General features: G+C 37.4%; 2 protein-coding genes and 1 pseudogene across 2 annotated transcripts; all 3 read left to right on the top strand.

Moving 5' to 3' along the window:
• The first annotated feature begins 64,367 nt into the window (after positions 1–64,367).
• On the top strand, positions 64,368–64,841 carry LOC114209077 (thioredoxin-like protein 4A pseudogene; annotated as a pseudogene).
• Positions 64,842–68,423: 3,582 nt separating this feature from the next.
• Positions 68,424–101,286, top strand: CPB1 (carboxypeptidase B1). The gene is made up of 11 exons (XM_028103117.2): positions 68,424–68,494; positions 68,604–68,679; positions 75,731–75,855; positions 83,829–83,928; positions 84,016–84,117; positions 84,961–85,062; positions 86,961–87,071; positions 87,161–87,251; positions 87,918–88,120; positions 99,208–99,292; positions 101,099–101,286. Exons 1-11 carry the CDS (start codon positions 68,424–68,426, stop codon positions 101,284–101,286), a joined length of 1,254 nt encoding a protein of 417 aa, XP_027958918.1.
• A 5,676-nt stretch (positions 101,287–106,962) lies between these two features.
• Positions 106,963–135,573, top strand: CPA3 (carboxypeptidase A3). The gene is made up of 11 exons (XM_028103017.2): positions 106,963–107,093; positions 107,192–107,267; positions 109,634–109,758; positions 118,334–118,436; positions 118,544–118,645; positions 119,697–119,798; positions 121,145–121,255; positions 122,167–122,257; positions 123,259–123,461; positions 125,287–125,371; positions 135,006–135,573. The coding sequence occupies exons 1-11, from the start codon at positions 107,026–107,028 to the stop codon at positions 135,191–135,193; spliced, it is 1,254 nt and encodes a 417-aa protein (XP_027958818.1). The 5' UTR covers positions 106,963–107,025; the 3' UTR covers positions 135,194–135,573.
• Positions 135,574–144,179: the final 8,606 nt, after the last annotated feature.

Below are 144,179 nucleotides of genomic sequence, written 5' to 3'. Positions count from 1 at the left end.
GTATTAAAGAGGGCACATTCTGCATGGAGCACTGGGTGTTGTGCACAAACAATGAATCATGGAATACTACATCAAAAACTAATGATGTAATGTATGGTGATTAACATAACAATAAAAAATTATTAAAAAAAAAACAATTGGCCCTTTCCCAATGCTGGAAGTTGTGAAATGTAAACTTGGAATCTATTAGCAGCCATGTCCCCAGTGAGAGTGAAGCTAACAGAAAAGGCAAAAAGCCCTGAGATGCTTGAGTCCTTGATTCTACTTGTGCGATATATAGCTTGATAGCTACATGTGCTCCTTCCCACTTGACCAATAAGAATTTCCTCTCTGATGGCCAATAGACACATGAAAACATACTCAACATCAGTAATCATTAGGGAAATGCAAATCAAAACCACAATGACATATCACCTTATGCCATCAGAATGGCTAGAATCAAAGACAAGAATTAACAAGTGTTAACAAGGATGTGGAAAAGAAGGAATCCTCATGCACTATTGGCGGGCATGTAAATTGGTGCAGCCACCGATAAAAACAGTAGGAAGATTCCTCAAAAAATTAAAAATAGAAATATCATATGATCCAGTAATTCAACTACTGGACATTTATCCAAAGAAAACAAAAACACTAATTCAAAAAGATATATGCACCCCTATGTTTATTGCAGCATTATTTACAATAGCCAAGATATGGCAGCAACTCAAGTGTTTATTGATAAGTGAATGGATAAATAAGATGTGATATATATATATATGTATACACATACACACACACACATATATATACATGTACATACATAATGGAATATTACTCAGCTGTAAAAAAAAAAAAGAATGAATGTTGCCATTTGCAACAACATGGGTGAACCTAGAGGGTATTATGTTATGGGAAATAAGTCAAACAGAGAAAGACAAATACTATATAATTTCACTTATATGTGGAATCTAAAAAACAGTAGATAAACAAAAGGAAATAAACAAATAAACAAAAGGAAACAAATAAGCAAAAAGGAAAAACAGACCTATAAATACAGAGAAAAAACTATGGTTGCCAGAGGGGAAGTAGGTGAGGGGCTGGGCAAAATGGGTGAAGGGGAGCGGGAGATACAGGTTTCCAGCTATGGAATGAATGAGTCATGGTAATAAAAGGTACAGCATAGGGAATATAGTCAATAGTATTGTAATAGTGATGTAATGGGACAGATGGTAGCTTCACTTGTGGTGAGGCATAGCATAACATATAGACTTGTTGAGTCACTATGTTGTACACTTGAAACTAATGCCACATTGTGTGTCAAGTATACTTCAGTTAATAAATAAATAAAATTAATTTTTTTTAATTTTTTTAAAAAAAGATTTTCCTTTTAATAGTGGCCAGCACATCACTCACTGGCCATCTAGCAGGAATGATATGAGTCTAGGTCCCAAAATGTCTTGGTCCCTAACTTAATAAAGGGTTCTACGGACTGTCCCTCTCTCATATGTCTCCTTGTGAGAGGGTGAGGACAAGGACATCCAGTGTAGTATGTGCCGTAGAGGGGACGAGGTGTGGCTGTATGGAAGGATTTATAGTTGGATGGGACTAAGGCAACTTACTGACAGTACCTACTGTTATAAATTATTGTAAATGGAGCTCTCCCCCTGAGGTAGCACATTTATAAAACACTGTGTTGCCCACAAAATTATGATAAATATGATCTAAACCATGAAATGGTGAGTATAGAGAGGAAATGAGCACTCTGCAACACCTGAGAGTTCCAATACATGGCCCACATGCTGTCTGAATTCCCTTCTCTCTCTGTGACCTGGATATTCTCTTAAATCTCTTCAACCCTGTGAATACCACATCCTACCCTGCCCAAATCCAATGGACAAGACCTTCGTTCAACAAGTTGACCTACCTTACTTGAGAAATGAGGTAAATAAGGTCCAAAAACATAAATTTTCACAGTCAGAAAGAACAAGAATTAGATTACGGTCTTTTTTTCAAAAGACAGTAAGTTAAGATGAAAGAATTTAGCTTTAATAGTATTTAATTCTAAATCCACTAATACACAAATAAGCTTTGTATAGTAACCCTCTAAGAGTTTACATACCTGAGATTTACCCTTCAAGCAGTATGATAGCAGAATAGTTATATATGTGCACAAGAGATATAAATTTGATGATTAAATGTTAATTTTGAAACTATTTTTTTAATATTTATTTATTTATTTTAGAGAGAGAGAGAGCACGTGTGGGAGGGAGGGGCAGAGGGAGAAAGAGAGAGAAAGAATCTCAAGCAGACTCCCAGCTGAGCCCAGAGCCCGATGCAGGGCTCTATCTCACCACCCTGAGATCATGACCTGAGCCGAAATCAAGAGTCTGACGCTTAACTGACTGTGCCACCCAGGCACCCTTAATTCTGAAACTATTAAAAGCCAGTTTGCTGGAAGACTACATCAAAAAACTAATGATGTACTGTATGGTGACTAACATAACATAATAAAAAAAAAAAGCCAGTTTGCTATTATAATTACTTTGCTTCAAATCTCAAAATGGTAATGAGCCACATATGCCCCTGAGTCCATTTCTTCATTCTTCCCAGCTCTTAATGAGATTCCTTTAAAAAAACTGAACAAGATGAAAAATAGTACTCCTGGCTGACCCTCCCAGTGAGTTGGGATATATTTCGTGGAACCTCTTTCCAAGCCTGTTGAAGTTCTGCTATGCCATATCAGAACACAACAGTTGCTAAATGAGAATTCTCACAAACTAAGCTTCAATTCTGCTAAATAGCAGATAGAACACAGGCTGGGGTTAGCCAACAGAATGAAGCCCTCATGGAGTTCACCACAGAGAGGAGAACATCATATAGGCAGACCTCTGAAGAGAGGTGCTATGAATCAGCCAGTGCTGTGATGGAAAAGCCCCCAGATCTGGATTTGCTTTGATCTGGCATTCTCCTGGCGGCTATTGTTATAGCCAAGTTTCTGAGTAATACTGAATGGACACAAAGCAAAGTATATTAGCCAGAGAATATAAAGCTGTACATCAGTTTCAATCATGGGAGATATGCACCAACAACAAAAAAGAGAGAGAAGAGAGTCCCCAAACATATAATCTGATGCCTTTACAAATAAGTAAATGTGATTTTCATTCATTCACATAACAAGTGGATAGTAGGAAAGAAAGAAAAAGAAAGAAAGAAAGAAAGAAAGAAAGAAAGAAAGAAAGAAAGAGAAAGAAAGAAAGAAAGAAGAAAGAAAGAAAGAAAGAAAGAAAGAAAGAAAGAAAGAAAGAAAGAAAGAAAGAAAGAAAGAAAGAAAGAAAGAAAGAAAGAAAGAAAGAAAGGAGGGAGGGAGGGAGGGAGGGAGGGAGGGAGGGAGGGAGGAAGGAAGGAAGGAAGGAAGGAAGGAAGGAAGGAAGGAAGGAAGGAAGGAAACTTTTTCACTGATGATATCACCTTTATGGCTGCTCCTTGAGTCCCCCTATCTGTTCCACCTTCTTCCAGAAACAGCCACCTATTTCCATTCGGTGCCCACCACTTCTCACATTTCGTCCAGAGTCTGGTAGAGCTCTACTCCCATTGCAAACACATCCAATGCGAATGTGAGAAGATCTAACCAAATCTGCCCATCATATTCCCCTCACTGCAATGGGATGGGCACATAAACTAAATGGAACCAATCAAGGTGAATCTCCCGATTTTGAAAGGGGCTCTCAGACAAAATGCTTTTTCTTTTTTATATAGACCATAAGTGGATGTGAGGAGTGGTTGCAACAATTTGGTCAATCCAAAGGGAGAGGCAAGAATTTCCTGAAGTTTTCACAGGAAGCCTAAGAGTAAAGCCAATGTATGAAGCCAACATATGAAAGGCTAGACTAAGAAATGGGGAGAAACCAAGTCCTTATGACATCGTTTTAAAATTGACTTTCTGTGCCAGGAGCTAGCATTACCCTCCAGACTTCTCTTTCCTCTTAAGCCAGTTAAGAATGGGTTTCCTGTCAATAATTATCCACCAAAATCCAATCTTCAGCAAAATCTAAATTATAGCTGCCATTTATCAAATTCTTTCATTGGACAGTCACAGAGTTCTCTGCTTATATGCATTATATTACTTAATCCTCACAACAACCAGTCTTATCAGTTCTATTATTATCCAATGAGACAAAAAGAGGCTTAGAGATTTTGTACAATCATTGCAAGATAATATGACTGGCAACTGCTAGAGCTGAAATTTGAACCTAAGCATTTTGACTTCAAAATCTGTGCTCTTATTTACTAACTTATGTTGCCTCCCTCCAAAAGAAGGAGGGAGGAGGCATCACAAAATATGAATCACATAGGTACCTTCCAAAATATTGCCCACATCTGCTTATTCAAAATCAGTGTAAGTAATATTTTACTTTGTCTTAAACTCATACTTTCTGGGTTTCAAGCTAGAACTTCAATAGTCTTCAGCCTTGAAAGTTGGGCTCATTAATGGAAAGTACTAATTGACCTTATACGACATAACACTGGATTTTACATTTATTGTAATTTGATTTTGGATGAGCTTATACTGGGTCTAGCAAATAAACAGGCTATGACTGCTAACCATCACAGTAATTAGTTCAGTGCTCTCTGGTCCTTTCTGTATCCAAGATTTTAGATAGCATTTCCTAAATAGAAGGGGGAAGGAAATTCCTAAAATAATTTTCATGTCAAATTTTACCTTCTTAAAACCTAATGGGATGATGTTCTTTTGAAAAAACATTGTGGAGCACCTGAAATTACTGTAACATTGTGTGTCAACTATACTTCAATATAATAAACACAAAAATAACCAAAAATAAATAAATAAATAAATAAATAAATAAATAAATAAAAGCAATGTAGAAAAAGAAAAAAAAAACATTGTGGAGAAACTATAGTACATTCTGAGATAGATTTCCTTTTAAGGTATACAGTTCAGATTTGGCAATAAATTTAGATGAAGAATATACCTGGAATAACGAAAACCAAAGTGTGATTTATTTCAACTGTGCCCAGAAAATGGGAGGATAAAGATGAAAGATCACAGCCGTGAGTCCTGCAGACAGTTCTGGGAGCATCATAGAAAATCAGCTCAAAATGGATGGTAGTCAAAACAGTGAGAAATAAGAAGAGAGTTGCAACTGATCAGGGAAAGCATGCTCACCACCTCACCTTTTGCTTCTAGCTGCAGGGCAGATAGAAAGCGGTGGTTACATATGAAATATTAAAAAACAAGGCAATTCAGCCACAAGCTGAGAGAATGACCATGACATGATGAAAGTTCCAGCAGCCAAGATGAATCAGAAAGTGATGAAATCTATCATGATAGGAAAGTGGGCATAGAGGTAGATCAGTGATTCTCAAATGGGGATGAGTTTGTGCTCTGGGGCATATTTGGCAATGTGTGGAAACATTTTTGGTTATCACAACTTGAGTGAGGAAAATGCTACTGGCTGGCACCCAGTGGGTAGAGGACAGGGATGCTGCTAATTGTCCTATAATGCACAGGACAGTCCCACAAACAAAGAATTATCTAGTCCAAAATGTCATTAGAGTCAAAGTTGAGAACCCTTGGGATCAAGAAGGAAGGGGAGAGCACCATTCAGGCAGCATGTATTAGCAGCCATGCATGGTGGTAAATGACAAAGTATTTGGTCTCCAATTTTTATGACATGGCCCTCCCCACTCTTCCCCCTCTCTCTTTTATGTGCTTCCACTCACCTTCTCAAATAGCACTGCATGTGAACTTCATCCAAATAACCTATTTCATGGAAAAACTAATAAAAAGTGCCATGTCAGGGTGCCTTGGTGGCTCAGCCAGGTGAGCGTCTGACTCTTGGTTTCGGCTTAGGTCATGATCTCAAGGTCATAGGATTGAGCCCCGAGTCAGGCTCCCCACTCAGTGAGGCGTCTGCTTGAGATTCTCTCTCTCCCTCTGCACCCCTTACTCACTCTCTCTCTAAAATAAATAAATAAGTATTTTTTAAAAATGCAGTGTCATTTCTGGGGCTAAGTAGGCAAATCTATTAGGCTTGTGCAAACCTTATATTTTAAATTCACTCATGAATGTTGGGAACAAAAGCAGCTGTTAACATGTCATAAAGCCAGTGGTTACACCTCCACTTCCATGGGAGACAAAATGAAGGTGTGGGCCCCACTGAGCAGCTAATCCTCAGAGAAGACACTACGTGGGCATGATGGTGCAGCCAGCAGCTCTACCAGGACACTCTATAGTATTTCTAGCATTTGATGTGATTCTAATGAGAATTTTTATTGAACAAAATCAGAGGTATATTTTATTTTTACTCTAAATATTTCCACAGAGGATTTTAGCAGCTTCCAATAAAGAGCATATTAAAACAGGGTAATATTATAGAAATCAGAAATAAGAACCACAGAAAGGAAAAAGCAAAGTGACTGATGATGCAAGCTAACAGAGTAGCTGTGACTGAAAAAGAAATGCTGGGTTCTGAACTTCTTGCGGGTCAGATGAAAAGAGAACATTACAACACCTTCAGCTTTTTTTTATCAAAGCAACAGCAGACCAGGTTCCCAAAGAGCAGTCTTCTTTACACTGGATTCTGTGATGAAATTTCTCATATAGGATTGTAGATGGAGATAGTCATATGATGGATCATTTTTCACTTAGGCCTGATTTTCATATGGTTATTTTTTATGTTTTTATAAAGACCAAGAGCATGACACCACCAATCCAATGAAGGTGGTGATGTGAGGGTACCCCGTACTGTAGTATGAGAGCCATCCAATGTGCTTGACAGGAGTAGTGATGGATTTGTGATGTCAGTGGAGACCTCTGGGTCCACTGAAATCTTAGGTAAGATTGACTCAGACTCCCTGAGAAAGCCCAAGATCTCCAAAATTTTCTACAGAAGTCTGAGAAGTTTACATTTCCATGGTCTCATTTGAGCCATCTTCTTCCCCAGGTTCAGTTTAGAGGTCATTTCACTATTCCATACAGGCTATGGGATGCCCCCATTCCATGGGATACAGATGTGAAACAGCTCCAATAACATACACACACACATGCACATGCATGCACACACATACATACACACATGCATACACACACACACACACACACACATTCACAGGCATTAAAGGATACCTTTGATGCAAAATGTCCTCCATCCTTCTGGACATTTCTCCCTAGACCCCATGCAATCCCCACCTTCACCCCATCTCACACATCATCCCTTTCTTTTCTGCACTTTCCTCTAATATTAGCACCTCCCTTAAGAAAGCAAACCCAGATTAGGCGGAGCAAGATGGCAGAGGAGTAGGAGACCTGGATTTCGTGTGGTCTCAGGAATTCAGCTGAATAGGGATCAAATCATTCTGAACACCTATGAACTCAACAGGAGATCGAAGAAAAGAATAGCAACAACTCTCTGAACAGAAAAACGACCACTTTCTGGAAGCAGGGACCCAACAAGCGGCAGAGCCAGGGAGACTCCCCTTCCTCCCCCGGGAAGAGCGGCGTGGGAGCGCACCGAAGGGATCTGCTGGATTTGGAGACTCCACACCGAGTCGGGTGCCAGAGAGAGAAACGCTCGGTCACAGGCCAGGTGAGCACGGAGTGCAGCCAGAGAACGGGGACACGGGAGTGACTGACTGCTTTTCTCTGGGAGTGCACTGAGGAGTGGGGCCCCAAGTTCTCGGCTCCTCCAGGGTGGAGATTGGAAGGCCGCCATTTTCACTCTCGTCCTCCAAAGCTGTACGGAAAGGTTGCAGGGAACAAAAGCTCCTGAGAGCAAACCCAAGCAGATTGCTTAGCCCGGACCGGCAAGGGTGGGGCAATTCCGCCTCCGGCAAAGACATCTGGGAACCACGGCAACAGGCCCCTCCACCAGAAGACCAGCAAGAACAGCCACCCAAGACCAAGTTTACCGATCAATGAGAACAGCAGAACTCCAGCGCTAGGGGAATATTGCACATAGAATTCATGGTTTTTTTACCATGATTCATTAGTCTTTCAAAGTTAATTTTTTTAACTTGTTTTTTTTTGAATATTTCTTTCTCCCTTTTTCAACCAACATCTTATCAATCCCTTTTTTAAAAAAAAATTTTTTTATTTTTCATTTTTAGAGTCATATTCTATCCCTTCATAGTAGTTACCCTTATTTTTGGCATATATATATAAGTTCTTCTCTCTTTAAAATTTTGAGATACAGTTTCTTCTAACATATCAAAATATACCCTAAATCTCTAGTGTATGGCTTTGTTCTACTCTCCTGCCTGATCACATTCTCTCCCCTTTTTTTTTCTTTTTTTTAATCCTCTTCTTTCTTTTTTCAAGCACCTTATCAATTCCTCTTTTAAAATTTTTATACTTTTCATCTTTATAGCCATATTCCATCTCTTCATTGTATCAACCCTTATTTTGTACTTATATAAGTCTTTTTTTTCTTTAAAATTCATATATAAGTCACTTTCTTCTAAAAGACCAAAATACACCCAAAAACTAGTGTGTGACACTGATCTATGCACTAGCCTGATCATATTTGATCATATTCTGTTTTTTTTGTTTTGTTCTGTTTTTGTTTGTTTTTATCTTTTTCTTTTTCTTTTTTTTTTCCTCTTTCTTTTTTCTTTCTTTCCCTTTCTTTTCCCCTAGTTTCAGATCTTTTCTGATTTGTTTAGAGTATATTTGCTGGGGACGTTCTTAACCTGTTAGCATTTTGTTCTCTCATTCAACTATTCTCCTCTGGACAAAATGACAAGTCGAAAAAAATCACCTCAACATAAAGAACAAGAGGTAGTACCATCTGCCAGGGACCTACTCAATATGGACAGTAGTGCGATGTTGGACCTAGAGTACAGAATCATGATTTTAAAGATACTAGCGGGGCTTGAAAAAAGCATGGAAGTTATTAGAGAAACCCTTCCTGGGGAAATAAAAGAACTAAAATCTAACCAAGTCAAAATCAAAAAGGCTATTAATGAGATGCAATCAAAAATGGGGGCACTAACTGCTAGGATAAATGAGGCAGAAGAGAGAATTAGCAATGTAGAAGACCAAATGATGGAAAATAAAGAAGCTGAGAAAAAGAGAGATAAACAACTACTGGATCACGAGGGCAGAATTTGAGAGATAAGCGATATGATAAGATGAAACAACATTAGAATAATTGGAATCCCAGAAGAAGAAGAGAAGGGCAGCAGTTATATTGGAGCAAATTATAGCAGAGAACTTCCCTAATGTGGGGAAGGAAACAGGCATCAAAATCCAGGAGGCACAGAGAACCCCTCTCAAATCAATAAAAATAGGTCAACAATCCGGCATCTAATAGTAAAACTTACCAGTCTCAGAGACAAAGAAAAAATCTTGAAAGCAGCTCGGGAGAAGAGATATGTAACCTATAATGGTAGAAACATTAGATTGGCAACAGACCTACCCACAGAGACCTGGCAGGCCAGAAAGGATGATATCTTCAGAGCACTAAATGAGAAAAATATGCAGCCAAGAATACTATATCCATCTAGGCTATCACCGAAAACAGAAGGAGAGATAAAAAAAACTTCCAGGACAAACAAAAACTAAAGGAATTTGCAAACACGAAACCAGCCCTACAAAAAATATGGAAAGGGGTCCTCTAAACAAAGAGAGAGCCTAAAAGCAGCATAGACCAGAAAGGAACACAGACAATATACAGTAACAGTCACCTTACAGGCAATACAATGGCACTAAATTCATATCTTTGAATAGTTAGCCTGAATGTAAATGGGCTAAATGCCCCAATCAAAAGAGACAGGCTATCAGATTGGATTAAAAAACAAGACCAATCGATATGCTGTCTGCAAGAGACTCATTTTAGACCCAAAGACACCCCCACACTGAAAGTGAGGGGGTGGAAAACCATTTACCATGCTAATGGACACCAAAAGAAAGCTGGGGTGGCAATCCTTATATCAGACAAACTAGATTTTAAAACAAAGACTGTAACAAGAGATGAGGAAGGACACTATATCCTACTTAAAGGGTCTATCCAACAAGAAGATCTAACAATTGTAAATATCTATGCCCCTAACATGGGAGCAGCCAATTATACAAGGCAATTAATAACAAAAGCAAAGAAACACATTGACAACAATACAATAATAGTGGGGGACTTTAACACCCCCCTTCCTGAAATGGACAGATCATCTAAGCAAAAGATCAACAAGGAAATAAAGACTTTAAATGACACACTGGACCAAATGGACTTCACAGACATATTCAGAACATTCCATCCCAAAGCAACGGAATACACATTCTTCTCTAGTGCCCATGGAACATTCTCCAGAATAGATCACATCCTAGGTCACAAATCAGGTCTCAACTGGTACCAAGAGACTGGGATTATTCCCTGCATATTTTCAGACCACAATGCTTTGAAACTAGAGCTCAATCACAAGAGGAAAGTCAGAAAGAACTCAAATACATGGAGGCTAAAGAGCATCCTACTAAAGAATGAATGGGTCAACCAGGAAATTAAAGAAGAATTAAAAAAATTCATGGAAACCAATGAAAATGAAAACACACTGTTCAAAATCTTTGGGATGCAGCAAAGGCAGTCCTAAGAGGAAAGTATATAGCAATACAAGTCTTTCTCAAGAAACAAGAAATGTCTCAAATACACAACCTAACCCTACGCCTAAAGGAGCTAGAGAAAAAACAGCAAATAAAGCCTAAACCCAGCAGGAGAAGAGAAATAATAAAGATCAGAGCAGAAATCAAATAGGAACCAAAAGAACAGGAGAACAGATCAACGAAACTAGGAGCTTGTTCTTTGAAAGAATTAACAAGATTGATAAACCCCTGGCCAGACTTAAAAAGAAAAGAGAAATGACCCAAATCAACAAAATCATGAATGAAAGAGGAGAGATCACAACCAACGCCAAAGAAATACAAACAATTCTAAGAACATATTATGAGCAACTCTATGCCAGCAAATTAGATAACCTGGAAGAAATGGATGCATTCCTAGAGATGTATCAACTACCAAATTGAACCAGGAAGAAATAGAAAACCTGAACAGACCTGTAACCACTAAGGAAATTGAAGCAGTCATCAAAAATCTCCCAAGAAACAAAAGCCCAGGGCCAGATGGCTTCCCGGGGGGATTCTACCAAACATTTCAAGAATTAATACCTATTCTCCTGAAACTCTTCCAAAAAATAGAAATGGAAGGAAAACTTCAAACTCATTTTATGAGGCCACCATTACCTTGATCCCCAAACCAGACAAAGACTCCATCAAAAAGGAGAATTATAGACCCATATCCTTGATGAATATGGATGCAAAAATTCTCACCAAAATACTAGCCAATAGGATCCAACAGTACATTAAAAGGATTATTCACCATGACCAAGTGGGACTTATCCCTGGGCTGCAAGGTTGGTTCAACATCTGCAAGTCAATCAACATGATACAATATATTAACAAAAGAAAGAACAAGAATCATATGATCCTCTCAATAGATGCAGAGAAAGCATTTGACAAAGTACAGCATCCTTTCTTGATCAAAACTCTTCAGAGTATAGGGATAGAGGGTACATACCTCAATATCATAAAAGCCATCTATGAAAAACCTACAGCGAATATCATTCTCAATGGGGAAAAGCTGAGAACTTTCCCCCTAAGGTCAGGAACGCGGCAGGGATGTCCACTATCAGCACTGCTATTCAACATAGTATTAGAAGCCCTAGCCACAGCAATCAGACAACAAAAAGAAATCAAAGGCATCCAAATCGGCAAAGAGGAAGTCAAACTCTCACTCTTTGCAGATATGATACTTTATGTGGAAAACCCAAAAGACTCCACCCCAAAACTGCTAGAACTCATACAGGAATTCAGTAAAGTGGCAGGATATAAAATCAATGTGCAGAAATCAGTGGCATTCCTATACACCAACAACAAGACAGAAGAGAAAGAAATTAAGGAGTCGATCCCATTTACAACTGCACCGAAAACCATGAAATACTTAGGAATAAATCTAACCAAAGAGGCAAAGGATCTGTACTCAGAAAACTATAAAATACTCATGGAAGAAATTGAGGAAGACACAAAGAAATGGATAAACGTTCCATGCTCATGGATTGGAAGAACAAACATTGTGAAGACATCAATGCTACCTAGAGCAATCCTCAAATTCAAAGCAATCCCTATCAAAATACCATCCACTTTTTTCAAAGAAATGGAACAAATAATTCTAAAATTTGTATGGAAAAAGAAGAGACCCCGAATAGCCAGAGGGATGTTGAAAAAGAAAAGCAAAGCTGGCGGCATCACAATTCCAGACTTCCAACACTATTACAAAGCTGTCATCATCACAAGACAGTAAGGTACTGCCACAAAAACAGACACATCGATCAATGGAACAGAATAGAGAGCCCAGAAATGGACCCTCAACTCTATGGTCAACTAATCTTTGACAAAGCAGGAAAGAATGTCCATTGGAAAAAAGACAGTCTCTTCCACAAATGGTGTTGGGAAAATTGGACAGCCACATGCAGAAGAATGAAACTGGACCATTTCCTTACACCACACACAAAAATAGACTCCAAATGGTTGAAAGACCTAGATGTGAGACAGGAGTCCAACAAAATCCTAAAGGAGAACACAGGCAGCAACCTCTTTGACCTCAGCCGCAGCAACTTCTTCCTAGAAACATCGCCAAAGGCAAGGGAAGCAAAATGAACTATTGGGATTTCATCAAGATAAAAAGCTTTCGCACAGCAAAGGAATCCGTCAACAAAACCAAAAGACAACCGACAGAATGGGAGAAGATATTTGCAAATGACATATCAGATAAAGGGCTAGTATCCAAAACCTATAAAGAACTTATCAAACTCAACACCCAAAGAACAAATAATCCAATCAAGAAATGGGCAGAAGACATGAACAGACATTTTTTCAAAGAAGACTTCCAAATGGCCAACAGACACATGAAAAAGTGCACAACATCGCTCGGCATCAGGGAAATCCAAATCAAAACCTCAATGAGATACCACCTCACACCAGTCAGAATGGCTAAAATTAACAAGTCAGGAAATGACAGATGTTGGCGGGGATGCGGAGAAAGGGGAACCCTTCTACACTGTTGGTGGGAATGCAAGCTGGTGCAACCACTCTGGAAAACAGTAAGGATGTTCCTCAAAAAGTTGAAAATAGAGCTACCATACGATCCAGCAATTGCACTACTGGGTATTTACCACAAAGATACAAATGTAGGAATCCGAAGTGGTACGTGCACCGCAATGTTTATAGCAGCAATGTCCACAATAGCCAAACTTTGGAAAGAGCCAAGATGTCCATCGACAGATGAATGGATAAAGAAGAAGTGGTATATATACACAATGGAATATTATGCAGCCATCAAAAGGAATGAGATCTTGCCATTTGCAACGACGTGGTTGGAACTGGATGGTGTTATGCTGAGTGAAATAAGTCAATCAGAGAATGACATGTATCATATGACCTCACTGATAGGAGGAATTCTTAATCTCAGGAAACAAAATGAGGGTTGCTGGAGTGGTGGGGGGGTGGGAGGGATGGGGTGGCTGGGTGATAGACATTGGGGAGGGTATGTGCTATGGTGAGTGCTATGAATTGTGCAGGACTGTTAAATCACAGACCTGTACCTCTGAAACAAATAATGCAATATATGTTAAGAAAAAAAAAGAAGAAGAAGATAGCAGGAAGGGAAGAATGGAGGGGAGTACATCGGAGGGGGAGACGAACCATGAGAGACGATGGACTCTGAAAAACAAACTGAGGGTTCTAGAGGGGAGGGGGTGGGGGGATGGGTTAGCCTCGTGATGGGTACTAAATAGGACACGTTCTGTGTGGAGCACTGGGTGTTATGCACAAACAATGAATCATGGAACACTACATCAAGAACTAATGATGTAATGTATGGTGATTAACATAACAATAAAAAAATTTAAAGAAGAAAAAAAAGAAAGCAAACCCAGTTTCTCTTATTTTCTCATATAAAGCAGCCTAGCCATTTCATCTCACTAGCTCTCCACTGCTGAATATCAACCATACCTGAAGCAGAGACTCAGTTTCCTCCCCAAGCAGACTGTCAGAATATTTCCTTAGAGAAATTCTAGCACACATAATTAAGACAGAGATTTGTTCAACCCTGTCTACCTACCCTTAGAGGAGTCTAATGGTGCTCAATGTTAGTACTAGTCCTATACAGTGGAAAGCAGAAAAACTCCTCATCGAATAGAGGGGTCTCATAATTGTATTTATTCAGGATTCATGCTTCATCAATCTTCGTATTTTTCTGCCAATCTGATATGTCACTTCCTGCTATTCCTACTTGCCAGGCCCTATCTACTGCTTTGTGTATGGAAGTGCCCTCATGATCTGTGTGGACATCTACTCATGAAGGCACACTCATGGGGTTCATCCAATGGATGTTTAGATGGAACCAGCTTCTCAACATTTTTCCCCTTATAGCCATTTAACATATCACTGGGCTCAGTTTCTTAGAAGTTCTCATATTCTACAGTTATGTGAAACATTTTAGCAACATCATCTTTATTTTAAAATATAAATCATTGTGTAGCTAATGCCTAAATGTACACATTCTAAGTAATCATATTCGCCATTCACCATATGTGGGCATAAAAATTATCAATGTTAAGACAACCTCACATTTTAAAAAATACTAGTGGCAGGCGATTAATTTTATTGAAGTTAAAGATTAATTTTCATTCCCTTGAACTCTATGTTCTTTTCATAACCTTCAGGGCTAATCTCTTACTTACCAAATACCTTACACTTTTATAAATTTTTCTTCCCCTGTCCCTTCTCAAGGAAGTTTCAGTTCCATCAAAAAGGCTCTAATAAAGTTTCACATTTTATCAACTTTAGGTAAGGATTATATTGTTGGATATGATCTTCTGCAACCCCCTCATTTCAAGGGCAATGACACTGCAGCCCTAAAAGGTGAACCTAGCCCTCTTGGAGGCTTTCTGCTTTAACAGAGGACAATGCCTTACGAAAAAATGGGATTTTTGAAAATGGGATTCCAACTCTTAAATATCAGAGGGGAGAGAACTTTGGAGCACATATTTCTAGGACTCCTAAAATCACATCATAGGTCAACCCTGATAATAGGAAAAGGCAATTAGAGGAAGTGACAAGTCACCCCCCCCCCCAAAGGGGATCTGGGGAAGGGGAAAAAGGGAAGTTAGGTTTGCAGGTAATTAGGAAGGAGAAGCCTAGTTTCATGAGGAAGCTGCTCATATAAGCCAAACCCAGCTTAGTAGCAGCTCGTCGTTATTTCTTCATCATCACAACTTCCACATGTCCCAGGGGTCAGAATTCCCAGTTCCTGAGACAGTGAACCTGCAAAGCAAAGGACCTGTGGCAGGGAGAAATCCAACCCTGGTTTATAAGTGTTATCTTCTCGAACTGGAAGGTGAGGATCCAGTTACTACAAGAGGTTAGAGTTCAGCCAGAGTTTGAGCTCAAATCTCCTATTTCCTAGGTATGTAAGCCACTTGCTCTCACCTAGGAAGAATTTCCTATATGAGAGAGTTGTACCAAAATGAATCTTGGGGAACTTCTGCTCAAAACTTGACTTTTGTTACTTTCGACATAGTAACTATCTATGAAGTATCATTTAGGCTGCTTGAGAATTATGATAGCAGCAACTCAAAACACTAAACCCATTCAAACCAGAAAACACTTCAAACCACAAACCAAGGTTACTACAGCTGCTCCCACACTGATCTAGGGTTTCTCTAATCTCATTCCTCGTCACTAAACATCTCTGAAGTATCTACGACTCTGTCCTTGTCATGTAATGTGGTATTGCTTTAAGGAACAAGTTGAAATTTCTTGCCTGTTACAATGACAATGCTTAGACTTCATGTAAATTCTAAGACTCAGTCTGCAGCAATATCTCAGGCAGACTGTCTATTTAAAGATGGAGAGAAAGAGCCATTATACCTTTTTCAGGGTTTTATCTTCTCTCAAATGCATATGGATGCACAGCCAGCAAGCAGAAATACCATACTTCCCTGGTCATTGAATATCCTGTAGTGTACTTCTTAATTAAAACCAGCATCACAAATATGATTGCTTAAGTGCCAAAAACCTGGCCAGTTTAATGGCCAATCAGAGAACTACATAATCATTGAATCCATTTGAACTACTATTTTTTTTTCCCGAGGTGAATACGGTTAAGTTCTAAATATTCTTATTGTTTTCCTTCCAGTGTATTTTTTAAAAATGCTGCTTCTTTTTCAGCATCATAACTTCCATTTCAATTCTGTCATCAGATTTAACCCTATTGTATACTTTATTATGGTTTTTGTTTTTTCAGCTGGAGTTTGTAGCAATGCCAGGGATTAAGGAATAATTTGAGTGAACGACACATACAGTGTTGCCTAGTAACACAGGCTGATCTGTACAAAGCCATAAATTGCAAAATTTCATAGCAGCATAAAAACTTTTACTGGCACTTAAGCATATTTTTCCCTGATTGAAGGAGAATTCATGCAACAATTACAACCACATGACAAAAGCTGGTAATGATTAGCCTTCAAGAGCTGCTGTTATTTCCTGACAGCTCCAAAGCTATTTTTGTTTGTTTCAGGAAAGAAAGCATCAAATTCTTTATGGACTAGCCTCACTGACAAGGCAGAATCCAGCCTGTTAATTAGTCAGTGCCAGTATTTTAACTACAGCTCCCAATGAAGAATGGAAGAGTTATGTAATAATTTACAATTCTAATTAATTTGTGTCAACCAAAATCAGCTCTAAATATACCAATACACACTTTAGAGGACAGCCCTTCTCACAATGATGCCAACATGACTGAGACTAGCATTGAGAAAAGAATTTCATGAAGATGAAAGCTTTCTGGAAGCCAGGAAGGTTATTTTCAATTATCGTAACTAGTATCTTCACGGGCTATCTTAAGGTATCCTCAACATTTATAGTTAGTGAAGTAAAAATGACAAAACAAAGTTGTTAGAGAGTTCAGGGAAAATTATTATTTTCACAGTGAATTCACAAGGCAGCCTGCTGAGTAAGAGCCCCTCGCCAGCCCAAAGAAAATATGGGTTTTTTGGAAATAATAATTTATCATACCCTGATACACACTCACATACACATATGCACATACACAATGAATGAGTATTTCACTGACTAGATACTGAGTAACTCCTTTTTCTCTGACAAACACATGTTTCTATGAATAGATTCATCAATGTCAAGGGATTCATACTATAGCTCAAGGAAATTGAGGAATAAATGCTTGATCCTTTCACAAACTTTTCATTCTTCTAACACTGGCTTGAACAACAACAACAACAAAATCACTTATAGAGACGCCTGGGTGGCTCAGGTGGTTAAGCATCAGCCTTTGGCTCATGTCATGATCCCAGGGTCCTGGGATGGAGTCCTGCCTCGGGCTCCTTGCTCAGTGGGGAGTCTGCTTCTCCCTCTGCCTGCTACTTCTCCTGCTTGTGCTCTTTCTCTCTCTTTCTCTCTGACAAATAAATAAAATCTTTAAAAAAAAATACACTTATAAAACTTCAACAGGTAATGCAGTCACCAAAGAATGTATCATGTAACACATGGGAAGAGTTGTATGTTCAGGCTTAGTCTTTTCATCAACTTTGTGACAGAGCTTCACTTTCACTCAAGCCTCATAATGTCAAACTTCTGGTTTGATTTCTCTGAGTCCCCAAGCCCAACACAGCAACAGTGAGATACTTGCAAAGATCCAGATGCCACCAAAAGAGATGGAACAAGATGTCACTGAAAGCAAAGGTAGACAATGAAATAAAAAATATATATACAATAAAATAAACAATAAAATAAAACCAGATAAGGGAATCCATCTAATCCAAAAATTTCAGTCCTAAGAAAGCCCATTCACACACCACAGATTTGAAATACATGGAAATGGTCCCGAGGTACAATAAGCCCACAATTTAGTGACTGTGGGACCTTGAGAAAGTTGTTTAACCTCCCCAAATTCCAGTTTCCTCCTCCATAAAATTAGGGGATCAGATTAGATGAGCTCTAAAGTTTCTAACAGCTCTAAGATCCCATAAGTAAATCCTTCCACTGATCTAAGAAAGTCCCTAAGGCTTCTGAGTCTCTGATTTTACTATAAGCAACAACAAAGAAACCAGCAGGCAGAGCTGAGAAACTAAAATTATACATAAGCCACAACAGTCAAGGTGTGATTCGCTTTCCAAACATACAACTGCACATTACAAAAATGAGACCTGTGTAATTACCCAGTGTGCTCAGTGCAGAGTGGACACTTAGCAAAAATCACCTCCCACCGTTGCCCCTCTTATATACACACAAACCTCCAAACAAATTTTGCTGTTTGCCCTCCTTTATGAAATGAGCGCCTGTGATTATCAATGTGAATTAGAAAGACTGAAAATAACAAATCTGAAAAACTTACTTAGCAAGTGGCAGTACATTGTCTGGATTATGTATAGACTGAGTGACAATTTAGTCACTAATTTCTGATTAAATTTTAATGCCGATTCACTTATTTTGAAAAATAAGTTGACATTCATCAACTATATCCTAACGATAAGTGAAACATGTTTTCTACATTGTGTTATAAAGCAAAAGAAACACCAAATTCTTGAATTATCAGTGAATCAATTAGATGGATTATGAATATGTTATGTTTCATTGAAACTAGTGATTCATTCTGAAAGGAGGCTATAGAACATGGATTCAATACACTACTGAAGCTAAGAGAAGCGTAATTAGAATAACAGAACCTGGGGCACCTGGATGGCTCAGTCATTAAGCCCCTGCCTTCAGCTCAGGTCATGATCCCAGGATGCTGGGATCGAGCCCGGCATCGGGCTCCTTGCTCAGAGGGAAGCCTGCTTCTCCCTCTCCCCCTGCTTGTGTTCCCTCTCTCACTGTCTCTCTCTGTCAAATAAAATCGTTAAAAAAAAAATGAAGAAGAAGAAGAATAGAACCTCGGAGCATCTTTCTACAATTAGCCCAAGAGAAAACAAATAGATTTATCAAATTGCTACACACTTATTGCTGGTCAGAATAAAATAAAGCAAACAGATTCCCTGAAATATACTCTCTAAAATATATTACTTGAAATTTCCAAAGACTGCTTAAAGATAAATATTGTATAATTTTCAATAACTAAGGTAAAATTCTAATCTACATGGGTTGTCAGAGCCATGCATAATTTTGTAGTTTACTAAATTAACCAGCATGACTGAAGTACCATAGACACTGCATTACACAAATGAGATGTACTTTTTTTCAAAGTCTCTGGCCCAAATTGACAGGTGGAAAATTTGTGAATCTACCAAAAGGACCTACTCTATTCCTTAACCTCATAACTTAGAGGAGTAAAGTCTATGTAACCAAAATTGGGGGAGTTTAGGTTCTCTTAACCAACTAAAGGGAAAATTCCAAATTAATTTTTTGTCTTATCTGCAACGTTATTTCATTTCCCAAGGAATGCAGTAGTGATACTTTTCATAATGTTTGAAACAGTTTTGTTTTAACTATCCTTAGTGTTCTTTTGGGGTTCTTCCCATTTATATGAATGATGCTGGACACAAAAATTGCCTGGTAAAAGATCTGAAGCTTTTGGGATGCCTGGGTGGCTCCGTCAGTTAAGTGTCTGCCTTTGGCTCAGGTCATGATCCCAGAGTCCTGGGATCAAGTCCTGTATCCAGCTCCTTGCTCAGCAGGGAGCCTGCTTCTCCCCCTCCCTCTGCCTCTCCCCCTGCTTGTGCTCTCTCTCTGACAAATAAATAAATAAAATCTTCTAAAAAAGAGAGAGAGAGATCTGAAAATTTGAAGAAGGCCAGGTTTCTTAAATGTATATATACTTTAATCAGAAAAGCATTCAAATAATGTACTTCTCTCCGAGGAGCACATTAAAAGTGCTCTACCTTTTAAATAAGGTGCGACAGAGAGTATCATTATCACCCTTTATTTTAGAATTTGTAATGGGAGTACCATTAAAAGGTAACATAATGAAGGGGAGAGGATAAAGTATGAGTTTTGTTTTGTTTTGTTCTTTCCTTTTACTTAAAATAGTGGCTTCCTAAAATCTCATGGAAGACTGAAAAGTAGTTTTCAACTCGAGACACAGAAAGTAAAATAGGTCAAAGTCCACTGCATCTATTTTCAATTATTGAGACATACAGTCCTCAAGCAGCTAGAGTCAGCCAGAATTGTCTGAGACCTAGGGATCAAGATGAAAATATCTTATAGTAAAATGTATTCCCCATAGGTTTAAATGCAAAATGAGAACCCAACTTTTTATTACTCGTTAAATGAAATGTGCAGTCTTTTTCCCCTTTTAAGGTCAAGTATGCAGTATTTTGGAAAACAAACCATAAAAACATGATTAGAGAGAACAGAGGAAGTCATTATTTTCTCTAGTCATAAAGAATGCAGCATCATTCTATCAATCTAATGTATCTTTGTAACGGCGGTGGCAGCATGTGGCAGTGCTTAAATTGCAAATACAGTATTTAAGAAAAAGCTTGAATTAAAAGAGCACCAAGATGAGCTGGAAAATATCCACATGGATTAGATGATTTTTATAAATTCCATCTTCTTCCCAAAGATCCACTTAACATTGTATATTGCCATATTCTCTACCTACACGGAAATAATGCATTCATCATGGCCCAAATTATAAAGTAAATCCAAATGTACATAGTGAATGGCTAATGGGGAGAGAGTCCAAGTTGTGATATATGGTACAGGAAACCAAAATACCTGTGAAATCCGTGTAGAAAATGTTGAATCTGAATTGATAAATGTACATAACATCTCTTGGTTTAGTTTGGTCTCTAGGAATGATTTATAACAAAATCCGAAGATAGCAGGATGCACCTACTCGTGTCACCATCAGGACAGACTCTATGCAAAAACTTATCACAAAGACAAATATTTCAGAGTGTGTGGTTGCTGCAAAGCACAGCTTCACTGTTGAGGCAGTTCCAATGCAGCCTCAGTTTTGCAACAACAGCGGCTAGCTATCTGTCATATTTAGGGCAGTTCTGCTTTTGAGATACTCTGCTAGAGGCAGCTGGATCAACGTGAAACCAATTTGAAAAACATGTTTAGGAAAGTAAAGGAAATGACGTGTAACTTTATAAACACACCACATCGTACATGAGATTCTCACCAATCTAGCTCTATCAAGTCAGGTTATCTAGGAGGGAATGAATTTTTAAGCCACCATTCAGGCTCAGGATTTCATGTTTCAGGACTTAGTGATGGCTTCCATTTCCAATCTATCTTCTTTCAAATGATGTATGGCATTTGGGGCAGGCCCTGGTTCTCAATAAAAGAACAAGAAGGTAAATCCTACCAACAGCTTCACCCCCTACAATGCATAACAAGCAACATCATTCTGACTGAGGAAGAGCATAGAACAACTACGAGATTTTGCAAAATCCATAGGAGAGGACTTTTTGTTTTCTTGGTTGGTTGGTTGGTTGGGGCTTTTTTGTTTTGGTTTTTGGTTTTTTGCATACCAAGTGGCGATGTTGCAACCTTGTCTCATATACTAACATAAATTAACAAAGTTGCTTCAAGCCCTGACCAGTTTGTTTCTCACCCCAGTGGTTAACGTAATGAACAAGATAAATAGTCTGCCTAAGAAATAAAACTGACCTCATGGATAAGCTAAGGAAATGCCAGGCCCCACTTGTTACTGAAAACTCAGCAGAAACCTACACAGACCCAGAATAATTGGAAGAAGGCCAAAGGTGCAGGCGCCAAACAAACCGAAAATTCTCCTTCAGGCTTCAGTTTATTTTTTCTACACATTTCTACAAATCTCCATAGTAAGACCCAGGATTTGGCTAGTCACTGCTAAGTAAGAATGTTGATCCCATTAAAAAAAAATATATTGGCATAAAAACATCAAGTCTTTTTATTTCTAAAGCAGTTTTTTCCTTACACTCTTAAACTAGATGTTCACCAGACTCAAAGTTGGTGGCCAGACTGAAAACTCGAACATTTATGTCTTCACTTTTTTTTAAATAAAATTTCTATTTGGCATTTTAGAATTAGTAACAGTAAGATTAATCTCACCTCCAAGCAAATTAAGAAGAAAATAGTCCCAGCTTTTCCTTTGAGCCATTCTTGGTTCACAGATCAGAAATCCATTTCTAAGGTGAGATGCAAAAGGGCAGATAGGACAACACCTAAGGTGTCCAGGTCCACAAAAATGCAGGTGTGCCCATGAGGAGAAAGAGTCTACAAGCTCACCCTACAACCTGAGCCATAGCTCAGAATCTGCGTTTAGCAAAGTAATCAAGAGCTGAAATAGTCACATAGACAAGTCAGTCTTAGTAACAATACTATGCACTGTATCAATCAGTGCTTTTATTTGTGTGAGATCATACTCCAACATACAAAATCTTAGTAGGTTCAGTAGACAATACTAGTATGTTGTACATTTTATTGGCCTAAATATTGTTGGCCTAAACATTGTTCTCACATGTTCCAAATGCTGCTGGAATCTGATTCCTTGTGATAATTTGATAATGTACCTTCAGGAGCCTGGTTCGATGTGCTGGACAACTGATAAATGCAAGCAAAGCTGAAGGCTCATGAAAAGACGGATCCGAGAGTGTCAACTCTTTGTCTCTCTTTGTCATTCTTAATGATAAAGTAAAGTTAAACTATACAACCAGATATGAATTTAACATTCATTCAACAAATATTTTTGCGTACCCAGCATTCCTAAATTGTTGGATATAAAGCACTTAAACATTAAAAAAAAAATACAAGAAACAACCTCTGCTATCACAGAAATTGCATTCTAGAAGAAGTAAGAAGATAATGAATGGGATCAACAAGTAAAATAAGTAGAATATAAGTAAATAAAATATATAGAACATATGAGCGGTAAGTACTATGGAAAAAAATAAAGTGGGCAAAAAGATAGTGATTGCCAGGGTTAGGGGTGGGGCAGGATTCTGTTGCAAATAGGGTAGTATCAGGGAAGACCTCATTGTGTGACCTTGAACAAAGGTAATGAGAAGTCAGCCAGGGTAATATCCAGGAGAAGAGCATTCCAGGCAGAAAGAATGGCAAATGCATGTGCAAATTTTGCAGTAATTATGTGGGTTATTACAAGGGTTTTTATTCTAAGTAACATTACAGTAGAATTTTTCTGGATTCCTTCTGAACAAGGAGAGATATACTTCTACACAAATATGAAAAGCCCCATATACATAAGTACATAAGTATACTTGTCTGTTATCCTCATAGAATATTAAAGGATAGTGGCAAGTTTGGGATGGGTCACCAAACTACCTGGTTTGTAAGTCAGAGAAAGAGAGGCCCAGAGGGATCAAATGGTTTCTCAAGATCACACCCTTATCTGGGTGGCAGAGCCAAATCAGAACTCCAGTGTTCCCCACTCTGGAATTTTTTCTTACTTGAATTAATCATAGTAAAGCTCTGGATTCATTCAGAATTATGGTGGGAAATCATTGGAGCATTTTAGGGAGAAGAGGTCATTATTGGCTTTACTTTTGTAAAGGCTCACTCTGGCAACTCTGTGGAGAATAAACATTCTACATACATTTAGGGCCACATTTAGGGCAAAGGTGCACACAGAGAGGCCAGTTAGGAAGCTGCTGGGGTGTCCTCTACACCTAGAAAAATATTTGTCAAATCAATGAATGAACATAGATAAGTGCTTCACAAGAGATCAAATATTATTTCTTAAAAATTGTTTTTAAGAAACACTTTGCATATGCATTTGAAAGAGTTGGAAGTACCAAAGGAATAATAAAAATATAGCTCCTGGGGATCTGCACTTCTGGGAAGACGGAGTAGAGGTGCTTTTCCCTATTCCTCCCCACTAAGTACAACTAAAACCGTGGACATTATATATAAGATAAAACCAAGAAGACTCTGAAAGATGGAGAGAAGCCAGCAGACTGGATAGGGACTTCAGGACCATAGGAAAAACATGATACTGAATTCCTGGGGTTTCTTTCTGAAGTTGAATAATATGACAACACAGAAACATCAATGGGCACAAACAAAAAATTAGCGCCAACAAAAACTTGCTCTCTCTAACCAGAGGACTAGGAAAAGGGCAGCTAGAAAAACAGGACACTTTTAGATAATAACTGCTATACTCCCGATAAATCCCACAGAAAAAAACTGTGGCCTCACTCCCACCCACACCAGGCAAAGGCCAAACACAGAGCCTAGACTTCCACCTGCATGAGGCTGTAATGAGGTGCCTCAAAAGCGCTGCCAGGGTGCACTCAGTCAAGTAGTGAGCTGGGACTTTCATCTCCTCTGGCCAGAAAGAAGGTCCTCCCATAATGTCAGTAAAGACCACTGGGAAGCTTGGAATTCTACCCTCTCCTCTCAGTAGACACCACATGGTAAGCCCCCACCCCTCACTGCCGTAAGGTTAGAGCCCCCACCTCAGGTGTCAGAAGAGGCTAAGTGGGAAACCTGAACTTGTAACTCCCTCTGGCAGCAATGAGGTAGCACCGTGCCTTCCCCTGACATAGTAGCATCGGAGAGAGCCAGATGAATCAGAAGGCTTAAATAAGATCTGCAGTCTCACAATATCATGTCCAGGCTCCAACAAAAAATCACTCATCACACCAAGAACCAGGAAATTTGAAACTGAATGAAAAAGAAAATCAGTAGTTGCCAATACCGAGATGACAAAGATGTTAGAATTATCTGACAATGATTTTAAAGCAGCCTGTGTAGAAATGTTTCAATGAGCAATTATGAACACCCTTAAAACAAATTTTTAAAAAATTAAAAACTTCAACAAAGGAAGAAAGACTCAGCAAATGAACAGAAGATATAAAGAAGAACCAAAAGGAAATTTTAGAAGTAGCAAATAACCAAAATAAAAATCTCAATGGATAATCTCAACAGCAAAATGGAGGGGACATAGAAAAGAATCATAGAAATGAAAGAACAATAGAACTCACCCAAGATGAAAAAGTGAGAAAACAGATGGTAAAAAATAAATAAATAAACAGAGCCTCAGGGGCCTGGAAGACTATTACAAAAAATTTCACATTCATGTCACGAGAGCCCCACAAAGAGAGGAGAAAGAGGGGTCAGGGCTGGAAAAAAAGTAGTCAAAGAAAAGATGGCTTAACACTTTCTGTATTTTGGCAAAAGTGATAAACTTACAGACACCAGCAAAACTATCCTAAAAGAATGGCTACAGGATGTTCTCTAAATAGAAAGCAAATGATGAAAGGAACAAACCTGGAACCTCATGAAAGAAGAAAAAACACAGTAAGAAAAAATATGGTAAATACAATAATTTCTCCTTCTCTTAAGTTTTCTAAATTATGTTTGACTGTTAAGGAAAAAGTATAACAGTATCTGATGTGGCCCTAAATGTATGTAGAGAAAATATTAAGACAACTATAAATGGAGGAGGGTAAAGTGACAATAGCAGTAGACTGTGAGCAGTTAGGTACACATAATACCTAGAGCAAATACTAAAAAAAAAGCTAAACAATATGATACACTCAAAAACACTATACATAAATAAAATACAACTCTTAAAAACTGTTCAAATGACCCACAGAAGTCAGGAAAAACAGAAAAATGAAAAACAGAGAGAACAAACAGAAGACAAAAAAATAAATAAAACAAGCCCTAACCTAACAATAATGACCTTAAAATCTATATTGGTTTTCTGCTGCTGCTGTAACAAATTACCACAAACTTGGTGGCTCTAACAACAAAAGTTTATTATGCTATGGCTCTGTAGGTCAGAAGTCTGACACAGGCCTCCCTGCACTAAAATTAAAAGCTAGAAGTCAGCAAGTCTGCCTTCTTCTATGAAGGCTGTATAGGATCTGTTTCCTTGCCTTTTTTCAGCTTCTAGACGGTGTCTGCATTCCCTGGTTTGTAGCTCCCTCCTCCATCTTCAAGGCCAGCAAAGACAGGTATCTTTCTCACACTGCATCACTCTGCCCTCCTCTTCTGCCTTCCTCTCCCACTTGTAAGAACCTATATGTTTACATTGTGCCTACCCTGATAATCCAGGTATCTCCATGTCAATGGCAGCTTATTAACAACCTTAATTCTATTTGATACATTAATTCCCCTTCGCTATGTAAGGTAATATATTTGTCATGTAAGGTAATAGGTTCCGGAAACATTTTCTGCCTAATACAAATATAAATGATCTAAATATATCAATTAACAGACAGTAGCCAAGTGGTTTTTCAAAATATGACCTAACTATATGCTGTCTACAAGAAACTTACTTCAAATATAATGATATAGGCAAGTTGAAAATAAAAGGATAGAAAAGATATATCATCCGAACATTAAATCAAAAGAAAGCAAGGGTGGCTATGTTAATATCAAATAAAGTAGACTTCAGAGCATAGAAAATTACCAGAGACAGGGGCACCTGGGTGGCTCAGTCAGTTAAGCAACCAACTCTTGATTCCAGCTCAGGTCATGATCTCAGGGCTGTGAGATCCAGCCCCTCATTGGGCTCCATGCACTGAGCATGGAGCCTACTTAAGATCTCCCTCTCCCTCTCCTCTGCCCCTCTTCTCCCTCAAAAAAAGAAAGGAAGGAAGAAAGGAAGGAAGGAAGGAAGGAAGGAAGGAAGAAAGGAAGGAAGGAAGGAAGGAAGGAAGGAAGGAAGGAAGGAAGGAAGGAAGGAAGGAAGGAAGGAAGGAAGGAAGGAAGAAAAAGAAAATTACCAGAGACAGAGAAGGACATTATATACTAAGAAAAGGATCAATCTACCTAGAAGACATAACAATCCTAAACGTGTATACACCAAACAACAAAGCTGCAAAATATGCAAAGCAAAAACTGATAGAGCTGAAAAGAGGAATAGACAAGTTCATAATTATAATTGGAGACTCCATCACCTCTTTCTCAACCACTGATAGAAAAGAATAGGCAGAAAATCAGTAAGGATATAGAACTCAACACCAGTAAGGAAAGAATCTGATATTTATAAAATACCCCATCCAATAATAGCAGAAAGCCCACATTATTTTCAAGTACCCATGGAACATATATCAAAATAGACCATATCCTAGGCCAGAAAATAAACCTTAACAAATTTAAAAGAATTGAAATCATACATAGTATGTGTTATGAACTGAATTATGTCTCCCTAACCCCCAATGTGACGTTATCTGGAGACAGGGCCTTTAAAGATGTAATTAGGGGCACCTGGGTGGCTCAGTCCATTAAGCATCTGCCTTTAGCTAGGGTCATGATCCCGGAGTCCGGGGATTGAGACCCTCATTGGGCTCCCTGCTCAGCGGGGAGCCTGCTTCTCCCTCTGCCTCTCCCCCTGTTGTGCTCTCTTGCTCGCTCCCTCTCAAATAAATAAATAAAAATCTTTTAAAAAGAATAAAGAGGTAATTAAAGTTAAATGAGGTCATAAGAGTGGGACCCTAATCCAATATGATTGGTGCCCTTATAAGAAGAAGAAGAGATGCCAGGGATGTGGTACACAGAAGAAAGGCCATGTGAGGACACAGTGAGAAGGTGACCATCTGCAAGCCAAGGACAAATGGCTCTAAACCTACCAATACCTTGATGTTGCACCTGCAGACTTCAGAATATATTTCTGTTGTTTAAGCCACCCAGCCTGTGGTATTTTCTTATGGCACTGTCAGCAAACTAATCTGGTGTGTTCTCTGACCACAGTGGAATCATACTAGAAATCAGTAACAGAAAGATAACAAGCAAATAAATCTCCAAAAAACTTGAAAAATAAACAAGATACTTCTAAATAAACCATGGGTCAAAGAGGAAGTCTCAAAGGAAGGCAAAAATTTCACTGAACTGACTAACAGTGCAAATATATCAACATCTGCAAGATACAGGCAGTGTCAAGATGTAAATTTATAGTACTAAATGCATATATTAGTAAAAAGGAAAACTATCAAATCAATAATCTAAGCTCCCACTTCAAAAACATAGAAAAAGAAGAGTAAATAAACCCAAAGGAAATACAAGGCAGGAAGTAGTAAAGAGCAAAAATAAGTAAAAATATAGCTCCAGCTTTCTAGGAACATATAGCTTATTTTTAGGGAGATGGTATTTATAAGCAGCACAAAACAATGGAGAGCCAAAGTTTATAAAGGCCAAGAGGGCTCCAGAACACTTCTGTTTTTGAAGCTCCAGTATATTAAGAAATAAAAAATGCCAAAACAGAAGTTTTGGGGTTGTGGTATATTTTAAAGCTTTAAATTTTGTAAATAAATCTTTAAAAAAACAAGGAAATGCAGTAATTGCACTTCTCACAAAATAATGACATAAACTATGAACACACGAATTTAGAGTATACTTCAAGGAATCCAGTAATGGGAAACACGTTAACCGTATCCTAAATGTGTTCTTCATTAAGCCTGTCTTAGTACATGTGACTGTACCTTATAGTCTTATTAAGAAATAATATCACAAATCTGCATTCAAGAACCTACAGATCATAAAACATAAGATAAACCTCCAATTATTCTATTCTAATATTTCTGTGGAAGATGTCTCAACCAATAATAAGCCATTGAAAGTCACACTTTTTCCTTTGCCACTATTTGCAAAACCTGCACACAGCCAAAGGGTCTACCATTTGTGTTATTATCATAAATCTATATTCTAAAATTGCATCAGTCTTCTTGAGAATGACAGTCATGTCTATTACACATAAAAATGTCAGTATGCAAATTGAGCAGCTAAAACACCCAATTACCCAATACACATGCACAAAATGCAAGTTTTGCATGTGAAAACAGTATCAAAAATATTCTGTGGTTGAGCTTAACAGAATTGTCCTTGAGGGAAACCCTAGGCATCTGACCATATGAACCAGGAACTTATTACCTCTACTTCCACTATCTCATCAGCCATTGGTTACCATGGAGGCATGTAGCCCCCATGGAGATCAATTTTGCCATTGGTTCTGTCTATTCCAGAACCACAAGGGAACAAATTTCAGTAAGTCAAGGTAAAAAATGTTATCAGATCAAGGGTCTGCCTCTGCGAAGCTGCAGTCTTGATTCCAAGCTTAAAGGGCATATTTGTCTACTTCAAGCTAGAGTAGATTGCAAGAGTTCCATTCTTCTATGCTGGCAGACTCAACTGATGGACGTAGTCTTCCTGTAGATACAGTGGGAGGTTCATGTTTGGTTCACCAGGAGGACTCTGGGTGCAGTGGAATGGGCCATTTAAGTCTTTGTTCAATCGCGCATGAGTCATGTCCTCTTAAAACAAGTCACTTCATCTCTCTGAGCTTCAATTTAATCATCTGTCAAATAGAAATACTGGCTCAACCTCAGAGTTATTGGAAAGGTAGAGCAAATTAATGTGTGGTAAAGAACTTGGTAGGTATCAGGCCCTCAGTAAATGTTAGTAATATCAATGATAGCTGTCTGTTTCAAGCAAGAATGCCAGAGGGGAGATATGAAAGAGAGCATCTTCCTGTTTCCTCAACTTGAGAAAATGGAAAAATAAAATGTCCACCCCTAGGTGGTCTTAAGGAGCTTAAAGATGAATCCTGGGTTACAAACAGCCTCTGTCACTATGAGTTCCTAGTTGATTTACTATCCCTGTTGCACTTTTCCAGTACCAGGAAAATGGAATTACCCCCTACTAAGTTTCTCACCACTGTGATAAGAAATCAAGAGGTTACTTAACCTTCACAACTGCCATAAGAGGTGAATAATAGTATTTCCATTTAAAAGACTGAAACTCTGAAAGGCTGGGAAACAGTAAAAATTTGACCTTTACTCAGTCTCACGCCAAAGCTCACGCCCTCTCCTCTATACCACACTGTTTTGTGATGCATTTCAATACCAGCATTAATATTCTTCTGAAAGTGACCCAAGTATCACTGACACCTAATATTTACTAAGTATTATGTGCCAACTACTTTCATACATCATACATTAACTTATATAATTCCCACAACAATCTTATGGGATAGATGAAGTTATTGTTATCCTCATAATACAAATGTGAAAATTGAGACCCAAGAAGTAAACCAGCAATATGCCCAAGGTCAAATGACTGGTGAGCATTGAGGCTCAGATTCAAATCCAGACAGACAAGCTTCATCCATGGTGTTCTTTTTTTTTTTTAAGATTTTATTTAGTTACTTGAGAGAGAGCGCATGCACAAGCCGAGGGAGAGGGAGAAGCAGACTCTCCACTGAGCAGGGAGCCCGATGCGGGGCTCTATCCCAGGACCCTGGGATTATGATCTGAGACAAAGGCAGATGTTTAACTGACTGAATCACCCAGGCGCCCCCATCGGAGGTGTTCTTAACCAGTACTCAAGATGGATGTACCAGATAGAACCATGATTCTCAGCATTTATCATATAACATTTTCCCCAGGGAGATATGGCCAAGAATTATGAACTTCATTAGAGAAACAAAATGATTTGCCCGAGATCATAGAGTACCAAGACCAGAATTTAAACCAGGGCTTTGTTGATATTAATAATAACTACTATTTATGGGGAGCCTACCAGATGCCAGGCATGGAACTAGGTGCTTGATGTCTCAGAATGACCCAATCTAGTTAGTATTATTTTCTTCTTTTCATAGAGAAGAAAAATGGAGTCAATAGTTATGGAAATTACATGAATCCAAGTAGCCAGTAAACTGGGAATTTGGGATTTGAACCCATCTCTTTTTATCTCCAAATCTATGCCCTTTCCAAAGATCTCAGATTATTCCCTTGAGCCTCACTCAGTCTACTGTTCTCTCCACTATTTATAATTTATTGCTTTTACCCAAAAAGAAAGACTTTGTTCCCCAAGATCTTATTTCACAGAGTTTGCCCAGGTGTTTTTAAGATGAAATATTCCAAGGAACAAAGATCTTTTTTTCTTTATCAAATTGTATCTAGTATTATTTCTTATAAATTACTATATTTTTCCCTCAGAGGAAAATGTCCCCACAGATCTTGCAATTTGTGAAATACTCATGAAGTGCTGAAACCTTAAATTAGATGCTCTATAAGTGAAGTAAAATCACCTCACAGGAGTGGAAATTCGGTAGGTATTGTGATTAAGATATAAGGAACTGGAGAAATCACCCTCAGTTTGAAAGATGAAAGAGAAAATTTTGAATATCTGGTAGTTCTCACTAAAAAAGTAATATTCCTGGTCCAAAGATACCTTCACAATCATCTATTCCAGTACTCATTTTATTTGTCCATGCTTGTTTATTCAGAAAAAAAGATCTGATTGGAACATATAAAAAAGATAAGTGAACTAGAGCATTTAAAGATAAAAGATAAATAAGAACCATATAGAGGAAGGGAAGAGATCATTCCATCAGGAAACTAAAGAAAGATCATAATTGTACTTGGATATCAATTCCATTTTGGCAGCAAAGACAAAAACAGAAAGTGTTACTTCCATATGACAATTTATATTATGTAATAATGTGAACAGCTTATATATGTAAGAAAGGCTAAGGTAGTGCCTAGCATAAAGTGGGTTGCTCAGTAAATGTTTACTTCTTCCTGCTTCCCCCTTAAAAGAGCCTTTTTTCTTTATTTCACAGAAATTGGAGATTAGAAAGTAGCATCCCTTTCTCAAATAATATGGTTTTGAGACTATTTTCTCCAGGGAATTGTTCCTGGACACAGTTCTTTCCTTAAAATAAATAAATTAACTCCTTATGCTGTAAGATAAAATTCAAAATATGAGAGAGAAATTCTTCACAGCCTTAAACTGCTCAAAAGACTAGATTTAAGAAGAGAAAGAGGAAAGGAAGGGAAGAGGAGGGAGGGAAGGAGAGGAAAAGAGAGGAAGGTAGGATGTAACCATATAAAACTAGCATCTAATATGTGTGCATGTTTATAAAAGTGTAAGTAAATTTCCTCAAGATCTCAAGATGCAGTTGACAATATATTTCCCCGAAACACTCGAGATAACTCACCCACAAGCACCCAGCGACTCCAAGAAAGCCACACCCATTCACCTATAAATGTTGATGAGGACTAGTGACATAAGGTGGTGACCATTCTTAAGAGCTATATGCATTTGAGGATTTCAGTATTTATTCAAATAACTTTATACATTTTAAGTGTTGGTTCAATCACTCAAAAGTTTTAAAGTTTTAATAAGTACAAAAATGGCTGAAGCATATGAGAGTTTCAGACCCCATAGGTGAAATCCTAGTGAAACAGACACAAGATGGAATCATGCAAGGCTTCCCGACTGGCATGCCACTTCCAAGGGCACAGGTGTGCCAGTGGGGGACAGGTGATCTGAGAAAGTGGCCCCTCAGCCTCAAGGCTACTGGATCAAGCGGCCTTGCTCCTTTACCCCAGTGTGTAAAAATACTATCATTTTCCATGTATGAAAAAGGATGGGAAAGTACCAAAAGAGACTATGAAACAGCAACAGTGAAGATGGAAGAACTGTTGTTGAGAAGAATTATTTGAAACAGAAGAAAAAAAAATCATTGGAAAAACTAGTTTCAAATGATTATGGAGATGCAGTCAATTCAAAAGAATACAACAATTAGAAATATGACTTACAGTTGAGAGCATTTCTAGGCAAAATAATAGGGTAAAAATTCAACAAGCAAATAAATACATTAAACACTCTAATGATGGTAAAGTCTGAAACAATGACTTTATTATAAAGTCTGTATCTGGGATACATGCAGAAGCATATTTTGGTTTTGTTCAGTTTGGTTATTTTTCTTAAAGCTGTACAACTCAAAACTGCATTTACTTCAGTGTACTCTAAGATGAAATCACCAAATGGACACAGTTACTCAACTTTTAATTATAGGTACAGCCAGATTTTAAAATGCATTATTTTTATTAGTAACTATAAAAATCTATTTGAATACAAATAAATATATATGTTATTCCATGAACTGATAAATAGTAGCATTTCTTATTTTAGTCAGTGTAAAATTAAAATTTTAGTCCTTGGGGCACTAAGGAAAACAAAAGACTGGCTAAGTTACAGAATTTTACTTAAACTTAATTTAGTTAATCATATGAAGGTTATTTCTTCTGGTAAAATACCTTTGAGAATGTTTACAATGGTTTGAAACCAAAGTACTTTCCTCATTTTCACCAAAACTCTTTATTCAATCCCAGATGTAGGGAAAACCATACAATTAAACCTCCTAAAAACTATTTTTATTTTTAAGGTATAGTGAGTCAAGACATAAAGTCTTCACAGCCCTTGCATACTTTTTGCATTTCTTTCATTATTTATTTTTAAAGTAATATCAAAACGGAAAGAATAAGATCAGTTAGTTCTCAAATCACAATTTTAATTGCTTAGTTCTCCCTAGTCCTCAACATCAAAGTATTTTATTTCAACCAATATCCAGATAATTACCTAATATTGGAGTTATAAAGTACCACTGGTATTGTTATTATTAATAGTTGAGGAATTCTATGGAATTTTTAGGAATATTTGTCAGTTACTTCTCTGTTACTTCTACAGAAAATAAAATTAATTCAATAATAATCCTACAAACCAGAGCTTTACTCTTAACATTCTAGTATGTTCTTATAGATATTTTTCTTACATGTCATTTCTATTGTTTTATATAATTAACATCCTATAATTTCATATCATGTTTCCTAACCTAACATTATAAGCATTTCCTATCTACTTAATTATATTTCAACTACATTATTTGTAATAGTTACATCTTATTCCATCTTACACTATAATTTATTTCAGCATTCCACTACTGTTAAACACTTTAGCCATTTATAATTTTTCATTACTAGAAACAATACAGACTTCCCTGGTCAAAATATTAAAATGTGCACTAATATGTAACAAAAAAATCAAAATGAAAAACTAGTTTAATATATAACCAGTTGTATAAGATAGGGAAATTCCTAGGTGCCAGAATCAAAGGGAAAACTAAAAGTCATAAGGACAAAGAGGAGACGAAACCACTCACCAGGGGTATGAGAATCAGATACAGGCCACAGGGGCCAGAGGCTGGAATTTTAACATGTCAGGAGATAGGAAAATAGAAGTCATACCCACAAGAGTCAGAACTAAACTTTGCATAAAACCAGGAGCCCTAAAATGCTGTACTTTCTATTCTACAAGTTCTGCTTGCCAGCCTCAGAAAGCTACAAGGAAGCCGGCCGTGCATGTAGATTAAAGTTGAAAAAGAATCACGTTCAGGAAAGCAGAACACCAAAGATATGCCACTCAAGGGGACGAGGGTCATAGTCTCTGGGTATGGAAATCTCAACGTGAGAAATAATTAGAATAGTTTGTCCAAACCTGTAAAACTCATAAATTCTTAGAAGAGACAAATAGAAAATCATTCCAGAGGAATGACTCTACAGGAACAATTCCACAACCCAGGACACTGGGACTTTTGTGTAAACAACCCCTACTGAAGAACCACTGACAGTAAAAATTATAAGCCCTACACAGAAATGAGCTACACTGAAGCAGAGTGGGTAGATGCACCTAACAGGATCATTTGAACCCTAAGAATGGAAGATAATAGAGCAGTCCAAAAGAAACTTACAAATAAATACAAAAGCAAGTTTCAGATGATCAAAGAAACAGAGAAAATAATAGAAACTCTGTCAAGAACAGAAGATCATGCATTCTGATTGGCCTGCCTGCCTTGCCTATTGGTCTCCCAGTGGCCCCACACCCTTTCCTAAGAATCACTTCTTCAAAATAAACTATCTGCACACACATGCACATGGGTATGCGTGTGCACACACACACACACAATTTTTTAAGAGATTTAAAAAAGAGATTCTAGGAATAAAAATATATTATCAATGTAATTTAAAAAAAAACTTTAATGTTTCAGTTCAAAAGTCATTAAGTGCTGCTGAGTAAGATGGGTGTCTGTGTAAGGTCACTGAGTGGGGGGTACAGCAGCAATGAGAAAAAAATAAAATGTATTGGAAATGAAGGTACCAGTGAAACTCATAATGTCAATAGAGACAGTTTGGGAAGTAAATATAGAAGTATGTATTTATATTTATGTATATGGAGACAGAGAGAGGGACAGAGGGAGAGAGAATGTGAGAGAACTTGGGAATAATGGCAATGATTGCACTTAACACTCAGATCTTAGTTTCTACATAACCATTCTCCACTGAAAGGAACCAGGGTTCCTTAGAAAAACGGTTGCTTCCAGAGCGGGGCAAAGAAAGTATAAGGTGAGCCTAGAACATCTCTAGGACAGAAAGTAAGAAAATGCTCAAAGAATCATGGAGAAATATCGAAGACACAAACACAAGTGTAAAGAAACTCCTAGCCAAATTTTGTACAATTTGAGCATCAAAATAAGTAATTATTGCAGGGGATTATAGTCCATTGCATAAAAGAAGAATTCATGAGTCCATGCTGATATAAATAAGAGAATATCTAAATGTGAAAAAAAAAGAAAACTTTTCCCTACAGACTTCCAATTAATAAATGGAGATAAAATAAACAAATCAGCAAATCATAGTTTCACAACCATCAGAGTAATAATTAATTCGGCTAAGAGGGTGCCTAGGTGGCTCAGTCGGTTAAGCGCCTGCCTTCGGCTCAGGTCAGGATCCCAGGGTCCTGGGATTGAGTCCTGCATTGGGCTCCCTGCTCAGCAGGGGGCCTGCTTCTCCCTCTCCCTCTGCCTGCTGCTCTGCCTACTTGTGCTCTCTCTCTATCTCTCTGTCAAATAAATAAATAAATAAATCTTTAAAATAAAATAAAATAATTAATTCAGCCAAGAAACATCAATGGCTAAAGCTACTTGGTAAAAGTTTAATGAACAATGGTATATTTATATAGCTTCAAAGTATTTCTTGACAAAATCCTTATTAATTACAAAGAGATAAAGGGTACCTTTACAGTGGAAAATCCTGATAGATACCACCTTAATCATGATCATGATTACCAATAATGGGACAAATCAAAAGCATGTGCCACCTGATAGAATGCAATGAGAAGAATATGGTACGATTTCTGTGATATTACTATCAAAATATATAATGTGAGTCTAACCATGATAAAAACTGAAGGACATTACACAAAATAACTGGGCTATAATCTTCAAAAGCTTCAACATGAAAATCAAGGAAGACTGAGGAACTGTTCCAGACTCAAGAAGACTAAAGAGATCTGAAAACCATATGCAGTACATGATTCCATGCTCCACCCTTTGCTACAAAAGGCATTACCGAGATAACTGGAAAAACTGGAATGGAGTCTGATTAGATGGTAGTTATGTATCTATGTTAATTTCCTGATTTTGATGGTTGCTTGTGGTTATGGAGAAGAATTTCTTTGCAAGAATTACACACTGAAATAATCGTAAGTGATAGGGCATCACTTAATCTTAAATGTGTCACAAAAAAAAGTTCTTTATCCTATCTTACAAGTTTTCTCTAGGTTGAAATTATTTCTTATTTAAAGAAATGGAAATGTTAGGGGCATCCGGCTGGCATAGTCAGTTAAGCATTTGACTCTTGGTTTCGGCTCATGTCGTGATCTCAGGGTCCTGAGATCAAGCCCTACATTAGGTTCCCCACTCAGCGTGGAATCCACTTGGGATTCTCTCTCCCCCTCCCTCTGCTCCTCCCTCCCACGCTTGCTCTCTCTCTCTCTCTCTCTCTCAAATAAATAAACCTTTTTTAAAAAATGAAATGTTAAACCGCAGAACAGGCACAACTAATAGTGAATTAATCGTCTGAAACCTAGAACAGAAATGATTTTAAAACAAGGGGACTAAAATATAGGACGAGACAAAGAAAATGGGGGGAGATTTCAGAGTTAAGGATTTGATATTGGCTCAGAGGAGAATAGATGTGTTGTTTAGAATTTTAAAAGGCACATAAATATTGAAAAGTAACAAAGTAGAAAAAGAATGAAAAACTTTCAAATTAGTAGAGGAAAAAGTGAAGAGTAACAAAAACATGATGAATCTTATAGAAAGCTGGATAAAGAATAAAGCCATAGAAACTGAATAAGTTTTATTTTTTATTTAAAAAATAAAAGTTAGCAACACCATCATAAACATCCTTAGATATAAAATACTATGTATGTGTGGGTGTGTATGTATGTATATAAAATCATGTCCTTAGAATTCTTAGAAATGGAATAACTGCTAAAATTTATATAGACTATTTCATTATAGACATAATAACTTTTGATTCATGAACAAGTAAACTAAGGTTTTACTTTACAAACCTTTTTTTTTTTTTTAATTTTTAACTGTGTATCTCTTAAACTCCACTTTACCATACTCCACCCTATTGATGATGCCCCAGCCACACTATTCGGCCAGCTCCCACAACATGCCAACCTCTTTCTTGTCTAAGGCCTTTGCATACGCTGTTCCCTCTGTCTACACTGATCTCCCTCTTTTCCCCACACCCCAACATAAACATGCTCCTTTCGGCCTTCCCACAATCACCACATTCCCAGAGGAGTCCTCTCTTAATTCTTCTTTAGGTAGCCTCTCCTGGAAGATCACCTCCCAGATGATCAGCTACACTCCGCAGAAAACTTTCCACAACTTTCTCTCCTAAAACTGAGGAATGTAGTGTCACCTTCTTATGTTAATTTTTACAGCAAAGTCCCTCTCCTTTGACACACTATATTTAACTGTTTTCTTTCATAAATCCATCTGCTTAGTGCTAATAAAACATGTAATAAAGAGGTAAATGACCTCTGTATTAATCTTAAGTACTGCCACCTGTAATATGATTTTTAAAACTATATTCTCAAATTACATAAACCCTGTGGGACTTATTGTCAATGTCTTTCATACATAAGAAAGCCTCATTGTGGCTGCCATATAACTTATGCAAAATATGTTTTCTTCTCTTAAAAAAAATACCTTGTTATAAAGGGAATTTGTGAAATTAGTGCAGGTGAAAAAAGCCACACTAACAGTCTTTGTGACCTCACCATAAACCAAGGAGAAACACTTTCTTATAGCACTGATATACCTCACAGGAACTTCAGAATACCCACAGTTTTCCTGCTAACAATCAGCTACTACTAGTGAAAGCTTTTGTCATTCATATTTTTGCCATTTCCAGTTGGAAATGACCTGGACTTTGGCAAAGCAACTGGCTTTAAGGGTCTGATGATGGCTGCCAGGCATGAGCCGATGAATTATTAACATTACCAGACGTGACTGTAGCACTTCGGATTTTCAGGGTGTTTTACAATCCCTTTCCTTAGTCATACATCCTAAACTTGTGAAAGAGGCAGCTTCTGTCATTTTTGCTTTGCAATTTGGATGCTGATCCATGGAAAGGTTAAATAGCTTTTCCAGGGTCACCACAAGTTTTCCTGACAGAGCCTACTTAAGCATTCAGTGCCTCTGACATCAGGCTCTGGGAAGAAGGCAACAGATGAGGTGAGGAGAAGCCCTGCACGCACGAGAATGCAACACCAGAAGCACATCGCTGGGGACAGCCATTCTCATAAACCGCTAAAGACAACTATACCATAAAATGGCCAATTATGTCCCATTCTTGATAATATTAAATAACATCCTGAAGATTCCTGAGGAACAGCAAAACTATAAACTGAAACAGAATGGGAGAGGGGATGAAAGGAAGTAAACTGACTTTTTAAGTGTGTGCCAAGATATACTACTTATTTTCTATTTATACCATGTTGGTGCTAACATGTATAGTTTATGTTTACAAACACTAATGTAGACCTGATATATGTGCTTGGAAGCTTACGGCATTGTTAGACTTTCTGTCTAAGGTTCACAATAGGATCTTATTGTCAAAGGAACCCTCTCATTTTTCAGAGTAGTGCACTGTGTTCAGAAAAGTTAAGTGCCTTGTCCAACATCACACAGCTACCCACTGCATCTTGCCTCCAACTCCATGCTCTGTCCCTAAGCCATGTTATCTCCCTCTGGCCTTCCTCTTGTGGGCATTACTGACGACCTTAAATATGTGGAAAACAAGATCCATGAGGACATTTTAATTTGGGGAAGGGCATGAATAGAGGGAATCAGTCAGCAACAAGAGCTACTAGTTAACTGCAAGGGATTTGATGAAAATGCTCAAAATACCCTGAATCACATGACCTGAAGACTGTTAAGGAGAGGAACTCATCCTTGCTCAGTAATCACCAATCCCTGTGTACCTAATGCTAAGAACATAGACAAAGAGGAGGTTGATAACCCAGATTAGCTCTGGAGGCAAGCTCTGACCCCATCCTAGGTTCTTAGTCCTCATAATCATTTGTTTAATGAGTCTGTCTTTTGCACAATGGAAGGTGCAATAATGGCTAGTTTTTTTTTAAGATTTTATTTATTTATTTGACAGAGAGATAGAGAGAGAGCACAAGCAGGCAGAGTGGCAGGCAGAGGGGAGAGGGAGAAGCAGGTTCCCCTCTGAGCAGGGAGCCGGACACGGGGCTCGATCCCAGGACCCCGGGATCATGACCTGAACCGAAGGCAGCCACTTAACCAACTGAGCCACCCAGGCGCCCCTAATGGCTAGTTCTTATAGAAAACAAAGTAAAAGCATGCAGATAAAATCTCTAGTCTTCGTTTATCCCAGACACTAACTTCTTTCCATTGCACTGTGGTTCGTGAATATATTTGATCACAAGAACTTGGCAGCTCTTGGGAGTTAATGCTGCTTAACCTAGAGTAGAATGGATATCAAGGCAGGGTCTAGGGCTACTGAACAGACTTGGACCTTCAAGAAATTCCTTTCAGTCACACCGTCCTCTAAGTATAGTCCAAGCATGGCCCTTTCACTCCTGCCTTCAGCAACAAGCCACAGACTTTTCACAGTGGGATTTCGGAGTTTGGTTCATTTTCCCTTAGCCCTATGATCATGACTTTCTTAGCATGTGAACAAGTTCACTGCCTCTCTGCTAAATTCCCCAATTGGTCCCCAAAGAACAGACTTGGCACCCAAGGCAACATAGTTAGGCAGACCACAAATTCTCCAGAATAAGGAAATGTTGGAAGCAGATAATATATTCAGCTGAGCATTCTTCCTGGCAGTGTGAACAAGAGCCTCATTTGGATCGTAAAAGCTTAGTGGCAACAAAAAATGAGCATTGGCCTGGAAAATCCGCTTCCTCTCAGGCAAGACAAGGTAGGTAATATGAAAATAAGTTTTATGTATATGCTGAATCTATCTGCATTTAATAAGGGTGGGGGAAGGGGGATCACACTCCCAAATAGGCCACTTTCATGGAGTCATTCAGCTCCGCATCCCTTGTGTGTAATCCAAAGCTCTTCGCATCTCTGACTGCTTCCCAGTACCTGAGGGTCAAGTATCCCACTGACAGCTTGGAAATAGAAGCCAAAAAGATCTGGAGCTGGTGTGGGTGACTGTCGAGCACAGATGGCCGGTTATCAATGTAATCTGTGTATCTGGGAGGCAAGTGCTATAAGGAGGCAGCTGCTAAACCAAATGAATCAAGCCATAGTTTTTAAGAAGAGAGAGAATGTGGATTGGAAAAGGACAGAAGTTATAGATGCATGCAACTGTATAGGGCTATGATCTATGGTTAAAAATCAGGATTATATGGACTAATTGATTGAGGGTTTCCCAAAATGCAACACTATCCTATGGAGGGTCAGAGCAATAATCTATTTCCGGGTCGGGAGAAGGGGAGGAGTGTTGTGGGGAGTAATTATGCAAGTTCAGCTTTAACTCTCTAGGCCCATTGTTTTCCTGGTATGCCAGAATGTGTTCTATTACTATTGATGCTCTGTGCTTTGGGATAGCAGGTCCAGGTTTAAAAAAAGGTATTGACCTGCCATTTTCCTATGGAGGGGGAGCAAGAAATGCTTTTACTCCATTTATTGATCACTTAGTTCTGTGGCTTAATCTGTAAAGCTGGGTAAATTCTGAATTTTCAATCTATGGTGTAACCCATAATGTTAGTGGAAAATGAGCCAACATTACTTTGTTCTGGCTATGTGAGCAGCACTGAACTCTAATTGTGTTGCTCTATCTAAGCCCCAGAATGGAAACAGCCAAGATCAATTCATTTTGATAAATCAACTGTTTCTGATGGCCATCGACACTGAACTACAGCTGCTGTGTTGTTGTTTTTTTTCCTAACAAAATTATTATGAAGCAAGTGTGTTCCAACTATTTTTCACATTGTTTTACTGAACTAATGAATTGCTCTGGGAAGCCTGTTATGAAGAATTTTGATCAATTATCGCACACAAACTGGTTAAAAGAAAATACATCATAATTAGGCTAACAAATCTGCTGTGACGCTCCCTCTCCTGATGAATGAATTCCTTGGAGATGGGGGAGGGGAGGCACAGAGGGGTATTTTGCATTTTTCTAGTTATTGATTTTCATACTTTATAATATGATGAATTAGCCAACACTGGCTCACAATTGCTCTTTGTCCAGAGTTTAATGAAGGAAAAAAAATACCTTTTGGTTCCTTTAAAAGAAAATCTTCTCCTAGATGTGTGAGAGGAATAAGCATATGGTCTCCAGCAATACTACTGAGAACATTCACGTAGATCAAAATGAGGAAATGCATTTCAGCTGTCACTACCATGTCATTACAGCCCCTCTTCAACTGCATTTATGTTGCCAACAAGAATCCTCACCAGATCAAAATGATTGGAATCAGGCCCAAGACAGCTGTGGCCTAGATAAAGAAAACCAAATTATTTTCAGTCTCTTAGATACCGAGAAACAAGATATGTCATCGATGGCCAGTTAGTGATCTCGTTCTATACTTCAGTACTGCTCATCTGAGTGTGACATTTTCAGTACAGTCCTTGGACTATCATTGTTGGTTAAAGAGAAAAGATTCCATTTTCTTTGAAGCTTTTTACTGCAAAATTGGGGACTTGGACAGCAAGTGACACAGAGAAAAATTCAGGAGCCCATAAAAAAACCAACAATCCAATCAACTATAATTCATTATCAACTACAATTTCATTATTCAAAACTGAGGGGGCACTGTCTGCAAACATATTATAGACTAGAGACAACCAAATGACATCTGAAGTGTGACTATGGATTTCTTAAAATTTGACCTTACATATTACATAAAAAGAGGGAAAAGAACTAGATGAAGAGAAAGTCACCAGTCAAACTTTTCACAAAAAGTTTTGAGCAATGATAAGAAATTACCCCCTTTTATAGCTTCCTACGTTTAAAGACACTGTTAGCATTATGCTCTATGAAATACACAGATTACATTGATAATTGGCCGTCTGTGCTCAACAGTCACCCACACCAGCACCATGTATGATATAATTTGAACAAGTAAGATGTCTTTGGAGGACCAGAGCATTAAAAGACTGAAATCCCTAGTGACTTAGATAAGTGCTCCCCAACCTTTCTCACATCCTAGTATACATGAAGTTAATGTTTGCACAGGCAAGGCTGTTTGAGGCCCTGCCATGCTGGAGACTGAAAGAATAAATATCTCAGGCATACTGCAAACTATTCATATGAGAAGCTCTGCTGTCCAGCAGAGGTTCTTAAACTTTTTTGTGCCACAGACCCCTTTAGCATCTAGTGCTGCCTATGGAAACTTTTTCAGAATAATATTTTTTAAATACATAAAATAAAATTCATAGGATTGAAAAGGAAACTGATTATATTGAAATAGTTATAAAATATTTAAAACCAAAAGTATGATATAGTATATGTGCTTTTTTATTAAAGCATTAAAAAAGAAGATCCAGTGGCAAGTCTCGTAACGACCGTAATTTCAAAGTAGTTAAGAGTGTAAGTAATATTTCAAGGTATCTGTAATAATACCATTGTGATATGAAAATATTTGTTATTTCTATGAAAGACAAAGCCATCAATGTTGCTAATACTACAGTGATTTGTGGCTTATATTCACAGTTGAGGGAAATGCCAAATTTCTTTTAGAAGTGAGAGAAAATGAGGATGTAATTTTTTCAAATCCCAACTCATGGACCCCTTGAATTTTCTCCGTGGATCCCAAGTTGAGAATCCTGCCTTAGAAGAAGAAAGCTACAGAAGAGTCTTCTCTGTTCCCTTCTATTCCTCCCTTTCCCCAGACTTGTCCTGAATCTCTTATTCCCTTTCTCTGTCCCCTTTTCCTGCAGTTTCTATTTCTTCTCTGTATTTGTCTTTCCTTACTTCCTCCTCCCATTCTCTTCCTTTTCATTTTCTTTTCTTATTTTCCATAATCTACTTCTCAGTACACTCAGCACATGATCACCAGGAGCAGGCCCTTGAATTGGTCTGTTCATGGCAAATAGATGAAGTTTGGGCAAAAAGGGAAATGCACCCTGACATGCAGCCAAAGTATGAGATGGATGTAGCTTGCTCCAGGCCAGGCCTCTTCATCATAAGTAAAAGAAAGAAAGCAGCTTCCACAGCTCAGAAAGAAAATGGGCACTTATTTGCTCATTTTAGTCAATATATAATCAGTAAAGTTATCCAAACTCTAAAGTAGAATAATTACAGGTATAATTTTAAATATCAAATTCTTCCTATAGAAATTAAGGTTTCATTAGTTAATCCCATATCATAATTGAAATTAATACTAGCAAAAATAAAAATATTTCTGGACAGTCAAAAAGACTCAAAAACTTCAAACACTTAAAATTATTATCCACATACCTCAAATACACAACCATATTACTGGCACTCAAAAATGTAATCATACTTCACACACACAATTACCACCCTCCTCCTCAAATAATATTCTAGAAGCATCTTATATGCTTATTCTCTTAGAGGCCACTGAATTTTCTGGTCAGTGTTCTGAACCGCTGCTGAGTAATCCAAAAAACCATTAAGTCCCCCAATACGTAGTTAAAGAAAAATACTGAATAAATATGGAAACAATAGGAAAACAAGAGGCTCATGAATGAAATATATTTTTAAATTGTACTGAATAGATTAGACTTACCAATGAGGCAAGGGAACTCATTAAATGTTAAATATTTCATTTCAATAAAGCATGTGTAACAACATTTCATGTAATTTTGTGTAAGACCATCTGAACTATTCTTGCAACAAAAAAACTCAGCCGCCTGGGTAGAAAACTGGAAAAAATAACAATAATTTATAAGAAGGCCAATTGGGGAAAAGCACTTAATACCATGCCGTTTAGCCAAAGAAAATGAGAACTATCCAATTACTTCAATGCTCTGACATGAAGCTTTTTGCATTATTTTGTTCATAATTTCTCATGAAGAAAAGCCCATCAGTAGGGAGGTAGAAGCATCTGTGTCAAAGTCACACCTAAATCTGCACACTTCTTTCTCATATGACTCATCCCTTTCCAGACTACATAAGTCTCCCTGCTTGTTGTTTCAAGTACAAATAAACATGGTGTCTCTGATTCAAATCTTGGCTCCTGACCAGTTGTGTGACCTTAAGCAGTTACTTTTTCCTAAGTCCCAGTTTCTTCAGATATAATATAGGAGTAATTCAAGGGGTGATTATGAAAATCAATATAAACAGTCCACATTAAGTTGTTAGTTCTGCACCTGGCAGAGTAAGTTCTCAATAAATAATACAGTGATAGTCTTTAGCTGACCCACTCAACTAAGCAGATAATATTTTCAAACTATGAAAAGGAAGCAGAACTGAATTTGGTTTAATGTGGCATGCCTTTTACCTGTATAGAAATCTATTCTGTTCCCCTTATATTTGGTGAAATATATACCAGTGGTGTGCCAATGGTGTGCCATTTTTCACACATTAAAATTGGTAGAAGTATGATTTTAACTTCAAGTGTAAGCACCTCTTATTGTGCCTAGGACTGTATCACCTGCCTTGATACAACATAAAAAAAAAAAATCACATCCACCTGGAGAGAGAACAGCTATACCATTCTTTCTGTTAGAATAAATTAAATTTTGTAAAGAGGGCACATATTGAATGGAGCACTGGGTGTTTATGCAAACAATGAATCTTGGAACACTACATCAAAAACTAATGATGTAATGTATGGTGATTAATATAACATAATAAAAAAAAGAATAAATTAAATTTTGTGATTTCTGTATTTGAAATACAAAGTATATTGGCTTAGCCTGAGGATTTCCAAACCAATAATTTTTTAAAGTAATAGTAATCTTTAAAACTAGGAAAATGATTAAAATTCCATCTCCTCTATTCAGCCCATTCAAACATAATATCTATAAAGGCTTTGTGTTGTGGTAATAATCCCTTACTATTTCCTCTCTCTCCTTGGTCTTTTCATTTATTCATTTCCCATTAATCGTAAAATTGAAATAAAAAGAGAATGAATTTTTTAAAGTCACTTTCCATTCTGGAGCTTTGTTAATTTCTTCTAAGTGCACTTTAGTGCTGTTTAATTTGTATCTAGGGGTAGTGCACTATTACTGCACTATTTGCTTATTCCTCTAGATAGAAGCAATTAGTTGGGCTAGCCAAATCCTCCACCTGGCCACCATCAGCATATGCATAGCACCAGGAGAAAACAGGAGGCTGAGTGTTCCTTAGGGCCTGTTTCCTTTGGTATTCAAAACCCCCACTTCCTCCAGTGGGCCTGCAGTTGTGGAGGTGTATTTATGGAACTCAGATCTCTCTGATCCTAATCCCAGCAGATGATGAACATAGCTGTATTTTCATTCTAATATTTCAGTACCAAATTCTATTTAAAAGCTAAACTGACAAATAATGAAATCTTTAAAATGCACTTACTAATTTGGCATTGGTTGATATTTCTGATGTGTGTGTGTGTGTGTGTGTGTGTGTGTGTGTGTGTGTGTAGGGGTGGGTGGTGAGTGTTGTTAACACCACCCAAGCAATTTTCTGTGACACCAGCTGGGTGTCCTACAATTTAACTCAATTCTGACACTACCTGGAGATAGCATCAGATCCCAATATGGTTCTAGGGCTAATGGCTAGGTTAAGGGCTCAGTCCCACAAGACTGCCCCCACACCAATTCTAAGTCTACGTTGTCATTTGCACTTCTGGCCAACTGGCTATAGACCAGAGTTCCCATAGCCCCCTTCCTTGGGTTCCATTAATTTGCTGGAGTGGCTCACAGAACTCAGAGAAACATTACACATATTTAATTACCAGTTTGTCATAAAAGGATGTAACTCAGGAACAGCCAGAAGGAAGAGATGCATAGGGCCAGGTAAGTGGGAAGTGGGTCAGAGCTTCCATGCTCTCTGAGCAGGCCATTCTCCCTGAATCTCCACGTGTACATCAACCCAGAAGTTCTCCAAACCGTAACCTTTTGGGGTTTTATGAAGGTTTCATTACATAGGCATGACTGATTAAATCACTGGCCACTGGACATTGATTCAACCTCTACCCCCTACCCCCTCCAAGGAGGTCAGGGAGGTTGGACTGAAAGTTCCAACCCCCTAATCAAGGCCCTGGCAACCCATTCGCACCCTTAGGTACATTCCAAAAGTCACCTCATTAGCCAAAACTCAGATGTGGTTGAAAGGGGCTTGTTTTGGATATCAAGACATCTTTATCACTCTCATCACTAAGAAATTCCAAGGGTAACTCAAATGTGGTTGGAAGGGGCTTATTTTGGGTATCAAGACATCTTTATCACTCTCATCACTAAGAAATTCCAAGGGTAACTCAAATGTGGTTGGAAGGGGCTTATTTTGGGTATCAAGACATCTTTATCACTCTCATCACTAGGAAATTCCAAGGGTAACTCAGATGTGGTTGAAAGGGGCTTGTTTTGAGTATCAAGACATCTTTATCACTCTTATCATTTAGGAAATTCCAAGGGTTTAAGAGTTCTGTGCCAGGAACAGGGACAACGATCAAATATATATTTCTTATTATAAATCACAGAATCACAATATGGATCAATGTTTGTTAATATTATATAAGAAAAGTCTAGGAAAAAACAGGAGTGATCTTGGTGTGGCTCCACCAGGATTATGTATGTCCACACTTTGGAAAATATAGATATTGTACTATGGTAAGATTGTCTTTGTAAGGCGACTGGACAACTCCATACCCCTTTAAATTAGAATTCGTTAAGTCTGAAGTGTAACTTGATATATACCTATGTGGAAAATGGCTTTCCTCTTAGATAATAGCATCATTAGTTTCTAGGCTTTCTTCTCAACACTTAGACTAGCATTTTCTCTAATTTATAAGATATTTCACTCCATAGTTGTCACCTGATGAGTGCTTGTTGTGATTCAGCAAAGTCTGAATTTAAAAATTAAATTATGCTTCATCTGGAAATCTGGTACCCAAGTGAGTAACCATTTTTAACTCAAGATCTATTGTGTCACATTCAACTGAAGCAAACACTAAACATCTTGTACAGTATCAATAGTGTGAGAAAATGTGCAAGAATTTTAAATATGTAGGACAGAGCACAATATTTTTTACTCCATATGAAGTGTTTGTAATTAACCTCATATTTTTATTTTTTTTTAAGATTTTAGTTATTTATTCATGAGAGACAGAGGAGGAGAGAGAGAGAGAGAAGCAGAGGGAGAAGCAGGCTCCCAAGGAGCAGGGAGCCCGATGCGGGACTCGATCCCAGGACCCTGGGATCACGACCCGAGCCGAAGGCAGACGCCCAACCATCTGAGCCACCCAGGCGCCCTCATATTTTTATTTTTGAGCAATATTTATATGTTTCTCCTTAGGTTTCAACAAGAGATGTAGGGTTCAAAAGAGCTCATCTTGGAGGTATTGGAACTTTCACCTTAGAGAACGATTCTTCTTATTCTCAGTCATATTTTTCCTGGTCTTAGAAGCTGCTAAATACCAAAGCCACAGGTTATTCAGGAAAAATGCCCACCAAGTTATTCCACCAAAGAGGCAAAGGGAAGCCCCAAAGATCCTTAAATCAAGTAACCAAAAGTTACAAATTTCTTCTCCTAAGGCAAATTAAGTTTCTTTAAATTAGTTGGGAAAATCATCTGCTAAACAGCTTCTTTCTTTGCTGTGTACAATTTAAACTGCTGTTCACATTTGTCATCTAGGTACTTAGTTTGGTGCCTTGCACATGGAAGATGCTACACAAATATCTTTGGAAATAATAAAAGGCTAGTTTAGTAATGGATGAGTGAATACCATATTCTGAATTTTAATCAATTGCTAGCAATTTATAGCAGAAATGTCCTGAGAAGTGTTGTTGTTAATGTTATTTTAACATTCGTCATCATAACATTTTCCCTATTCATGCTGTCAAAAGTGTGCAAATGTAGAATTAGGCTCTACATTGCTCTGCAGTGTAAGAGGTCAGGAAACAGAGCAAATCAAGATGGGGAAAATTTTCAATCTCTTAACTTCCCTGGTAAATTAATAAACTATCTGGCATGTTTTTCTGGATTTAGAAAGGTTTTAAAGCAAATTACTTTTTTCCTCTTGGTCTCTTTAAGAATCAATCTAAATCCCAGTTTTCAAATGTGAAATGCCCTTCAACCATAAAAGGACAAAAAGGGAGGGAATGAAATGATATACTCAAGGACACAGTTTTAAAGAATTAGATTGCTACATCACCTCACAGCAGACAGTCTGGAAATGACAATTGCTAGGCTTTTTGATGGTATTAGCAGAGTAGTAAATATAATGTATATGTCAATTTTATTCCAGACAGGAAGACTGGAGGTAGTTACCAGTGAATGACAGTAAATTGTACCAGATGCCAAGTAAATTTTAACAGCCTTTTAGCTGCGCTTCTCATATTCATATACTCATTAGTATTTTAATTTTTAGGTGCATAACTCAAAGTCTCAAAACAACCCCACGTAAAAAGAAAATTTCAAAGATGTCTATAGAACAACATCTTGCTCTTAAGACAAAAATCCATAGTTTGATCAAGAAATTATTCTGTCTCTACCCAAGAGAAATGAAAACAAATATCACACAAAGATTTAAATGTGCATGTTCTTAGTAGCATTGCTTATAATAATAACCAAAAACTAGAAGCAATCCAACTGCCCATGAACTAGTGAATGGATAAACAAAATGTGGCCCATCCAGACAATGAAATAGTATTCAGCAAAAAAAAGTTATGAACTACTGATAGATGCTACAATATAGATGAACCTCAAAAACATTATGCTAGATGAAAGAAGCCAGGGGCAAAAGACCCATTTTCTACTATTCCACTTAATTGAAATACCCAGAAAATAAAAACCTAAGAGATAGAAAGTAGAACAGTGATTACCTGGAACTTGAGGGTGGGAGCAGGGATTGCCTTCAGAGGGGCCTGAGAGATCTATCTAGGGTAATAAAAAGGTTTTAAAATTGAATTTTGGTGATAGTTACCCAACTTTGTCAATTTACTTCTTCATCAATTCTTAGTTTACATGACCTCTCAGTAGTTTGGGCCTTAGGGTTGATGCTATAATGTATTGAGATTTGGGGGGATGTTGAGATGGGTGAATGTATATTGCACCTTCACCTCTCCAAAGACCCCATCACTTCCAAATGCTTACTGCACATTTCCATTTGGATAACACACTGGCAGTTTACATTCATATACTGTATTTCATCAAATCTAAATCACCATCATTTATAAAATAAATCATTATTTTATATACATTGAGAAAAAAGTCACCAATTCAATTATGACATGGTATTCATTGTAAGAACCACAGCTAATTGAGACATATTAAAACTGGGGGGGGGGAGTGGTTTGCAGGGAACACTGTGCTCTGAGTTCAGCGACTTCCAGTAAGGAGGTGAAAGTATTTCAAGCAGCTGCCAGAGCATGAACAGAGGCACGGATGTTTGAAAATGCAAGGTCTGTTTGGATGACTATGGAATCTGGAATGACCAAAGGCAACTTGAAACAGATCTATTATCAAAAAGATCTAAACACTTAAGCAGGCTTTCAACAACTATCCATAATCTCCTACCTCTGAAATGTATCTCACCATCCACATTCAAACACTCACTAAACACAGTCTCATTTCAAATGACAATGTACCATTCACCTCAGTCTTGAAACTACCCTCTTTTAAAATCACCTAGTGAGCAGTTACACATTTTTAAGAATTCTGTAACTCAGAAATAAGCAAATTACATTAGTTCTTTAAAATTCTAAATAGTTTTCTTTTAAAAATGTGTTAAGAATGAAAGAAGAAAAAGCACATAAACAAGGAAGAATGTCTAGTGCTTGTACAGATTTTAACTAACAGTATTAAGCAGGCCAAAGTCCAGAATGTTCTACAATCAATGGGAAAATGTCAAGGACAACAAAAATCGTTTACTTGGATCATAAAGTGACAAGAATTAGTAAGAAATGGGTCCATCTTCTTCACTTCACTTTTGGGAGATAGTATCATAACTAAACAAAAAAAAGGAAGTAGACACAAGTACACAGGTCCTGGTTGCTCCTGTCCCAGCTCGTCTTCACCTAGAAAGGGTAGAAGGAATTCAGCCCAGGAAAGATAACGAATAGTAAGAAGTATCCAGTCTATTTACTATGGTCACAGCCTCTAGGCTCAGTGGGACTGTGCAAGGAACTCAGTTTCCCTGAGGGACTAGAAGCACTTGGAGATCTTTAGAAGGAATGAATGCATGCAACGTTAAAGAAATAACTCTATTCAAGAAAAGCCTCCCACTCAGTAACTGCTGCCTTCTTTGTAGGCAACTTGTCACATCTGAGCTTCCACTCTTCAAGCCATGCTTAAGGATTTCTTTTGCCCTGGGTTGTTCCATTTCATCTCACAAAACCACAGCCACCTACGAGGCTGCCAATCTCTCTCTCTCTCTCTCTCTCTCTCTCTGTTCTGCACAGTTCCAAAGAATAATATATTGGAGGAAGCATAATTTTCCTGCTAGCATGTAAGTACCTCATTGTTGCTGATACGGTCTTGTGATTTAACGCTTTAATAGGTTTTTATTATGTTGATGGAGCCATCAAATAGCCATGACCAATGTCTAATCTAAACATACTACACATATAACTGTTTCCTGATTTGTCTCTCCACCTATGTCTACAATCTTACTAAATTTCAAGGAAGCCTTAGCAGGACTTGGAAGCAAGCTAATCCTATCAGTGGGCCAGTGGTTCTCAACAGGAGAAACTTAGCCCTGAGGAGACATTAGGCAATGTCTAAAGACATTTTTGGTTGCCACAGCTTGGAGTAAGGGAGATTACTGCTGGCATCTAATCGGTACTCTCAAGAAATAGTACTAAACATCCTACAATGCACAGGACAGCCTGCAAACAGAGAATTATCCAGCCCAAAATGTCAACAGTGATAACATTGAGAAAACCTGCAGTAGTCTAACAAAATGTTACTAAGTCCATGACTATAAAGTCATTCCCATTTGACATGTATTCTTGGTGTATAGAGTTACAGTACCTGCTTTCAAAGATTAAACAATAAATGAGCCAGAATACAAATCTGTTCTGCATACCTGCCATGCATACATTTAAACCATGTTCAGAGATCACCAGCCATCAGATAAAATAATGCATGTTAAAAACATTGTTGACTTTTTTAATATTATTCCCAAAATACATGTAAGCTATTAAGATGAATAAATCATTAACAAATCATTTAATAAGTGCATGAAAAAGGAGTTACTAATGGTTCCTATGCATAATTTTCATTTATGAATCTGTCTCCAGATTGTTTGTTGGCCCCATTTAAGCTTTATCAGCATTAAACATGATATCCCCTCACCATAACCAGGAAGAATATATGGAGTCTCTCGTATCAGGAGATCTGAGCCACACGCCTGACCTTACATGGCTGGAATATATATTCTGGATTTGCCTAATGCCCATCATGTTGCTCCCTCACTATGTACTGATTTCTGTGAACATTTTGTTTGTTGGATAACATGCTTAGTAGAAACATGAGCAGATACATGGTTTAAAAAAACATGTATATATGATCCAGCAATTGCACTACTGGGTATTCACCCCAAATATACAAATGCAGGGATCAGAAGGGGTACATGCACCCCAATGTTTATAGCAGCAATGTCCACAATAGCCAAACTGTGGAAAGAGCCAAGATGTCCATCGACAGATGAATGGATAAAGAAGATATGGTGTATATATATACAATGGAATATTATGCAGCCCTCAAAAGGAATGAGATCTTGCCATTTGCAACGACGTGGATGGAACTGGAGGGTGTTATGCTGAGTGAAATAAGTCAATCAGAGAAAGACATGTATCATATGACCTCACTGATATGAGGAATTCTTAATCTCAGGAAACAAAGTGAGGGTTGCTGGAGTGGGGGAGGGGGAGGGAGGGGGTGGCTGGGTGATAGACATTGGGGAGGGTATGTGCTATGGTGAGCGCCGTGAATTGTGCAAGACTGTTGAATCACAGACCTGTACCTCTGAAACAAATAATGCAATATATGTTAAGAAAAAAAAAAGAAGAAGATAGCAGGAGGGGAAGAATGAAGGGGGGGAAATCGGAGGGGGAGACAAACCAAGAGACGATGGACTCTGAAAAACAAACTGAGGGTTCTAGAGGGGAGGGGGGTGGGGGGATGGGTTAGCCTGGTGATGGGTATTAAAGAGGACACGTTCTGCATGGAGCACTGGGTATTATGCACAAACAATGAATCATGGAACACTACATCAAAAACTAATGATGTAATGTATGGTGATTAACATAACAATAAAAATTTAAAAAAACTAAATCTGTAAGAAAAAAAGAAAAAATTAAAAAACATGTATAAGTGAGAGAGTGAAAAAGGAAGAAAACTGGGAACAAAAAGAGAGAAAGAGGTTTTGTATGTGTGTGTGTGTGTGTGTGTTGTTGTTTTTTTAAATCATCAAGGCTTATACCAGAGATGTTGGGGATTACTTCAGCTGTGTCCTTAGCTCTGACTCTGAAGCCCTGCCATTGTCCACAATTGGTGACCTGATCCTGTATTTCTCTTGATCAACTTGTCTGTCAGTTAAAATTTGCCATCAAACAAAAGTTTTACCAAATGCTACCCTTATGCCCATTGGACTTAAACCAGCTACTCTTCCCCACATTTTATACTCTGAATTAAATTGTGTGTGAAAATTACCTTTTATTGACTTTAGTAAGAGCCTTATACAAACAACTGAGGGCAGATTTCAACTGCCCACTGCCAAAATAGCCCTCTGTCCCATCTGTTGGTTGCACATATCATTAAGACTTTTATTAGCCTCAGAAATAGAGAACTCATTTTATGATGTTAGCTAAAAATCTATGAAAGTCCTTGAAAAGCAGCTCTTACTGGTCCTGGTAAAGAACCAGACTAGCGATAGATATCAAAAGTTTAAAATGCTTCTAAATGATAGAACCAAAATGTAATTTCATGTCTAGAAATTCATAATTTATATTAAACTGCTCAAGGAAAACCTATCTACTGTGCCTCCAAAAGTGGAGACTTTTTAAAATTTAAGTTTTAAAGGAATATTAAGAAAAATTCCTCAGAAACACTGGAAAGACAATGTCTTACAGAAATCACTATGAAGTAAAGACATGGCATAAGAGTCACCATCAGAAGAAATCAAGAACTTTCTTGGAAATGAAAAGGTTGTAAAAGGCTTAACCATTAGGGGCCCATGGAGAAGTAATGACCTTTTACCAGAAGAGAATAAAATCATGGAAGCCTAATATGGCTTTTTACAGTTCTGCTTACAATTACGCATTAGACAATTTACCCCTTGTGGATGAGTTCCTAAAGCCTGCTGAGATGTTGCACGCGGAGAAACGAATACATGCTGTTTTTTCTTCTGTTGTGGTTCATTTTTATTAAAACAAAAAACACACAACAACTAAAAAAAAAATTACACTTTTGCTGAATTTTACTCTTTCCAAGAAGACTGACAGCATGGATGAACATTTGTCCAATATTTGTAGTAAGTCCGACAATAAAACAATGGCTTACACATTCATGCCCAGTCAATGTCCTATGGGCTGGAATTCATAAAACAAAGGCAGCAGATGGCATACCTAAATTTAATTTGCTATTTGATTTATCCTTGTGTTACCATTCTGAAATGCAGACACTGAATGTTTTCTAACAGTGTTAGAAAACACAAGACCATGCTTTGAGGAAGTTTATCATATAATCTGATGCTGGATCATCAATCCTGAAAATGAAAACTGTAGCCCATCCACAGAGGCACTCTCCTCAGATTAAAGGGGACCTGTCAACAGCCAATATTCCATGTATCAGGGATGCCATTTCATGCAGTTTGGAATCACTCCTCGTGGCAGTATAGCAGTATCAGACACCATCAAAAGGAAAAATGTGTTTTTGATTCTGCTGGTCTAATTTGAAATTAGCGGGGATATTTCTTATGTTTCAAACTTACCTTCCAGTGTTTCCCGAGAAAACTGGTGTTTTGTTTGATTAATGTGATCACTTTTCCTTGTGTGTTCTTCTCTTGAATACTGTGCTACCGTCTTTGATTGCCCATTAATATGTATACAGATCAATATTCTAGGCTACCATATTCTAAAATGAAAACTTCTTGAGCCTTATGTTACTGCTGCTGGCAGCTGTCAAAATAATTCCTGCTGACATCATGTTTAACAGACCTGCCTCCATGTCAGATCAGCGTTGGGGAACAGCATGTAGTGCTGCAAAATTAGGTCATTAATTGTGAAGCAACCTCAACCCTCCTTGCATTTGAAGACCAAAACTTCCAAGGTAAAAGGAAACTGAACAATTAAAGATTCTGAATCTTTTTTTGAAATCTCAATCAAGGTATCAATTTAGATATTTAATTCTCAAAATTCTTTGGAAGGATTTTTAAAGCATGGTGATAAGATATCTTATCTTCAACGGGACGGTAGAACATTCCAACATTAAAACATATCCCACCTAAAGGGTGAAAATCCAAGGGCGAATATCCACTGTACTGATTATCTTTCTAAGCACTTAAATGTCAATTTTTTTCTAATGACTCCAGGAGAATCTGTTGTCAACCTGTTACCCTCAAATGTCAACCAGACTGGTTGTCATAGGGTTAGCCTATCAAATGACTTCATAGTAAAATAATAGAAACACAAGCATCTCAATGAGTTAGAATCTGGGAACAGAAAAAACAATCTGGTAGTTAGAACCAGACCGCCAAATGACAGCATCAGCTACATTATCTGTGTGCCTGGAGGTTGCCCTTCCAAACTAATTTTAAGAATAAATTGAAATTGAACTGGAGCCATGCAAAGTAGAACACAGACCTTTTCGAAGATTCATATCAGGTAAATATTAAACAGGCTGTCAGAAAATATCGATGTTTTCTTTTATGAGTTGATCTTATGCTTTTATTTCTCTACCCATACAGCATTTTATATTATTAACATTTTATTTATTAAAACCCTGTCCTTTCCTCAAAAGGTTTTAAGGAACTCACAGCATTTTAAGAATAAAGATAATTCCCCTCTACCTCTACAAATAGCATGAAACAAACATTTCTTGTATTTGAATTAAAGGTAGAAAGGTACATCTTCCTACAAGTTTGTCTTCAATAAAGTAAAGACATTAATATGGAAATATAACATTTAATTTATTCATTTAATAATTGGAAATACCTTGGAATTTCTTCCTAAAATACATAATCTAATACACAAATATCAAAATATTAAGATGGTCTATAAGAATTAACAAAGATAAATGTAGGTACAAAAACAAGTTGATTTATTTGGCACCATTCCAATTTACCTCCCCACTCTTCTGTCCTGATTAATTGCCCTCAGCAAGGAGCTGGAGCCTAGTTATGCTGTTCCCTTAATTCCTGTTGATGGAGTGTTGATATAAGGATAGAAAGAAAACCAACTGCCTTTGAACCAACCCATTCTTCAAGAGTTAATCAGTCATAACCTGTCCATTTTAATTATCTCCCAAATTCCAAAAAGAGTTTGTTTGCAGTTTCCAAATATTTGCTTGATTAAAGATGTTTTCCTTGTTTCAATAGGAACCTCAAATTGATGAGTCAGGTGGTAAGATTTATGGGATGAAGGAGTCCTGTTTATCTTCCAGTTTTCAAAAAATACTGGTCTGCAATTCAATAACAAACAACATTCCCCCCAGCTATATGAAGACTATACCCATTAATGATGATGATCGTGTTTAAAAACATATATATAAATATATATCAACATCGTAGATGCCAGAGAGAAAAGCCTGCCAAGAAAATGTTTACTAGCCTCCCTCTTCATATCCATAAAAAAGCAGTTTATTGGAATATTAAATATAATTACACAAAGCTAACAGGCCATTGGTGCTCCTGGATAACATTTTCTGGTTGTTTTTGCCCTCCTTAGAGCAATACCAACAGATAGGGTCATCAATCAGTTATACCCATCAAGTTACAGGGAAATTCTGGCTGCCTCACAAACAGTCGGACAGTTCAGTTAAGATAAGAATTTGAGCAGAATTTTCCCTGAATTGACTGAACTAATCAGTTGTCTTAATTAGATGCAAACAAAAACAAAAGCTTTCCCTCTATCACCTAAAATCCTATTGTGTTTGTAACATCAGAATCAAGGCACCAAAGTTCTCCTTTCATAGTAAATGGTCTAGCAATGATGACAGAATATGATGATAACAATGATGATGATGATGATGATGATGATACAAGATTTCTGAAAAAATAATTTTTATATAAAATTTCTCCTATTTAATATCAACAGACACAAATAACATGTACAAAGTACTCAAACTCCTCCAAGTCATTAAAATTGTTTTCGCTGACTTAACAGAAATTACATATTCTCTAATTTATCTCTCTTCCCATATATCATTCAGTCCTTTAACAGTGAAGAAGAGCCCTCCTCCACTGGTTCTATATAGCTTACAAGTTGAGAGAATGGTTTACCCAGAATCATCAATTGACCCAACTGTTGAACCCACTCTTTAAGAAGGAAGACGTCAAGAAAACTATTCCTTTAATATTTATACCTAACCACTTGAATGCTTGGCACAGCAGGGCTTGAAGAGCAAAAATCAAGTCCTTTTCATCTCTGGGTACTCCATAGCACTTAACCCAGTGACCTTAACATTGAAGTCACAATAAACTCTTTGGCCTTGAACAAAACAGACCAAGAATCCACAGAACCAAACTTTTAAGTTAATGTTATTCCATTTGTGAACTCAGTCTAGAGTTTTGCAAAATGTGTTCCTAAAATCACTGGTCCTAATTGATGCTGTTGAAGAAATATGTTTCACAGCCAAACATATTGGAATGTAACAATGGTCCTAAGTCTTCTAATTTTACCTAGACTTAACCAACCTGGCACTCTATTGTGAGATACATTTGGGAAATGCTGTCAGAGTCCCTTTTTGATGATTTATCATACATATTAAAAACTCTAAAAAGCCCTACACTAAAGGAGTTTGTTTTAGTGTAAAGCAAACACATTTGACCTCAGAACCCCTTCTTATTTAACACCATGGAAGGTGTTTGGAGAAATCTTTTTCCAGAAACTGAGACATCATATAGGATGAATTATAACACCATGGGGCAGTTTACAGACTCTCCAAAATCTCACGCTGTTACATGAAACACAGACACAAAGGTGCCTCTGGGCTTATTAATCACCAAGTTGTAGATAAAAAAGAATTTAAATATATAAACATGAGATGGGAAGCAGAAATTTTAATATCTATGGAAAAAGTATTACAATTAACAAAAACAAATTTTAATTACTAACTGAAAATCCTAATTCCCTTCCTCTTGCATTCACAGAGCATCAACTAAAATAAACTGTTTACTATGTTTAAAGTTCCAGGTACAACACCACACGTCATCCATAAATAATGATGTCCCCCTTTAGTGTATATTTGTCTTTCTTTTTACTTTAGTGTATCTTTGTCTTTCTTTTTAACTGGCCAAATCTGAACCCCTTCTCTAAGTTTGGAGAATGTTCTAGCTAAAGAGCAATATAAGGCTCCCACTTTGAAAGTTCAAATTCGAAATCCCACTTTCCCAGCCTCTCTAGAAGCTAGGGCACTGACCTAAGATCTTGACCTTGACTTGGGAGCTAGTGACATACACAAGTGAGGACTGCTCAAGATTCATCCTGGAAAGGGTGACAATAGCAGCAGTAATAGCTAATTAGATATTTTGCATGGGGTATATGCAAAGGTTCTAGGGGGTGGTCAAATGACTTAGGCTTGGCCAATCAGCACATCCCATCATCCTGACTATAGAATTGCCTCAAGGATAGAGAGGTGCATGTGCCAAGTCAGTCCAGTAGGATTTAATCTGAAGATCTGAGTTAAATTTTTGAGAAAAAACTATCTTTCCAATAAATATATATAGACACACACACACACATATATATATTATATGTATATATGTGTATATGTATATATATGTATGCATATATACATGTGTGTATATATATACATGTATGTATATATACGAAAGTGTATGTGTATATATATGTATATGTGTGTATATATATGTAAAAACATAAATATCATCAACTGAACTTGCGAAGCCAGCACTATTGCTGAGCACTTCAGCTGCATGAATAATGAGTTTTCTTTTTCATTCAGCTAGTTTAGACTATGGTTGTTATGCATGATAGAACTGCCATAGACTCTCTCCTTGCAGGCCATGGTAGAGTTTCTGCAGTAGCTAATAGATCCTGTTGTAACCGTATTATTGCCTCAGGGAAAGTGAAACAGTCAATACTGAAATTGAAGAAGAAAGTTACCTGGCTTTCTAAAGCAGACACTGATGGTGTATGGAATCTGTTCAGCTGGTTGAGTCTGGTACCCTGGAGAGGAATGGCTGAGGTCAATGTTACAGATTGGTTGCATCATGCTGCTTAGAGTCCTATTGATACTAACCTTAATTAAACAGCACACTAGATAAATTGAATGAGTTTGGTCCTAGCCCCTGTCAGTAAGATTAATCAGAGTGACCAACAGAGTAGCATACTCATAAGAAAATTCACCAGAAGTCAAGAGCATATAGAAAAGGGTAGGTATTGTTGAGAGAATTCTCCATGGATCCTTCTGTTTCTGCACATCCTGTGACAGCTTTTTTTTTTATTTTTTATTGTTATGTTAATCACCATACATTACATCATTAGTTTTTAATGTAGTGTTCCATGATTCATTGTTTGTGCATAATACCCAGTGCTCCATGCAGAACGTGTCCTCTTTAATACCCATCACCAGGCTAACCCATCCCCCCACCCCCCTCCCCTCTAGAACCCTCAGTTTGTTTTTCAGAGTCCATCGTCTCTTGGTTTGTCTCCCCCTCCGATTTCCCCCCCTTCATTCTTCCCCTCCTGCTATCTTCTTCTTTTTTTTTTCTTAACATATATTGCATTATTTGTTTCAGAGGTACAGATCTGTGATTCAACAGTCGTGCACAATTCACAGCGCTCACCATAGCACATACCCTCCCCAATGTCTATCACCCAGCCACCCCATCCCTCCCACCCCCCCACCACTCCAGCAACCCTCACTTTGTTTCCTGAGATTAAGAATTCCTCATATCAGTGAGGTCATATGATACATGTCTTTCTCTGATTGACTTATTTCACTTAGCATAACACCCTCCAGTTCTATCCACGTCATTGCAAATGGTAAGATCTCATTCCTTTTGATGGCTACATAATATTCCATTGTGTATATATACCACTTCTTCTTTATCCATTCATCTGTCGATGGACATCTTGGCTCTTTCCACAGGTTGGCTATTGTAGACATTGCTGCTATAAACACTGGGGTGCACGTACCCTTTTGGATCCCTACATTTGTATCTTTGTGGTAAATACCCAGTAGTGTAATTGCTGGATCATATGGTAGCTCTATTTTCAACTTTTTGAGGAACCTCCATACTGTTTTCTGAGTGGTTGCACCAGCTTGCATTCCCACCAACAGTGTAGAAGGGTTCCCCTTTCTCTGCATCCCCGCCAACATCTGTCATTTCCTGATTTGTTAATTTTAGCCATTCTGACTGGTGTGAGGTGGTATCTCATGGAGGTTTTGATGTGGATTTCCCTGATGCCGAGTGATGTTGAGCACTTTTTCATGTGTCTGTTGGCCATTTGGATGTCTTCTTTGAAAAAATGTCTGTTCATATCTTCTGCCCATTTCTTGATTGGATTATTTGTTCTTTGGGTGTTGAGTTTGATAAGTTCTTTATAGGTTTTGGATACTAGCCCTTTATCTGATATGTCATTTGCAAATATTTTCTCCCATTCTGTCGGTTGTCTTTTGGTTTTGTTGACTGTTTCTTTTGCTGTGCAAAAGCTTTATATCTTGATGAAATCCCAATAGTTCATTTTTGCCCTGGCTTCCCCTGCCTTTGGCAATGTTTCTAGGAAGAAGTTGCTGTGGCTGAGGTCGAAGAGGTTCCTGCTTGTGTTCTCCTTTAGGATTTTGATGGACTCCTGTCTCACATCTTGGTCTTTCAACCATTTGGAGTCTCTTTTTGTGTGTGGTGTAAGGAAATGGTCCAGTTTCATTCTTCTGCATGTGGCTGTCCAATTTTCCCAACACCATTTGTTAAAGAGACAGTCTTTTTTCCAATGGACATTCTTTCCTGCTTTGTCAAAGATTGTTGACCATAGAGTTGAGGGTCCATTTCTGGGCTCTCTATTCTGTTCCATTGATCGATGTGTCTGTTTTTGTGGCAGTACCTTACTGTCTTGATGATGACAGCTTTGTAATAGAGCTGGAAGTCCAGAATTGTGATGCCGCCAGCTTTGTTTTTCTTTTTCAACATTCCTCTGGCTATTCGGGGTCTCTTCTGGTTCCATACAAATTTTAGAATTATTTGTTCCATTTCTTTGAAAAAAGTGGATGGTATTTTGATGGGGCTTGCATTGAATGTGTAGATTGCTCTACGTAGCATTGACGTCTTCACAATGTTTGTTCTTCCAGTCCATGAGCATGGAACATTTTTTCCATTTCTTTGTGTCTTCCTCAATTTCTTTCATGAGTATTTTATAGTTTTCTGAGTACAGATCCTTTGCCTCTTTGGTTAGATTTATTCCTAGGTATCTTATGGTTTTGGGTGCAATTGTAAATGGGATCGACTCCTTAATTTCTCTCTCTTCTGTCTTGTTCTTGGTGTATAGGAATGCCACTGATTTCTGCACATTGATTTTATATCCTGCCACTTTACTGAATTCCTGTATGAGTTCTAGCAGTTTTGGGGTGGAGTCTTTTGGGTTTTCCACATAAGGATCATATCATCTGCAAAGAGTGAGAGTTTGACTTCCTCTTTGCCGATTTGGATGCCTTTGATTTCTTTTTGTTGTCTGATTGCTGTGGCTAGGGCTTCTAATACTATGTTGAATAGCAGTGGTGATAGTAGACATCCCTGCTGTATTCCTGACCTTAGGGGGAAAGCTTTCAGTTTTTCCCCATTGGGAATGATATTCGCTGTAGGTTTTTCATAGATGGCTTTTATGATATTGAGGTATGTACCCTCTATCCCTATACTCTGAAGAGTTTTGATCAAGAAAGGATGCTGTACTTCGTCAAATGCTTTCTCTGCATCTATTGAGAGGATCATATGATTCTTGTTCTTTCTTTTGTTAATATATTGTATCATGTTGATTGATTTGCAGATGTTGAACCAACCTTGCAGCCCAGGGATAAATCCCACTTGGTCATGGTGAATAATCCTTTTAATGTACTGTTGGATCCTATTTGCTAGTATTTTGGTGAGAATTTTTGCATTCATGTTCATCAAGGATATTGGTCTGTAATTCTCCTTTTTAATGGGGTCTTTGTCTGGTTTGGGGATCAAGGTAAGGTGGCCTCATAAAATGAGTTTGGAAGTTTTCCTTCCATTTCTTTTTTTTGGAAGAGTTTCAGGAAAATAGGTATTAATTCTTCTTGAAATGTTTGGTAGAATCCCCCTGGGAAGACATCTGGCCCTGGGCTTTTTGTTGGGAGATTTTTGATGACTGCTTCAATTTCCTTAGTGGTTACAGGTCTGTTCAGGTTTTCTATTTCTTCCTGGTTCAATTTGGTAGTTGATACATCTCTAGGAATGCATCCATTTCTTCCGGGTTATCTAATTTGCTGGCATAGAGTTGCTCATAATATGTTCTTAGAATTGTTTGTATTTCTTTGGCGTTGGTTGTGATCTCTCCTCTTTCATTCATGATTTTGTTGATTTGGGTCACTTCTCTTTTCTTTTTGATAAGTCTGGCCAGGGGTTTATCAATCTTGTTAATTCTTTCAAAGAACCAGCTCCTAGTTTCGTTGATCTGTTCTCCTGTTCTTTTGGTTCCTATTTCATTGATTTCTGCTCTGATCTTTATTATTTCTCTTCTCCTGCTGGGTTTAGGCTTTATTTGCTGTTTTTTCTCTATCTCCTTTAGGCGTAGGGTTAGGTTGTGTATTTGAGACCTTTCTTGTTTCTTGAGAAAGGCTTGTATTGCTATATACTTTCCTCTTAGGACTGCCTTTGCTGCATCCCAAAGATTTTGAACAGCTGTGTTTTCCTTTTCATTGGTTTCCATGAATTTTTTTAATTCTTCTTTAATTTCCTGGTTGACCCATTCATTCTTTAGTAGGATGCTCTTTAGCCTCCATGTATTTGAGTGCTTTCTGACTTTCCTCTTGTGATTGAGTTCTAGTTTCAAAGCATTGTGGTCTGAAAATATGCAGGGAATAATCCCAATCTTTTGGTACCGGTTGAGACCTGATTTGTGACCTAGGATGTGATCTGTTCTGGAGAATGTTCCATGGGCACTAGAGAAGAATGTGTATCCCATTGCTTGGGATGGAATGTTCTGAATATGTCTGTGAAGTCCATTTGGTCCAGTGTGTCATTTAAAGTCTTTATTTCCTTGTTGATCTTTTGCTTAGATGATCTGTCCATTTCAGAGAGGGGGGTGTTAAAGTCCCCCACTATTATTGTATTGTTGTCAATGTGTTTCTTTGCTTTTATTATTAATTGCCTTCTATAATTGGCTGTTCCCATGTTAGGGGCATAGATATTTACGGTTGTTAGATCTTCTTGTTGGATAGAGCCTTTAAGTAGGATATAGTGTCCTTCCTCATCTCTTATTACAGTCTTTGGTTTAAAATCTAATTTGTCTGATATAAGGATTGCCACCCCAGCTTTCTTTTGGTGTCCACTAGCATGGTAAATGGTTTTCCACCCATTGACTTTCAACGTGAGGGTGAGGGTGTCTTTGGGTCTAAAATGAGTCTCTTGCAGACAGCATATCGATGGGTCTTGTTTTTTAATCCAATCTGATAGCCTGTGTCTTTTGATTGGGGCATTTAACACATTTACATTTACATTTTTGATTGCACCTCATTAATAGCCTTTTTGATTTCGACTTGGTTAGATTTTAGTTCTTTTATTTCTCCAGGAAAGGTTTCTCTAATAACTTCCATGCTTTTTTCAAGCCCAGCTAGTATCTTTAAAATCATGATTCTGAACTCTAGGTCCGACATCACACTAATGTCCATATTGAGTAGGTCCCTGGCAGATGGTACTACTTCTTGTTCTTTTTGTTGAGGTGATTTTTTTTGTCTTGTCATTTTGTCCAGAGGAGAATAGATGAATGAGAGAACAAAATGCTAACAGGTTAACAATGTCCCCAGAAAATATACTCTAATCAAATCAGCAGGGGAAAAGAAAGGGAAAGAAAGAAAAAAAAAAAGAGGAAAAAAACGATAAAAACAAACAAAAGCAGAACAAAACAAAAAAAAACCAATATGATCAAATATGATCAGGCTGGTGCATAGATCAGTGCCACACACTAGATTTTGGGTGTATTTTAGTCTGTTAGAAGAAAGTGCCTCCTAAAATCTTAAAGAAAGAAAGACTTATATATGTACAAAATAAGGGTTGATATGATGAAGGGATGGAATATGACTGTAAAGATGAAAATTATAAAAAATTTTAAAAAAGGAATTGATAAGAAGATGTTTGAAAAAAGAAAGAAGAGGATTTTAAAAAAAGGAAAGAAAGAAAGAAAAAAAAGGGGGGAGAGAATGTGATCAGGCAGGAGACTAGAACAAAGCCATACACTAGAGATTTAGGGTATATTTTGATATGTTAGAAGAAACTGTATCTCACAATTTTAAAGAGAGAACAACTTATATACCTATCTGCCAAAAATAAGGGTAACTACTATGAAGGGATAGAATATGACTCTAAAAATGAAAAATAAAAATGTTTTTTTAAAAAAAGGGATTGATAAGATGTTGGATAAAAAAGGGAAAAAGAAAAATTTTTAAAAATTTTTAAAAAATTAACTTTAAAAGACTAATGCATCATGGTAAAAAAAGCCACGAATTCTATGTGCAGTATTCCCCTAGCTCTGGAGTTCTGTCGTTCTCATTGATCGGTAAACTTGGTATTACGATACCAAATATAGAGTCGTATGTGGAAAAAAAAAAAAGCGGCAGAGGAGCGAGCAAAGCAGTTGGCGGGAAGGAGCGGGTGCTCGCAGTTCTCCTCGCAGACCCCCGGACCCACCTCCGAGATGTCCTATATGCTCCCGCACTTGCACAACGGCTGGCAGGTGGATCAGGGCATCCTTTCAGAGGAGGACCGCGTGGTGGTCATTCACTTTGGACACGACTGGGACCCCACCTGCATGAAGATGGACGAGGTGCTCTACAGTATAGCCAAGAAGGTTAAAAATTTTGCAGTTATTTATCTTGTTGATATTACAGAAGTGCCTGACTTCAACAAAATGTATGAGTTATACGATCCGTGTACTGTCATGTTTTTCTTCAGGAACAAGCACATCATGATTGACCTGGGTACTGGTAACAACAACAAGATCAACTGGGCCATGGAAGACAAACAGGAAATGATAGACATCATCGAGACTGTGTACCGGGGTGCCCGGAAAGGTCACAGCCTGGTCGTGTCTCCAAAGGACTACTCCACGAAGTACAGATACTGAGCTCAGCCCAGCCTCCGTGCACAGAAATGGTGTGCAGTCGTTTTCATGTGGAAATATTGGAAACTATTTAAAGCCTTAGAGAAAGCGTTTGGAGGAGAATACAAAGATGAAGGGGTTGGAGGGTCTGTGCAGTAAGGGTTGCATGGCCTCAACTCTCCGCCTGCCTGGCCGTTGTATTTTTATATTAGCAAATATCTGTAAATATCTAGCCGAAATAAATATGCAGTAATGGAAAGTCATAATTGCTTGTTTCTTCTTTTAATTGCTTAAAATTAAAAGTCGTAATTGCTTCTTCTTCTTCTTGGCTGGCTGTTCGCGCTGATCTTCTGGGGGAGGGGCCTGTTGCCGTGGTTCCCAAATGTCTTTGCCGGAGGCGGAATTGCCCCACCCTTGTCGGTCTGGGCTAAGCAATCTGCTCGGGTTTGCTCTCAGGAGCTTTTGTTCCCTGCAAGTTTTCGGTACAGCTTTGGAGGACAAGGGTGAAAATGGTGGCCTCCCAATCTCTGTCCCGGAGGAGCCGAGAACTCAGAGCCCCGCTCCTCAGTGCGCCCCCAGAGAAAAGCAGTCAGTCACTCCTGTCTCCCCGGTCTCTGGCCGCACTCTGTGCTCACCCGGCCTGTGACCGAGCGTTTCTATCTCTGGCACCTGACCCTGTGTGGAGTCTCCAAACCCAGCAGATCCCTGCGGTGCGCTCCCGTGCAGCTCCTCCTGTGGGAGGAAGGGGCGTCTCCCCTGATCTGCCGCTTGTTGGGTCCCTGCTGGAGGAGCAGTGGCCCGACTGGGCCGCGGATCACAGTTTATGGCAACCCTGAGCTGAGAGCCAGCGTCTTGGCTCCGTCTCTGCAGCCGGCTTCCCCGCTCTGATACCTGGGAGCTCTGCCGCTCTCAGGCACCCCCGGTCTTTCTGTGACCCCGAGGGCCTGAGACCACACTGTCCCGCGAGGGTTCCACCCCCCGCTTAGCCACTGGAGCGACGTCCCTCAGCGGAGCCGACTTCTAAAAGTTCCGATTTTGTGCTCCGTGGCTCTATCACTTGCCAGAAGCGGCCCACAGAGGCCCCCTCCCCCGTCGTCTATCCTCCCGAATATCGCCTTGGATTCATTTCTCTGCATGTCCTACCTTCCAGTAAGTGGTCGCTTTTCTGTTCAGAGAGTTGTTGCTACTCTTTTCTTCGATCTCCTGTTGAGTTCGTAGGTATTCAGAATGGTTTGATCCCTATCCAGCTGAATTCCTGAGACCAGATAAAATCCAGGTTTCCTACTCCTCCACCATCTTGCTCTGCCTCTCACACCCCTGTGACAGCTTTTATTCTTGACTTTCCAAAAATGTTTATATAGCAAACATCTTGGAAGATAGAAATGACATCTCCCTTTGGGGCAAAGGAAAGTTCTGTTTGCCCTCCAGGACAATAAAGCTAATGTCTCCCCTAAGGCAATGAGCAGATTTGCTAGCAGCCCCCTCATGAGACTGAGAGTTTCCTAAACTCGGTATACCTCAACTGACACAAACCTCTGTACCCAGTATCCAGCTGGGACAACTTCATATCATCCCCCATGGGACGGGGAAATTAAAGGACTGACACAAACATAAAGTCTATGTTGCCTGCTATGTCATGCATAATAAAGCCCTTTGAGTCTGACCCAGAAGTTTCACATCTTCTGCCAGCATCTATGAAACTGGAAGGATAACTTTGTATCTTCTAAGTAGGATAAAATCTCAGACCCTTCCATTTTTTGACAAACACCCAGATAAATATATAGAGATAGCATGTGTATGACTTGAAAGACTAAATATTGTAATTCTACCAGTTCTCCCCAAATTGATCTGTAGATTCAGTGCAATCCCAATCAAAATTACAGCAAGATTTTTCATAGAAATTGATAAGTTAATACTAAAATATAAATGGAAATGTACTGTATTTAGAATCAAACTTGGAAAAGAATGAAGTTGGGGGATTTACATATTATTTGACCTTAAGACTTACTATAAAGTATGATAATCAAGACATTATAATAGTTGTATAAAACTGACAAATAGATCAATGGGACTTAATAGAAAGCCCAAAAGTACGCCACACATATATGGCCAAATAAATTTTGACAGAGAAACCAAAGTAATTAAATGGGTAAAGAAGACTTCTCTATATACAGTACTGGATCTACCAGATATCCATATTTTAAAAGTTTTGTTGATCCCTACCTTACACCATACATAAGACCCAAATGACAAAGCTCTTATAAGAAAATGTAGGCAAATATGTTTGAGACCCTGGGATAGGCAAAGATTTCTTGAAAAGAATGTAAAAGGCGTGAACTATGAAAGAAAAACATGGATGAACTGAAACTCCATCAAAATTTAAAACTTCTGTTCATCAAAAGATAGAATTGAGAAAATGAAAATGAAGCCCACATACTGAGAAGAAATATTTGTGATATATATTTCTAGTAAAGGACTTGTATCCAGAATATATAAAGAACTGCTACAAAGCAATAATAAAGCCAAATAACCAATTTCTTTAAAAAGGCAAGGGACTGCAATAGATCCTTCACGAAAAAGGATTTACAAATGGTCAATAAATATCTGAAAAGATATTCAACATCATTATTATCAGGGAAATACAAATTAAAAGCACAAATACCACTGTATGCTCACTAGGATTGTCAAAATTAAAGACTAATAATACCAAAATGTTGGAGAAAATGGAGAGCTACTGGATACTGGTAGAAGCTTAAAATGGAACAACTACTGTGGGAAAATGTTTGGCAGAATCTTATAATGTGAAACCCTCACCTACATTAATATTTAACAATTCCACTCTTAGATATTTACCTCCCCCAAAGTGAAAACATATGTCAACAAAAATTCTGTACAAAAATGTTTACTGCAGTTTTATTCATAATAACACAAAATTGGAAACAACACAAATATCCATCAACAGGAAAATGGATAAACAAATTGTGGTATATTCATACAATGAAACATTACTTAATATTAGAGAACAAGCTAATAAGGCAAAAAAAAATACTAATATATCTCAAAAACATTATCTTGAATGAAAGAAGCCAGACACAAAGGAATATTTATGGTATGACTTTATTTACATGAAGTTTTGCCTGAAGTACAGGCAAAATTAGTATATGAAGCTAGAGATCCAAATAGTGATTGCCTGAGGGAAATACAGAAAGAGACTGGAAAGGTACTCAAAGAATTTCTTGGGGGGGGTGAAAATGTTCTATACCTTGACTGGGATCTTTGTTACATGACTGTGTGCATTTGTCAAAACTCATCAACTGTTACACTTAAACCTATATATAATTCATTGTATGTAATTCTCAATTCAAAATGAAAAAAAAATACTACCAAAAAAAGAATACAAAATGGATTTTATTTAAAACTCATTTAGCTCCAAACTATTCAAGGTCTCACATTCAAATTGAGATTATTTGCTCTGTATCCACAGGTGTTGAGAAAGATATCCTCTCGGACTTTACACAGCTACCAAGGCAACAACATTAGGAAAACCATTAATCAAAATTTGATAGTGCCTATCTGCAATCAGAAGAAAATAAAGAACACCTTGGACTATAAAAGCAGGTGAAACACACCCAAAGGACCTAGTCAGTCACAATGTTGGTGTTCTTGCTTCTTGTGACTTTGGCCCTAGCATCTGCTCACCATTCTGGTGAGCACTTTGAAGGGTAAGTAAGCAACTCCTTAAATGAGTAAGTCCTCTTGCTTGCTATCCCCAAAATTTGAATGCATTACCCAATTTTAAATTTTCTCTTCTTTTTCTATGTCACCATTCAGTGAGAAGGTGTTCCGTGTCAATGTTGAAGATGAAAATCACATCAACTTACTCCATAAGTTGGCCAGCACCACCCAGGTAAATAATGATCCAATAATATAAGTTTGCTTTACACTTACTTTAAAATCATAGAATGCACTGTGATTCCATCAAAGGAAGAATGACTAAAATCTTAACCATAGGAAGAAATAACTTGAAAAACATTTAATGCCACAATACTTTCTTTTTCTGCCTAAACTAGATTGCCATAGCCCTATAGTATTATAAATCCATGATAACTTCTTAAGGAGCTGACAGGACATGACAACTGGATGAGATGGAACTGTCACAAAGGTCACAGAACATCTAATGTACAGTCACTTCCCTTCTAAGGCAAAAGTGAAAAATGATCAACTTGGATATTACTGAAAAACTGGGCTTCTGTCCAACTTGAAATTCATTTCCACATCCCATGTATCATCTGTTCCCTTTGATTTTCTTTCATTCCAAATCAAACAGCTTGAGTTTTCATGACCTTGATTCAGGACCTCTTAATGATATGACATGACATGAAGGGGTGGGGGGGAAAGGAGGTAAAAAGCCATGAATGATTTTTGTATTTTTTTACTTTCAAGAAACCAAAATCTCTATGCTACTTTAAAAAATCCACTGTATATGGGATGAGAACTGATCATTTTAATTATATATGTACATAGCAGGAAGCTATTGCTGACCACAAATCGTTCACTTGGGCCAAACCTGTTTCTTCATGATATATAAACCAAAAACATAATTTTCTAGCCCCCAAATAGCCATCTACATCTGTCTATATCTATCTATCTATCTATCTATCTATCTATCTATCTATCTATCTATCTATCTGCCTACCTATCTTTTTTTAGGGTTTTTTCTTTTAGCTTTTAAGGTATGGGGGGAAAGAAGATACAGTATCATAATCTGAAACAGATTCGAAAGTCTAGAATTGAAAGAAAATAAAAAGTCATTGATTCCAGCTTTCCACTCAAATCTGGAATTTCCTCCGTAGAAACACCATCCCTAGTTGCCAGCCCTAATAAAACCCATTTGAGTACCTCCAGGGATGGCTGAAATACTGTTTTTCAGAGTAGTCCATTTGCCTTACAAGTCCATTCCAGGACTTTAAAAACTACTAAGTAGTAGCTAAAAGTACTAAGTTTAAAAGTAGTAGCTAAAAGTAGCTAAAAGCTACTTTCTCTAACTCTAGTCCACTGGACCTAGCTGAGCCAAATACTGTCTCACCTCTAAGATTAATTCTTCCAGGACTTCTATAATTTCTCTTAGCACAGGTTTATAGACACCTGATCATTCTGGTCACCTCTGGATATAGCTCAATTTTTCTGTCTATATTTCTTTTTTAAAATGTAGCTTTCTGAAATGACAATGGACCTCTAGGTTTGCTCTGATTAATACATACTACAGGACCATTGCCTGTCTTCATCTGTAAAGCAGACATTTATTAATGGGGCCTGAGATTCTTTTCAACATCTTGAACAGTTATAGAATAATCTTAGGTTATAACAAACATATTGGCCAATCGAAACCATTAGGTTATTATTTTTTCACATGAATCACCCTCAAACAAGGTATTATTTCTTATTGCCTATTTATTTTTTAACCTAAATGCAGGATTTTAGATTAACCCTGTTAAAATGTATCTTTATAGCCTGTTTTCAGCATGTTGAGATCATTTTAAAAATGAATTCAGTCATCCAGGGAAATAATTCATCCCCCTAACTTTGTATCACCAGCAAGTTTGACAAGCATGCTTTCCCAACTTTTATCTTTGTCACTGATAAAAATATTAAGTTAATCAGGGGTCACCACAGAATTAGAGGCCTCCCTCATAGTTCATTCATTCAATACACATTTATCATGAGTTTCCAGTGTGTTAAGTACTGAAAGTGATGCATTAACCAACTAACCTCAGATAAGTTTGTTCAAGTATCCACATTACTGTTAGCTGTAGCTAACACTGTGCTTTCCAGCTTATAAAGAAGAATACAAATGCAGAGACTTGGTCAAATATTTTGCTAGGATTCAGATTCAGCATTCTATCAGGCTAGTGGTCTCTTTCAATAATAGGATGAAGTTAATTAGGCCTGACTTACACTTGCTTTAAACCATGCTGGCTCCCAGGGATCACAGCTTCCTTTCCTGAGCATTCACAATCCATCTGCTTCCAGTTTACTCTGCAGCTTTGCCAGAATCCATGCCAAGCCCCAGGAGCTCCTGCTTCTGGAATTCACCTGTTTTCCTATTTATGAAATCCAAGGTTTACCCCTCCACTCCTTAGTGATTCCTTCAAGCTCTGATTCCTCCAAGAGTGCTGAGAAAGTTCTGCAATCACATGTGCAGTTATTTTTTTAGATACCTAAAATTCAGCATTTGACAATAGTCAAGAGCAGAGAATCTGGACTCAGACTCCTGGATTGAATTCCTGGCTCTACCACTTGATAGCTGGACCTTGGACACCTCTCTGGGTCTCAACTTTCTCATTTGTCCAATGAGAATAGTATTTACCTTATAGGATCGTTGTGAGATTTAAAAAACTTAATATAGGTAAATCACTTAGAAAGAACTTATGTAATGAGACCTATATAAATATTTGTTATTATTACCATCTTTAGAACTGGAATTTTGAATGCAATTTACATGGCCAGTATAATCCCTTCTCTCCTCTTCCATCTTAGGCCTCAATGTTCTCTTTCCAAAGAAGGTATTTCTGCTATAAATCCTAACATGTGAAAAATGTTTTACTTATGGTAATTTAACCTCTCAATAGAAGGAGAAGAAACAAGGGATAGTGTCCCGCCTCAAAAAGACAAAAGTCAAACGATAGTTAAATAGAGTAACTTTCTCTCTTCCAGCTGCAAACATCAGGCTTTAGCTCCAAGAAATGGGACTGCATGTTTCTTCTTTATTCATTTTATTTCCAACATGAATGAAAGGATTTTTATTCTCCTTAGCAATCTTGCAAGTGCTGCATATTCTGGACTGTAGCCTTCCTGATAAGATCATTACAAGGGCATCTAGTCTTTGTATTCATCCTTGGCCATATGTCCTTCCTCCCAGCTTTTGAACATATCCTTTTACAAGCTGAATGTACTGGAGAGCTGTGACCACATGGGACTCTGGCAGCCTTCCCTTTTCATCTGTAATTATATAGTAAGGGTTTTATTTCATCTTCTTGCAATCAGAGTTGCACTTGTTCCTTTATTGGAGACATTAACCATAAAACCTATTCTCTTTTCTCTGTACTTTCTTGAACTCTGTTTCTCTATGGTAAAGTGCATGTTCAGCTATGCCCAGAGTAATGTGGTTACAGTCTTCCAGTGTTCCCATCACCCCCACTATACTTTACTACAAGTTCCTCCCTGTCTGGAACTAAGCCTCAATTAGAAGTCACTTCTTCTTCCAAGAGGAAAAGAAAATTCCATTAGATAAATGAAGAGTCTATCAGATGTTCAACTTATAGTCAAATGCAATGTGAAGAAACAAATTTGTGTAAATTTGTAAGGAGCCAAAGATCCCCAATACCAATATTTATTCTCTTATAAGCCCAAAAGAATGTATAGTGCATACACTATTTTATCTTGCTTTTGTGCTGGTTTCTTAATATATTTTAAGAAAGACTCTTTAGTTTTTAGCCAGCTGGCTGATTAAGTTGACATTCCCACAGTGCTATTACATAAAGATATTCCTTTATCTTCCAACAAACATTCTTTATGATTTTTTGTAACTCAGCTTCCTGGAATTACAATTTTATAACCTCAGTTTTACAATTTATTAACATATAATTCAATTCCCCATATCTCATATCATGTTTTGCTCTATTTCCATATTTCAGATATTGATCTCATTCACAAGGTCTTGGTAATTACTGAAATGTATATTTATCTCCTTGTGATAATATTTTGAGTTTATTTGTATCCATACTTGATACACTGGTAAACATCTATGAGGCTATTGAGTTGCGCCTGATTTTTGGCTCCATTTCTCCTAAGAAGCACTGGGAACTAACTCCATAATATAGTAAGTCTGCATCACACTTGTAAAACTTCATACTGTTGGATGTTGGTATATTTACTGACCAATTTTCTCCATGTCAAACTGAAATCTTAAGGTACTTCAGGTTAGGTCTACAAGTTTTCTGTCAAACATTTTCATGAGGGCACCTGGGTGGCTCAGTTGGTTAAGCGACTGCCTCCGGCTCAGGTCATGATCCTGGAGTCCTGGGATCGAGTCCCACATCGGGCTTCTTGCTCAGCAGGGAGTCTGCTTCTCCCTCTAACCCTCTTCCCTCTCGTGCTCTCTATCTCTCATTCTCTCTCAAATATATAAATAAAATCTTAAAAAAAATTTTCATGAGATTTCTCTACCCCATTTCTTTTTTAACTAGGAATATTTTTTATTCACAGCTATGAGACTCTACCCCATTTTAAAGAATCCATCATTCTCACTGCAGAATCTTAAAAGTCTCTCTCTGTGTGTGTCCTTCTCTCTCAGTCTCTCTCTCTCTCAGTCTCTCCCTCTCCCTCTGTCTATATACATATACATATAGAGAGAGATGTATATGTAGATATGTATGTAGATATGCAGATAAATATAGAGAAAGAAAGAAATCGATCTCGCAATATTTAGGAGAGCCAAGACCAATAAGCAAGAAAGAGGTTAGGAATTGTGTAAAACTAATGAATCACAGACCTGTACCCCTGAAACAAATAATACATTTTATGTTAATTTAAAAAATTAAAAAAAAACACTAATGATGTACTGTATGGTAACTAACATAAAACATAATTTAAAAAATAAATAAGAGGTTAGGAAAGGCAACTTTTAACTTAATATAGCAAAGAAAACCCATTCAGAAAGCAATTAGGCTATTCTGAAGTGGTACTAGATGGACCCAAGATTGTACTAGAACCATCACCAAGACATTAACAGGTATATGCTGCTCTAAGTGAAAAGCTAGCATCTTAATATAGATTCTTCAAAGCAAAATCTTAGACAAAGATTTGAGGGCAAAGATTTTGTGTGGGAAGTACAGGGAACACTGGCAGAGAAGTGAGGAGTGATGTAGAGAAGGGAAGGCAGCCAACAAAGGGGACACTATTAAGACAGCTACCACAGAGTATGACTAGAGCTTAATCCTACAGAGAACTCTAGGAAAGGGGCAAATCACACACCTTAGAATTATCCCACCTGAGAAATGAGGGAATTGGAATATTTAGATATCCATTTTCCAGGCTCACTGGTTGAGCATTTCTCTGGAAAGAGTTTTCTTTGCCACCTCCTGCCTGCTGCAAGCTGTTAGCTTGGCTTTTGCCAGCTAGGGGAAAGAGCTTTCAAACACAGAGATGCAGATCTTGGCAGTGGGGAGTCCCCTGAGTACAATGAAAGGTCCCAGCATTATGTATGGGTGGGTCATTGTCAAGTTGCCTACAGATGCTTGGAGGACTTTATGTGCTTTACCAACTCTAAACCTCTGTCTCTATAATAAAGATACACATCCCTGTCCCATCCCACCTTGGAATGATAAGTATTTATTAGATACACAAATTCAGAGTTAACTTTTAAAAATGTGCTTTCTCCCATAACATGCTTGTCTTCAGTGTCCTTCTATTTACAATGTTGGCTAACTAGAATTCATCACCAGCCCCTCACTTTCTCTGTTCTTATCATGGCATGTCTTTATATTTCCCCCACTAACTTTTAACCTTTCATCTTTATCCACTCGTCTATGACTCACTAGATCACAATGTGTAGCTAATCCTTATTAAATCATCAATACTATCTCCTTTCAACACCTTAGCGACAACCAAGCTCACATTTTTTTTCTGGAATTCCTTCTGATATTGTCCCTATGTCCCTGCATCCTACTACCCTGACATTCCCTATGGTCCTGACTCATGACTCAGTACCCACTAGACATCTACAATGGTCTGAAGATTACCAGGACAAGATATAGGTTATTGGATTCTCCACAGGCAAGTGTGTCTGAAATCGAGTCATCTTAATATCTTACCTAACTAGTTTCTATTAAACGACCTCTAAATCTTGCCTAAACTCCCTTCTAAGTTTCCAAGCAATGGTCCTAAGTATTACCTGTCACACCTCCAGCCTGAGACTAGCTCATAAACACCTACACGGGGAATGGGTGAGACACAGGGGCAGAGAAAGACCCACTGTCAGGCTCACCTCAAGCTTGTAGGACTTTGCTCAAGGAAGAAACAAGAAATCAGAAACCTGAGAGAGGCAACACATCCTTGGTTAATGTTTTTCCATGGAAGAAGGAGATTTGAAATCACACATCCACAAAGAAAAACATTAGAATTATCAAATATGTTATTCTGTTATTTTTGTGCATAATTTTCTCCAAAATCTCCCCCATAAGGACAGAAGCTGTGTTTGATTCACTCATTAGTGTATTCCTAGTCTCAGGTATAAAGCCTAGTACATAGTAGGTCCTTAATAACAGCTGATGAATAACTGAACAAGTGAAAATGTCTGGATCTTTGAGAGCATTTTGTTTTTGGCCATGATGCCAAGATGACCACTGGGGAAAGATGCATCTTCCTTTCCAATATATCTTCCACAGGTCAGAGATGTAGACCCTTGTTCTTCACATTACTGTGAGTGCTGAGTTCCAAGTACAAATTAATAAAATAAATCAATCAAAAAGTAAAAAGGAAAGTTCAATTTCTTTCTATTAAGTTCTGTGGCTCTAGTAATTCATCATCATTCATTCAGCACATTTATCCATTACCACAAACACTGCTATCACAATAAGCAATTGCTCCAGAAAATCAATAAATAGAAAAAGAACCATTATAGAATACTGCAATTAACTAACATTATGGGAAATAATTATATGTTCTTCATGCTTGATGATAATCAATTAAGGCCATGTATGTATGTGTAAACACTTTTATTGACATCTAACTGCTTGGTCCCAACTCTTGTTCACTCAAAGGAGACATTTTTAAGAGATTTCATGGATAATTTGAGTTTGAAAATAACTCAATGGAGTAGAGTAATAGTGTGCTTGCTGATGATAATTTACCCATTGAATTATAGGTGTCAAATACAATATATCTTACTCCTTATTCAGATTGACTTCTGGAAACCAGATTCTGTCACACAAATCAAACCTCACAGTACAGTTGATTTTCGTGTAAAAGCAGAAGATATTTTCACTGTGGAGGATTTTTTGGAGCGGAATGAACTACAATATGAGTAAGTTTATGTTTTATAGCTATCAAATTCTTTCCTATATATGCTCTCATCTGAGCCTCTGAATAACCCTGGGAAAGTAAAAGTAAGACCAAGACCATGGCTTCCCTAAAGCCCCACAAATAGGTCATGGTGAAATTGGCCCTAGATTCCAAATCTTAAGACTTTAAGCCTGGTAGATATTTTGTTTAGTTCTTATTCCAATAAAAAATTGGTTTTGACTCTTGAACCCCAGTTTAGCAAGATATCTGACCTGCTACTGGTTTACAAATGATATATAGACTATAAGCCATTTGGTTTATACTCTGTTATCAGCTAGACATAGTTTTAGTCCCAAATAATATCAAGTCTTCTTTCCAAGTGAGCAGCCAGACCTATTATGAGCTATAAGGACTCTTCATGCTCCTAATTTTTTGTGTGTGCACACCAGACGCAATCAGTATTTATTTCAACTTAACCAATTATTCATATATTTTCTTATAATTTGATTTTTTTCATCATGATAAGTGCACTCTTTAATCTCCATCCTTTATTTCCTCCACTCCCCCACCTACCTTCCCTCTGGTAACCATCAGTTTGTTCTCTATAGTTAAGACTCTGTTTTTTGGGTTGTCTCTCTCTCTCTTTTTTCCTTTGTTTGTTTTGTTTCTTAAATTCCACATATGGTACTTGTCTTTCTCTGACTGACTTATTTTGCTTAGCATTATATTCTCATACTCTATCCATGTTGTTGCAAATGGCAAAATTTTATTCTTTTTTATGGCTGAGTAATATTCCATTGTATATATATACCACATCTTCTATATCCATTCATCTATGGATGGACACTTGGGCTGTTTCCATAATCTGGCTATTTTAAATAATGCTGAAATAAACGTAGAGGTATATGTATCCCTTTGAACTAGTGTTTTTGTATTTTGGGGGTAAATACCCAGTAGTGTAATTCCTGAATCATAGAATAGTTCTATTTTTAATTTTTTGAGGAACCCCCATACTGTTTTCCACAATGGCTGCACCAATTTGCATTCCCACCAACAGTGCAAGTGGGTTCCTTTTTCTCCACATCCTCGCCAATACTTATTGTTTCTTATGTTTTTGATTTTAGCCATTCTGATAGATGTTAGGTGATATCTCATTGTAGTTTTGATTGCATTTCCCTGATGATGAGAGATGTTGAGCATTTTTCATGCGTCTGTTGTCCATCTAGATATCTTCCTTGGAGAAATGTCTGTTCACGTCTTCTGCCCATCTTTTAATTGGATTATTTGCTTTTTCAGTATTCAGTTGCATCAGAATTCTTTATATACTTTGGATACTAGCCCTTTATCAGATATGTCATTTGCAAATATCTTCTCCCATTCCATAGGCTGCCTTTTAGTTTTGTTGATTATTTCCTTCACTGTGCAGAAACTTTTGATTTTGATATAGTCCCAATAGTTCATTTTTGTTTTTATTTCCCTTGCCTCAGAAGACATAGCTAGAGAAATGTTGCTACAGCTGCTGTGAGAGAGATTACTGCCTAAGCTCTCCTCCAGGATTTCTATGCTTTTGGGTCTCACACTAGATCTTTAATCCATTTTGAGTTTATTCTTGTGTATGGTGAAAGAAAGTGATCTAGTTTCATTCTTTTGCATTAGCTGTCCAGTTTTCCCAATACCATTTGTTGAAGAGACTGTTTTTTCCCATTGTATATCCATTCCTCTTTTGTCAAGGATTAATTGACCATATAATTGTGGGTTTATTTCTAGGTTTTCTGTTATAATCCATTGATCTATGTGTCTATTTTTATGCCAGTACCATACTGTTTTAATATAACTTGAAATCTGGAATTGTGATACTTCCAGTTTTGTTTTTCTTCCTCATACTCCTTTAGATTAAGGACAAGATTAGGGTCACACTGAATGGTTCTTCTGTCCTTTGACCCCCCACAGCCCCACCACTATTTCTAGTGATAGAAGTCATGGAGAGAAGGACTAAAAGAAAGGAAAGTGATTCCCCAAAGGCCTAGAACAGAATTAGCTAGGCTGATCACCCCATGTCTCCTCTCCCCAAATACCACACTGGTCCATGTAAGCCTTTCCAGATGAGAGTGTCTTCCTAAGTAGAAGCAGTTGTCCATTGTTGATCCAACAAATAGATAATAAGTGCCTACATATACCAAGCACCAAAAAGGATAGATATGGCCCCAATCTCTTCAGAGGAAAACAGACTTTAAACAAAGAATTGCAAAACTGTGTAACAGATGTCAAGAAGAGTAAAGAGCTAGAGATACAGGGGAACTGACCAGCTCTAGGCAATCAGGGAAGGCCACTAGAGGAAATGAGGCTTCAGCTGAGACAGTTAAACTTTAGCCGGTATTAGCCAAAGAAAAGGAAAAAATCATACTCTAGGCAGAGAACAGACTATATGGTAAGCTTAGAACTAGGAGAGACCATGCTAACCTGGAGGCATTTGCACTAGAGGTAAGAAAGAAATGAGGTTTTTCTTTCAAAATAAAGTTCTTCCTCCAGGGAGTGGATCAGTAAGAAGCAAAGAGGCAGTGTCAGGTTCCAGTCCTGAACATTCAAATGTTTATCCAACAACACCCCACCACAAGCTCAAGTCTTCATTATATTTTGAGTAAATGTAACTTAAAAATTTTTAACAGAAATTTTCTCTTGTTTTTCATATCTTAAAAATAACAAATAGTATTTATGCTAATGAAGATGTCAGAATTGTTACCTATAAAGTCTGTACCTCATCAGGAGAAGTGGTACAACATAACACAACAAGTAAATGCTCTGGGGAAAAAACAGGCCAGATTCAAATCCTGGCTCTGCAACTTCCTAAATGTGTGACCTTAGATAATTTGCTTAATTTTTCTGACCCTCAGTTTCCTTATCCATAATATGAATATATAATGCCTCTCTCAAAAGACTGTGAAGATGAACCAAAACAATATGTAAATAAATTGCAACTGATATTACTATTTCTATGGTCTACTATTGTACAAAGAGGGAAATGATACATTTCTTAAAGGTCAATAGCAATTTTTTTAACCCCATTATCATGCTTCATATAGCTTAGCTATCTGCTTCTGCCTGAGGGAAGTGTCAAAATGTGACCTTAAGAATTGACTGTCTTTTTAAAGCAGATATAACAGTTAAGTTTCAAAATTTGATTAAGATTCATGTCTGTGACTTTTTGCTCTTCTTATTACACTAGCAAGTACTTCTAAAATCCTAGCCTTTAGGAGCCTTCAGTAATATTTTCTTAATGACAGTTCCTTTATAATTCTTTGAGAAAAACAAAAGGAAGATCAGAGACCATAAGCTAACCCGAGCTACTTAAATGATGTCCTAATTCTACCTGTATCATAAGCAGTAAAATGGCTTCTAATCGCATATCAATCTCCCTTTATCAGGTGGAAAATTCACATCCTTTTTTAGTGGATAAACTTTTTGGTAATTGGGTATGAATGTTGTCTCATCTAGAACATAGGATATTCCCTGAGAGCTAAGCTCTTGTTAATTTTTGCTTCTCTGTTCACTGCTCAGCACACATGTAGCCTACAATTTTCTAAATATTAAATAATAATAAGTCCCTAGAAATCCTGGAGAAGCACACTAGCAATATCCTTGCTGGGGCTGTAAGCAGTCCCTATGCACCCCACTATTACCTCATATGGTAACTTGTATTTTATGCTTATGCTGCACCCTTAGATACAGAAAGACTAGGAACTGGATGGTGCAAATCTCCAACCTACTGTTCTGAAGCTGTTAACAGACCTTTTGGTAGACAGGCTTTCACAGAATACCTTCCTACAAATTGCAGGAAGGTTGTCTTTGCCCTATGCAATCCAGGGAGAGACTGATTGTTACTAATATAACTTCCTATAACATTATTCTTCTGTGTATTTCAGATTAAGACAGGAACGTGTCCTTGGATAGCAATGGGTACATAACAGTCTTCTTCACTAGCAATGGTCATGTAGTAGAGGAACTAACCAAATACTCCTTTTTCAAGAATCTATAAGGGGGGGAAAAAGTGAGTCATGCCTCTCCTTCTCAGACATTCTGTTCCTTGTTTTGTTGGGAGTCCCTGTTATCTAATTCGCCTGCATGTTTATTAAAAAGAAGTTGGGTAGCACTATAAAAGGAACATATAAAAGTATAAAATAGTGTACACGCTTCTGTATTTTGGAGCTGTAATGCAGTCCCTATTACATTAAGAGGCATTGTTTTAATCTCCTAGAATAGAAGCTCATTATTTAGTAATAATATTTGTAATATAGCTAAAGTAGTGCTTTGTCCTAAATCTAATAAAATCAAATAATCACAAGGCTAGAAAGGATCATTTGAGGTCAATCCCCCGCCTTCAGGCAAAAGTCAGCACCACATTTCAACCACATTCTTTTTTTTTTATTTTATTTTATTATGTTATGTTAATCACCATACATTACATCATTAGTTTTTTATTATGTTATGTTAATCACCATACATGACATCATTAGTTTTTGATGTAGTGTTCCATGATTCATTGTTTGCGTATAACACCCAGTGCTCCATTCAACCTCATTCTGATGCTCTTTTGCAACTTACTAGAGGGTACTTTTACTCCTGGGTGTCATCTTAAATTTAACAGGCTTTTTTTATGCTTCTTTGTCCTAGTTATTGATGTAAAGGTTTAATAGCTAACATAGTAATAACTTTAGCAGAATGTCTCATCTACCAAACAAAACACTAATCCATACATAGTCACTTATTCTCCTAAATTATGTGAATTTGAGTATTAGGTGCAGAGAAAGGATAGCAATATTCTGTGGACAGTCTATTGCCCCCTCTACTCAGAGCCTGTTCCTGATAGATCAGAGCATCCCATGGTTATGGTCTTAGATCCAGTTGTCTTGAGGCTGTGGAATGCCTGGGAGCATTTAAGTGATGATTTCTTTTCTCTGGGGACCCACTAACAAGCCATGTGACCTAGGTGATATTGTACTAGTTCACTGACAATGAAAAATCTTATTAAAGAGAAAGTAGATGTCATTTACCATTTTCTCTTGGAGTTTTAGTTCAAGAAAAGTTCAGCCAGAAAAGTTCATCCTTGTTACACAGCATTTGTTGTTTCAAACTCATGATTTCGGAATAAGCTGTTTTCTTTAAGATTTTGTCGAATTAAGTTGAATTTGCAACGATGTGGATGGAACTGGAGGGTATTATGCTGAGCGAAATAAGTCAATCAGAGAAAGACATGTATCATATGACCTCACTGATATGAGGAATTCTTAATTTCAGGAAACAAACTGAAGGTTGCTGGAGTGGTGGGGGGGGTGGGAGGGATGGAGTGGCTGGGTGATAGACATTGGGGAGGGTATGTGCTTTGGTGACCGCTGTGACTTGTGCAAGACTGTTGAATCACAAATCTGTACTTCTGAAACAAATAATGCAATATATGTTAAAAAAAAAGAAGATAGTAGGAAGGGTAAAATGAAGGGGGAGAAATCAGAGAGGGAGACGAACCATGAGAAACTATGGACTCTGAGAAACAAACTGAGGGTTCTAGAGGGGAGGGGGTAAGGGGATGGGTTAGCCTGGTGATGGGTATTAAAGAGGGCACGTATTGAATGGAGCACTGGGTGTTATGCACAAACAATGAATCATGGAACACTACATCAAAAACTAATGATGTAATGCATGGTGATTAACATAACATAATAAAATTAAAACAAAAAAAGATTTTGGCCAGTCGATTTTTTTTGTTTTTAGGTTTTTGTTTTGCTTATTTTGCTTTAGTTTTGTTTTTTTGTTTTTAGTTTTTATGAATGTTATATTTGAAAATCATTTTCCTAATCTATCTATTTTAGGTGTTTCCTGGAGTTTATGAAGTTTATGGTAACCAGTAATTTCAGTTTAAATTTTTTTCATAAACCTTAAAAGACAACTATGACCAAGGCCTACAGATTTGAGTCAAGTCACTGCATTTTATTACTGAAAAGGACATTTAATACCAGCTAATCAAATGCCCCATTCTAAAAACTATAAAAGTAAGGTCCAGAGATTAAATGATTTTTCTGAAGCCAATTTACAAGTGAGGCAAAACTATGACCCCTGACCTTTTGATTCCTAATTCTGGATTCCTTCTCCTTCTGTCCTATCCCCTAACAATCCAATTAGGGTGTTAAATATAATTATAACACTTACTATAATCATTGTTATAGTAACAATGCTAACTGAAGCAGGCAGAATGGTGGTCCTGCCCAAAATGTCTACATCCCAATCCCCAGAGTACCTGAATATGGCACGTTGCATGGCAAAGAGGAGTTAGGTTTGAAGATGGAATTAAGGTTGCTAAGCAGCTGAACTTAAACTATTTTAAGATTATCCTAGATTGTCCAGATAGGCGCAACATGATCACAGGGTCCTTACAAGTGGTAGAGGGAGGCAGAAGATGGGGTCAGAGTGATGTGACACGCAAAGGACTTGAGCTGCTGTTGCCGGCTTCAAAGTTAAAAGAGATGGGCAAAGAGCCAAGGAATGTGGGCACCTCTAGGAGCAGGAAAGGGCAGGGAATCAGATTCTCCCCTAGAGTTTCTAGAAAGAAGCACATCCCTGTTGACACCCTGATTTTAGCCCACTGAGACCCATGTTGGACTTCTAACCTACAGAATTGTAAAATAATAAATTCATGTTGTTTTACACCACCACGTTTGTGGTAATTTACAGCAGCCATAGAAACTAATACACCAACAAAGTACTAATGGCTGCTCAAGGAGAAGCCTTGAGCATATGTTCACTGGGAAATACTCTTTCCACAAGCTAAATTTTTAAATCTGCTCCTTTTCCCTTTATTTTTAATACCACCTTAAGTCAGTTAAGACCTTAAGATAGTATTTGCCTCTTGCTAGGAAGAAAATATCATTTAGTATTAATTTATTGCATTTTCCATAAACAGACACAAGTTCATTCCCCAGTTAACCAAATGAAGGAGAGACCAGGAGGGAGGTTCAGAGGATGTCCCTGACATACTTCATCAGAATGCCCTTGGGGCAGCCACAGGAGAAGTAGACTTTTTGATGTGTGGCTGCAATTCTCTGTGTGCAGATAAAAACATTTCAAGGTTTGACTGTGGATAATAGAAGTTTCTGAAAACTAGCTTCTGTCCATAATATTCACAATGCTGTGATCAAGGACATTAATGTTCATAAAATTTCATCCTTTCAGAACATACTTTCCACTCAACAGTAGCAAAGACAAATGAAGTCACACATGTCCACATCTTCCGGCCTGCCTTTTATAATAGAAACTTTCACCTGAACAATCATTTATAGAAATAAGCAGGCCTCAAAGGTCTGTCACCAATTTTCATAATACCCTGCTTCAGAACCGTTCTTTGGTTACTTTAAACCAGCCAAAAGACAAGCAAGCAGAAACTAGTTCTTTAAACCCAGCATTTTTTGCCTAATAAATGTTTAGTTTATTAATATTTCTGAATTTCCACCTTTCAAGATATTTTTCTCAAAACCTAGATAAAGGCCCTCAAGTGACCAACTGTCCCAGTTTACCTGGGACTGACTGGTTCCTGGGACATGAGACATGTCATGGGACATTTAGTGCTAAAACCAGGAAAGTCCTGCGGAAGAAAGTCCACAGATAGGGCTCAAGTGCATACTTTTGTGTGGCAGCCCAAGGCCCAAGGCCCTGTTCCAGAATGCCCCAGGTACCAGAGGAAACCATTTTCTGAATTTAGGGTCCAAGGACACTTAAATATGTCTAGTTTAGGCTGAAAAAGGGCCTGCCATGCTTGCACTCTCCAGTGATATATTCACTCTTTGTGATGAGCAGCTCAGGTTGAAGGGCATCAGGAACACTCAGAGGACACATGTGACTCCATGGAGAATGTATTGCAGGATTTCCTAAAGCAGTGACTCTGGCTTTTTGCATATGTTCACTGGGAAATACTCTTTTGTTCACAGGAGCACTTCCTTTGGTTTATTACAGGATATTGATAAGCAACCTGAGATCTGTGCTGGAAGGTCAGTTTGACAGCCAGGTCCGTGCAACTGGACACAGTTATAAGAAGTACAACAATTGGGAAACGGTATGATATGCACATGATTTAGACAGACATTGCCGTGGGAACTGAACTAAGAATGGCACATTAATCCACAAATGGTTGCATTGGTAGATAGAGGCTTGGACTCAACAAGTCACCAGTGAGAATCCGGGCCTCATCTCTCGCAGTGCCATTGGAACCACATTTGAAGGACGCACTATGTACCTCCTCAAGGTAATCATTTTTACCCATGACCTTGCCATGTCTGAGGACTTCAAATCAATGAATTCTAACACTTTAACAACTGTTTCACAGACATGCTCATCCCAAACATTGTTATAACTCTTTCCCTGCCTACATGCCCCAAGGAATCAAACAGATTCCCCAGCTTCTTTTATCGTAGGTGGATTTTTAAATCATTATTTTGATTTATTCAAAAGAAAATGCAATAAAATAAGAGAAGTCCTATAAATTTAACCACATTCCTGTAAGCAATGTAAATGATCACCTATCTTGATGAAATTCTTCTCTCCCAGATGTTGTTTGCAAATCCATTTCCTAAAGATGTTCATAAACTTCACATCTATCAGACAACATTACAGAGCGTATCAACGATTTGTTTCTGTCATCCTCTAATGCCATTTTTGTCATGTAATTCTAATAAAGAAAGTAAAAAGACAAGGAGTAAGTGGGAGAGAAGGAAAAACTCTTACAAGATTAGCAACAATCATGATTACTTCTAATTACTCATCCAGTTGTCTTGGTCATGTCACCTAATAATAGCAGCTGAAAATAACCTCCACGTGAGTACAATTAAGCAGGGCAATCAGCATCTTCTGAAAATATGAGCTTGTCAAGCTTAATAAAAATAATAAACAACCATGTAAGCTTTCATCTCAAACATTGTGTCTAGAGGCAAGAACATACTGTGCTAGTATTATGTTTTAATTTAATCATGGGATATATCTCTTGCTGCTGTCAAGTTTCACCTGTTGAATCCAAAGCCCAGACGGGTAGTGAATGTTAACCCCTGACTGTGATGAATCACAATTTCCCTTTTCCTTTTGTTTGCAATAGGTTGGCAAAGCTGGACCAAATAAGCCTGCCATTTTCATGGATTGTGGTTTCCATGCCAGAGAATGGATTTCCCCTGCATTTTGCCAATGGTTTGTGAGAGAGGTCAGTATGTAGAATCATTTTTGGCTGAGGGAAGTAGAAAGTATTTTATTTAAATCAATTTCTTATAATCTAGCTATAATAAAAGAGAGTAACAACACAGAAAAACCTCATAATTCCACACTACATCAAAAACTAATGATGTAATGTATGGTGATTAACATAATAATTAAAAAAATATTGAGACAAACCCAAACTGAGGGACCTTCTGCAGAGTAACCAGACCAGTACTCTTCAACTGTGTCAAAGTCATGAGACAAGGAAAGACTGAGGAACTCTCACAGATAAGAGGAGACTAAGGAGACATGGCAACCAGTGCAATGTGGGATTGTGTACTGAAGCCTAGAACAGAAAAAAGATAATAGTGGAAAAACTGGTGAACTCTAAATAAAACATACAGTTTAACTTATATTATTGTACCAGTGTTACTTCCGTCACTTTGATCATTGTACCACGGTTAAGTAAGATGATAACATTAGGGGAAGCTAAGTGAAGAGTATGTAGGAACTCTTTGTATTTGCAACTCTTCTCTAAGTCTAAAATTACTTCAAAATTAGAAGTTTAAAATATTGAGGTACTTTTAAAATATAAGCACATGATTATATACACTATACTGTATTTTGTGTGAAACACTTCTGTATCTATTTGTCATGGTCTTGGTTTCTAGACATGTTATGTATCCAATTATAACCATTTCACTTCAATGGATATCTCACCATCTGCCCTCTAGAAGGAAAAAAACTTTTTTTTAAGATTTTATTTATTTATTTGACAGAGAGAAAGATAGCAAGAGCAGGAACACAAGCAGGGGGAGTGGGAGAGGGAGAAGCAGGCTTCCCGCCAAGCAGGGAGCCCGATGCGGGGCTCGATCCCAGGACCCTGGGATCATGACCTGAGCTGAAGGCAGACGTTTAACGACTGAGCCACCCAGGTGCCCGAGGAAAAAACTTTTATCACTACTTCGGTTATCTCCAAGATTAGACCATGGTCTAATGGTTCTATAGCTCCTCCAGCCTAAAAATCACTTATTTTATCATGTATTAATGTAATAAATACACATGTATAGAGTCACAAAAAGTATATAAAAAGTATTAATACATAGAAGACTTAAATATTTTAAAGTTTATTCAAGAAAGCCTAGGAAAGAGTTGAATTTCCGTTTAATATGATCCTGGGGCTGAGGAACTATGACTAAGAGAACATAATAAATGAGCATGAAGTCCTTCATTCATAGAGAAATGTCCACATTACTTAGTAGGGAGAACTAGTCTCTTAACAGGGTTCCCTACTCAATACAGAGGAGTAAGAAAGATACTTTCACATTATGCAGCCTGGAGCCTTGCAGAGCCACCCAAAATCCATCAGTGTGAGCTCACTTCATAATGGAAGGCTTTCTCATTCTTCTTCCTTATTGGGCACTCTCTCTAGTGAGACCATCTATAGGCAGTTTCACAAAACTTAAATAAATTTCTAGATGATATTAGAAACATACAGCCATCCATAGATATTCCTTACTTACTAAGAATAGGTCTTACCCTCATATCCTACTTTGAAAAAAAATTGCAGTACTATTACAAAATAAGTGAATATATGTATGTTTCTTAAAAGTCTATAATTTTATTAAATCTTTGTTCATCTTTAAAGTAAAAAGTTAAATAAATAATTATGTGAGTTATATATGGATATAATAGAATATCCTGGAAACAGAATTAAAAAAACAACTATTTTAACCAAGACTATGGGTAATATTTTGCTAACTGCCTTTTAAATATTAGTAACGTCTACCTCAATAGGGGACACGGCTTTCATTACCAAAGTCAATATTCATCCAGTTTATGTAAATTTAAGTAGCATCACGCATTCTATTTTTCCATGACATTCTCTTCCTAATTCATACATAGGCTATTCGCACCTATGGACATGAGACCCACATGACAGAACTTCTCGACAAGTTAGACTTTTATGTCTTGCCTGTGCTCAATATCGATGGCTACGTCTACACCTGGACCAAGGTATATGAACCAATACTGAGAGAGACTGATGAAATTAAAACCAACTCACTTTCTTTTATACTTGGTCTAACCACATAATCCACTTTCAGAACCGAATGTGGAGAAAGACCCGCTCCACCCGGGCTGGAAGTAACTGCATTGGCACAGACCCCAACAGAAATTTTGATGCTGGTTGGTGCAGTAAGTATCTGACCATTTTGCAAGCATCTGTTGAAAAGCACAGGAGGAAAAATAACACAGGAAAACACAACAGTGTCCAAAACATGAAAAAATGTAAAGTTTTATATTTTAGAATTCTAACTTTCTGAAAGCACAGACGATAAACAGTTTATTTATTCATTCAAAAAAAATGTATTGTGTGCTCTATTGTGCTCTCAACTGTGTTAGATGCTAGACACACAAGACTGAGCTATCCAGACATAATCCTACTACTTCAAAATGTATAATCTAGAGGACACAGTCATTAAATAATTATTTAAATGAAATGGTGATATAATTCTAATTTTCTGATTCAACTCTCAGAAAATGATTACAGTAATAAGAAAACTTCTCATGGATATTAGTTTGTCCCCTACTTATTAATCGTTCTACACTATATTGATCTCACTTTATATTACTACACAGGGACACACTGATGATTTCACATGCAATTTTTACCCCATTAGCTTAAAAATATACCACCCTAATCTTGTGACTAAATGCATGCATGCTTTATAATATATACATACATTATCATAAGGACTCCTGTGAAAACAGCTTATTTTTAACTTTCTAATTTGAAAGTTTGAAACATGCCTTGTGATAACTTCTGTAGGTGACCATTCCATTAACAACCTGTTTTTCTAGAAATCGGAGCTTCTCGAAGCCCCTGTGATGAAACTTACTGTGGACCTGCTGCAGAATCCGAACGAGAGACCAAGGCTCTGGCTAATTTCATCCGCAGCAACCTCTCTTCCATCAAAGCATATCTGACAATCCACTCATACTCCCAAATGATGCTCTACCCTTACTCCTATGATTATAAACTCACAGAGAACAACGCTGAGTTGGTAAGTAGTCATGGTAGTAAATATGGTATTTCACTGTTGAGAATTTTTAAATCCTATTTCTGAGAAAAAATTATAACAATTTCTAAAGATTCCATTATTAATTTCTGATAGTAGAAGCAAACAAAACTTACTACAGATTTACAAGGAATCTGGAATTGGCTAGGTAAATTAGCTTTTTAAAAGAGATAGCATTTTGATACAGGAAACAGTTCCCAACATGTTAAACCAGTTTAGTCACTAATCTTCAAAATGACAATAGGTACACTTATTCCTGCTTCACCACAATACTAACTCATTTGATGATTTCAGATGCATCTGGGATAATCAACAAAGTAGCTTCATCTCACACACAATTAGAAAGTCAATTTTGTCAAGTTGCCTTGAGCTGGATTTGACAGAGGCAGAAGCATGGCAGATGTCATTAGGAATTTGGCCCATTTGGTTGATACTGGTTTAAGTCATAAGATCCTAAAATTGCTTATTTCACTATTTGATCAGGTGAGACACAGAAATAAAGCAATCAATGAACAAATGATATGAATGGGTCCTTACTAGATACAATGCAAAAAAATTTAAGTATCCATGACTAAAAAAACTACCAATCTTGTTAGAGAATCATGATATAACCACATGAAAAGTTAAATAAAATAAGAGTTTTATGACATTCAAATTAACAAATATCACATATCAATCATAATTTTTTTAAATCAGTAGGTTTGAACCCTTCAAACAATATTTTTTTCTAATTTATGAAACATCTGGCTGCCAGAAGTTGGAATCAGTGATCTAAAAGAACAAGTGTAAGATTTAAAGCATTTGAGTTATGCCCAAAAAAAAAAAAAAAAAAAAGTGTTCCGCTTAGACAATGACATAGATATTTGGCTTACCTAAATGCATAAATTTGAAGACCCAGTAACTTTAACAACTGGAAATTGTTTTGTACTTTCAGTCTTTCAGAGACCAAATAAAACCTGTAACGCTATAAACATTTTGTGAAGAGCAAAACGGAAAAATAACTCAGCCTCTTAGAAAATTGATATCTAATAGTTGGCCAGGTCCTTCTCATTAAAAAAAAAAAAAAAAAAAAATGCTATTGCTTCCCATTTTCCTTATCCAGAGCCAAAAAAACAAAGGAAAACATCATTAGTTGGAACCTTTAACTATTTCAGTTTTCCAATTATGGTCCATCTGTTAAATGTTCCCAGTGGGTGCTCACAGTCCAGCCATCCCAGAGATGGGTGTGGTCAACTCCTCATTTCGATCCCAGATTTCAGTCCCAAGGAGAGAAGGTGGAGCTATGTTGTTTGCTTTATTCATGTGAATATGTTAAATTGTACCACATCAGAAAAGAAAAAGACAAAGCCATAATAACTAAGCACTAATGAGTTAATAAATAAAATATTAAAACTAAAATTATAAACCATATTAAGTGTAACAATAATATATACAGTTTGCTTAATATAACTAGTTTAAAACACAAATTCTAAAAGACAAAAGCTAACAGAAAAATGAAGTGTTCTCTGGAAATGAGCTGCTTCACAAAGTTTCAATACCTTTTCCTATTTGGGAAATAAGTTAATTCTAATTCACAAAGTGGAATAAACAGAATTATATCACAATAAAATATTCATAATCTATTCTCAACAAAAGCACAAACCATAAAATAATCTTATCTTGGATGTTTAATTTTGTATTCACAAAACTAATAAATTCAAGAAGTACATGCTACTTCTTATCCTTTCCAAGCATGTTAAGATAGGTGGCTAAACCGCAAAATTTAATTGCACTTATATCACATTAATTGATTTAAAAGTTACTTTAATTTCCAATAATTTTTTCCTATGATTAAGCTTTTGCTTACCATCTTAAAAGAAATATTTAAATCCCACTAGTGAAATCTAAGATGAATATTAATTTGATTAGTCAATTCATTGAGAATCTGAATTTAGTTCAACACCCCAAAGCAATTTAAATCTTTTGAATAACTAGAGATCCTTTCAATCTTTTTATTTTGCATAATTCCAATTCACTTACTTCCTAAGCACATTTTGCTCGAACAATTCATAACTGTAGTGTTAATAAGCGTATATATATATATATATGCTTATTATATATATATATGCTTATATATATATATCCAAAAGAGAATTTGAGTCTCTCATAAAGAAAAATATTGACTTTTCATGGTTTTTATTTGTAATGAGAATATTAAGAAAAAAAGTGAAAGTCTTGATCTAGGCATGATAAATATTCCATCCAAATCTAATGCTTCTATATGAATTTTCAACTAGAAAAATGCTACCCTGCTGTAGAAAACTAAAGGTAGGAAAAGATTTATAAGATGTATTCTTGGCATACCACATTATGGATAACTCAGAATTTCTTAAAGTAATGCTAAGTGGGCTTTGTCTTACCCAGAATTCAGTGCATAGATATAGATATGATTCTTATTTATCTTAAACTTACAAAACTTATAAGATTATATTTGTAGCAAAAAAAAAAATGCTTCAAGGAGACTAAGACTAAACTGAAGGAAATGATTCTGTACTTCTATTAGCATTCTCAGACCAAATTTAGGACATACATACGAATCTTTGATATCTGGGTCATGATAAAAATATATGTGGCTTCATTTCTGAAAGATCTTACATGTACATTGCCTGAAATTATTCATATCATGAGACAACCTTTAGAGGGAAGAAAGGCAGAGATGAGAATGCAAAAGACCAATGAAGTTAAAGAACAGAAGTAATAGCATGGAGTATAAAGAAAGCTACCAAAAAATATATCTACAGCAGATCAGGAAAAAGTATGAAAGATCATAAAAATACCTTACAAAAATAATGCTTTTCAGTTTGCTAACTGCTTTTACACATACTATATTATTTAAAGAAAGAATACAAAGTATACTGTGAGTTTCCAATGGCTTCATACACCTTCTAGTTCCTCAGTGTTGACTTCTTCAGTATGAAGCTATCACTATATTCACAGCAAGTTTTAAGGCCCACAAAAAGAATATACTTTACATTTTCAAAATTCTGAGGAATAATGAAATACTGAATTATATGACCTCGTTTTGGTCAAAGTCTCCTCTTATTAAGGACACTTAATTGAAAACGTTCCCAAACCTATCCATATCTTTGCACTTATTGAGCATGGAAGAAGCTCCAAATCTTTGGTCTGCCTTCCCCTAAAAAAGGCCTACGTGGCACTGTTAATAATAATTATTATTATCATCACAATACCATTTCTAAGTCCAAAAGCAAGAATGCAGGATAATAACTGGTCAACTAAGTATCTTGACCCATTCCCCAGACTGACCAAATTGGAAGCTGATATGCACTCCACTCACACCACATTTCTACATTAGAAGCACAGAACTTTACAGCTGGAAATCTTGGAATTACTCTGGTTCTCCTTTCTCATTTTCCAGCTGAAACAATGAAGGCTCGGCTAAGCCAACACAGTAATACAGGCAGCCTTGGGCCTAGACCTATTGGACCCTGAAGAATTTCCTAGACTGCCCCAATTTCCAAAGACACCCACACATATTTGTGTGGCCATGTTCTATGCTGGTACCCCAGGTAGCGTTTTGCAGAACATTCATCAGATAGTCTTTCATCCCACAAATACCTTATTACCTCTGTCCCTGGACATTGCAAAGGATTTGCAGGGGTCAGCTGAGATGCCTAACTTCCCAGGACCCAGTCTTCATGATCCTGGCCCTATGCTTTCATGGCCATATATTCACTAACCAGGAGAAAGATGACAGTCTTTCTGAAAAATTATTAAACTTGACCAAAAGATAAGAATCCATTTCTAAAACCGAACACCTTCCAGTCCAGTGGCACCTCCCTACCTCTTAATTAAAATTGGAGTTAATGAGCCCCCAAGAGAGAAATCCACTGCTCCACCCAAGCATGTGAGCATAAAGCAAGACCATGATTAGAGATAAACATAAAAATCAGAGGGAAGAAACGTTGTGATTAGAAGGTGGATAATTGCAGGGCCATGTGCACACCCGATCACAGCTGTCCCCATGTCCCTGCCTAATAACAAGAATAACAAGGCCACAGTCCCGCTGTCAAGCAGGTTACCAGCAGCTAAGGTAGATAGGACCTGAGGCACAAAACAGCCACGACAGGTATTTTCTCAGAACTTTTAAATTTCACTTATAATATTAAAAAAAAATCAGATGGCAACTGCAGAATTTATTTAATTAGAGAAACTGGTTGTTGATTTATCACCATACATTTTAAGAGACTTCTTGGCCTGTTAAAATTCTCCTACAGAGGCCTGGTCAGAACACAGCTCATCAGACAATTACCAGAAATTTCACTGAGTACCTATTAAGTGATTTTTGCTATTAAGATAGGATCTTCTTGAAATGGTAAGACTCAGATATCAGAAACCATAGAAGAGAAGTACAGAATTCGGAGTTTCAAACTAAGCACGGTAGTGGGAATTTAGGGCAGGAAAATGGTAATAGGCAACGAGGTTAGTCAGTGAAGGTTACAGAAAGAAGAAACCCCATTTATTCTGGGCCCTGAAGGATGGGCAGGATTTGGGCGACAGAGGCCAGAAGAGTGCATTTTAGGCAGAGAAAAGAGCCAACAAATGTCCAGCAATAGGATTGAAAAATAGCCTGTCTCCAGTGTTCCTTGTGAAGAAAGAGTGGAAGGGAGGTGATGAGATTACCGAGAGACTTAAACGTCACAATGAGTCCTGCGTCACGGCAGGCCCTGGAGCCAGACACCTGGTAAATGGGACTGCAATACAGGACTCCCAGGTAGAGATGTGGATTTCAGATAAACAACAAATAATATTTAGTGTAAGTATTTTCCAAACATTACAGACTTATACTGAAAAAGTATTCACTGTTTATCTGAAATTTACATTTAACTAGGTACGCTGCGTTTTTGGCGAAGTCTGGCAGCCCTGCTAGTAGAGGGTATTTTAGCAGCATTGACCTAACAGCAGTGTTTTAAAAGAGACACTTGTACTATCATCAGCAAAGAAGAGAGGCATTGAGAGCGCCTTCGAGATGAGTTGTCTCCCTTTTTAATTCTTTCTCCAAAATACACTCATGTTTACCGTAATTATGTCTTTTACCTGACTTCTTTCAAACTAATTTTGCCCTCTCCCCTACCGCCTAGGAGACATTTGGCAATGTTAAAGAGACGTTTTTGGTTGTTGTAACTGTGGAAGTACTATAGGCATCTGGTTAGTAGGTAGAGGCCAGAGGATGCTGATAAACATTCTACAATGCACAGGACAGCCCCCACAACAAAGAATTCTCCAGCCCACATGTCAAGAGTGCCAAGGTTGAGAAACCCTGCTTTAAGATAAGAGTGGAGTCACATTCCTGGCTAAGGGCCCCTGGCTTTCACCCTCCTCACAAATAGTTTACAATGTTCTACAAATCTGAAATGCAAGAGATCCAGTACATTCCCATTATACAGCATTTATTTTTAATATTTTTAATGTTTATTAATATTAAATTAATTAATATCCACACACACGCACACATAAAAATGCTCTAGACTTTGCAACTTCAGCTGACTCACATTTAACATATTCCTTGAATTTTAAAGAGCTTAAAAATATGCATGCAGATCAGCCAAAGAAAAAAATTGCTTTACATCCGTGAAAGCATTCCCACACTCCCCATGGGCTATGCCAAGATGGGCAGGCCTGCTCTCCCAAGTCAAGCCTTTCCCTAACTCCTTGCCCTTCTCTAATCTCGGGCTTTGCAACCAGAGCCTACGCTTGTTTACTCTCCTGTTTTTCTCAGAAACATATTTGTTTTTTCAAATCCCAAAGGCTTTCTCCTCAGTGCCTGCTTGTAGGCCTTCCGGGCTTCTCCTCTCGCATCAAAATTATAAAAGTTAAATTCTTCATTGTTCCCTTGGTGTAAGTTACCCATTATCACAGAACAGAAGGAAGGAAACCGCAGTTAAAGATCATTTTGAGGCTTCCATTATCACATGTATTCACCCAGAGGAATAATTAAACTCAGAACTTCAAGTTAGAAACAAAGTTCTGGAGAAAATTTCTTCGAACTGGCTTATACCACATAGTCAGTTTGGAATTTTTGTTTTCTTGTACTGTAATAATGGACCAGTGGAAGATTAGATGAGGCAGCCCCCCACCTCCCATGACACTGGCTTGCAATGAGGACCATGAGCACGGCCATGAGACAGGGGCTTCCTGATCACATGTTACCTGGGAAGGCAGGTCAGTGGAAAGAACACCCTCGCCCTTATTCATCTTACCAGCCCCCTGGAGCTCAGAGCCTGGGAAACATTACACTAGTTGGTCTTTTGTCTCTTGGGCTTTGAGTTAGATGTGACATTTTAGACTCTCTCTGTCTTTTGCTCTATGACCAAGGCCTCTTTTTAAGAAAACAGGTGACAAAAGAGAACATGCATAAGACATGGTAGGAAACTCATATCTAAGGATTAATAAAGGCTGGCCATGTTTGGCCTTGACTGAAAGCAAAGTTTTCTCTGAGGCTGATTTATATTTAGCTTCCTTCTGTTCTTTACAATTGGTAAAACCAGCTCCAGCAACACTTCTTTTGAAGTATTCGAAGGCCACAAGGAGAAGTGAAAAAGAGCACAGGATTTAAAGCAAGAAGAACCTAGCTCAAGTCAGCCACTTATGGGGCTGCATGCCCTTGGGAAAGTTCTTTTATCCTCTCTGAGTTTCAGTTCTTTTATCCGTAAAATGGGGATAAAAATATCTAGCTCTTATCAAGAGCTCTTTGTAAAGTCTAAGGTTTTATGTAAATGTTAGTTCTTATTTTGAACCCATTGAGCAAGGATGTAAGATGTCCCTCAAATGACAGGTTGTAAAGAAAGTGTCTGTAATTGGAGTTTCAAGATGTGGATCACGCTTTCTGATGTGCTATTGCTTCTGCGGGTCTTTCGTCAGCTGTCTTAGTCCCTTTTTACAGAAATGTACAAGGGAAAGGAGTTACCACTCTAACATTTTAGCAAATGCAGGAATTATCTCTCTTTTACCAGTCCTGGCTGGGGTCAGTCACCCAGTTTGGTTGGAACATTCCCACTGAGCGTGCTGCCCCACGTGGCATTCCATTCTGCGAGAAAATTCTATGCCGATGAAATGTGGACAGATAGTGTTGGAAAGATAAATGAGTAACATTTGTGAAAGTATTTGAACTCTTCAAAAGAAAAGACCCACACTGATTCCAGGGATTTTTGTTAAGATCATGGGAATTTAAAATATGATACTTTGGTCAATTAATGTCTGTTCTGATTTTTTTGTCTCTTGGCCTCAGAGGGGCAGAGAGAAAGGGTCCACAGACTTCATTTTTCAAAAAACTAATGGAAATAAGTAAAACGCACAGCAGAAGTCATTGTGTAAATGTAGCAGCCCATCAACCATCACTACATGGTACCAGCCACCTTCCCCACAAACATCCCCTATCTCCACTCACGTATGTCACAGCCTTTGCAGAGCTCAGCGTCCTACACACCCACCCAAATCAGGCCCATCTGTAATGCCCGAGTCCTAGGATAAGACTCAATCAACCAACCATGTGCTAGATGCTATACAATCTGTTGAGAATACAAAATAAATAGCCAAGAACCCCTTCCCACAAGGAGCTCACCTGGGAGGCAAATAGATGCAAAAACAACGGATTACAGAACAGAGTGACAGGAACTCTGATAGTGGTGTTAGCCTTCACAAAGGAGGGGACATCAATGCTCCCCAAGAGATTTAGGGGCAGCTTCACAAAGAAGGTGACACTAAACCTGAATCTGGAAGAACAACAGTAAATCTCCAAGTGAACAAAGACGAGAAGAGGATTCCAACAAAGGGAGAGGATACCCAAAGGGAGGGAGGTAAGGAGAGGCAGGAACAGGTGTATAGGGAAGAAGTTCAGGGAAACCTAGCTCAGAAGGAACACGGAATGCACAGCAAGTGATGCAGACTGAAAGAGAAGGGAGGGGCTGGCTCACACCCTTAGGCCAAGAAAGGAAGTTGGACTTCAAGAGAAGGTGAGAAAGCCACTGAAAGATGTGGTGATGAGGTGACACTCAGAAGCTGAGTGATGAGGTAGACATCAAGAGGTTAGAGCAAATGAGGACAAGGAGAGTAAAGGCTGACAGAAACTAAATGTTCCTGCAATGTGCACCAGTGACAGCAACATATTAACATCCTTTTTAAACTAACATTAATCTGAAATATTGCGGTCAGCACCAAAGGCAGAACAGTTGCTGCCAGAAGATGCCTAGGAAGTCCTAGAAAGCGTTTGGTTATCACTTTGAGGAAAGGCAAACTGAATATTTTTGTGTGGCCCTAACGGTAGTTAAGACTAAAATGGTAAGTTATAAGTCAAAAGAGATAACAGATCGCAAGCAGGCCCCTTCAGTTTTATCAGATAACTCATATATTAGGTCACACCAATAAACATATTAAGTGACTTGAAGGTCAACAGACACAGGAGTTTAATAGATAACTTCAATGATCTTCTTGTCCTAAATCTTTTCTAGTCTTCATAACTGCTCATGTTTGGAACTAATATTGCAGAATCATCTTTTTTTCCCCAGCTTTATTGAGATATAATTGACATATAACACTGTGTGAGGTTAAGGGGTACAATGTGATGATTTGATGCACATATATATAGGGAAATGTTCAACACATTAGTTGACACATTCTTTACCTCACATAAGTACCATTTTGTTGTTGTTGCTGTTTTCTTGTTCTGTTATTGTGAGAACATTAAAGCTCTACTCTCAAAGCAACCTTTAAGTATATAGTATAGCACTGCTAGTCATAGTCATAATGCTGTACCTTAGATCCCCAGAACTTATTAGAATTGTATTTCTAACTAGAAGTAATAATCCAAGGCTTAAAGGGGGAGGTGGGGAAACCAGAGCAGATGAAAAGCCTCGGAGTGGTAACTAGGGAAGGAACAAGAGTTCTTTAGAATCGGAGGTTCTGCCTTACAGAAAAATAACTACAGATGTCCTCAGATGAATGGCAAGTTAAGCAAATTATAGAATAGTAGAAAAGGTACTATTTACTTACCAAAAAAATTAGCACCTCACCACGTTTCACATCTCCACAAGACGGTTTTAAATCTATTCTGTGCACTATGCAATTGTTCATTGATTATTCTCATTTCCATCTGCAATAGGCCTTATATTAAAGGGTAGAGAGAAGACTTAGCTCTAGTGGGTTGGTTAGAATAAGATTAAACAACAGGAACTATATATTTAGATCACAACAGTAAAGATTCCATGCGGTAAGAGAAAGCATATATTAGTTTACCAGATGGGAAAAACAAAGGGAAGTAAAACCCTAAAATTTTCAAGTTACTGTTCCAAAACTCTGAGAACATTAAATTAGTTCCAAGAAACTGATTACACCATTTCAGTGGACCACAATATCATGACTTATATTTTATAGTTATTTTTTAAATTTTCTAATTTACCACTTGGTTAGTGAAGCATTAACAATTTGGGAGCTGGAACTTTGAAGTTTTGTAGACATGCCCTTGTCAGTTTAACATAAGACGCTACTAAACTGGTTTTGATATTAGAACAAGGACTAAGGGAAGTTGCTACTTTGTAAAACTAGGAGTATTTTGATTTCATCACCAACCTCATCGCTTTCCAAGCATATGTACAAGACATAATTATGATGCCAAAGTATGAAGTATAGCTAGTTTCATAACCAGAATGAATTATGGCTAATCGTCCTGTGATAAACAATCAGGTTTTCAAATCTGCATTCCCAAGACATCCAAGTCAGGCCTTACTATTCGAGTGATTCATTTAAATATGCAGTATGTCAGTGGATGTTGGGAAGTTTACAGCACAGGGGGGCTGGGGGTACAGAGCCCTTGCCCTTGAAGAGTTGGGGGGCAGGGAGGCAGAAAAGCAATGGGTCTTTTGAGAAAACGAAGCGGCTTCTTAAAGAAAAAAATACACATAAGCTAATATTTGCCGCTTTTTTAAAATTCTGAAATTCAAATGTTCTTCATTTTGAAAGAGAGTAGATGTTGTCTAATTCTTCAGTCTAAAAATCTTCCAAGCTGGAACCACCCTCATCCCTGGAACTGCCAATTTCTAAGTATTTCTATGTTGGCAGAACACTGAATTGAGTAACCAATCACTCATATGTGTAGTTTTTAATACTCCTGCCCCAGCTCATATAATTCTATCTTATCCTGACTTTATAACCTGCCACATTTCCAGGTAGTTTTTGTTTTGTTTTGTTGGGGGTCATTTTGTATGTATTTCATTTTTGTTTACCTGTATTAGGTAGAAAACCTCAACCACGAAGACCTCCTTGTCTCCTGCTTTTCTCTTACAAGCTCCAGAGACAAGACAGATTTGCCAGACTAATCCTTACACATAACCTAATTCCTAATACACAGTGACATTTTATGAAATCAATGAATGTGATATCTGGGACAGTTACAGTTTGCTGTAGTCTCTTTAGCCTAAACCAAGGCTTAAAAAAACAAAATGTATAACAAGCCTAAGGAAGAATGCCTGGGGAAAAAAGACACACTAAGTTCTATGTAAATAAAAAAGAAAAGAAAGTAAAAGATTGTCCTCTGACTAAAATAGAAGTTATTGCTAGGACCCATACTTTACTGCAACAATTATTTAAAATGAATGTAAAGACCTAATTCTCAAATAAGAGGGTAAGATGCTAATTATCTTCAGAGTTCCAACAAATAGTTCCCGGACAACCACTAAGTAGTAAGCCTTGGCCTGGACCCTGAAGACATGGAGATAAAAGACAGAAAAAGTCACTGAGAACTCAGAGGCCAGCAAATGGTGTTGCCACAGTATGACACATTCAGAGGGAAGCCCAGAGTGAGTGCCTGGAGAGGGCATTTAGGGAAGACATTTTTTCACAAGAATCGCTTGGATCCTACGACCAGGTTAGAGAGAAAAATTGGATGGGCACCGAGCAGGAATAAAACTAACCCAAACTGTGTCTTATGCCTCTTCAATGTCTTAAAAATAATGTACAGATGTTTGTTTGTCAGTGTGTGCTTTTATTTATTTACTCACGAACTGCTGGTTCTCTTGCAGAATGCCCTGGCAAAAGCTACCGTAAAAAAACTTGCCACCCTGCATGGCACCGAGTACACATATGGCCCAGGAGCTACAACAATCTGTGAGTCTTGGCTTCAGAACTGTGCAACGAGACCACACGCCTAAAAAGGCGACAAATGGTTCCCAGAGCCTTTCCTTTCAGATCATTTAAAGCATGTGGCTTTTGCCTGACAGTGAATTTTTTTATATGACATGTCATCAGTTTTCTGTTCAGAAAAAATATCCCCTCCGACCCAAGCAAAGACTTGCGCTCAGTCAACATCCATTGAGCAGCCACTACTATGTGCCAGGTCCTCACTAGGTACTAGGAAAGAAAGGAAGGGGGGATGGAGAGAAGGCAAGAGAAAAGGAGAAAGGGAAGTGGGGGAACCAGCACAGTCTTCGAAGAATCCACAGAAAGGCAGCGGGAAAACTAAATATAAGGGTGCTAGATGTTATGACAGCGGATGCACAAGGAAAGAGCACACTCCAGCACCAACCAGCCCATCCCACAGCATCGGGGATGACTGCCCAGGATAATGACCCAGAAGCTTTACCTGGAAAGACAATTGCTGAAGAAAAGTATAAGAAGGAGTGTTTCCCTGACTAAACAGACTGCAGGCGCGAGGCCTAATTCAGGCTCAAGCCACTTTCCAGGGGTAGATGTCAGCCCCTCTGACCAGTCACTCGGTGTGTTCGAGCCAAGTGGCAAGAGACACACAGCAAGGGAGTTAGGTAGGGGTTAGACCCCAGATTTCACTTAGATGCTGCAGAGTTTAAATTTCACTGGGAAGGCACATTATGCAGGCCGCGTTTTAAATTTCTACTTATATTCTCCTTTGCCTTTGTATGATTTCTTTTTGCCCCAGATCTGAAAGGACTAGAAATACGAGGGAAAAGGCCCAGTCCTGTTATCACAGGGCCTCCCATGCAGTCGGAGAGGCTCCAATCCTGGGTTTTGTTTTTTTTAAGTTTTATGTAGAACACGGTTTTCTATACTTTTGTCCTTTTTTTAACCTGCTCTGAATTATATGGGGTACAGTGTTTTCCTGAGGGGTTCTAGCAGAAGTAGCCCACCTATTCGTATACTGTGAACTTCTTATATGTTTTATGCAGACTAGTTCAGGGAGGGTTCTTTTTTCATTATACTGTAAACCCTTGGAGGACAGAAGTCCCATCTTTCCTTGATTCCGGCATCTCCAGAGGAGAGCCCACGGCCTGCTGCTCAGTGAGGGCTGTACAACCGTTGACTGAATAAATAGATGAAAGAATGAATTAATGAATGAACGAACAAATGACCTAGTGACTTAACAGATAGAAAATCTACAAGGCAGTGACATAGTAACTGTTACTGATTGAAGAACTGAACAAATGCCTAACCTCGGCCAGCCCATCTGCTAGGCTCTGAGGAAACACAAAGGCCCAGCCCTGCCCTCAAGGTGCTCTGATTTCATCAGCGCTGTTTCCTTGGGGTTTGGAGTTCGCTCCTATCACCAGTCATCATGCAGCCTTACCTATTTTCCTAGGAAACATTCTTTCCCCGGAAATTATCTATATTTTGTAAACAAATTACATATGATATAGTTTACCATAGCATACAAGTGCACTGAGAAGGTTATGTTATAAATTACATACTTCCTGGGGTATTAAACACCTCATTGCCATTAATTAGGCTTAGAGGTAAGATTGGACTGATTTTTTTAAAACTGCCCTCCGTATCTTTTATAATCCAGTTTTCTAGAAAACTGGCCTACCTATAATATTTTGTCCAATGAAACAGTTGTAATTATAAAAGAAAGCTGGCTTTTTTTCTTTTTTTTAATTTCCTTCCTGGATTTAGTGTTTTTGGGGTTTGTTCATTTTTTTTCCTGCTCTTTGCATATTTCAGATCCTGCTGCTGGGGGCTCTGATGACTGGGCTTATGACCAAGGAATCAAATATTCCTTTACCTTTGAACTCCGGGACAAAGGCAGATATGGCTTTGTCCTCCCTGAATCCCAGATTCAGCCAACCTGTGAGGAGACAATGTTGGCCATCAAGCACCTTGCCAGATACGTCCTGGAACATCTGTACTAGGAGAGAATCCTGACAGCCTTACGGCAAAGTGCTCACTCTTTGTTTCTTTTCTATCCTAAATTCTTATTTTTGTCTGCCTGAATATTTTCTAGATCCAATCTTTCTTTTAAGCCGCTAGTCTTTTAAACGACTTGGATCTTTTAATACTGATCATAATAAAAATGAATCATTTTAATTAGAACCTGACAGATTGTCTACTTCTTTGGGGGACAAAAATGATGTGAATCAGTGACTAAGCAAGCCACCCACAGGTATTGATGTGGATCAACTATACAGGAGTTAAAGTCCTCAGGGTATTTGCCAACACCGACAGAGTGCAGAGATGTACAGGTTATAATGGGGGCTTATGAGGAAGAAGACATATAAGGGGAAATTGAGGAAATTGTAGTGTAGGTGAAAAGACCCCATCTTGCTTCAGCTTTCATCTCAGCTCATTTATTTTATAAGCTGTCTACTACATGCCAAACACTGCTAAGCAATTAGGGACAGAGCAACGAGAAAGAAAGACAGTTCTGCCTTCAAAGGGCATTTGGGAAGACAGACATGAAATAAATAATTAGCTATTTCACTAATTATTTACTAATCCATGATTTAATTTACATTCAGCAAGTAAGTGCTAGACAAATTACACGAAAAGAACATATACCAGGTCTACCTCCCTGATGTGGGGGAGAAGGCTCTCTCAGGGAATGCTGGAACCTGAAGAATAAGTCACAATTATCTGGATAAAGGGAGTGCCCCTTGCCAACTCTGATGCAGAACCCGTAGGAAGAAAGCCAGAGAGGAAGGAACCTGGACAGTTGAGGGAAGAAAGCATGTACAGGGGCTGAGGAGGGAGGGAAGGACTATTAAGCAGAGCTTAGAGCTTAAGGGTTTGGAACATTTGTCTAAGAACAATGTGAAGCCATGGAAAACAATCAGTTGCAAATGACATAATCAGAGTTTTTAAAACAGCAACCAGCTAAGATGGAAAGCAGACTGAGGTAAAACAAGAGGGTGTCAGAGGGTGTTAACAAGGAGACCTGTTACAGGAGGGTGATACAAAGCAGATTGGAGGTAAAACAAAAGGGTGTTAGGCCTTAAACAAAAGAGGCAAAAATTACTCCATGACTTGAAGTTTCCCAGAATTAGAACTGAACATGCTAATGTCAGAGAGTATTATGCAAAGTTCAAATTTTAAAATATAATAATAGGTATTTAGGTACAATTTGGGAACATCTCTTAATTTAAAATCTACTTTACTATTCTATTTACTTTAAAATATGAGCTCATTGTTTTCTATGTGGATCCAAGGAAAATAGGATTCCATAGCTAGCAAAACATGTTAAAATATCTATGATAGTGTTCTATTCAAAAGAAGAATCCTTTGAAGTCACAGTGGTTTGGAAGTTGTCAAGCCAAAGAATGATTAATTGCATTAATTGTCCACTAGATGGTAGCAGTGCAGCTGCTACAATTTGTCAAGCAATCCTCTTCATAATAATTTAGTAATATATCATTTAAATAGACACTTAAGAGCAAAAAAAGAAATTCCCATGAATTCTCAAGCAGTATTGATGATAATAAAAAAATAGATGTAATTTAGCTAAATTATCTTTCCCCGTTTTATTTAAATTATACCCATGTTGGGAATTGGAGAGCTAACTCAACCAAAGTTACCTGAGTGAAGTTATCTTGCTGGACGTATATGATTCAATCCATAGATAGTTCCACAAGACTCCCATACTCCACCTCTAGCAGATAACATTGACCTCTAAGAAATGCTGTGTGTGACCCAAAGTTCAAAAGTCATGTGTGTAAACCATAAAGAACTATGTCTCTAAATTGAGTACTTTAAATTAGAAATTAGAAATGTTCAAAAATTCCAAGGAATTTTTTCAAAAAAGATAAGGACCAGGAAAGTAAGTATGTAAATATTCTCATGTAAAATCCCTTGCATCCAAGATTTCGTGCACCGGAAACATTTTTGCTATATCTGGTCGACTGAAAGTCAACAGCTAGCTGGCTAGGAGTGCCACTTGCCTGAGCTGAACTGAGCTAAAACAAGGAGAGATGTCTGCTTTAGTCCTTCCCAGTGCAATAATACCATATGACCTCCTGCCAGGCAGACCAGAGACTGCCAAGGTTTTCTGCCCAGCCTTGCCCACCCAGGAGCCTCTGACTGTAAGGGCACCTCTCTCTTCGTCCCTCCTTTAAATTATTCCCACACTGAGATCCCAGGACAGGCTCTGAGCCCTTCCTCAGTCCCAAGCTCTCATTCCCCAAACAGTAATTAACCAACAGCACAGAAATGGCTCCCTGAATTTTTCCTATCTCAAAAAGGTCTTGCTACAACATAGCGAGACTGGTTTTCCAGTCTGGAATAAGGGAGTTCTTCGTATCTAGAATAACATCCAATGGATTCACCTGCTTTTGCCAACTAACATATATGAATTGCTCAAAGAAAATTTCAGGCACAGAAGAAAAACAGAAGGAACCATGACAGCTAATGAGGTTATTTGGGGGCCAAATGGGGTCTTGATGATCCTCTTAAGTCATCTCATTTGAGCAGGTAGTCACTCTCCGCCCCCCCCCCCAGCCAGGTCTGACACTGCCTGAGCCACACACCCACATCTTTGTCCAGAAATGCCAACTTTCCTTCAAATAATGAAGACAAGTTTCCTGCAGCATTTTGCAGGGCAGCTTCATTTCAACGTCAAGAATCCAATATCCACAACTAAAGGCAACAAATTTTTCTTTCAACATACCCTTTATGAGATATCTAAAGGTATTCCAGAAGCTGATTGGATTTGATTTGAAGATGAAGAAGTATTTGAAAGAGTCTAGTAAAATCACAAGAGAATTTTCACTTTCATTTTCTAGGGTATCTCTTTTATAGTGATAATGTTTGAAAATATGCATAAAATATAGTTTAAAAATAAAGCAATATTTTATTTTATTTTTTTAAAGATTTTATTTATTTATTTGAGAGAGAGAGCATGAGCAGGGGAAGGGGCAGAGTGAGAGAAGCAGACTCCATATTTAATAGGGAGCCCAGTAAGGGACTCAATCCCAGGACCCTGAGATCATGACCTGAGCCCAAGGCAGATGCCCGACTAACTGAGCCACCCAGATACCCCTAAAGCAATATTTTAAACTGTGGCTAGACATATACTATTACAAAACTCCTAGGAATACAAAGATCCAGAAGGATGGAAAATTATTGTTGTGTGAGGCATTCAACTTTAAATTTCTTTTTAAAGAGATTAATTTGACCTATGAAACAACACATCACCTTACAAAGTCAATCCTAAAATGATATGTTGTTCAATAGCCATTCATCCTATTCTATACATATGCCAAGATCTTTTATAAATTTTGATGCAATAATATAAGATTGCTCAGAACTATGCCTGCCAAGAAACCATTTGTTCTGAGAAAATGCTTCGGAATACTCTTGAAATCCATCTTTTGTACCTGTTCTTCAGAGGCTAAATAAATTGGGGAGGAGTGGGAAGTCTTAAAAGCATCACATGTCGATATCCTATTCCAGAAACAGGGAACTGAAATATGTAACAGGTATTAAGAAGTCCAAGATTATTTATAATCAGAGTCTTATCCCTGAGAGATACCAGGATCCTTCACACATTTACCTGGATCCCCAAATAAAACAGAAGTGTCCTTCATACTTGACTTGAAAAATAGACATACAAGATCTCTCCAGAGTTTTAAAACTGGTCACACAGAAAAAGGCCTTAAGAAAACATATAAGAATGTTAGAATTAAAGGTGATTTCTATTTTCTTCTTTCAAATTTTGTTTTTGCTAAATTATTTCCAATAGGCATTTATTCCTTGAAGAATCAGAAAATAAAACTCCAAAAAGAAAAGCTGTAACACAAAAAAAAAATTTTCCTGAAGTAGTCCACATTAAAACAAATACAGAAAGATATTTCACCCCTAAAGGATACTGCCACCACTTTATTTATTTGTCAGAGAAAGAGAGAACAAGCAGGCACATGAAGGGGGTGGGGCAGAGGCAGAGGGAGAGGGAGAAGCAGACTCCCCACGGAGCAGGGAACCTGATGCGGGACTCGATCCCAGGACACTGGGATCATGACCCGAGCCAAAGGCAGACACTTAACCGACTGAGCTACCTAGGCACCCCCACAGCCACTGCTTTAATCTACCACATGATACATGCTAATACTCCAGTTGACAGTGGTCAACTATAAGTCTGTTTACAGAACCTGGCAATTTTATCAAGTGCTTAGAGGGCACGAGCATATATTTTAGCACCTACCATGCACCAAGTCCTTCACATATGCTATCTCATTTAGCCCTCACAGCACTTGCCAGAGTCCAATTTGCATCTCCATTTTTCAGATGAGGAAACCAAGTCCGAGAATGACTAAGCCAGCTCAGGGTGAAGGAGCCACTCTAAGGTTACATGTTTCTAAATGCAACATCAAGCTCTTCCTTTTCCTCTGTACCTCTACCAAATATATCCTCAGAAGGAGTGGAGCAACCATTTGCTTAGGGAGTTTCTAGTGCTGATGAGCTTGTCCAATGTCAAGAACGTGAAGGCATTTGTAAAACCCTCCTCTCCCTTACCTGCAGGGAGAGCCCCTGGGGATATGTTCTAGGGCACACCTAACACAGAGAGAGGGACAAAGCTATTGCTCTTGTACATGTAACATGGGCATCTCCCCAACACTACTATCTTGATAATAAAAATATATAACCATGACTCTGGGAAGTTTCCTATAGGACGATCTATATACATTTGTCAATGTGAAGAAGTAGTTTTTAAAAGGAAATTCTAGTAAGTTATCTGATTAGCTAAACTTACTCACTCTGTTAGATTACCTTAATTCCGAGTAGAGGTGATGCCTTCTTCCAAATGATCCATGTTCAAAATTAAACACCCCTCAAGAGACTATTTAGAATGCTCTATAAATGACTTTCATTAATTCAACTTTCTGAAAGCATTTACTGAACCCTGTATCCAGATCCTAAAAAGAACAAGCCAATGAACAAACACTTGAGCAACCATATAATTGTGCCTTCTAGGAGTCCTCAACTTGCTTTAGAAACAGGGGTTATCTCCGAGAACAGAGGCAGGAGAAGGAGAAAGGAGCGGGGATGTGATTGCTTTAGCTCTTTCTGTAACATTTACTTCTTTACAGAGAGGTACAGAGAAAATAGGGCAAAAGTATAAAATCTAGATAGTAAATACATCAATATTTTTGAGATTATAGTATTTTTAGCATATTCAAAATATTTTGTAATTTACTAAGTTACAATGTAGCTTCAAAAACGTATTTTATGTTATTAAGGACCACCCATCAAGCTTCTGCCGTCAGATCCCCAAATTCATCTCCGATTCCAAGCGTAAATTTAAAGTGATTTCTTCCATCATTCAATTCAAACATATGGAAAAGCTGCATTTTAGAACAAAGAACGGGGCTCAAATCTCAACTCTGCGCATGTACTAGCTCTGCTACCTTGGGCAAGTTATTTCCTAAAAAATGAGTTTGCCCGGCATCTGTAAAATGGGTATTCCCAATTGCAAAAGGGTAGCGTGAGGTTGGATCTGCCACAAAATGGGCATTCAGCGTTAGTGTTGCCATCCGACCCCTCCCTCCCCAACTAGAAAAACATTTCGTCCACCAGAACCCTAAGAGGAAATCAGCTGCTCCTCCAGATAAGAGCTGAGGCATAAAGCTGGCAGAGGATCTTGGGGCAGGCAAAGAAGAACCATGAGGTTCATCCTGCCTTTGGGTTGGATCGCTACCATCCTCGCAGTGGCTCCTGTCCGCTTTGACAGGTAAACCTCCCCGCCCCGCGTTCCAGTCTCTGGACAGAAAGAGGATGAAGGCATGCTTCTTTACAGCTCACTTGTTTCATCTTTTTACATTCTTAAAGGGAGAAGGTGCTCCGCGTGAAGCCCCAGGATGAAAAACAAGCAAACATCATAAAGGACTTGGCCAAAACCAACCAGGTAAAGCACTTAGACAGTTATTTTCGTTAGAAAGAAATCTCTGTTCTCTAAAAGCTGCCTCTTATGAATTTTACTTTTAATACACGCGGGGCTTCCAAAGACAAAGAAGGGGGAAGTGGCAGAAGCTACTTGGGTAAATCAGCCGATCGCCACTATAGTGCTTCCCTTGTTTTTGTTTATTTTTTTCCCCAAATTACCACTCCTGTTTTCCCTCCCAAAAGCTTTGCAAACAACAGCTTTTTCTAGGGGAAATTGTGAAATAAGGAGGCGGGCTTTCTTGACACCTTCCTGGGGGCCTCTTTCCCCTCCCTGCCAGTGCCTTGCCTGCTCCATCCTCCTCTCTCCCACCCTGATCTCCACCAGGGGCATAGTTTCTCTCAAAGTTACGATAACATCAAGGTATTGGTTAACTGGTAACATCAAAGTAATGGTTTATAACACCAAGATGTGACCCTTCCCAAAGGTAGGTCCATTTTAAAAGGAAACTTTTGACGTTTGATCACTCTTTTAAAACCCAGTGAGCTAATGTGATCATTTTATCATTTATTCAGTTGCTCCCATACACAAGGCACACTGTGTCAGCCACCTTATACGTATCATATCAAACTCTCCAACAGATTTTCAGTGTGAGTGGCATAATTAAACCCACTTAAAACAAAAGAATCAAAGTTCCAAGACAGTTAATTAAATGACCAAGATGACACAGCATACTTAAATCCAGAACTGAATCTGAGATTTATTCTAGTCACACACCCCCACATCACCACATCAAACTAACTGAAAGCTCTGCTCTTCTAATGTCCCAAATGTTTTTCAAATCCATGCTTTCCTCTTCATTCCCTTGCCACTGCCAAAATTATGTCTGCCCTACCTTTTACCAGGACTATTTCAATAGCCCCTTATCCAGGGTTCAGGTTCTAGTCCTGCCTCCCGCAAAGCCACGTCTGCACTACAGCCTGACTGCTCTAAAGCTTGACGATTATATTCCTCCATTTGAAGGTTTTTAGTGAGAGGCAGCCTGGTATGGAAAAAGCATGGTCTTCAAAGTTTCAAATACTAGCTCTACACTAGCTCTGTGGCCTCAGGCAAGTTACTTAACCTCTCTGGATCTGTTTCCTCCAATGTAAAGTGAGGATAATAATCATACCTACTTCCTAAGGTTGTTATAAAGACTAAGTAAGCTAATAATTGGGTGACGCTCAGAAGGACGCCTGGCCATAATAAGCACTGTAGAAGTGTTTTCTATTGGTATCGGAGTGACATTTGAAGTCCTTCATGATCTGCCAAACTGCCAATCTCTACTGTCTCCTGCTTGTCCAAACCTCTCTCTCACTGTTCAAGCTCCATGAGGTCCAAAACGTCTTTAAATCACACTACATCTCTCATATGTCCAATTTATGCTGTAGCTTTCTGATCAAAATAAACCAATAAATATTGGTTGGCTTATAGCAGCCTCATATAAGCACATAACGGACTGACCTAGAGGTAGAGTGGGATTCAACTTCAAAATACCCAGGTGGACTTAGACATGTCTACAAGCTTGGAATGGTAGGTAGGAATTGAGCATTTCCTTCACATTTCCCAGGTTGGGGAACGGTACTTCATTTGATTTCACGATGGAGTATGATTTTGAAGAACAACAAGAATTGGAATCTTCTAAAAGTTATTTTAACCTGAATGCTATCCTTTTAGACCCATTCACCAAATTTCTGAAATTCTCAGCCAGAGGAAGAAAAAGAGAAGGGAATCAGCAGCTGTCAAATGCCTGCAGGTCCCAGAGTTCATATCCATTTCACATTCTTTACAACACTCCAAATGGAGTCCTCTTAACCCTATACTTTAGGGAAAAGGACTAAAACTCAAGGAGTTTTAGTATCGCCCAAGGACATACTACTAGAAAAACGATAGGGCTGGAGATTATTACGCCTTCTGTTGGACACAAACCTTCCAGAATTCCAGAGTTTACAGGGGAAACTGGTTTTGAGGACTGACTCAGGGGCAGGGTGAGGGGAGCCATATTTTTAATCTATATTCCCAATTAGAGACAGAGTCTATGGCTAAATGAATTGTGAAACAGCCCCAATCAACCCCAAGATGGTAGAAGCAAACAGATTAACTAAAAACTTCTTTTTTTGCATTATAGATACTATCTATGTCCTGAAAAAGTGATCAGTACAAATGATCTCTCCCATTCCCTAATATTCAACAGTATATTTGCACACTCTCATAAGCTTATTAAGAGAAGGGTCCATACCTTAACTACATTGAACCCAGATTCCTTTTGTAGTGTATGACACATGTGTTTCTTAAGAAATATGTGTTGGGTGAACAAATAACTGTGACTAACATTGAACTCATCTCCGCAGCTTGACTTCTGGTATCCAGATGCCACCCACCACGTAGCTGCTAATATGACGATAGATTTCCGAGTTAGTGAAAAGGAATCCCAGTTCATCCAGTCTACCTTGGATCAAAATAAAATGCACTATGAGTAAGTCCTACGAAATATTCAAACGTGTTAGACACTCAGAGTTTGGAGTATCTTGAAACTGAGAGGGAAGTACTGTTCTTTAATTGGGCCAAAAAAATGAAAGCTCTATGAGATAAACATTTACAGTTACTTTCGAATAGGCTATTGAGGCAGGCTTACAGAAGTTATGAGATCAAACTGAGCCACTCAACTTCCATCTTTTTTTGTTCTGATCTGCAAGAAGGGCAATCACCCATGTCTGCCATCTCCCAAAATCAGCTCCTAGGAAGGACATTGTGCACTTGTGCAGGCATGGATAGTTTAGCCACACTCATCACCTCTGACAGATAATCAACACAGAGCTCAAGAACTGCTGGTGACTTCTAGCATCAAATTCTTGAGAATTTGAATTCTCCCGCTGTATAAAAGGAGACCCAAATAACTGTGCTCATCTTGAGTCAGAGATGTGGGAATATAAGATATATAATAAATAATTCTTTATGAAAGAAATTCTTCCTCAGAGAAAGCAAAAGCAATGCAACAGAGTAAGACTTAAATCCAACAGGAGAGAATTCTCAAATGGCCAAAGATGGAGAAATGAGTCATTGTGGTCCCATAGAGAAATAAGGGAAAATTAGAACTCACTGAGCACCAACCATGGGCCATGCACAGTCTGGGCCCTGGGGCAGTGATCAAGGGAGCCCAGTGAGGAATATCACAAATCCACACATAACATAGAAAACAAAATGTGTTTGATGTACTGAGGGGTCCTGTTTTAACTCTACCAGCCCTTGTCATTCCAGCAATACCCTTTACTGAGCCCCTCACCATTCAAAACACTGCTAAGCACTAGTTCTTTCTTTCTGACTTGCTATTTCTTGCCTCTGCTACCCAACACAGAGCTACAACTAAAAAAGCCTTTGTATTCTGTCTGAAACATATCATGTCATATTGCAGAGCAGGATTTACTGCTGCTTATCACGACTTGATTGTGTTCTTATTGCTACAATATCCTTAATAAATATAAACTCTATTGAAATTAAGGAAAGACAAATATAAGAGAAGTAAAAAAATCCTTATGCGTGGCCTAATGGCTTAAAGAGTAGCAGGCTATTACTTGTGATTGTTGTTAATGATTGTTCTTGCTGTCATTTCAAGAGGGTTGTGAAACAAATGTAGAAATTAATAATTGAGGAGCACATATTCAAAATTAATTTCTATCAAGATTTAACCCTTTCTAATTAATATATCAATATGTGCTTTTCTATGTTCTTACAAATTTACTATTAAAATTAGAAAGACACTTTATAAATGGACCTTCAAGGTCTCAGAAACTAGAGTGCATTAGAGACTCTCTACTTACACTAAGGTTCAGATGGTCTTGATTCTTTCACCTAAAAGAACTCACTCTTCCCCCTATATATCCTCTGGTGCCTGTGTCTCTTGATTCACTTCACAGCCAGTCTTCTTAAATGTGTGCCTCAAGTATTATACTCTTTATTTTACTTCATTAGTATAGACCTGACCCAAATTCCTGTGATCAACTAATCCGTACAAAGTATCCAGCCCAAGCTAAAATAAATTTTAGCTGGTCAATTTTGTTTAATTTGATCTGAACAGCAACAGAAAAATAAAGTATTAGGTTTTCCTTAATATCCTGGTAATGTAGACAAAAAGCTAGTTGCTTGACATGAGTGTGGACAATGGAATAAATCACTGTGACAGAAGATATCCAGGCAGGTGGCACCTCTCTCTCCTCTTTGGACCTCTAGTCTCTCTTAGGCTGAAACAATTCTGACTCAAACAGAGGTGTAAATCCAGATCCTCACAAATATAGTGTGTTTTTCACTTTGTCTTATACCAAAATACTTCCTTGTTACCTACATCAAGAACCAAAGTGTTAAAATACAAATAAAAATTAGTTTTATCTAATTAGGACATGATTTCTAGAAATTGGTCCAAATTAGCCACGTTGTGGGAAAGCCACATAATTAGATAGTTACCTTCCTCAGAAATATAAATATGTAAAGTGATCTGTGCAGACAAGGACTATTTAAATCTTGTCTCCAAGTACTAATTATATAGATAATTTTATTTGCATATTAATTATATGTGTTACTTGGTGTCAGTCAGTAGTAAAAGAGTGTTCTAAGAACAGAAACATCTGGTGGACCCAGGCACCAGTCTGAACAAAACCACCTTAAGAGGCTGGTTTGACACAATGATTTACTTAGACACCCTTCATTAGACAGTGCATATAAACCACCATTTAGTTTAAAGTATCTGTGTGTGATTTTTTTTTAATTTTTAGAAAATTAAATTACTAAGACAGATTTGATTTTAAAGTAGCATGTTTGCTCCATTTTTATTTACTCTTTTACAAAATCATAAAAAACCAAGTCTGAAAAACAAATAATACCTACATACCAACAAACCTGAACAGACTGGTGAATAAATGTCTATAAAGAAAAGCACACCCAAGGGACGCCTGGGTGGCTCAGTTGGTTAGGTGACGGCCTTCACTCTGGTCATGATCCTGGGGTCCTGACATTGAGCCCCCATTGGGCTCCCCCTGCTCTCTGGGGAGCCTGCTTCTCCCTATCCCTCTGCCTGCCACTCCCCCTGCTTGTGCTCATTCGCTCTCCTTGTCAAATAAATAAATAAAATCTTGGAAAGAAAGAAAAAGAGAAAGAAAGAAAGAAGAAAGAAAGAAAGAAAGAAAGAAAGAAAGAAAGAAAGAAAGAAAGAAAGAAAGAAAGAAAGAAAGAAAGAAAGAAAAGCACACCTACTGGACTGAGTCTATAGGAGCAGACACCATATTTAGATTCAGTAGTTAAAAACCCTAGTGTTTTTACTAAATTTTTTACATTTTAGATATTTGTATTTCAGATATATTTTAGATTATCTTTTCTTTGATCAAAAGTTAAAATTAGAAAATAAAGAATTATTAATGAAAGGTAATTCAGAAAACAACTACTAATATATATGGTATAACACTACTAAAGCAAAACAAATGATAAAATTAAGTGAAATCTTAGTAAGATGCACATAAGATTATATGGGAAGTACAAAAGAAATCTATATCAAACTGACCCATCTATACCAAACCAACTCCTTGACAGTTCATATTAATGTCTAATTACCTAATAATGATCAGACACAAATTCATATTCCAAGTGTATACACAGTCCTATCAGATAAGTATTCCAATCAAATAAATCATTCTAATGTCTTGTCCCATTCATTTTTCCTTTTGCTCTACATTTTTACATATTACTTGCCCAAGAGTAAAAGAGGTATGTTGATACCTGCTACAAACTGCAAAGAGATAGGTGTTGGTCATGGTGGAAAGCAGACAAGTGCAGTAAATAAGAATGTGGATTCTCAGTGAGGCTGTCTGGGTCCAGTCCCATTTAAACTACACGTTAGGTATTTAAACATTGACAATTTACTTAACTTCTCTTCACCTCATTTTCTTCATCTCTAAAGTGGTGTTTAATAGAGGTTTCATGAAGATTGACTGGGACCATAAAATCGCCCTTTGCCTGGTTCCTTTACTTCTACTAATGCAAGTGAGGGAAAGCACTTACATGGGTGTTTACATGAGTGTGCACACACATATGCACACATACACACTCTACAACAGAGGATAACTAGGGGCTATCACTAGATGCTCCCTTTCCCTCCTAGTGAATAAATTAGTGCCTTAAAGTTTATTATCCAACACAGAGGTGTGCCTCAAATGTTGGGAAATCCATGTCAGTAAATGCCAAGTTGGATACACAGTAACCCAATAAGGGAATTACTGGAGACAAATGGGATCTTGTGGAAACTTGAAATCATGCTTTTTGAGTAGCCCCTATCCTACTGGAATGTGGGCATAGAGGAGGGGAGGCAATCCAGACCTCTAGTTTATAAGACACCATAACAATGACTCTGCATCCCTGGAATATGCTTCCCCATCTCTCTCTCTCTCTCTCTTTCTCTCTCTCTCTCTCTCTCTCTCTCTCTCTCTCTCTCTCTCTCACACACACACACACACACCCCAGAGCCTATGGAAGTCACATACATTGGCTTCCCCATCTCTCTCTCTCTCTCTCTCTCTCTCTCTCTCTCTCTCACACACACACACACACACACACACACACACACACACACACACACCAGAGCCTATGGCAGTCACATACATTGGCCTCCATTCTCCATTTATTTGTTACTCTTTAAAAGCAATAGATGGAGGGAGCCCTGAAATTATCAGAAAAGGATTCATCTTCTCTGAACTTCTTACCTACTTCCTGACCTTGGGACACAGCCTTCTAGGTGAGCTTTGCACAATACTCAGTAGACTAAGAAGACTACAGGTCTGAGGGCAATACCCAGGGATTTCACTCCTTGTCACTGGAAGCACTGTAGTATAATGGCTCACAGCTGGAAAACTGAAGTGAGACACCTCTAGGTTCAAATCCCAACTTCTGCATTTTTACAGTTGTGTCAACTTTGGCAACCTCTACCTAACCTTTGGGGGTGATAATGGTACCCAATTAATAGTGATGATGTGAGGATTAAGTGATAAAATGTAAATACCATGCTGAGCTGAATGCCTGGTACATAAGAAAGGTTCAATAAACATTAGCCATTTATATCATTAAATCTTCAATGATAATTATTTATCCTTTCATCTACATTTAGGAATTTCTTTAACAAATTAAGCAAATCTTGGAGTGCTAAAATAATATTTGGAAGAAAGTAATTTGGTTTCATCTGCTTACGCCTGGCTGCTGGTTAGTGGAAGGGCTCATGAAAATAACATCTGGCCCTAGTTCTTAATATCCAGCCTTAGGCTTAATTTCTAGTCCCTATCAGTAACAATCTGGCACCATTCTGATGTCCTCATGCAGCTGCTTTATGGAAAGGTCGTATTTTAGCTCACGCAATTTTCTTTTGCTGCTGTTATCACAAGAGCTAAACTGATATGTGTAAGTCTAAAAATATTCTTAGATACGAGCTTCCTGTGACTAATTAATACTGCCTTATGTTATGAATCAACCTCCGGGACCATAAATTTCTTTTTTGCTTGGTTCTTCTATAAATGCAGGTAGAGCAAAAGCTTCATACCCTCTTTAGAACTTAAAACAATTAATTAAAGCAATTCATTATGTCTATAGTGACCACCCAAAATATAATTTCTAATCCCCTCAGGCTTCATGAGCTTTAGTGCAACATGCCACACCTGATTCCAAATCTGGTGTCATAATTTTTCTTCTGAGAAATCACAGATTCATCATAAATCAAAAAGCCAAGCATACAGTGAATTAAGATATAATGTGCATAATAATGTGTTTGTCAGTAATGTTAATGGAAATCAATATTCATGAGTAGTGCTTGGTGTCATGTGCTAAATAAACTCTAATTAGAAGTATACCTCATTTATCTTCTGTCTCCAAACTCAGATCAGTCAGTCAATCAGCAAGAAAAAACCGACAAGTAGAGTGGGTGCTACAGTGTCACAGTTCATTATCGTAAGAAATTGAAGATATCAGAATCAAACAACTACATACCTCCAAAGCCTGGGTTAAAGACATGTTAAGTCTGTGAAGTGGTTGTCAATTTTGTGACTCAACTTCACTGTCATACTGAGCTTCACTGGGTACCTATGGCTTGCCCATCAGTTCCCACATTTCAATTCATTTCATCTTCACCAAAATCCTGGCTGACATGTTTGGTTCCTCTGTAAAAGTGAGTAAACTGAGGCTCAGAGAGACGGTTAACCCATCCAAGATCACATAAAGTATTAAGACAAGACAAAATGGGGTTGGAATCCAAGAATGGCCACAGAGTCTCTTCCCACCAGATCACTACTTCCTTTTATGATTGGGTTCATGGAAGTGAAAGAGTGCATGATACTGTCCTAAATGATTAGAATGCATGATAAAAAATAGACAGCATCCTCCTACATAGGACTTACTGCTAACAGAAGGAAAATACATATGCATTTCATCAGTGATAGTAATGCCTTTTTTTATAAGAAGTCTGTTGGAACTATGATAATCCAAATAAGGAAACTATTCAAATACAACATCAAACAATTCTTGATTTTAAATATTTCACTGAAATATTTTTATTATAAGCCATCGATCTCTATCCTGAAAAATAAAGTATAGTGAATACTATAGTTTAATTTGGTTGAGGAATTACCATTACCAACACGAATTTCCACAATGTGCTATAAAAGAATGATATCCTTAAGGGCTATTCACATTATTAAAATATGCTGGGTCCCATGACCCCTGTGTTTGCTAAATCCTTCTGTCAATGTAGTTTATTTTCCCCTTTTTTGCTTTTAACTACCTCCTACTGATAGCATGCTTGCTTTTTACAAGTCATTTTACCTATGTCCAATGTATTCCTTATGATGAATGAAGCTTTTTGTGAGAGTGTTTGTTAATCTCCGATGGCTGCAACATTATATTTAACATATTAAGGAATCTAATAATAAAATTCAATGCAACTAGACACCAATGGACAATAATAATTTGATCATATCAATAGATACCACCATATTAATCTCAAATGACAATCAACATTATATGTAGTGGTGAAAGACAGGTTTTCTTACTAAAAGCAGAAAAAAAATAGAATACCCTCTTTCACCACTATTATTTTCCATTGTTCAGAGAGTTTAACCAATGCAATAAAGCAAGGGGAAAAAAATAACTATTGGAAAAAGAGTAGAAAGTAAAATTTTTTACAGAAGAAATAACTACACTAAAACCCTAAAAAAAACCCTAAAGGCATAACTAAAAATTTCTTAGAAGTGAAAAGATCATTTTTTAACTAATAAGATGGCTAATAGATAAGTGTAACCAAAGCAATAAGTTTTTTTAATATATGAATAACCAGTTCAAATGTTCAGTGAGAATAAAAGCCACTCACAAGACTAATAAAAATATATGAATAAACAAAATATACAAAATTTTACTGAAGAATCAAAAAGCTTTATCATGGTCCATTATTAATAAGGTTCTTCTCAAATTTATTCCTAATTTAGTACAATTCTAATGAAAAGCCTATATTTTTCTAATAATTCTCATAATTTCTAAAAATGATTCTGACCAAATATTTATTAAGAACAGGTAAAATTACTCAAAAATTTGGAAGCAAGAATAGGGAGATAGTACATTAAATATTAAAACTATAATTAAATATGGTCTGCTTCTTACACAAGAGTAGGAAAACAGATCAGTGGAGCACAATAGAAAATCCCCAAACAGACAAAATATACAAAAATATTTGAGTACATATAAGATGACAGTGGCATTTCCGAAACATAAATCTTAAAGTCAAGCAAGGTTGCATTCAAACTCCCAACCCCAACACACACTAATTATGGGTATTTAAGCTTTCTAAGCAACAATGTAAAATGGTGATAATATTAACAAGATAAAAATAAAATAAGGTATGTAAAGCAGGACCTGGCCCATATGAAACAAATGGATGTTCAAGTGAAAATGTCAGGTAGGCGGCTGGATGAACAAGCCATGGGAGAAGTAAGGGAAGAGCCAGGGGCGTGGGAGGTTCAGGGGAGAGTCCAGAACTGGGAATACAAATGTGGGCAATCATTAGAGCCATGGAATTCAATGAGATGAGATGTGGTAACTCAGGAATAGAGATGAAAATAGAGAAGAGGGTCGAGGCATAAGAGCTCTGGGTCCCCAATTAGCCTCCTAACAATTCTTCCCGCCTCTTATTTCACCCTCTCCAAATCAGCCTAACCATTTTCTAGCTCTGTAACTATGGACAAGTTATTTAAACACTTTGTGTCTCGGTTTTCTCACCTGTAAAATGAGGATAATAATTTCATGTGAAGATTAAATGAGTTAATGTACATAAGGTGGTTTAGATCAATGACTGGGACATGGTGAGTACTAAGTAAGTGCTTACTATTACTGTTATTCAAGTTTCTCCCAGCCTTCAAAGTATGAAGTGATACGGAATGGTCAGTAAATTTGTGCATAAGAATATCCACTATTGCCTGTTTGTGTGTATGTGAATGTGTGTGTGTTTGAAGAAAGTTAGAGAATGACTATAGATCAATGCTGACCAACAGTAGTATAATGCAAGCCCCATGCGAAATTTTAAAGATTCTAGTAGCCACATTAAAAAAGTTAAAAAGCAACAGGCAAATTAATTTTAGCAATACAGTTTATTTAACCCAATATTATGGCTTCAAAATATTATTTCAACATGTAGTTAATATAAAACTCATTAGTGAGATGTTCTACATAATTTTTATACGAAGTCTTCATAATGTAGTGTATACTTGACATAACGGAACCTCTTTTTTGGACAACCCCTATTTTAAATGCTCTATAGCCATGTGTGGCTGGACTACCATACTGAACAGCACAGCTCTAGATAAATGGGAAGATCTGAAGCCAGACACATGACATTTCTAAAAGAGATGGTTAGAGAATAACAAAGATACAGGGCAAACTTGATCTAAGATAGAGAAGAAGAGAAAATTTCTGTAAATGAAAGATAACTGTGGGGTTTTTTCTCCAGTAAGTGTGTATTTTATCATTCCGCTGTCAAATAGAATCTTGATTCATGATCTACAAGAAGAGATTGAGAAACAGTTTGACGTTAAAGAAGATATCCCAGGCAGGCACAGCTATGCAAAATACAACAACTGGGACAAGGTACAGTATGAAGTGCCTGTACTTCAAAAAACAAACTATAACCCTTAACATTTGTTCTCATTTAGTTTCTTTTATTCTAATTCCTCAAAATTGGTTTTGTTCTTAAGATTGTTGGTTGGACTGAAAAAATGGTGCATAAGCATCCCGAAATGGTCTCTCGTATTAAAATTGGAACCACTGTTGAAGATAATCCACTATATGTTCTCAAGGTAAAAATAATTCAAGAACTACTGATTGTTATTATTTTGGAAAAAGATGAACTTAAAAGTTACTTTGTGACACAACTAGTGAATTTTGAGACAATAAAAACCTTATAATTTTTTTGAAGAACATATAAGCTCCAAATGTCCATTCAAAAATAGAAGTGACAGGTGGTTTTAGGTGGAACCAAGAAAGTCCCTGAATTAACCATTTGTGGGACACAATGGACAAACTCCGACAAATATCTTATCCCATATCTTTATTAGAAGAGTTTATGAAATCCCTGGTGTATAAAACAGTTTTCCACCCATTAAAATTCAGGGAAGCTGGTGACTAAATGTCATGAAGAAAAGAGAAGTTTAAGTATCACAGAATCATAGGATCCTGGAACAGTACATGAAGCATTTCAACCCTATGTTGATGGGGAATTCCCTTCTATAATGGACCTGACAATTACCGTTCAGCTGCTGCTGGATTTTTCTACATCCAAATACATTGTTCCCTAAAGCATGCCCTTAATAACTGGGAAGTCCTTCCTTACCCTGAATTCCCAGCCATTCATCCTCTCCAACTACCCAAAACAAATCTAAATTCTCTTCAAAATGACAGCCCTTCAAATATCCAGCCACTGTTCCTCCTCCCCACTGCAAACACAACTACAAAATCTTTTCCACCTGAAGCTAAACATCCCATCTATGAAGCCAGAAAAACAGAAGGAAATGGCAGAAACAGAAACAACATATAATCTATTTCTCAGACCAAAGGATGTTAACAATAAAATAAGAAAAACAATATATTGTGATTTTTTTGAAAAACCCTAAAAGCAACTCTGACACTAGGAAAATTTTTTTAAAAAATAGACTATGTAAGAGATTATGAATTATGTATAGACATTTAAGGATATGTACCATGGTCGTCCCTGAGAACAATATGTGCATGTGCAGTTATTCAACAGAAGACAGGGAAAGAATTGCTTTGAGCATAGGAATGAGTTATGGACAACAAAGGAACAATGTGTGAGCTCATGCAAAATAATATCTCAAGTTTATTTTTAAATAGATTGGGAAAAGGGATGAAAGAAGAAAGGCTATTTTTATGGATTGTGGCATTCATGCACGAGAATGGATCTCCCCAGCATTCTGCCAGTGGTTTGTCTATCAGGTAAGTGAATCGGAACACTCATACAATTCTCCTGTGATTGTCAAATCTCCAGCACTTAACTGAGTGGCAACACCCCTTTCCAAATGAGTGCAGTTCCACTGAACTAGAAGGGCCCACATTTGGTGCTGTCAGGAAATAAATGCTCTGGATTTTACTCATCATTGGGGTTTTTATAAAACTGACACCTTCCTTCAAACTTCTTGAATTCCAGCTGACAGTTTATAAAACTAAAAGAACTTTTTGGGGCTATGATATGGTTTCTCCTATAGTGAAGTATGGACAATCTGAAACTATCTTTTGGGGCTAGGATATGGTTTCTCCTATAGTGAAGTATGAACAATCTGAAACTATCTTCATATTACAAGCTATAATCTTGGCCTTTCTTCAGTGAGCTCAAAGCACAGACCTTGAGTTCCTGTTTAGATCTTTAATTGGCCGATCATGCATTTGGATTTTCATACTTCATTTTTTTTCCAAGGGAAAAATAACTCATTTTTTTTAAAGGTAAATCCAGCTTGTGAGTTGTTCCTCTCATTCTAACCTATTCTGACTTCTACCATCTTTTAACTTTCTCTTTTCTGCCAGCTTTTACATACAACACGCTGATGTAATATGCATGACAATGCCTTTCTGGGCATGGAGGCTTTAACTAGGAATGAATCTGCCAGTAGAACTGATTTATCCCTGCAATTCTTTTAGCTCTTCCAGCTGAGGGCCAAGAGCTCCCCTTACTCAACCTATAAAGGAATACATGTGACGGGGCTACAAGAAATCCCTTGGCTCTGGAACAGATATACCTGGAAGAGATTTTCCAAGAATGAGATTTTAGGGAGCCATAGGAAGTATAGATAATTACAGAAAATTCAATCTGATTGGAGAAAAGGAGTTGATTGGTCAATCTAGTGCTTGAGTTTTTTAATAATAGAGCATTTTTCTTTAATCCTATTTATAATTAATTTATGAATCCTCTCCAATATTTACATATTCCTATCTATATTTACCTAAAGGATGTGAGGGAAAGAATCCATTTAAAGCAAGGTGTACGGCTAGTTTTTCACTTGGCCTCCATTCTTCCTATAAAACATATCTTGCATGCTATATGTGGAATGCTACAGTCTTGACAATTAAATGATCCTTTAAAGAATGGTCCATTCAATTAATTTCACTAGTCTGAATAAGTGACTTTTATATGGGTCACTTATTTTTATGCTATTTAGGGGAAATATGTTTGATATCATGTGACCTTGGGCAAATGACCAAAGGAGTAGTAATTACTATTACAGCCACAGCTTGCCACATGGTGATGAACTTTACATCAATAGCCTAATTTTTTCCTACTCCTACAGGCAGCCAAAACTTATGGAAAAAATAAAATTATGACCAAACTCCTGGACCGAATGAATTTTTATGTTCTTCCTGTATTCAATGTTGATGGATATATTTGGTCATGGACACAGGTAAGAGACCATAGTCTCTTGTTTGCACTTGGACAATATAATATTTACTGACTTCAATGCACATTGATTGTTAAACATTAAGTTTAAGGTTTGAGTAACCAATTAATTCTAATTCAGAAAAATGTAATTTTAAGAATCTCAATTTCAAACTAAGGCAAGCATGATTTCCTGGTTGCATAGGTGTCCCTGAAATAATATGAAATTTCTGCTGAAGCTAGTAATGAAAAAAATGAAATAGAGCAATAATTATAAAAGAAATGTATGTTATATGGTATGGCAAAAGCACCTCCTACCTAAAAATAAAAGTCAATTAAAGACATTCTGAACACTGATGTCAAAGCAAAATGCACTATATTCCAGTCTATCTGTAATAGAATTTGATGTGGAATAAATGTATCAAAAAATAAATAAAGAGTGACAGTTACCTGTCTATCTGTCCTTAACTGGATGCATTATTGACCCATTGTTGCTAAATAAGATTAATACTGAACTTTCAGACAGATACTATCACATTCAGTTCTTTTCTGAAAATTATGCTCCAACAGTCACAATTTGGCCTGTTTTATATCTGAAATCTATAAATGATGAAGGATGTAATGAAGTTGTAATTTAAATTATAGGTAATTTCAGAACATTATTGATCATTTTCTAGTACCGAGAACTAATCAACAGTTTTTAAAGCTTACTAAATTATTTTATCAAGGCCTTAGAATTATAATGTAAAAAACAATGTTTCTGAAAATATTACAAGTTATAGGAAAACAATATATTTTTCTTTATAAAAAGGAGCCTCAGGTTAACTAGGTAGATTTCAAATAAAGCCGTAGACACCTGCAGAGAGGGTCTGAAATGATCAAATTGAAAAATGCAAACTGATCTGGTGTAAACACTTCCATCGTTCAATCCTGCAGAACCGCATGTGGAGAAAAAATCGTTCCAAAAACCAAAACTCCAAATGCATCGGCACTGACCTCAACAGGAATTTTAACGTCTCGTGGAACTGTGAGTAGTACACTTGATCTCCAGGAAAATAGCTATAAAAGTGTTCAGATTAAACCACTGACTTATTTCAGTAAAAATATGTATCTCCTGAGTGTTAATTTTCTAATCTAAAAAATAAAAGATAATCATCCCTACTTTAGAAATATTATGAATGTTTTGTTATATGGGAGGAAGTGGGGGGTTGTTTATCAAACCATCTCTTACTTAATATATCTAGCTTGCTAAAACTCAGGCATAATCCAGATGCACAAAAATTTGGATTATCTGAAGAGAGGTCTCAGGTCCCTCCTCTTCCTGTCTGATAAAAGCTGAGAAATACCAGTGGTTAAAACCAGCATACAGATAGTTCTTCAGATTAGTGAAAAGAAATAGCTGGGGCAAAGAAAGTGAAAAGGTTTAACGGAAATGCAATGATAAGCAGAGGCCTGCTACATCGGATGACACTGTAGTTGCTCCACAAATTTGACTTCATCATTACATACATTCAAGGAGAAATTACCACTATCCCAATTCATAAATTTTTTCTTTATTTAATTTGGTTGAAAATACCACCTCAGCTTTTAATTTTATTCTACCATAGTAATTATGATAATATCAGCTAACCCTAAGTGAGAGCTGCCTGATGAAATGGGTTGAAGAAACTCAAACTCAAAAAAGGTAATTCACACCAGTCCCCAACAAGTTGGAGTGGAGCTGAACTAGAACTGGGGTCTATCTGGCTCCAGGCCCTGGGCTGCTTCTGGTGTATTATTCCTGTAATCCTGGGAAACAGAGGCAAAATAAACAAAGCTAAGAATATTCTAGTGGGCTTGGGTCTGTCACATTCTGAGTTGTGTGTACAAAGTTGGTCTGCAATGACTTTGACACCAGAGACATTGAGGCAGTCCTATAAACCTGGGAGATGAAAATGTTTAAAACATTTTGTGAGTCCATGTCAGAAGAGGCAGGAGCTTTTCTGATGGGGAGCAGACTATGATCTCACCTAACCATGTCCATTGCAGCTTTTCCAAACACCAAGAATCCATGTGCGGATATCTATCAGGGCCCAGAACCAGAGTCCGAGAAAGAGACCAAAGCTGTCACTGACTTCATTAGAAGCCACCTGAAATCAATCAAGGCCTATATCACCTTCCACTCCTATTCCCAGATGCTATTGTTTCCCTATGGATATACATCAAAACTGCCACGGAACCATGAGAACTTGGTATGTAGAAAAAAACCTGCAGTTATGCACTGACTGGCCATTGACTTTCACGAACAACTGTTCTTTATGAACAGCTGCATGATGTTGAAAGAATTTCACATTTTAATACCAAAGGAAAGAACTAATAAAGTTTACCTTAAAGTTTATCTTAGAGTTAAAAGTCATAATTCCTAGATTAATTTTTCATGTGACAAAAAGAGATAAAATCTTTCAATGTGATTCTAAGATAAAGCCAGTAGGGAACAATATCTAGGCCATCCAGACTAGAATTCCATTACTACACAGATTGTTATATAAACATTTACCATACACATACCTGTAAAACCACATGCAGCAAAAGTCTAATAGAACAGCAAAGATATCTATTTCTGTCCCTAAAACACCATATTTAAGAAGATCCACTGTATTTTTATCCTCCTAATCAATTTGGAAATAATATTAATTCTGTTACTATCCAAAGAAAGAACACGACGAATGTTTATGAAGCTTCCTCACTGAGAACACACTGTCTTTCAAGAACTAAGATCCACTATGCATCCTTTTCCTTTGTATGAAACCTAATTTGATCATGTTGGATTAAAACAAACAAACAAAACCTCTGTACATGGGTTCCAGTGCATCACAAGAACCTGCAGTGTGAATATCCATTAAAAAGGGATATTTTTAATTGTTATAAAAGAAAAGAAATAAAGCAGATAAAGTTCAGTGTGCCAGATCCCATGCGGGACTGATAAATACAACACATTCAGTAAAAGCTATGGTTCCAATGCTGCCTCTTATTTTTAAAAATAATTTTTTAAAAAGAAGTCACAATTGTCATTTTGATTTCCATCCATTGTATTCAGCATGACAGCATTTAATTTCAGTTGCAGCAGAGATTTGAACCAGTCATTAAAGCCATCTGTATATATACAACAAAGAAAATATACAAGCAATATGTGGCCCATAGTCATATATTTAGCCAATATAGTTAAGACTCTGAACCCATGAGTTTGATTAGTTCAAGAAAAGCTACAGCAATGCAATTTCAGTCTGCCCTTAGGAAAATGGTATTATGGATTAAAAATACAAATACACACAACAAACCATAGTGAGTAAAGAGTTCTTACACAGCAACTAAATTAATTAAGAAAAAACTTATCTTTTTGTTATATACATTACACATACAAACTAAAAATCTTCATTGAGGGTACAAATATGTTAGTGACTATATTCCATTAAAATTCATTCCAGTAATCATTCTCATAGCATGAAACACTAATGTGTATTAAAGGTCATGAAATGCATTCACCCTGGAAGAGAAACTCTAATTTAACAACTATTTTAAATAAGAGTCAACCACATTTCTTCCCTCAGCATGCTAAAATCCAACATGGAGAAAATTCTTTGGCAATGTGGTGCCCATAAAACAAAGGAAGCAGGAACATGGGAGAAACTGATTTTGGAAGAGACAAGTATCTGCAGCCAAAAAGTATATGAAAGGAAGTAGAAAGAATATGTTTTTTAGAAGGAAGGACAAAAGGAAGAAAGCAGGGAAGTGGGTGGTATAGGGAGAACAATGAGGGAGGAAGAAAGAAGAGAGAGAAAAGAAAGAATAGAATCCAAAATGAGATATGGCATCACTATTTATAACTGATTTCACATTTAGAATTCTTCACAATGACAATATAACTTACCAAAAATAAATTTCTCATTTAACCATTGATTTTATTTTGATCTTCAATTGCCAAATGACCAGTAAAATTTCCTTTTTTTGATTCCCAACAAATTAATAACATTTACACAGTTTCCTATCATTCCAACTCTAATTTCCCTTTTTTTCCAGGCCAAAGTTGCAAAGATCGGCACCGATGTTCTAGCAACTCGATATGAAACCCACTACATCTATGGCCCAATAGCATCAACAATCTGTAAGTTTTTCCTAGTATTTACTGTGTTATTTTCCCTAATTCTTTTTATAAATATTAAAAAATTTCAGGATTTGTAAATTAGGATTAGGACACGTAGAATTGCTAACTTAAACTTCAGTTTTAATGGATGATTCTGAATTACATGTGAATCTAGGGGATACATTTGCCGTTTCGGGGGATAAGATTTTTCTAGAAACAAATTATACAAGGTTACAAGGCCAGTAGAAATTGTTAAATCAAGATGAAGTTTTGGTTTAATTCATCCACCTTCCTGTTCCCCACCCACATTTATCCTCACAGGAACTAACAAGAATTAGTTGGAGCAAACTCAACAGTTTTTGTTGGTGGTGGTGGTGTTGAATTGGACAGTTTTCCCTAGCTCCTGGTAGGAAAATGGGCAGGCCAAAAGTTTCAGCCACTTAGATCATGTAAAACCAGTTTCATGTCCTTCTCACCAGCCCCTTCCTGTTGTGTTAAACTAAAATGTGTATGGCAGATTAAGAAAGAGGATGTAAAGGTTCTAGATCTGTTGCTTTTGTTTTAGTGTCTAAATACCACTTCTTACTCTTCACTATTTTTAGACTTTCTTTGTCTTTGTGCATTTTTTTTAATTACTGACAGATTTCTGACAAGTAAGGCACTATGCTTGGCCCTTGATTTCACAATCTCAATTAATCGTCACAACATCTTATGAGGTAGGCTGTACTTGTAACTGGCTAACCTGGGACTTAGTTCAACAAAACCAAAACCCATGATCTTGACACTGTACATAATGCTTTCCCATTTGGTTTCTGTAGCTAAAATAACCAGGTTTTTCTATTTTTAAGCAATGAAAAGAAATTCAGTTTGATTTTTCACCAAAGACCATTAATTCAGACCTTGGGAAGTAAAATCATTTTTTCCCTTATAGCAAGATCCCACTGATGTTGGTTTAGAAATACTTCACTAAAAATTGCCTTTTCTCCAAATCATTTCCCAGCTTCAATTCTTAGAATTGAAGAATGGAAAATTCCCAATGAACTGCTTACAAAACTTTAACTTCTAACAAAAGCATGGATTACACCTCAGATCTCTTCTCAGACCACAAAATATATAGCCCAGTGCAGGGCATGGAACAACAGCAGAATTAATTCCCATAAACTTGCTCAATTAAAATAGCACCCTGATTGATCCAAAAACAGTGAATATGGATTGAAAACACAAGACTAGACTTGACTTAGCCTGCATCACTCTCTAGAGCCATGACATCCAATATTTTTAACCATTTGTTCAAAGATTTTATTTATTTATTTGAGATAGAGAGAGAGAGAGAGAGAACACGAGTGGGGGGAGGGGCAGGGGGAGAAGCAGACTCCCTGCTGAGCAGGGAGCCTGACGTGGGGCTCAATCCCAGGACTCTAGGATCATGACCTGGGCCAAAGGCAGACACTTAACTGACTGAGCCACCCAGGTGCCCCTAACCTTTAAACTTTTCATGAACAACCCACCACCACCAAACACATATACTTATTTCCATTATGCTTTTTAAATTTGTGGATTGAAAAAAAGAAATATGTATGTGTGAATCCACGGATTCCTTGCAATAATTCTACCTGGCCACACCTTATAAACTACTTCCTCAACCCAAGCTAAAAGTATAAACTTGGAACTAAAGTCTATAGCCTCAATAATTGCTAATCACTATGGAATTCAAAAATGCCAAAATCATCACATACAACTTCCAGAGCCAACTTATTGGAAGCTCCTTTGATGGAATTAGAAAAATGACCAAAAAACCAGACAAGTCCCATTCCCAGAGAACATTCATCAGCAATCACCTATCAACCAGTCTTTGTTAAAAGGCTGAAGAGAAAGTATAGTGACACAATCAATCGCGTGTATCCAAACAGATCACTTGCTGCAACATAGCCATGCTAGAGATTCATTACACACACAAGTGGATGAAAATGAGCTTTCTAAAAAGATGATATACTCAACTATGTAAGTGGACCAAAAGTGAGCAAAGAATGAGAGGACAGACTAGAACAGCAGTTTAAAATGGCAGCCTACTTAGTGGATATTGAGAAATTGCAGGACCAGACAAGCTAGATATTTTTGGCAGCAAAGAACAAAGGGTTCCAAAGAGGAACACACTTTGCAAATAGCAACTAGAACATCAAAGGATTATTGTTCTGATACTTTCCACACATATATATGCAATGTGTATTTACATATATATGCAAATTATGAGCACACTAAAGCTATGCCTGGCACTGTATCACAGTCAATTTAATGAGCAAGAATTTATGGAATGCCTCCATCATAGCCCAGAACTTTGGAGCTTTGAGAGGTAGGTTAGAAGAATTAAGACATAATAACTGCTCTCAAGAAGTTACATTCTAACTGGGAGAAAGAGATAGCCAAAAATACCATGGCTGGAAGCCATCATGTATCACTTTCAAAATGGGAGGGATAGGGTGAAGAGGAATTACTCTTCTGTACAACTCTGTAGTAGTATCTTAAATTTTTTTAATTATATTAAAAGATTTTTTTTAAAGAAATGCAGATTTAGAAAGAATTGCCTCTTCCAGACAGGGCTGCAGCAGCTTGATAGATGTTTAAAATTTTTAGGAGTGACTGCTTTAATAAAACATCTGATTGAATTAATCAAACATTCATGAGAAGCAGGGGGTAACAAAGTGTTGCTGACTTGGTAAGAACAGAAAGTAAGGGCACCCCACAATTAAAGTTTAGTCATTCCAACACCCTGGTTGTCACTTAACAAGTCCCAGGATGCAGGGAAAGCATCTATAGCATTTGCTAGTGGTTTTCTCCCTTTGATTTGATGGAGACCAAAGAAAGGGCTGAGGGAATATTTTTAAACCCAAATTATGGAGAGAGCTCTGGCCTCCAGAAAAAACAAGTTTGCAATTTGAACCTAAGAAGCAAATATAGCAAATAAATAAAAATCATAAAATTTGAAACCAGGAGGAAATCTAGGAGATGATCTAATTCATGGTTCTCAAGCCTGACTTCCCATCAGAATCATCTGAGCTTTTAAAATATGTGGATGAGTAGGCCCCACCCACAGAAATCCTGATTTCATTAGTTTGTGGTGGAGGTCAGTCACTTGCATTTTTTTAAAGTACCCAAAGTGATTCAAAGATGAAACTAGGTTTGAGAACCGCTGGTCTAAGCTCAATCCCTCATTTATAGACTACAAAAATAAGATACAGAAAGATTTTATCAATTTGGAGAAAAACAGGAACAAAGATCAGCGTTCCAGACCAGAGTCAAATGGTATGCCAACTACTTTGTCACAAAGCAGCAATATTTAGATGGCACAGAAACTGATGTAAAAGATTGTGAAATGTTTACATTTGTATATTGATGACCTATCCAATCCTTATCATCTTAGAAATAACTGAATATAGTATCTAGTTAGTAAGAACAGTTCACTGAATTGATAGGAACAGATAGCTCGCATCATTAATATCATGCCTCTGTGAGTCACATCATAAATTAAAAAGTTACTTTCTTTTTTTTATTATGTTATGTTAATCGCCATACATTACATCATTAGTTTTTGATGTAGTGTTCCATGATTCATTGTTTGCGTATAACACCCAGTGCTCCATGCAGTACATGCCCTCTTTAATACCCATCGCCAGGCTAACCCATCCCCCCACCTCCCTCCCCTCTAGAACCCTCAGTATGTTCCTCAGAGTCCATCGTCTCTCATGGTTCATCTCCCCCTCCAAATTCCCCCTCTGAAACAAATAATACATTATATGTTAAAAAAAAAAGATAGCAGGAAGGGAAAAATGAAGGGGAGGAAAAGTTACTTTCAAAGTGCCTTTCTTTTTGTCTTCCCCACACACCAAATTGCTAGATCTGCTCCTGTATCTCAACCCGGTACTCTTTTCCACACTCTGTACCACTTCTGCATTTTGAAAAACAAATTCAAGACCTCACATTTGTAGCTCACAACACCCAATCTCTATCTACTAAAACATTCAAGCTGAGATTATATTAAGGCACAACAAAAATGCAGAGAAAATATTTCAATTTATGCCCACACACCTCTAGTTTAGCTCTTGCTTCAAATAAAACGTTCACTTAGTATTGACATAAAAGTGCCGATCGTTATGTTTAATGCATGTCAATAATGCTTTTTTCGAAAAACACACGTTAAGCCACCAACATTATGTTATGTAGATTCCTGTGGGCTGAAACTGAATTCCCAGTTTGGTTCAGTTTTATTTTGACTTGTTTTGATTGTATTACAGTAAGTTCCTTGCACCTAATGTGCCTTGAAAGGCGTAGAATTTTTTTTAATGACAATATTTTAAGAAAATGTTGTCAACAACAAAAAATTATCTTTTAGAACTCAAGACTTTTTACTGGGAGGACTATACATTGACATACAGTAGGTAGTATAGTACAATGGTTAATAGCACAAACTCTAAAGACATGCAGCTTGGGTTTGATTCCTGACTCAACCATGTACTAGCTACTGTCTTTGAGCAAACTGTTCAATCCCTCTGGGCCTAAATTTCCTCTTCTGTGAAACAGCAGTTAGTGCTTAAATCCTAAGGTCGTGATAGGAATTTATGAAATGAGTTAACATACATGAAGCACTTAAAAGGGTGCCTGGTATTTAGCAAGTGGTTATATTTTATAAATATATACACATATTTTAGTAGGTTTAGATGTAGATAAATAGAAGGCTAAGTATCATGTTCAAAATATTAAGATCTATAAACATGTATTCTTACAAGTAAAAAGCTTTCAGTGTTGCATTTATTTTATGCCTTATATAGTTTTTGTTTGCAAAGTTAAGGTTTTGAAGATACAAAAAGTGGTATCAAAAAAGAAAATGTAGGGGCACCTGGGTGGCTCAGATGGTTAAGCATCTGCCTTCAGCTCAGGTCATGATCCTGGGGTCCTGGGATAGAGTCCCGCATCGGGCTCCTTGCTCAGCGGGAAGCCTGCTTCTCCCTCTCCCCCTCCCCCTGCTTGTGTCCCCTCTCTCGCTGTCTCTCTGTCAAATAAATAAATAAAATCTTTAAAAAAAAAAGAAAATGTATTACACTCAATAACATCACACAATTATGAAGAACCACAAATTTTATATATTCTCAATAGCCACTATTAATCTTAATGAGAAATTTCACATAAAGCAAATTTGTCAAAGTGAAATAGCCACACTCTTTAACTCTTTTAAATCACAATAGTTTACTTAACTGCAAATGGGGAGCTAGTACAGCTAGAAATTGGCCAAGTTTATTAAAATGCCTAGTACACTCTAAATCATCATATAAGACATAATTCCTACTTACCCTACCTCTATTGCTACCAAACTCTTACTTTATGTGCCTTTTTCTAATGAACTTAAACCCAACTCTAACTAAAAATGACAGCTTTCTTGATCACTAAAGCCAAAACACTTACCTCAACTCACAGGCTCCACAAACTCCCTACAACACTGGACCCTGTTGATGTCCCTTCTTCTTGACATTCCTTGGCCTTCCTTAACAATGAACTCTTGGATTGCCTCCTCCTCCTTCTTTTCTACTCTGTCTCTGCTGACTGCCTCTAAAAGTAGACATTTTCAAAAAACAAAGGTACACTACACACATACCACACAGAGTTCTCTCTTCAGTTCCCTCCTCTTTCTGCTTCTTCCTCATCAGGGAAGCACTCTCTATCATGCAGGCTAGAGTCCTCATTCACCACCTAGGGGCACCAGGTGGCCAAGATAAGGGGATCACTTTCCACCCACGTAGTAGTTACCTGCAGCAACAATGGGAAACCAGCCGCACTAGGGGAACCAACCAGACCAAAATAACCATGCAAAGATTTTGAAAACCATATTGTCACTGGAACCATAAGTCACAAAAGAAGATCAGGGCCTGCATGCTAAATCTAAACAGGATGAATGACTGCTAAAGTAGATTTCAGTTAAGATTTAAAATTTAACATAATGGACAAAATGTCCAGGATAAAAGGAAAAATCACTTGTCACAGCAAAAATGAGGAAAATCACAGCATGAATGAGAAAAGACAATCAAAAGATGCCAACACCGAGACGATTTACATGTTGGAATTAACTGATAAGAATTTTGAAGTCACCGTCATAAAAAATGCTTCAACAAGTAATTAGATAGCCTTGAAACAAATGAAAACACATAAAATTTCACCAAAAAAATGCAAGATATAAAAGGAACAGAATGGAAATCACAGAAATAGAAAATACAATAACTTGAATTCTTAAAAACTCACTGGAAGGGCTCAGTAGCAGAATGAATATGATGGAGAGAAGAATCAATTAACTGAAAGACAGAATAAGAATTCAGTCAATCTGAAGAGAGAAAACAAATTAAAAAAAAAAAGATAAGCAAAGCTCCAGGGACCTGAGGTGTAGTGACAAAAGATCCAACATTCATATCATCAAAGTCCCAGAAGAGGAGAAGGAGAGTGAGAATGGAAAAAAATATATGAAAAAATAAAGACTGAAATTTATAAAATTTCCTAAAAACATAAACCAACATACCAAAGAGCTAAGTGAATGCCGAACAGGATAAACTCAAAGAAATTCACATCGAGCACCTCATAATTAAAATTCTGAAAACTAAAGACAAAGAAAAAAACTCTTGAAAGCAACCGGAGAGAAACAATCTAGAGGGGAAAAACAATTCAAAGGACAGATTTCTCATTGAAACCATGGAAAACCAAAAGGAAATGAGAATATTTTTCAAGTGCTAAAAGAAAAGAACTATCAACCCTAAATTCTATATTCAGCAAAAAATCCTTCAGAAGTGAAGAAGAAATGAAGACCTTCTCAGACAATGGAAAACTTTAAGAGAATTCATCACCCAAAGATCTACCCTTTAAAAATGGCTAAAGGAGGCTCTCCAAATAAGAAAGAAATATAACAGGAGAAGCGTTAAAACTGGAGAAAGGAAGCAAGAACAATGGATTAGGTAATGAATGAATGAATGAGTGAGTGAATGGACAACTATCTCTTCAAGATGGTGGAGTCACAAAATATAACTCCATTTGATGCGATCCTCAGTGCATGTACAGAAGTACTCAAGACAATTATATTTAAAAAGTAGGAAGATAAAAAGAACCTAAATGCAAGTAAGATTTCTATATGTCACTTGACATGGTAAAACACTGATATCAGCAGGTGACGGTAAATTATATATTTATATTGTAATATCTGGAGCAACCACTAAGAAAACTACACAAAGTGATAGACTCAAAAATGTTATTATAAATACATCAAAACTGGGGCACCTGGGTGGCTCAGTCGGTTCAGCATCTGCCTTTGGCTCAAGTCATGATCCCAGGGTCCTGGGATCGAGCCCCATGTCCAGCTCCCTGCTCAATGGGGAGCCTGCTTCTCCCTCTCCCTCTGCAGCTCCCCCTGCTTGTGCTCTCTCTCTGTCAAATAAATAAATAAAATCTTTTAAAAAAATAAAACAAAATAAAGATAAATCAATACATCAAAATGGAATCCTTAAAATGTTCATTTAACTAGAAAAAGTAAATAAAAGAGAAATAGAAGAATGAAAAACAGATGGAACAAATAAAAATCAAACAATAAGATGGCAGATTTAAGTCATATCAATAATTTACCTAAAGATATTAAATAAAGACAGATTGGCAGAGTGGATTTAAAAAAATACAATTGAATAATACACTGCCTGCAATAAACTCATTTTAAATATAAGACAGGTTGAAATGGAAAGGCCTGAAAGAGATATATACCATGCAAATGTTAATCAAAGGAGAAGTGGTCATATTAAATATCAGATAAAGTAAATTTCAGACCAAAGAAATTTGCTAGAAACAAAGAGGGACATTAATAAAGACAAAAGGATCAATCCACCAAGAAAATATAATGATCCTGAATGTGCGCAAGCCAATTTCACCTATAATATTTCTGCCAATACCTTCAAAATACATTTTCACAAGCTCCTTCCTAAATGTGGCTGATGCTAAACATCCTTTTGTCTTCCCTCCTTTATCCTTTCTCCTCACCATCACTATCCTCTCTGAGTTCCTATTTCTGTTAATAATGTGTGGATTGTTTTCAGCCACCCAGACTGAAATCTCAATCATTTTTATCAGATTTTGTGACTCTTCCATTCCAATGTTTCTGACATAAAGCCCTCAGTGCTATTCCTAGTGTGGTGACCCTACACAAGTTCAGGCTTTCATTTCACAATACCTCCTCACTGGTCTCTACTCATTCCAGTCCAGGTTAACTGTCCTAAGTGCAACACTAAAATAACTATTATTGCCTCCCAAACAAAATACCTGTCCTGATTTATCAGGTTTTCTGAGCTTTGCCCACAAACTCTCACTGCTCCATTTGTTCCAGTCCAGCTGGATCTCACTGGTCCCTAAAAAGGCCTCCATGCTTTTCCATCTTTGTAGCTCACTGACCAGAATGCCCTTCCTCCATGTCCATCTGGAAAAATACCTTTCTAGGCTCTACATCATGAAGGTGGTATTTAGTGGGCACTGAGCATGAAATGTCATCATCCTCACCAGACATACATAATGTTTTTTTAAATCTTCATAAAAGATTGTACCTTTCTTATGGTACTTACATATTCTGCCCTGTCTCTATTGATTTGTGTCTTTGAATTCTCTCCCCTAAACAGTAAGTTCCCAAAGACACCAATATCATCTTTATCTTTGTACCCTGCACAGCCACCCTCCACAGTGCCAAGTGAAGTGCACTGTGCATATTAAAGCTTTAATAAATATTTGTAGACTATACTTTCAGGGTTCATTTCTATAGTTTGTTGAATAGTTTAAAAGCCAACACTCTTTCTACCAAAATATTTCTTCCCTCTTTCTTCAACACAGCTTTGAGGTTTCATCATTCAAACCTAAAACATTAATATTAGTTAAACTCATTACCTGTCCTAGGAACATAAATGATTCTATATACAAGAAAGTAGATTTCTTATTATGCAAAGCAAAATATACATAAATGCATTTATAGTCTATATATATGTACTTGTATAAACCTTGTATGTCCATAATTTATAGATGTCTGTTTAGATTTTCAAATAACATTCTTAGTAAAATCTCATAAAAATTGACATTGAAAAGTTGGAGTAAGGGTCTAAATACATCCTTAAAATAACTTACTTAAGCTTTCATGGTCTTTTAACTATAAAAATCGTTTATCCAAGCAACGTGAATAGAAAGAGACCTGAACTATTAGAAAGAACGTACTTTTGCCTAGCTTGTGTGCATGATTTTTTTGTTGAGTTTTCAGTGACCAGAGGCCCCTCCTCAGTTGGTTTCCACAGCTCCTTGCACTTGCCCAAACCACCTCCATCTGCAACACTGTGCGCCCAGGAAACAAAATCAATTTAGAGTACTGACCCAAGCAAAATGTGATTTTGGAAATGCAGCACATATTTAAAATATGTGGTGGATCCCAAAACCATGATTATGTTGTACTCTACACTCTATACTATGTAGACCACTACTGCCATTAATTACTGCAATTAATTGTACACATAATTATTTTTTACTGCTAATTTTACACCAGTGAATTTCCATTTCAAGAAAAACATTAGCATTTGTTTCTAATTAAATATTTATTGCTTGTGTTTTACAGACCCAATGTCAGGTTCTTCTTTAGACTGGGCTTACAACCTGGGCATCAAACACACATTTGCCTTTGAACTCCGAGATAAAGGCAAATTTGGTTTTCTCCTTCCAGAATCTCTGATAAAGCCAACCTGTAAAGAGACCTTGCTAGCTGTTAAGTTTATTGCGAAGTATATCCTCAAGCATACTTCCTAAAGAAGTGGCCTCAGTTTGGAATAAGCCAATTTATCCTTCTTTGTGCCTTTTACCAGAAAGTCAATCTTCAATTATCCCAAGATATAACTTCCACATTACCTGAAGAGGTCCCTCTCTTGCTCACTTAAGTCCTATGTTAATTCTTTTTGCTTTTATTTACTCTTAATAGCACCTTAACAAACAGCTCTAAGTGAAAGCTTTCAACTATCTTTCTTTGCTCCAAATAAAGTTCGAACCCAGAAAAAGTATATTTTGAGTATTCTGAAACATGATACACAGTGGGTCACAGAAAAGAAATGAGAACCTTCTCCAGAATCAGATTTTCCATGTGGCTTCAGCATTTCATGTAATAATATAATAAAATAAATTGTATTCCAAAATGCATCTTCTGTTTTTTTATAAACTATACTCTCTACATTTCTCTATTAGCATTAATAATCAAGGATTATTGTGTCTCATGCAGTTGGTTAATAAGAAATAATATCTTCAATTCAAAAACATATTTGCCTGCATATATATTTCTTTTTAATAGAAGTAGACATTGTTTATATCTTCACAATAGCAAAAGGATGTCCTAGCAGGAAATAAAGTGGTTCATACAGAGATGAATCTCAGTGCTTCAAACAATCAATCCAGTTCTCATCAACATAACGTACATTAAATTCGAAATAGTTTAATTTAACCTGCCATAACCCAAGGAAACTACCTGCCAAAACATCTCTTGGTAGTTACTGACACAGCCAAGACAGTCTGGTCAGATGTGAGCCCTGCCCTTATAATAGATGGGGGGAAAAGTCTGGAAATGTAGTACAAGTGTAAGAGAGAAAGTCATGTTGACCAAGGACAATTGGAGTAACTTAAACTTTTATACTGCTTATAATCCTATTGCTTAAGATAGAGTTACAAAATATCTCCCCTCACCCTGCCCCCAGCATCATGATTTTTCAATGCCTCATCATGTGACTACAGCAGTTCCTACATTCTAGAAATCCAGAACACAGATGCCTCACCAGAATTTGAGGGACAAGTAAAGAGTTCCTTGACTTCCTATAAACTGACTTCTCATAACACTGGACAAAATTTTTGAAGATCCTCAAAGATCCTGAGAAACCAGGAAAACCAATAATCTGGGACATTCCTCATTAATCCTTTAGGGGTCCATAAAAGAAAGAATGCCATCAAATCTACAAGGTGATGAGTATTTCTGATAGTTATGAGGTAGGTAAAAGTTTCCCATGCAAAATTGTCTAGAGGAAACCAATATAAACTAACAAAATTGCTTTAGAGGTACAGGGGGGAAAGGTGAGAGAGTCAAGAAAGTAAAAGGCAAAACAGTGGTTATGAGATTACATTGCCTCTTATTAAAAAAAAAAAAAAAGTTGGGCTTTCCTGGACATGGGAAAAGATCATGGACAGAGAACCCTTCTTGATTCCACCACATGGTTCTCTCAGTACTATAAATGAATCTTTTACCATTAATATAGAAAAGGTAAATGGGAGTTTTTCTAAAAAAGAATATGTATTGGTTCCAAAAATCTGCAATGAAACGTGGTAGTATTAAACTGATGTTGGTTTCCCAAGGTACAAATAATACAAAGCAGTAGCAGTAAGCAATCTTAGTTGAAACACTCATTTATTTGAGCATCTATAAGAAACAATGGGGTTCAGAAACTCTGCCTGACTTTAGAAACTTCCAGTTGTCCTCTAAAATCTATTCTTCCTTCTTCCCTAGTAATAGGTCTCCTAATTCTGAACTGGCACATGGCCACTCAAAGTCTCAAATTCAAAACTTCCCTTTCAAAACGAGGTGGCTCTTCTTGAACTGTTCTGGCCAGTGAGTTGGAAGAACAAACATCATGTGGCAAAGTCTAGGCAGCTAACTTCAAAGACCTGTAGCATATACACTTTGGTCCTTCTTCTCCATCCCTCTTTCTTTCAGACTGAAATAGAATTGTGATAACTGATGCTAAGCAATCATCTTGAACCATAAAATGCTCTCAAGAACTGAAGCAAAAAAATATGATAGTAGAAGCCTATGCTCATGACAATTAGCACAGCAGTTCCAGATGTGTCCTGGGTGGAAATCCTTGGAGAGTAATGTGTTATATAAAATTACAGGACTAGAAATCAGAAGGAGTTTGGGTTAGAATCCTGAATCTACCACCAACTGATATCCAGTAAGACACAATCACCCTTGGCCTGACCTGCTTATCTTCTAGATTTTTGTTAGTATCTGAAATAATAAATGCTCACCAAGGTAAGCCACTAATTTCCATTTTGTTTGTATTTGGGATAAAGCACACTTATCTTAAAGAGAACTGGGTCAGGTGGTTTCTAATTGAGGTAGGCGTTGGGTGGCACAAAATCAATGGCACAACTGCTGCTCTCAAGCTTGGTTCTTCCCCAAGGCTCTGCTACGATGGGAAGCAAAGTGACATGCGCCTGTGCATATGTACATTTTCCTGTATGCAAAGCTTTCAACAAATTTTTACAGTCTAAGGGTCACTGATCCTCAAATGTTTAAGAACAATAGAAAACATAATCCAACATAATTTGAAAAAATATTTGCATACATCAAAGTAAGTATTAACTCGAACTCAGGGAAGTCAGAGTTTGTGTAGTAATTTGCTTCTTTTTGTTGTTGTTTGTTACTATGGTTTTTTTTCTGTTTGCTTAGCAATATTCAGAAAAAAAAAATATACAAAATATCTATTACATTTCTAATTACCAAAACCAAGAAAATTAAATATCCTAAAATTTAACAAAATTATTAAAGCTTGCCAATTTATTTGTAATGGGGAAGTCCAGGAGTCTAGTGGAGAAGTTCCAGAACACTACTGGAGCAAAAATATTTGAGTCTGGACACACTGGAGAGGGTAAGAGGAACAATTTTACTTTGCCCACATCACCTCTCCTGCAAGGTGGCACAGCTCAACCCAACAGGGCTCTCTTGGCCTGTAATTCTTTCCCACAGAGGAAAGGGAGGGATTGTGTATGAGCACCTGGCTTCCACAGCTGTGGGGGATGCTGCCAAAGAGGCCCATTTATCTCTTGCCTCCAGAGTACTGAGTCATGAGCTGCATGACTGGAAAGCAATCAGCAGTTGGGAGGATAGCAGCCAGGGTTTGGAACATATCTAAGGGACATGGATGCTACTAACCCTATCAGGAACTCCATCATAAGGCCCACTGATGAGTCATTGAGACACCTCACCCACATATCTCCCATCTAGCCACAAGCACCACAGTGCTAAATGCTCATCACACACAAAGACCCACACCCCATGGCCGGCTCCCCGTGAGTTCTCCCAAAAGCAGTGAGAACAAGCTTTGGCACACAGACAGTGAACATGTGCCAAAAGTTGGCCTGAATCTGCTGGCCAAGGAGCAACCACAATCTTGAACATTTAGCTCTGCCCTTGGAAAAGTCAAAGGGAGGCTAACAGCACCCAGCCTGGTGCATTGCAAGATCAAGACAAGGCATTCAAGCTTAAGAATTCTGCCACAAGAGGGAGCAAGAAATGTGGAACAAGCATATCCACAGAAGGTCTGAAAACCTCAGAATCTCCAGCAGGACTGAAAGAAGGTATTTCTTCCTCAAAGTCAGTCAATAGAGACTGGAGGAAGTGATTGCTACTTCAGATGTGAAGACAGAAACATAAGACTTCAAGGAACATGACAACTCAAACAAACATGACATTACCAAAGGGTAACAACAATTTTCCAGTAGCTGACCCCAAAGACATGGAGACCAGCAATTTACTAGATAATTCAAAATAGCTATTTTAAGGAAGCTCAATGAGCTATTAGAAAATGCAGAAAGATAATTCGTCCCCTCAAAAAAAAACAGGAAAATACTACATGAACAAAATGAGAAGTTTAACAAAGAGATAGAAATCATAAAAACAGAACCTAACAGAAATTCTGGAGCTGAAGAAAACAATAAATGAAATGAAAAATGCAATAGAGAGCATCAATAGAATGGATCAAGCAGAAGGAAAAATCCATAAAATAAAAGACAAGAACTTTGAAATTATCTAGGCAGAGGAAAAAGATTTTTTAATGAATGAAAAGAGTGAAGAAAGCCAATGTGAATTATGGGATACCATCAAGAGAAGCAATTTGCAAATTACTGGAGTCGCAGAAGAGGAAAGGGAGAAAGAGGTAGAAAGTTTAGTTAAAGAAATAATGCCTCAGAACATCCCAAATCTGGGGAGAGATTTACCCATACAAGTTCATGGTCAGCTCAGAGGTCCCCAAATAAATTCAACTCTAAAGATCTTCTCCAAGACACATTATAATAAAACTGGCAAAAATCAAAGACAAACATAGACTCTGAAAAGTAGCAAGAGGAAAGAAGCTTATCATTTATAAGGGAATCCCCTTAAGTCTATCAGCAGATTTATCTACAGAAAACTTATAGGCCAGGAGAGAATAGGATGATATATTCAAAGTGCTGGAAGAAAAAACTGTCAACCAACTTTATCCAATTAAGTTTTCCTTCAGAAATGAAGAAGAGATAAAAATTTCCCCAGAAAAACAAAAGCTGAGGGAGTTCATCACCACTAGATCTGCCTTATAAGAAATGCTGAAAGGATTCTTGAAGGTGACATGAAAGGACTCTATCAGTAATATGAAAACATAAAAAAATATACAACACACTGTTAAAAGTAAGTAATCAAATTCATAATACTCTAATATGGTGTTATATTAACCACTTAACTCTGGTTTTTAAAAAAAGGTTAAAGGGGCACCTGGATGGCTCAGTTGTTAAGCGTCTGCCTTCAGCTCACTCAGGTCATGATCCCAGGGTCCTGGGATCGAGTCCCGCATCGGGCTCCTTGCTCAGCGGGAAGCTTGCTTCTCCCTCTCCCACTCCCCCTGTTTGTGCTCCCTCTCTCGCTGTGTCTCTCTCTGTCAAATAAATGAATAAAATCTTTTTAAAAATTTTTTAAAAAATAAAAAAAGATTAAAGACAAAAGTATTAAAAATAACTACAGCTACAGTTATTTGTTAATGAATATACAATATAAAAAAAGGCAAACTGTGACATCAAAAACATATAAGATTGGGAGAAAGGAAGTAGAGTTTTTGTATGCTATTGAAGTTACATTGTTATCACTGTAAAAGAGACTGTTACAAGATAATTTATGTAATCTTCCTGGTGACCACAAAGCAAAATCCTTCAGTATACATGAAAGATAAAGAGAAAGAACCAAGGCACACCACTATGGAAAATCATGAATTTGCAAAGGAAAACAGCAAGAGAGGAAGAAAGGAACAAGGAAACTATAATACAGCCAAAAAAACAATAAGATGGCATTGGTAAATACTTACCTATCAATAATTACTCTAAATGTAAATGAAGTAAAGTCTCCAATCCAAAGGCACAGAATGGACAAAAACAAAAAACAAGAACAAAATTAACCATATGCTGCCTATAAGGGACTCATCTCAGCTTTAAGGACACACACAGGTTCAAAGTGAAGGAATGGACACAGTTATTCCATGCAAACGGAAACCATTTAACTCAAAATGGATTAAAAACTTAAACATAAGACCTGCAACCATAAAACTCCTGGAAGAAAACATAAGGTAAAGGCTCCTTGACACTGGTCTTGGCGATGATTTTTTGGATATGACATCAAAAGCACAGCAACAAAAGCAAAATAAATAAGTGGGACTACATCAAACTAGAAAACTTCTGTAGGTAAAGGAAAAGGAATAATCAACAAAATGAAAAGACAACCTATAGAATGGGAGGAAATATTAACAAACCACCTATTTGATAAGGGGTTAATAACCAAATATATAAGGAACTCCTACATTCAATAGCAAAAAAAAAAAAAAGCAATCCAATTAGACTGAGAAACTGAATAGACATTTTCCAAAGACATACAAATGGCCAACTACTAAATGAAAAGATGCTCAGCATCACCAATCATCAGGGAAATGCAAACTGAAATCACAGTGACATATTACTTCACACCTATTACAATGTCTACTATCAAAAAGACAAAAGATAACAAGGGTTGGCAAGGATATGGAAAAAAAGGGAATCCTTGGGTACTACTCATGGAAATTGGTGCAGCCACTATGGGGAATAGTATAGAGGCCTCAAAAAAATAAAAATAGAGCTACCATATAATCCAGTAATCCCACTTCTTGGTATATATCCAAGGGAAATGAAATCAAGATCTCAAAGAGGTATCTGTAGTCCCATGTACACTGCAGCATTATTCACAATAGCTAAGACATGGACACAACCTAAGTGTCCATCTATGGATGAACAGATAAAGAAGATGTGAGATACATATAATGTGGGTGTGTGTATAATATACATGTGTGTATATATGTGTGTAACATATATGTATATATGTATGTGTATATATGTGTGTAACATACGAACATCATTGCAATGATATTCACATACATACATACATATACATTGGGATGTCATTCAGCCTTGAAAAAGAAGGCAATCGCTATTTGTGACAACCCAGGTGATCCTTGAGGGCATTATGCTAAGTGAAATAAGTCAGACAGAGAAAGACAAACACTGTACGATATTACTTACATGTGGAATCTAAAAAAGCCAAACTCAGAGAAACAGCAGAATAGCTGCTGCCAGGCGCAGGGTGGGGGAAATGGGGAGATGTTGGTCAAAAGGTACAAACCTCCAGCTGAAAGATGAATAAATTCTGGGGATCTAATATAGAACATGATGACAATAGTTAATAACACTGTATCATATACTTGAAAGTTGCTGAGAGAGTAAATCTTAAATGTTCTCACCACCAAAAAAAAAAAGGTAATTAGGTGAGGTGATAGAGGTGTTAACTAACTCTATATAATATATACATGTATCAAATCAGCAGGGTGTACGCCTTAAGCTTACACAATGTTTATGTTATTATAACTGAATAAAACTGAGGGGGGAGAAAAGAAAAAACTATGCAGCCCTTATAGATGCTGGGATATTTTCAACTGCAGTGTTACAATATTTTGAGGCATCTTTACATATTCTCCCTGAAAAAAAATGAATCCACTGAAATGGGAGAAGAAGCAGTAATGCTTAGGGAGGAAAGAACTTACAGGAAATTATATGAAGTTCAGATTACCTCTAATTACAGAAGACACCTCTTTTCATTCAAATAGCGACATGCAGAAAATTATGACTAGAAATCAAATTAGGCGTAACAAATATATGCAACCTTCCAAATTAAAAACCACAACAAGGGGACCTGGGTGGTGCAGTTGATTAAGCATCCCACTCTTGGTTATGACTCAGGTCATGATCTCATGGTCATGAGATTGAGCCCCGCGTTGGGCTCCACAATCTGCACGGAGTATGCTTAAAACACTCTCTCCCTCTTCTTCTGCCCCTTCCTCTGTTCATTCCTTCTCTTTCTCTCTCTCTCTCAAATAAATAAATCTTTTTTAAAAATAAAAAAATAAAAACCGCAATAAAAGCAACAACATTTACTAAATGCTGCAGCTAATATGAATACATGGCAATACTTCAGAGATTACATCTTTACACTTCTTTCTCCTCTTCGACACAACTGTATTTTCATGATTAAAATACCAAGCCATTTTTCTGTAATGAGTAGAAATGAGTCATAATAGCATCTTGAAAATTTTGGTAGCATATAGCCTACTGTCAGAAATTCCTTAGGCAAAGCTTTTGGGAGACTCTCTTGCATTTCATTGTCACAAAATCCATTATATCAGGACAGATCTCAGCCTGCCTGAGTAACATCGATCTGAGGGTTATAATTTTGTCATAAACATTTATTCTCACATGAACTTAGCATAAAAGGTCTCCGTCCAGAAAATAGGAATTGAAATTGATGTATTATCACTTGAACTGCTTTTTTGCTCACTTATCCTTCAATTACAAGCCTTAAGTTCACTGGTGTCAAGAGAGGTTAAACCAGAAAAAAATGTAAAACAGTTTTTGAAATATGTGAGGGAAATTTGACACTTAATGTTCCAAATGCATTATTATTGCTCTGGTATCACTGAAGTGTGCTATTGATTCACTTTACATTGTGGATTAAAGGCTTAAAAGACTATTCATGAAACAAAGGGAAAAAAATCCATATGTATCTTTTCATATATAAAAGAAATTGCAAGAACTCTGTTTTTTTTCTTGTTTAAAAAGTCTCCAATTTCTTTTTTTTTAAATCTCTGCTTTGCAAAACTTAAATTTCAAGAGGCAATTAAATTTTAATGGGGCAAAGACAGGGGAGGTGAGAAGGGTAAGTTTTGAGAACTGCAATCATACTGGCAGTAATGATCATATGAAAAGTAACATTTGTACAGCACTGGATAATTTAAAAATTGCCTTCACAAGCATGTCTGCATTCGATCACAGCAACTCTATGAGACTGAGGCTATCATTATCACCATTTTATATATTAGAAACCATGGCTCAAAGTACTTAAGTGATTTGCATATATAAAGTTGCAAACTGAAACCAGATCTTCACACTTCAAAATTCAAATTCTTTTCATTACACCACACTGTCCAATGGTCATCATTTGTCCCAAAGGCAAAGAGAAAAAGAGGTTATCTAATTTCTGAGTCATCAATTTAGGTTCTAATTCTCCAACTTTGCTAAAGGTATATCATCCTAATGACCCATTGGACACTCTTCTGGATGGTCTGGACCAGAGAGTCTCACACTTGAACGTGCACAGGAATCGCCTAAGGAAGATTAAAGTATAGACTGCTGAGCCCCTCCACCAGAGTTTCTGAAACAATAGGTCTGGAGTGGAAGAGAACAATTTTCATTTTTAGCAAGTTCTCAAGTAATGCTGATATTGCTGGTCCAGAAGCACACTTTGAGGAACTGATAAAGAATAATTCTAAATTTTCCTTCTATTTTTCAATGATTGAGATTTTTTTCAATAATTTTAGTGATCTTTATTGAACTGTGCAGTTTATTTGCAAAAGTAATTTACTCATGGGTTTTATCTTCA

Source organism: Eumetopias jubatus, unplaced genomic scaffold, assembly GCF_037043125.1.
Source record: "Eumetopias jubatus isolate StellerSeaLion01/CBP00866 unplaced genomic scaffold, mEumJub1_p1.0 scaffold_1, whole genome shotgun sequence".
In the NCBI taxonomy this organism is placed as follows: domain Eukaryota; kingdom Metazoa; phylum Chordata; class Mammalia; order Carnivora; family Otariidae; genus Eumetopias; species Eumetopias jubatus.
This window is presented reverse-complemented; position numbering and strand designations above follow the sequence as displayed.

Excerpts from the sequence above, each read along its gene's own strand:
- CPB1 (XM_028103117.2), top strand. The coding sequence starts at position 68,424 with ATGTTGGTGTTCTTGCTTCTTGTGACTTTGGCCCTAGCATCTGCTCAC. Across the intron at positions 68,495-68,603 it reads TCTGGTGAGCACTTTGAAGG|TGAGAAGGTGTTCCGTGTCA; the intron begins GTAAGTAAGCAA and ends GTCACCATTCAG. Across the intron at positions 84,118-84,960 it reads GCACTATGTACCTCCTCAAG|GTTGGCAAAGCTGGACCAAA; the intron begins GTAATCATTTTT and ends TGTTTGCAATAG.
- CPA3 (XM_028103017.2), top strand. The coding sequence starts at position 107,026 with ATGAGGTTCATCCTGCCTTTGGGTTGGATCGCTACCATCCTCGCAGTG. Across the intron at positions 107,268-109,633 it reads ACTTGGCCAAAACCAACCAG|CTTGACTTCTGGTATCCAGA; the intron begins GTAAAGCACTTA and ends TCATCTCCGCAG. Across the intron at positions 125,372-135,005 it reads CCCAATAGCATCAACAATCT|ACCCAATGTCAGGTTCTTCT; the intron begins GTAAGTTTTTCC and ends TGTGTTTTACAG.